The following is a 141,687-nucleotide window of genomic DNA, read 5'->3' as shown; positions in this document are numbered from 1 at the left end:
CAAAGTTGTCTCCTCTGTCAGTAGGGAGAAATAGAGGCTGTCCAGAGGTGGTTCAAGCCTCTCTGGGGGATATCTAGGGTATGATGAATAATTCACGCTCTGGAGGTGCCTCCACCCTTCCTAGACTACAAGTGGAGCCCAGATACTGGCATTCAGATGGCCTCAGTTAAGCGAGATGGATGCTCTGACATCTGACCATACCAACACGCCCCTGTTTGCTTGCCCCAGGGCTGCCAAACAAACCCAAGGCTCTGCATCATTAACTGGGGCTCTGCCAGGGTTGCTTTTCTTCCCCAGCCTTTGTGTCACCTTCAACATTTATCAGTGAGGACTTAACAGATCCTTCCCTTTTTGCCTTGGCTCGTTGCTGGGGACATTAAATGGAATAGGGTCAAGACCTGTCATTTAGTGTCTCCAAGAGAAACTGAGCTGCTTGATGTGGAATCTCCTTTTAGGACTCCATTTGGAAGGCAATTACAAACCTCATTTATTTAACATGTTGGTGTCGAGTGGCTCCACTTTATGCATCAAGACATCCTCTGACAGGAGGCCAAAGGCTTTGGAGAAGTTTGACCAACATGAGAGTAAGTGTAGAGGGTGAGAGGTGGCTCCCCTTAGACTGATGGGCTTTGAGGGCACAAAGGATTATCACAATCAGGGCTCTGACCTCCAGAGTGGCACCAGCTATAAAATCCCCTCCACAGAGTCACAGAATTAACCAGGTTGGAAAAGACCTTCGAGATTATCAAGTCCACCCATTGGGTTTCTTTGAGAATCTCAACTCTAAATCTTGAAGATTCAATCTTTTTCCTTCCAGAGCTCCCCTAGAAGCAGCAGTGCTGCTCAGAAAGCCAAGTAGGATTCTGGTGGGGTCAGGCAGGGAATGATCCAGCTCCAGCTACAATCAGGTCTCTCCTGTCTGTGTTGACATAGCAGTAGATTTCCCAGAGGCTTCATCATTTTCCCTTGGAAGCACCAGAGATGCTCAGAATATTCAGTGGGACTCTGGTGGGCTCAGGCAGGGAATGATCCAGCTCCAGCTATACTCAGTTCTCTCCTAACTGTGTTGACCTGGCAGAAATTCCCAAAAGGATTCCTCCTTTTTCCCTGGAAGCACCACAAAGGCTCAGAATGCTCAATGAGATGCTGGTAGGGGGTCAGGCAGGGAATGATCCAGCTGCAGCTGGTCTCCAGTCTCTCCTACCTGTGTTGACCTAGCAGCAGACTCTCTAAAGGATTCATCCTTTACCCCTGGAGGCACCACAGATGCTCAGAACGTTCAGTGGGATGTTGGTGGGCTCAGACAGGCAATGATCCAGCTCCAGCTATACTCAGGTCTCTCCTTACTGTTTTAACCTAGCAGCACATCCCAAAAGGATTCATCCTTTTCCCCTGGAAGCACCACAGATGCTCAGAACGTTCAGTGGGATGCTGGGGGGGAGTCAGGCAGGGAATGATCCAGCTGCAGCTGATCTCCAACCTCCCCTACCTGTGTTGACCTAGCAGCAGGCTCCTCAAAGGATTCATCCTTTTCCCCTGGAAGCACCACTGATGCTCAGAACGTTCAGTGGGATGCTGGTAGGGGGTCAGGCAGGGAATGATCCAGCTGCAGCTGATCTCCAACCTCCCCTACCTGTGTTGACCTAGCAGCAGGCTCCTCAAAGGATTCATCCTTTTCCCCTGGAAGCACCACTGATGCTCAGAACGTTCAGTGGGATGCTGGTAGGGGTCAGGCAGGGAATGATCCAGCTGCAGCTGATCTCCAATCTCTCCTACCTGTGCTGACCTAGCAGCAGACTCCCCAAAGGCTTTCTCATTTCCACACTGCTAGTTTCAGGTTCTCTGCTTTCCAGCACCCACAGACTGGCAGCCACAGCCCACAGCCTGGCTGCAGCTTAAATGCTTTCTAATGGCCTCAACCCAGAGATTTACACAGAGCCAACTCCCTTTGAAACCCTTCCATAGAGACTCCCTCTGCAAACAGATTTGTTTCATTACGGTGGGGCCCGACAGTGCCTCCAGCAACAAACAGCTCCAAACTCCTCTCGACTCTATCGTGGCACCAGGCTCTGCACTTCATTGAAATCCTGAGCACCTGGGTGAGTGCCTGCCGAAGGAAGAGGGGAAGGGGGAGGAGAGGGAAAGGGAGAAGCCTGGCAAGATGGATCAGTCATTATGGTGCAATAAATATTGGATGGAGGATCTATGATAACATCTATTAGGGCTTTATGAAATATTGATAGCGGCTGAATACATATTGCCTCCTGAACAGCTCGTTCTGGGGATGTTTAATGAAAGACATCTGTCGTTTTAGCCTTCCATCTACATGCAGGGGAAGTAGGAGCCCCCTGGCACCGCTGCCATCTCCTCCAAGCCTTCAGGGCTGCATGCAAATGGCTTGAAATCCTCAGGCTCACCGAGCCCCAGGGGTGGAGGGGAGAGGGACACAGCTCCCTGGATGAATTATAGACTCATAGAATCAGGCAGGGTTGGAAGGGACCACAAGGAGCAGACAGTTCCAACCCCCCTGCCATGCCCAGGGACACCCTACCCTAGAGCAGGCTGCACACAGCCTCAGCCAGCCTGGCCTCAAACACCTCCAGCCATGGGGCCTCAACCACCTCCCTGGGCAACCCATTCCAGCCTCTCACCACTCTCCTGCTCAACAACTTCCTCCTCACCTCCAGCCTCACTCTCCTCACCTCCACTTTTGCTCCATTCCCCACAGCCCTGGCACTCCCTCACAGCCTCCAAAGCCCCTCCCCAGCTTTTTTGTAGCCCACTTCAGATGCTGGAAGGCCACAAGAAGCCTCCTCTGCTCCAGCCTGCACAGCCCCAACTCTTTCAGTCTGTCCTCACAGCAGAGCTGCTGCAGCCTCTCAGCATCCTCCTGGCCCTGCTCTGGACACTCTCCAGCATCTCCACAGCCCTCTTGTCCCAGGGGATCCAGAACTGGATGCAGTACTCCAGGTGGGGTCTCAGCAGAGCAGAGTAGAGAGGGAGAATCCCCTCCCTGGCCCTGCTGGCCACACTGCTGCTGCTGCAGCCCAGGCTCTGCTTGGCTTTCTGGGTGCAAGTGCACACTGCTGGCTCCTGTTGAGCTTCTCCAGCAGCACCCTCAAGTCCCTCTCCTCAGGGCTGCTCTCCAGCCACGCACTGCCCAGCCTGGATTGGTGCTTGGCATTGCCTTGACCCAGCTGCAGGACCTTGCACTTGCTCTTGTTGAACCTCCTGAGCTTGGCTTGTGCCCACCTCTCCTCTCTGTATGGATACAGAGCCTTTCCTTTTGGGGATGATTTAACTGTGTGCTCCTCTGAAATCAATCCCTGCACAGGCAACTGGTTTTAATGGGAGCAGTAAAGGGCTCTGCAGCCTGCTGTGGTGAAATGGTGAGAAAGCAAAGGGACCCCCAGAGAAATCAACTCATCCTTTAGAGCTACCTGAGAGTGGACCAGGTGCACTGCCTGCCACAAGGGCTCTTGTGGTGGGTTAGGTACTTTCCCCCCAAAACAAACCAGCAAAGCTTATTTGGTGTCTGTTAGTGGAAGACATTCATAGAATCACAGAATGACAGGGGCTGGAAGGGACCTCCAAAGCTCAGTCAGTCCAACTCCCTGCCAGAGCAGGATCACCCAGAGCAGATCACACAGCAACACAGCCAGGGAGGTTTGGAATATCACCAGAGAGGGACTCTACAACCCCCTGGGCAGCCTGTGCCAGGCTCTGTCACCCTCACAGGGAAAAAATTCCTCCTCATGTTTAAAGGGAACTTCTTCTGCCTCAGCTTCCACCACTGCCCCTTGTGCTGGCACTGGCATCCCCCAGCAGAGCCTGGCTCAGCCTCCTGCCACTCACCTGCACACATTGAGAACCATTGCTGAGGTCACCTCTCAGCTCCTCTGCTCCCAGCTCCCAGCCCCAGCTCCCTCAGGCTCTCCTAACAGAGCTGTTCCCTTCCCTTCAGCATCTCTGTGGCTCTGTGCTGAACTGTCTCCAGCAGTTCCATGTCCCTCTTGAACTGGGGGGCCCAGAACTGGACACAGTCCTCCAGATATGTCTGCAGCAGGGCAGAGCAGAGGGGCAGGAGAACCTCTCTCCACCTACTAACCACAGCACTTTTAAAACACCTTTTAATACCCCTTTTAACACAGCCTTTCTAATCCACCCCAGAATGGCATTGCCCCAACTGGCCACAAGTTGGAAGCAGGTTGGAAGAGAGCTCCAAGCTCAGCCAGCCCAACCTAGCACCCAGCCCTGCCCAACCAACCAGACCATGGCACTAAGTGCCCCAGCCAGGCTTGGCTGCAACACCTCCAGCCACACAGACTCCACCACCTCCCTGGGCAGCCCATTCCAATGCCAATCACTCTCTCTGACAACAACTTCCTAACAACATCCAGCCTAGACCTCCCCCAGCACAACTTGAGGCTATGTCCCCTTGGTTGCTGCTTGCCTGGCAGCAGAGCCCAACCCCACCTGGTTACAGTCTCTCTTCAGGTAGTTGTAGACAGCAATGAGCTCTGCCCTGAGCCTCCTCTGCTGCAGGCTGCACACCCCCAGCTCCCTCAGCCTCTCCTCACAGGGTTTGTGCTCCAGGCCTTTCACCAGCTTCGTTGCCCCTCTCTGGACACCTTCCAGCACCTCAATCAGCTTTACTTTAGCACTGCTATTGTGTGAAAATGAGAGAGTAAGACCTTGCTTCTTCCAGGAAATGTTACCACTTCATAGCTGAGCTTTCAAACTGATTCAGTGAACATCCTGAAAGCCCCTGTGTGGATATTTCTTACTACAGTAACTTAAGTGGGGTGTTAAATAGCACCTTCAGCTGAATCAATGCAAGTTTAAATAGCAGAGTGAGAAAAACAAACACATGCTCCTCATCACCAATTATCCACTCCCTGGATTACTTCCCCAGCTGCAAGTGAAGTGCTGCAGGCTCTCAGCTCACCCAACTCCAAGCAGTTAAGCACAGGTTCAGCACTCAGCAGGGCTGGTGCTGCCCTTTCCCCTTCTCAGAGGGGTTGGTTCATAGGCTCAACCCAGCTCTGCCCAGCCTCTGGTGAAGGTTTTCTGTTTGAGCATGGACAGCAGAGAGTCAGCATCTGAAAACAGTCACAGAATTGTTTTGGCTGGACAATACCTTTAAGGTCATCCAATCCAACCATTCTCTAACCCTAGCAAGGCTGATGCTAAACCATGGCCCTCAGCACCACATCTCTGCAGCCTTTAAACACCTCCAGGGACCCAAATCCAACCACCTCCCTGGGCAGCCTGTTCCAGGGGTTCACAATCCTTTCAGTGTCTTCTGATGTCCAACCTAAACTTCCCCTAGTGCAGCTTGGGGCCATCTCCTCTTGTGCTGTCCCTTGTTCCATGGAAGAAAGGACCAACCTCCACCTCCCTCCACCCTCCTTTCAAGGAGTTGTAGAGAGTAAAGAGCTTCTTCTCTCAGCCTCCTCTTCTCCAGGCTGAATGACACCAGGTCCCTCAGCTACTCCTCACCAGACCTGCTCTCCAGATCCTTCACTGGCTGTGCTGCCCTTCTCTGGACCTGCTCCAGCCCCTCAGTGTCCTCCTTGGAGTGAGGGCTCCAAAACTGAACCCAGCACTCAAGGTGTGGCCTCACCAGTGCCGAGTACAGGGGAAGAATCACTGCCCTGGTCCTTCTGGCCACACTATTGCTGACCCAAACCACGATGCTGGTGGCTTTCTTGGCTACCTTTGCACACTGCTGGCTCATGTTCAGCCTCATATTGTCCTTTCTCATCCCACCCTCCTTCACCTCCCATCTTCTGCCACAGCATATTTCTTCTACCTGTTTTTTTTTCCAATGGCATTTCTCTTTCCTGCTGCCAAATGGATGCTTAGGAGCGTGGAGACAGTAAAACCTTGCTCTAATGTCCCTTGTTGATGCACAGTCTCCTCCCATTATTGGTGCAGCAGCAGCATCAGGTTCTACACTGTTAATAGCTTCCCACTTGTTTATAGCTTCCCTGGCACCAGTCCTGGATTTCTCTCTGCTCTTTTCCCTCCCCTCTCGGCTTCGGGGACGACCTCCCCTCAAGCAGCAGGACTCCTGTGCTGCCTCTGTGATGTGAAACTCAACATGTGGGAGCTGGTGGGGTCATTACCAGCCACCAACACATCAAAACCACATTAAAACAAAGCTGGAGAAGTTCATCTTGGATGGGGGTGGGGGTGAGGAGAGAAAGAGGGGTTTTAGTTTTGTGTTGTGGAGCCAGTGAATAATTCATGAGCCAACCATTGACATGATAAATTCCTCCGTGCCTCCTCTTTTGTGAACTGACAGCGAACAACTTCCCAATTCCTCCCCTCTGCATTTTCATTCTCCAGAATTATTCGCTAAACAATTGCTTGGAATCATTCTGAGGAGCAAATTCTCTGCTGGGGACTGTGGGAGCTGACGTCAGTGGAATTAGTGCCAGCAGGAGCTTTGGTTCAGAGGCGAGGGGGCCAGCCACAAGCCTTTCATCAAGGAGGATTTGGGCTCCAGGTTTTGAGCCACGCTGGTTAGCCAGGGCAGAGTGAAGAGGCTCAGGCAGTTCCCTTTCCTCTAGTCCATTAGCCAAGCAGAGCTCCTCAAAGTAGGAGAATTAAACTGGATGTTAGGAAGAAGTTGTTTGCAGTGAGGGTGGTGAGACACTGGCACAGGTTGAGGGTGGTGAGACACTGGCACAGGTTGCCCAGGGAGGTTGTAGAGCACAAAAGCACAGGCTGGGGAGGGAGTATTGAGAAGATCTTGTAATGCCAGGAGGAGGAGGAATGGGTTTGGAGTGGCAGAGGGGAGATTGAAAGTGGATGTGAGGAAGAAGTTGTTTGCAGTGAGGGGTGGTGAGACACTGGCACAGGTTGCCCAGGGAGGCTGTAGAGCACAAAATCACAGGCTGAGGAGAGGTCTTGTAATGACAGGAGGAGGAGGAATGAGTTTAAACTGGCAGAAGGGAGATGGAAAGGAGATGTTAAGATGTTCTTTGCAGTGAGGTTGGTGAGACACTGGCACAGGTTGAGGGTGGTGAGATACTGGAACAAGATGAGGGTGGTGAGACACTGGCACAGGTTGAGGGTGGTGAGATACTGGAACAAGATGAGGGTGGTGAGACACTGGCACAGGTTGCCCAGGGAGGCTGTAGAGCACAAAATCACAGGCTGAGGAGAGGTCTTGTAATGCCAGGAGGAGGAGGAATGAGTTTGAACTGGCAGAAGGGAGACTGAAAGTAGATGTTAAGATGTTCTTTGCAGTGATGTTGATGAGACACTGGCACAGGTTGCCCGGGGAGTTTGTAGAGCACAAAATCACAGGCTAGGGAGAGACTATTGACATGGTCTTGTAATGCCAGGAGGAGGAGGAATGAGTTTGAAGTGGCAGAGGGGGCTGAAAGTGGATGTTAGGAAGTTCTCTGCAGTGAGGGTGATGAGAGACTTGCACAGGTTGAGGGTGGTGAGACACTGGCACAGGTTGAGGGTGGTGAGACACTGGCACAGGTTGCCCAGGGAGGTTGTGGAGCACAGAAGCACCGAACGTGATCAAAGATCACGTTCGGTGCTTCTGTGCTCCACAACCTCCCTGGAAGTGTTCAGGGTCAGGTTGGTCACCTTGAGCGACCTGTTCTAGTAGGAGGTGTCCCTGCCTACGGCTGGGGGTTTGGAACTGGCTGAGCACTGAAGTCTCTCCCAGCCTAAACCATTCTATGATCCTATGTTTACCAACCAAAAGAGGACCGCCGGAGCTCAGCTGCGGTGAGACATCACCTCGCAGCATCCAGCAGCACTTCTGGCAGCCTGTTTCATCTCCAACCCTGCGGGACCGAGGGCAGCAAAGTGAGATTCCCGCATTTCCATTTCCAGCGCTGCAAATGAATCCTGCCCTTTGCAGCCAGGCTCTGCGCAGCGCCGTGCGGGGCTCCGGCAAGCCAGCGCCGGGCTCGGCAGGGCTGTTCGCCGCCTTTGATATTCATGGGGAAGGGAAAGGAAAACAACTGAAGGTTTGCTTTTTAATTTCATGGGAAATTTGGGAAGTGGCTGTTGTGCCGTTCTGCACTTCATTTATTCATTTACAGACTGACTCAACCCCCACATGAGCAACCGGATGCCTCCGGTGCAGCGCAGCTCTGCCTCAGAGCATCCTTGATATTTATCTGCCTGCAGTTTCCAATAAGTTAAAGCCTGCTGACCTAAAATACCAAATTCCGAGGGAGCTCTCTGCTTGAGGGCTCCTGGTACCTGACAGCAACTGTCTGGGGAGTGGTTTCTGTATTTATTTCTTGGAAATGAGACACCTGACACCAAGAGGTGTTCAAGGAAAGACTGAAGGAGGCACTTAGTGCCGTGGTCTGGTTGACTGGATAGGGCTGGGGGATAGGTTGGATTGGATGAGCTTGGAGGTATCTTCCAACTTGGTTGATTCTATGGCTCTAAGAGCTCATCAGCTATTTCCAGGTCATCTCAACTCATTGGTAGGGTTCCAGTTCCAAGCTTCACATCATCATCATAGAATCATAAACTCATAGAATCAAGCAGGTTGGAAGAGAGCTCCAAGCTCAGCCACTCCAATCAGGCAGCCAGCCCTAGACAATCAACCAGACCAAGGCACTAAAGTGCCCCAAACAGGCTTGGCTTCAACACCTCCAGGGACAGTAAATCCACCACCTCCCTGGGCAGCCCATTCCAATGCCAATCACTCTCTGACAACAACTTCCTAACAACATACAGCCTGAACCTGCCCTGGCACAGCTTGAGGCTGTGTACCCTTATTCTGTTGCTGGTTGCCTGGCAGAAGAGCCCAACCCCACCTGGCTACAGCCTCCCTGCAGGTAATTGATATCAGCCTGAATCAGGATCAGTGTGGCCAGCAGGACAAGGGAGGTTATTCCTCCCCTGTACTCAACACTGGTCCGGCCACACCTTGAGTGCTGTGTCCAGTTCTGGGCTCCTGAATTCAAGAGAGATGTTGAGGTGCTGGAAGGTGTCCAGAGAAGGGCACCAAGCTTGGTGAGGGGCCTGGAGCACAGCCCTGTGAGGAGAGGCTGAGGGAGCTGGGGGTGTGCAGCCTGCAGAAGAGGAAGCTCAGGGATGACTTCATACTGCTGCAAAACTTTCTGGGCTGCTTGTCTGTAATTTGCCAGGCATAACTCAGAGGCAGAGAACTGCATGTAGTTTTCCCCTTCATCCTCAGGAAACTCAACCCATGACAGGCAGGTGACACCAAAACCCCTTCAAATCTAAGCATCTGAGCTGCTGAGCTCTGAAACTCTTTAGGTCGGTGGCAAAACGTCGAAGCTGCATCCCTGTGCCCAGTTCTACCTCGGGGAGGATGTGAGCTTCTTTGGTCATTCCTCTGATCCAACATCTGCTTCCTCACATCATGTCTTACAAGGAGCAGCTGAGGAAACTAGGATTGTTCAGCCTGGAGAAAAGGAGGCTGAGGGGAGACCTTTTGGCTCTCTACAAATCCTCGGAAGGAGGTGGAAGCCAGAGGGGTGTTGATCTCTTCTGCCAAGGAATAGGAGACAAGACAAGAGGAAATGGTCTCAAGCTGTGCCAGGGGAGGGTAGACAAAAGGAACAATCTCTTCCCCTTGAGGGTTGTCAAGCCCTCGAACAGGCTGCTTCAGGGCAGTGGTGGAATGCTTCAGGGCATGCCTGGAATGGTTTCAAAGCCATAGAGCTGTGGAGCTGAGAGACTTGGTTTAAGTGGTGACCTGGCTGTACTGGCTGAATGGTTGGGCTCAATGCCCTTAAAGGTCCCTTCCAACCAAAACAATCCTATGCTTCTGTGTCCCTGCACTTGGGCTTAGGTGCATTCTTCTCACCATCCTAGACCTACCTGTTTACAGAGTTGACAGAAGTTCCCAAGGAGTGACAACGTCTCACAAACACAAACCTGAGCCTGCAAAACTCAGGATCTTTCATGCCGCTAAAGCTCTCTGCTTGAAAGTTCTCCCACTCCAGAGAGGAGAATTTCACACGTTGCACATAGGCCTCTAACTACAGGAAACAGAGGAGGATGCAGACAAGCATCCTATGAGAGAAGGACCAAATGAGCTCATCCTACCCATGCCTGGGAAGCATCCTTCAGCTCCCACTGTGTGGCAGAGAATGGTGGAGGCAGAAAGGGCAGGAAAGGTTGGGACCTGTGGCAGGCAGATGCCCATAAGGGCCCTTCTGGAGCATTCAAAGGGTTCTCCTGCTCAAGGAAGCTGTAGGTTTTGAGTTGCTGGGCTTTGGCTTCAGTTTAATCCTCTCTTTTTGTTGGTGTTAAATAATTAAAAGCAAACCATGCTGTGGAAGAGCAGAGAGCAGAGAGCAGCTGGTCACCAGCAAGCTGTGAGACTAACAAATGCACAGCATCCTTACTGCTGGCCCAAGGCAAAGCCTCTCCTCCTCTCCCTGGGTGCAGCTCACACTGCTCCAAAGGAGCAGACAAGACCCTAAACTGATGCCCCTGGTGGCAACATGGCCATGGTTTGTATTTTATTTACCCAGGAGATATCAGCCAGGATTCAGTGCCAGGCACCACTGGGGCACAGGGCAGAGCAGCTCACTGTGGACAGGAAGCCCTGGGCTCAAGGTAGCCCAGGCAGTGCCCATGTAACACCATCACAGAATCATAGAATCAGGCAGGGTTGGAAGGGACCACAAGGAGCAGCCACTTCCAACCCCCTGCCATGCCCAGGGACACCCTACCCTGGAGCAGGCTGCACACAGCCTCAGCCAGCCTGGCCTTAAACACCTCCAGCCATGGGGCCTCAACCACCTCCCTGGGCAACCCATTCCAGCCTCTCACCACTCTCCTGCTCAACAACTTCCTCCTCACCTCCAGCCTCACTCTCCCCATTTCCAGCTTTGCTCCATTCCCCCCACTCCTGCCACTCCCTCACAGCCTAAGAAGTCCCTCCTCAGCTTTTTTGTAGCCCCCCTTCAGATCCTGGCAGGCCACAAGAAGGTCCCCTGGGAGCCTCCTCTGCTCCAGCCTGCACAGCCCCAACTCTTTCAGGCTGTGCTCACAGCAGAGCTGCTGCAGCCTCTGAGCATCCTCCTGGCCCTGCTCTGGCCACACTCCAGCATTCATTCATGACCATCAGTCATTGCAGCATCTTTTGTAGGAAGTTCTGTAGGATCCTGTGTCCTTTACAGAGGTTAAAACAGCAAAGGAGGTCAGACAGGACCTGCCCAACAACCTTCCCAGCCCTCACTGCTCCTCATCATCCTCTGAACAGAGACATGAGTCAAACTCTGCTGCTTCCCTCTCTCCACCTCACACCATCCTCACTCCTCTTAGCTCTAATTAAAAGGAAGGGAAGGACAAGTGCAGTGCAGGGAGATTCTTCCTGTTGTGCAGTGTCTCATTTCTGGAGGATGTGGTCCTTCTGGGACCATAAGGGTCCTTCTGGCAGCACAGGGCAAGAAGAGCCTCGGCAGCCCAGCGAGGCCTGGGCACACTGACAGCTGGGCTGGCTCTCCAGCTCCCATTACCATGCCCTGTGCCAGCTGGCACTGCTGCTGCTGTGGTGTTCTGGAGCATCCTCATCTCTCCAGGAGAGGCTTTCACTGCAGCCCTCCAGCACTAGGAAATGGAGACACTCGACTGGCTGATAGTGCTCTGCAAATCAATCAGAGAGGGAGGCTGGGAAGAGGGACAACCTGCCCCTGCCTGTCCTTCCCTGGGGATGGTTGATGAAGTCCCTGCCTGATGCACAGCAAGGAAACCACCAAGAAGTCTAGCCCCTGCCTACAGACAACTGTAGAGGCAGCAGCCACCAGGTGGCATGGAGACCCTCAGGGCACAGAGAGCTTGGATCATGCTGCCCACGGGTGTCTGAGGGTTGTAAATCTGAGGACTTCCTTCACCAGCAACCTCTCTCCAGGCTGGGCTTGGGCAACAGAGGAAGCCATCAGCAGTGCCCAGAGCTAGCAGTGCCTTCCCTGCTGCATGCAAGATGAGGGATGGCAACAGACCTGGGATGTTTTAGCACCTGGAGATAGACCCAAGCTTAGAATCACAGAATCATGTTATAGTTTGGGTTGCAGGAGGCCTTTAAGATCGAGTCCAACTATTAACACAGCAGTGCCAGAGCCAGGTCTCCACTGAAGCATGTCCTCAGCACCACATCTACAAGGCTTTGAAATCCCTCCAGAGATGAGGACTCCACCAGCTGGCAGTGGTCACAGAGCAACGAAAACACAGTGTCAGGATCATCACAGAAGGTAAAGCCCCCATGAGCTCCTGCACCTACAGTAGAGCTCTTCCCCAGGCTACTCAGCTGGGAGCTGGACACCAAGGAGATGGAATCTGCTCCCTTGGCACAGCCCCAGTGCCTCCACCACAGATGAGGATTCCACCAGCTAGCAGTGGTCACAGAGCAATGAAAACACAGTGTCAGGATCATCACAGAAGGTAACCCCCCCATGAGCTCCTGCACCTACAGCAGAGCTCCTCCCCAGGCTGCTCAGCTGGGAGCAGAGCACCAAGGAGATAGAATCTGCTCCCTTGGCACAGCCCCAGTGCCTCCACCACAGATGAGGACTCCACCAGCTGGCAGTGGTCACAGAGCAATGAAAACACAGTGTCAGGATCATCACAGAAGGTAAAGCCCCCATGAGCTCCTGCACCTACAGCAGAGCTCCTCCCCAGGCTGCTCAGCTGGGAGCAGGACACCAAGGAGATGGGGATGTTTGTCTGCTCCCTTGGCACAGCCCCTGTGCCTCCAGACACCTGCAAGGGCTGCAGGGTGCCACCTCCTCCTTCCTCTCTGCCAGCAGCACAAAGGCCCAACCTGCCCTCCTAGCTGCTGCTTTTCTGCTGGTGTTTTGTGACTCACATCACTGATGTCACCGCTCCACACCACCAGAGCTCAAAAATGGATTTAATGAGCCTTTGTTTTCTTCAGCTAAGAACAACCTCAAAGAAGCTTAGTCTCAGGCATCCTGAGGAGCCAGCAGGTTTCTCTGTTACTGCAATTGTCCCTCCACGAGGACAGATGCAAAAGGGAGCATCAGGATGGCTGACAGCAAAACTTAGCATCAGAGATCTTGGGGACAGCAGGTCAAAGCCACAGAACCACAGAACAGTTTAGGCTGGAAGGGAGCTCAAAGCTCCCTGCCATAGGCAGAGACACTTCCCACTAGAACAGGTTGCTCAAGGCCTCCTCCAACCTGGTCCTGAACACCTCCAGGGAAATTGTGGAGCACAGAAGCACCCAATGTGATCTTGAACCTCCTGAGGTTGGCTTGTGCCCACCTCTGCAGCCCGTCCAGGTGGCTCTGGATGGATCCTGCCCTCCAGCCTGGCTGCTGCACCACACAGCTTGGTGTGGGCAGCAAACTTGCTGAGGCTGCACTCAGTGCCTCTGTCCATGACACTGACAAAGAAGTTGAACAAGACTGGTCCCAGGGCTGATCCCTGAAGGACTCCACTTGTCACTGGCCTCGTCTTGGACGTGGAGCTGTTGACAGCCACTCTTTGGGTCCCTCAGCTGCTCTTCCCCAGCCTTCTTCTCCAGACCCTTCCCCAGCTTTGTTGCCCTTCTCTGGACCTTTTCCAGCCTCTCAATATCCTTCTAGGAGTGAGGGGCCCAAAAATAAATGCAGGATTCCAAGTGTGGCCTCACCAGTGTCCAGTACAGAGGCACAACCACTTCCCTGCTCCTGCTGGCCACACTCACTGATCCAGGCCAGGATGCTGGTGGCCTTCTTGGACACAAAATCACAGAGCCATGCAGGCTGGCAAAGCCCCTCAGGAGCACCAAGTCCAACCTAGAAGCCTGCTCTACAAGATTCACCTGAAACCAGAGCCCTGAGCACCACATCCAAACCACCCTTAAGCACATGCAGGCTGGGGGACTCCACCACCCCCCTGGGCAGCTCATTCCAGTCCCTGACCACTCTCTCAGCAAAAAACATTTTTCCCAATGTCAAATCTAAACCTCCCCAGCCTCAGCTTGAGGCCATTCCCTCTTGTTCTGTCTCCAGTTCCCTGTGAGCAGAGCCCAGCAGCAGCCTCTCCACAAGGTCCCTTCAGGTAGTTGTAGACATCTCTTTTGCTGCTGCTCATGGTTCAGTGGAAGGATCCAGGAGTGGGGGGGGGAAAACACTGGGAACAAAGGATTCATGAGGGGCTCTCATCCTTGGGGGTGTCCCTTCAGGTCATTGTAGACCCCTGGGCAGACCCTGGCTCATCTTCAGCCACTATCAACCAGCACTCCCAGGTCCTTTTCTAGCAGGCAGATGTTGCCTGTTGCTCTTGGCTGGCATCACACAAATGCTGCCACTTACCCTCCAACACCACCCTCTTGTCCTGCACTTTGAGGTCACCAAACCCAAGAGGCAGAGCCACACTTTGCCATCTTCCTGGGGCTGCCCAGCAGCCTTGTTAGTGTCAGTCACACTCAGGGAGTGCATCTTGATTTACACCCCCAGTGCAGAGGGAAAGTGGAGGGGTTTAAATGCAGGGGACTGAATCCTTTGCAAGGCAGAAGGGAACCAAATGCATGCTAAAGATGCTTGGAGGGGAAGCAGGAGCACTTTGCTCTCTTTTGTGAAGGTGACTCCGAAGGGAAGCATCACATGGGGGCTCTGGGGAACCAGGAATGCAAACAGTCAGTGGACAGAGGCCATCTTCTATTAATGAAGGTGTCTTGCCAAGATACACAGGCATCATGTATAAATAATTAGGTAATGAAATCACAGTTAATTTGCTGCCTGGTCAGCTGCAGCCCTCCTGCCACGCTCCTGTGCCCAAGGCAATAACGTTAGCAGAGGATCACACAGGTCCTAGGCAAGCTGGGCAACTCCTCTCAGAACCCAGCATCTGCTCCAGGATGAGGTGGGGTCGGTGGTGCAGCCCCACAGCCCTCTCTGCTGGCTCCTGGAGCACTACTCTGCCACAACAGGGTGGGTGTTTGTGGCTGCAGTGCTTCTCTTCCAGAGCCAAAAGGGCTTGGGGGGGTTCCCTGACACCAGCTTGAGGACAAGGAGCCAAATAGTGGTTCTCAGGGGCTTGCTTGGTAAGTGTCACTCTCCCAGGGTCTTCAAGAGCTGCTGGCATGCAACACCTCCAACCTGTGGGAGTCTGTCACCTCTCAGCAGGTTTTAGGGCTGAGGTCAAGCACTGCAGAGCAGAAAAATGCCTGAACCATCCGAGGTAATTCAGTGCTCCATCAGCTCAGCACCACAACCTCCAGGTCCAGGCTCAAGTGCATGCCTTTCATCTCAGCCAGTGTCCTGTCCTCAGGAGTGACCAACAGCAAATACCTTGGGAAGGATGAAAGAAGAGGATGACTACACAGGGACCCTTCCCAGAATCACTTCCAGCCCTTAGCAATTTGCATCTTCACACTGAACAGCCCTGGACAAATCCTTCTGCCCAGTTACTCTCTGACTCCTCATCTCACCTTGCCCACAACTCTCCCCTCTCTCCATCTGGGGTTGCAGATCATCAAAGGCTATCTCCCTCTCCAGAGACTTTCAAGACCAACCTGGACATGTTCCTGTGGGACCTGCCATGGATAACCCACAGAAGGGACCTGCCATGGATGACCCTGCCCACAGCTCTCCTCTCTCTCCATCTGGGGTTGGACTCAATGATTTCCAGAGGCCCCTTTCAGCCCCTACCATTGTGTAACTTCATGATAGGGATCTGGAGAGGGTTTCCAAAGGGCAAGGAGACAACCACCACCCCATCTGGTGTCCTTGCCTACAGCAGACAATCTTTAAGGTCCCTTCCAGCCCAAACCATTCTGTAGTTCTGCAGTGTGCTCCAGTGCTGCCCTGATCTCATGGGTAGAAAGCAACCCAAGAGGAGAAGGCTGGGGACATCCTTCCCTTCCAAAGAAGCTGCAGTGTTTGAAAGCAGAGATGCCAAGATCAGACCTTGCACCTACAACCTGCAGTGGGTTCCCAGCACAAATCCCATTCCAGCTCCCTCCCATTGCCCTTCTGCCTCTGCTGCTCCAAGCTGCTGTTGCTTCATAGCAGCTTCATATCCAGCATGCTCCATGTATTTTTAAACCCATTATGTAAGCTGCTCTCTTCTTCCCCCACCCCTCCCCCCTTCCCCATTCCCCATCTCTTGCTGTCTCCAATTGGTGTGTCAGAATGTAATTAGCTTTTGATGGGATGTTAAGATTTCTTGAGCTCCTGTGGAGAGGCAGCATGGGGAGAAGGAGAGGCAGAGGATTGTGATTGTCACTCCCAGTGGTAAGTGCTCCAAGACCCTGCAAGACTCATTTACAAAAACACTAAATAAAATAAATTAAATAAATAAATAAAAAAAAATCCCCAAGCAGCAGAGCCAGGAGGCTGCAGTTTAATTGCCTGAAATCACTGAGTTGAGTTGGTTGGGTTGGTTGTTGGGGTTTTTTTATCCCCCCCCTTCACCTCTGTGCTTCCTCCTGCTTGGAAGAAAATGGGAGTTAACTGTCTCATGAGCTGCAGAAGTCATAGGACAGAATAGGATCATTGAATCAAGCAGGTTGGAAGAGACCTGCAAGCTGGAGGTGGAACCTCCTGGGCTCCAGCTTGTATCAGTTGTTCTTTGTCCTGTCACTGAGGACCACCAAAAAGGGCCTGGCTCCTTCATCTTGACAGCCACCCCTCAGGTGTGTCATAGAATCATAGAATCAAGCAGGTTAGGAGAGGCCTCCAAGCTCAGCCAGCCCAACCTAGCACCCAGCCCTGCCCAACCAACCAGACCATGGCACTAAGTGCCCCAGCCAGGCTTGGCTGCAACACCTCCAGCCACACAGACTCCACCACCTCCCTGGGCAGCCCATTCCAGTGCCAATCACTCTCTCTGACAACAACTTCCTAACAACATCCAGCCTAGACCTGCCCTGACACAGCTTCAGCCTGGGTCCCCTTCTTCTGTCCCTGGCTGCCTGGCAGCAGAGCCCAACCCCACCTGGCTACAGCCTCCCTGCAGGCAGCTGCAGGCAGCAATGAGCTCTGCCCTGAGCCTCCTCTGCTGCAGGCTGCACCCCCCCAGCTCCCTCAGCCTCTCCTCACAGGGCTGTGCTCCAGGCCCCTCCCCAGCCTTGCTGCCCTTCTCTGGACGCCAGACTTGGGGGTGCTGGGGGATGAATCATAGAATCAGTCAGGGTTGGAAGGGACCACAAGGAGCAGCCAGTTCCAACTCCCTGCCATGCCCAGGGACACCCTACCCTAGAGCAGGCTGCACACAGCCTCAGCCAGCCTGGCCTCAAACACCTCCAGCCATGGGGCCTCAACCACCTCCCTGGGCAACCCATTCCAGCCTCTCACCATTCTCCTGCTCAACAACTTCCTCCTCACCTCCAGCCTCACTCTCCCCACCTCCAGCTTAGCTCCATTCCCCCTGTTTACCAAGGCTGCAGTGACAGGATGAGGAGCGATGGGTTCAAGCTTGAGAGGAGCAGATTGAGATTGGATGTTAAGAACAAGTTCATTACTATGAGGGTGGTGGAGCCCTGGAACAGGTTGCCCAGGAAGGTGGTTGAGGTCCCTTGCCTGGAGACATTCAAGGTGAGGGGGCCCTGGGTGACCTGACCTGGTGGGGATGTCCCTGCTGACTGCAGGGGGGGCAGGACTGGATGGTCTCTAGAGGTCCCTTCTGGCCCAGACCATTCTATGGTTCTATGATTCGGTGCTTTCCATCAGTTCAACTGTCTCTGGATGAGGTTGGTTTGGTCAATCTCCACTGGAGCAGCCAAAGCCATTCAGCTGAACACTGCAGGATGCTCACATGCAGAGATCACCCACACCCACACTTCCCTGAACACAGACCTGCCACAAACTCCCTGCTAGTGCACATGGCCTGGTACAAACCCACCTCTGGCTCCGCTGCAGTTGATGATGTGAGACACAGCCACATCCAATCCAGTCAGCAGCCATTCCCATCAAACACCAATTCAACTGGATAATAGGCCATATTGATTGCTCAGGGGCCAGACCAATCTCACTTGTCCTTTTAATGATTATTATGACATTATCTACATTATTTCTGCTCAGCAAAATTAATTCCCCCCCCCCCCCCCCCTTTCCCCACCCTTGCTCCTCCGGATGGGAGTCTGCTCAAGTCTCCATTCTTGCTGAGACAGAAGTTAAGGAGATCTGTGCAAGGAGTGGACTTAATTCACTTCTAAAGTGTTGTCAGACAATTTGATTTTCTTTTTTTCCCCCTCCCCTCCAGCACTGCCACTGGCATTAATGGGAAGAAAACAGTGAATGTATCTGGTCACCTAAGCAGTCATCTTCCCCCTTCAGAGCTCTGCTGCCATTCCTGTCTCTGCTGTGGACAGCAGCTCATTCCACTTTAATTTTGGCCAATGCTTTCTTGATGATTACAGACAGATTTCATTTGGGCTTGTTTGCATCTCCCTTAAAATTCAATATTTCATTTGGGAATGCAGGGCTGTTGCCTGCTGCTCAAAATAAAGCACATGTGGCACACGGAGGCTTCTAATTCTTTCCTCCACTCGAGAGCAGCAGACACCTTCCCAGGCACTCCTGGAGCAGCCCAAGAGGAGTCATAGAATCAGCCAGGTTGGAAGAGAGCTCCAAGCTCAGCCAGCCCAACCTAGCACCCAGCCCTGCCCAACCAACCAGACCATGGCACTAAGTGCCCCAGCCAGGCTTGGCTTCAACATCTCCAGCCACAGCCACTCCACCACCTCCCTGGGCAGCCCATTCCAATGCCAATCACTCTCTCTGACAACAACTTCCTAACAACATCCAGCCTAGACCTGCTCTGGCACAACTTGAGGCTGTGTCCCCTTCTTCTCTTGCTGGTTGCCTGGCAGCAGAGCCCAACCCCAGCTGGCTACAGCCTCCCTGCAGGCAGCAGCCTGCAGAAGAGGAGGCTCAGGGCAGAGCTCATTGCTGGCTACAGCTGCCTGAAGGGAGGTTGTGGCCAGGTGGAGCTGGTCTCTTCTGCAAGACACCCAAGTTCACCTTGGTGCACCTTGAGGCCATTTCCTCTCATTCTATCACTTGTTACTTGGAAATGGAGACCGACCCCCACCTGGCTCCATCCTCCTTTCAGGGAGCTGTTAGAGAATGAACAGGGTCTCCCCTCAGCCTCCTTTCCTCCAGACTAAATAATCCCAGCTCCCTCAGCCATTCCTCACCAGACTTGTGCTCCACACCCTTCTCCAGGAAGGTCCTGGCCAGGGAGCTCAGATTCCCTCAGTGGATGAGTTGGTAGCAGCCCATGGAGAGCCCTCCTTGGCAGATCCTGTCTCAGAACCTTTTTCCTCCCTTCCCCACCTCCCTTGTGCCGTTTCCCAGCAGAAGTGGCTGCTGCTGAAGCAGGCAGCAGAGCCACGGGGGCTGTGCAGCAGATGTCAGCGGGGCCAGCTCCACCCACGCCCCATGCAAACGGCTGCAGCCTTGGCAGCTCTGCTGGGTGCCACTCTCAGCCAAGGGGAAAAAAGCTCTCTTGAAGCCATATCTTGTGCTGATCCTTTCCTTAACTCCTTTCTGGTCTGTTTCCAGGACATGTTATCATCTCACTCAGGGCTTTAGGGACTGTTTAAGACCCTAGGATTTGTGAGTTCCTTTCTTTTGCCGCCTTGCTTTCTCTCACACACCTCCAAACATCTCTGTTTTGCTTTCCAGCACCAGGGAAGCTCATTTCAGTCGCTCCCCATCTTCAGCCACAGCAGAAGACGCAGTGCAAATGTTTAACACTCATTCAGGATGCATCACCCATCCCCAGCATCCTGCTTTCAGCACATTGCCTGGTGTGCCAGTCCCTCTGGAGCTCAGGGTGAAGGACATCTCTTCTGAGCAATGAGGAGAGCCTGGTAATAACAACTCATAAAGCTAAACTGCATTAAGAACCCCCCCCAGACTCGGCTTTCCATATCTAATTAATTTAATGCTGCTAACTAGCCCTATTATCCATCCTTTTCAAGTTTTATTACAAGCTTTTTAATGGCCTTGGAAGGGAAATTGACTCTCCCTTGGTGGGGGTAAGCAGGATGTTAAATATCAGTCCCAAGAAAAGTTGGATGAAGAGCAGGAAGAAAGGGAAAGGCACTGGGAAATGAGGAGGAAAGGCTAAAAGAGCAATTGAAGTCTCCTGTGATGGAGAACACTTTCAGTGCCCGTGCTGCCAGATAAACCTGATTTGAGCTCCCAATTTGTTCAGTGCCTGCCAAGAGGAGGCTGAGGGATGAGCTGCCTCTTAATCATATCAGCTCTGTCTCTCCTACAAGCCTGATGACACCAAGACATGAAAACCACAGTGATAACAGAGGGTTCCCAAGGGCATGGAGCTGACAGCAGACATCCCTGGTTGTCTGCAAACCACACCAATCAACAACCATTTCTCCAGGGAGGTTTGTGCCTCCTGGCTTTTGTCTCCGTGTTTTGCTCTCGTCTACATCATCTCCTGCACACTGAGGCCCAGCAGACTGCAGAGCAGGAGCTGGGATGGAATGTTCATAGTATCACAGTATCATCAGGGTTGGAAGAGACCTCACAGATCATCAAGTCCAACCCTTTAGCACAGAGCTCAAGGCCAGACCATGGCACCAAGTGCCACGTCCAGTCCTGCCTTGAACAGCTCCAGGGACGGTGACTCCACCACCTCCCCGGGCAGCCCATTCCAGTGGCCAATGACTCTCTCAGGGAAGAACTTTCTCCTCACCTCCAGCCTAAATCTCCCCTGGCATAGCCTGAGGCTGTGTCCTCTTGTTCTGGTGCTGGCCACCTGAGAGAAGAGAGCAACCTCCTCCTGGCCACAACCTCCCTTCAGGTAGTTGTAGACAGCAATAAGGTCTCCCCTGAGCCTCCTCTTCTCCAGGCTAAATGTTGTAGCTCCAGAACACCCTAAAGTACAGGGACAAGGCTGCCTGCCATGGGGACAGCAACACATATCCCATCTGAGGTGTTCTTGCTGGACAGGTATCAGCAGACATCCCAGCATCCATCTGCTCCATGTCTTGGTCAAGCTGGACAGAGCCACATTACTCCTCCCCTGGTGTAAGATTCACCATTGTCATCTCTTTTAAACTGCCTACAGTGTTAGCTACTCCTCAGAGCTCCAACACTCACAAGCTCTGCCCTGAGAACATTGATGGGTTGTGGGTTTTTTTTTAGCCACCCTAAGCCAAGGAGTCTCTGGAAAGTTTGCTGACCTCTTCTTCCCCACTGTTTTCCAGCTGGGAAGCTCTCTCTCTCTCTCTCCTGCCCAAATTGTCCTTGTACCAGCACTTTCCTTAATGCACCTTCCACTGGCACCTCTCTGAAGTGCACACTTACCTGCTTTATTAATCTCTGGATGCTGCATTCACCTTCTCCAGGCAGCTTGTTACACACGGAGCTGTTGGTGCTTCTATTGATTTCAGCTGCTATTAACACTAATCGCCCTTCCTCTAAGTGGCCTTCCCACTGCTTTGGCTGAGTCCTGCTCCCCTCTCTCTCACCAGCCAGGCTGGCCAAGCAGGGAGGCTTTTCCCCCTGCTGGTGTGTGGCTAAGTTTAAGCAGCTTTGCGGCCAGGATTGATGCTGGAGGTTCAGTAGGTCTCAGTACAGGCTCAGCACTGATGTAAACTGGGAGCAGCACCACAAGAGCCTGCACAGTCATAGAATCACAGAATGGATTGAGTTGGGAGGGACATTAAAGCTCATCCAGTTCCAATTCCATGCCACAGGCAGGGATACCTCCCAGGTTGCTCAAGGCTTCATCCAGCCTGGTTTAAAACACTTCCAGGGATGAGGCATCTGCAACTTCCCTGAGGGACAGAATCACAGAATTAAGCAGGCTGGAGAAGATCTCTGGGACTCATTGCTGGATGAAGCACTTAGTGCCATGGTCTGGTTGACTGGATAGGGCTGGGGGATAGGCTGGACTGGATGATCTTGGAGGTCTCTTCCAACCTGGTTGATTTTATGATTCCATGATTCTAACCCTTGTAATTAACTGACCCATGGCACCGAGTGCCTCATGCAGCCTCCTTTTAAACACCTCCAGGGATGAGGACTCCACCACCTCCCTGGGCAGCCCATTCCAATGCCAATCACTCTCTCTGACAACAACTTCCTAACAACATCCAGCCTAGACCTGCCCTGCCACAGCTTCAGCCTCTGTCCCCTTGTTCTGTTGCTGCTTGCCTGGCAGCAGAGCCCAACCCCACCTGGCTACAGCCTCCCTGCAGGCAGCTGCAGACAGGAATGAGCTCTGCCCTGAGCCTCCTCTGCTGCAGGCTGCACCCCCCCAGCTCCCTCAGCCTCTCCTCACAGGGCTGTGCTCCAGGCCCCTCCTCAGCCTTGCTGCCCTTCTCCAAACACCTTCCAGCACCACGCTCACAATGAGAACTTCTTCCCAATGTCCAATCTAAACCCATCCTGCTTTAGTTTCAAACATTGCTCCTCATCCTGCCACCACAGTCCCTCCCCAGCTCTCCTGTAGCCCACTTCAGGTATTGGGAGACCACTGTAATGTCTCCCCAGAGCCTCCTCTTGTCCAAGCTGAAGGGACCCAACTGCCTGTCCTCATTGAAGAGGTGCTCCAGCCCTTTGAGTATCTTTGTGACATTCTTTGGACCTGCTCCAACAGGTCTGAAGAACGAAATGGAGGTGCAGGAGGAGGAAATTGAGACCAGCATCTCCAACATGCACCCAGCTCTGAACATCTTTGGCCAGGAGCAGTTTCATCTTGCAGGAATGGATTCCTTCCTTCCTGCTTTCTCATCTCCAAAGCACCCTGGCTCAAAAAGCACTGAAGCCTCAAATCCTTCCCTTTGCAGCCCAGCAACAGCAGCACCAAGGATCTGTATCTGGAGAAGAGAAGGAAAGCAGCAGGAAAAATGGAGATCAAAGAGAGGCTTCTTCCAAATACCATGGCCTGGGCTGAGGACAGTCCAAGGACAGCTGTGGAGGTGCTCATAAAGGCAGGATGAGCCTGGAGACCCTAATATTTATCCCCAATCTGGGAATGAGAGCCAGGATTAAACCCAGCAGCTTCACACAGATCTGTGTTTGGCTGCTCGGATACCTTGGGAGCCACCCTGGTATTTTAAGGTCCTGCAGTGAAAAACAGCAGCAGGTCCAAGGGGATCTCAGCTCTGGAGGGCAAACTGCTGCAGTGGCAAGACGTGTGGGTGTTTAAATATTGATGGGTCAATAACCACAAGGTCCTGATAAACACCCAGCTGCAAAGCACCAAACCCAGGGAGTTACCTACTCAACGGGATGCTGAGTGCAGAGCAGGGTTTAGCTGTGGCAAAACAGCTCAGGGATGATGACTCCAGCACCCCCTTGGGCTACCTGTTCTGATGCCTGACTACTCTTTGAGTGAAGACATGTCCCCTGATCTCCAACCTAACCCTCCCCTGGCATGATTTCAGGCCATTTCCTCTCCTTCTACCACCTTATAGTGCATTATCAGGAGACTGAAAAAGGCTGCCCAAGGGGGTTGTGGAGTCTCCCTCTCTGGAGATATTCAAGACCCACCTGGATGTGTTCCTGTGTGATCTGGTATAGGAGATCCTGCTCTGCAGGGGGTTTGGACTGGACGAGCTTTCATGGTCACAGAATGACAGAACCATGCAGGTTGGCAAAGCCCCTCAGGATCAAGTCCAACTTAGAACCCTACTCTACAAGATTCACCTTAAACCATAGCCCTGAGCATCACATCCAAACCACCCTGATACACAGCCAGAGTTGGGGACTCCACCACCTCCCTGGGCAGCTCATTCCAGTCCCTGACCACTCTCTCCATGAAAAACTTTTTCCTAATGTCCAATCTAAACCTCCCCAGCCTCAGCTTGAGGCCATTCCCCTTTGTTCTGCCACCAGTTACCTGTGAGAAGAGCCCAGCAGCAGCCTCTACACAATCATAGAATCATAGAATGGTTTAGGTTGGAAGGGAGCTCAAAGCTCAGCCAGTTCCAAACACCTGCCATAGGCAGAGACCTCCCACTAGAACAGGTCACTCAAGGTCTCATCCACCCTGGCCTTGAACATCTCCAGGGAGGCTGTGGAGCACAGAAGCACAGAATGTGATCAAAGATCCCATTGGGTGCTTCTGTGCTCCACAACCTCCCTGGGAAACCTGTGCCAGTGTCTCACCACCCTCAACCTGTGCCAGTGTCTCACCACCCTCACTGCAAATAACTTCTTCCTAACAGCCACTTTCAATCTCCCCTCTGCCCCTTTAAATCCATTCCTTCTCCTCCTGTCATTACAAGACCTTGTCAAAACTCCCTCCCCAGCCCTCCTCGAGTTCCCTTCAGATCCTGCAAGGCCACTCCAAGCTCTCCTGGAAGTCTTCTCTTCTGCAGGCTGCACAGCCCCAACTCTCTCAGCCTGTGCTCAGAGCAGAGCTGCTGCAGCCCTCTGAGCATGTTCATGGCCTCCTCTGGATTCACTCCAACATTTCAATGTGCTTCTTGTGCTGGGGGCTCCAGAACTGCACCCAGGACTGCAGATGGGGTCTGAGGAGGGCAGAGCCAAGGGGCAGAATCCCCTCCCTTGTCCTCCTGCCTACACTGCTCTTGCTGCAATGTCCTGTCAGATGTAGACAGCAAGGAGCTCTCCCCTCAACCTCCTCCTTTTCAATCTAAAAGGTCCTTTCCAGCCCCTTCCCCTCTGTGATCGTGGGGATACCAGCCCCTGCTGAATCCACCTGCACCATCCTGAGGATGCTCCGTGGGGAGCAGTGCAGGAGCTGTGTTGGCATGGCTGGGAGGGAAGCGAGTGGCTGTACATTATCTGAGCAATAAAAGTCAGCAGCTTAAAAGCAGCTTCAGTTCCTAACTGTTGATTTTCAATAAAAATAAAAGCTGAGTGCTACCAAGCCTGCCTAACACCCAGGCAGGCTGACAGAGCCAGCCTGGCTTCCTTTAAGTGCTACCTGAGCATCCAAGGGATGTCACCATCTCATTATAGAGCAGACCCCCTCGTTTACAAGTGGCTGTCCCACTTGTGAGCCTGCCTGCCCCTTAGCATCTCACCACGCACACAAGAAGCAAGTCAAGGTCAAACATCCTCCAGTGTAAGAGCTTCTCATCCCCCAAGTGCTCTCCTATTTATAGAACTCCTTCCAGTAGTTCTTTTTCCCTGCTGTTTCTCTCGAGCCCAGATGTAAATGACTGATGGAGTTGAGCTGCCACCACTTCCCCTGCAAGATTGTTCCATGCTCTAACAGACTTTGCCATTATGATATTTTATGTTGGGTTGCTTTATCCCCTTCCTGACAGATGAGATTTGATGCAGTTTAATTTCATCCTGTGTGGAGAGAAATGAGTGAAACTCACAACTTCTTGAGCAGAAAGCCTGAGAGGGCTGAAGGGCCTCGACCAAGGACTGAGAAGGGGTTTGGGCAGGATAGAGCTGAGGAGTGAGAGTTCCTGTTGTAGTCCCTGGTGTGGTGTGTCAGATCATAGAGGGGTCAGGGCTGGAAGGGACCACAAGGATCAGCCAGTTCCAACCTCTCTGCCATGGGCAGGGACACCTCCCACTAGATCAGGTTGCTCAGAGCCTCATCCAGCCTGGCCTTAAAGACCTCCAGGAATGAGGCTTCCACCACTTCCCTGGGCAGGGCAACCTGTGCCAGTGTCTCACCACCTCGTGGGGAAGAACTTCTTCCTAACATCCAATCTGAATCTACCCACTTCTCGTTTTCCTCCACCCTCCCCAATCCTATCACTACCTAACATCTTAAAAAGTCCCTCCCCAGCTTTCTTGTAGCCCCCTTCAGATCCTGGCAGGCCACAAAAAGGTCCCCTGGGAGCCTCCTCCAGACTGAACAGCCCCACCTCCCTCAGTCTGTCTCCACAGCAGAGCAGCTCCAGCCCTCTGATCACCCTCATGGCCCTGCTCTGGGCACACCCCAACATGTCCATATCCTTCTTGTCCCAGGGGCTCCAGAGCTGGATGCAGGATTCCAGGTGGGGTCTCAGCAGAGCACAGCAGAGGGGGAGAATCCCCTCCCTGGCCCTGCTGGCCACACTTCTGCTGCTGCAGCCCAGGCTCTGCTTGGCTTTCTGGGCTGCAAGTGCACACTGCTGGCTCCTGTTGAGCTTCTCCTCCACCAGCACCCCCAAGTCCCTCTTCTCAGGGCTGCTCTCCAGCCACTCACTGCCCAGCCTGGATTGGTGCTTGGCATTGCCTCGACCCAGCTGCAGGACCTTGCACTTGCTCTTGTTGAACCTCCTGAGCTTGGCTTGTGCCCACCTCTGCAGCCTGCCCAGGTCCCTCTGGATGAATCCCTGCACTCCAGCCTGTCAGCAGCACCATACAGCTTGGTGTGGGCAGCAAACTTGCTGAGACTGCCCTCAGTGCCACTGCCTATTCACCTCTACCTTCTCCTCAGTCCCTGCTTTGCCATCACAAACTGGAACAACAACTCCCAACCCTCTGAGGCTGTGACTGCACTGAGGAGATGCTGCCCAGGGAGGGTAGGCACAAACCCACAGCTTTTGGCGTGACAAGTTCATGCCTTCTGACCTCGGGGGAGAAAAGTTCAGGGTGCTGTAGTTGTAACAGAACACACTGCTCCTTCCCTAATCAGGACGTGTTGTTGGGGAGCAATTAAAAACAAGCCAGGGGTAATTAAAGGTAATTAAATGCTCTCAGTGGGGAGCGAGATGCTCGCAGGATGCTGCGTAGCTGACAGGCAGAGAGATGTCTGTGGGTGGAATGTTTGCCCTCCAGGAGGGTTGTGAGGGAGACCAGGATGTGGGGCAGGAAATGCACCCCCAGCTCTGCCCCACAGTCTGGGCATCCCACAAACCAGCCAGCAGCCAACCCTCCAAGCCAGGCAGGCTCAGGGTCTGGGTTTTTTTCCATGTGGGATAGCTTCCCAATGTTTCTTTAAACACAAGGAGGGATTTGTTCCTTGTGAGGGTGACAGAGCACTGGAACAGGCTGCCCAGGGGGGTTGTGGAGTTTCCTTCTCTGCACATATTCCAAACCTGCCTGGAGGTGTTCCTGTGTGATCTGGTATAGGAGATCCTGCTCTGGCAGGGGGGTTGGACTGGATGAGCTCGGAGGTCTCTTCCAGCCTGCTTGATCCTATGCTTACAGGTCTTTGTAAGCAGTCTCTACTCCAGGTTGGACTCAGTGATCTCAAGGTCCCTCCCAACCCCCACTGCTCTGTGATTTTGTGACTTCCAACTAATTTGCAGCTTAAGAGACAAGGGAACAACCCCAGCAGAGCAATCTGTCTTTGGGAGCATTCATGGATGTGAGAAGAGAATTGTTTGGATGCCATCCTCACACTGTCTCTGCTTCTAGAACGTGTTTAGCATACCCCTGGGAATAAAGTCCCCCTTGAGCTGGCCCTGCTGTTGCCCACACCATACCATGGTGACAAATGGAGGCAGAGGGGCGATGACAACAGTCCCCCAGGGTTCCCTGGGCTGGGGAAGATTGATGCAGCCTCAGGCTCATCTCTGTGCATCTGCACAGCTCCAGGAGGCCCCATAAGGGGAGGCATATGCTGGCACCCACAAGGTACAAAGGCTGATTGGATGGAGGCTGTCCCCAAATCCCATCTGCTAGCTTGGGCTGAACCTTTCCACAGGGGATTATTTCCAGCCTGGATCAAGCCTGGACAGCCTGAGTAAATTAAAAGGAATGGGATCCAAACTCAGGAAGCCACAACGTGTCTGATGCTTGGGCAAGATGAATGTTTTGTTAAACACCAACATTTTCACCTGGGGGTCCCAAAGCTTCCTGTAAAACACTCACCTGTTCCATCCCAGCAGCATACATGTGTGTATATATACATATACACATAGAGAGAGGTAGGAGAGCCCTGCAGAGGGACCTGGCCAGGCTGCATGGGTGGGCAGAGGCCAAGGGGATGAGATTGAACAAGGCCAAGGGCAGGGTTCTGCACTTTGGCCACAACAACCCCAAGCAGCACTACAGGCTGGGGCCAGAGTGGCTGAGAGCAGCCAGGCAGAGAGGGAGCTGGGGGTGCTGGGAGAGAGGAGCTGAAGAGGAGGCAGCAGTGCCTAGGTGGGCAGCAGAGCCAATGGCATCCTGGGCTGGCTCAGGAGCAGTGTGGGCAGCAGGACAAGGGAGGTTCTTGTGCCCCTGTGCTCAGCACTGCTCAGGCCACACCTGGAGTGCTGTGTCCAGTTCTGGGCTCCTGAATTGCAGAGAGATGTTGAGGTGCTGGAAGGTGTTTGGAGAAGGGCAGCAAGGCTGGGGAGGGGCCTGGAGCACAGCCCTGTGAGGAGAGGCTGAGGGAGCTGGGGGGGTGCAGCCTGCAGCAGAGGAGGCTCAGGGCAGAGCTCATTGCTGTCTGCAGCTGCCCGCAGGGAGGCTGTAGCCAGGTGGGGTTGGGCTCTGCTGCCAGGCAAGCAGCAACAGAAGAAGAGGACACAGCCTGAAGCTGTGCCAGGGCAGGTCGAGGCTGGATGTGAGGAGGAAGTTGTTGTCAGAGAGAGTGATTGGCATTGGAATGGGCTGCCCAGGGAGGTGGTGGAGTCTGTGTGGCTGGAGGTGTTGAAGCCAAGCCTGGCTGGGGCACTTAGTGCCATGGTCTGGTTGGTTGGGCAGGGCTGGGTGCTAGGTCAGGCTGGCTGAGCTTGGAGCTCTCTTCCAACCTGTTTGATTCCATGATTCTATGAACTCCCTAGCAGCCACACAGACATCACAGAACCTACCCAGCAGCCAAATTTAGGCTGTTCATAGAATCACAGGATCACCTGGCTGGAAAAGAGCTTAAGACCATGGAGTGCAGGCATAGCCTAACATCTCCCTGCACACAACTGTTCGACCGTGTTCCTAAGCTCCTCATCCAAACATCATTTAAGCACCTCCAGGGATGGGGACTCCAGCACTGCTGTGAGCAGCCTGTTCCACTCTCTGATCACCCTTTCAGTGAAGATTTTTTCCCTAATGCCCAACCTAAACCTCCCCATGGGCAAATTGAGGCTGTTTCATCCTGTCACTTGTTACCTGGGAGAAGAGACCAATCCCAGCCTGGCTCCAACCTCCTTTCAGGTTGCTGTGGAGAGCAATGAGGTCTGCCCTCAGCCTCCTCTTCTCCAGGCTGAACAACTCCAAGTCCTTCAGCTGCTACTCACAAGATCTACACTCCAGACCCCTCATCAGCTTTGTTGCCCCCCTCTGAACCTGCTGCAGCCTCTCAATGTCTTTCTTGGAGCGAGAGCCCTAAAACTGAACCCAGCACTCGAGGTGCAGCCTCACCAGTGCCCAGTGCAGGGGTAAGATTCCCTTCCCTGCTCCCAGTGGCCACACCACCCAGTTTCTGAATCAAAACCATCTCTGTAGACCTGCTGCCACTCGTGAGGAAGCAGAGGCATGCAGGTTAGCATCAGGGAAAGGTTCCATTCCTCCAGGAGCTGGTAATTACATTTTTACTGTGGTTTTAAAAGGCCATTTGAGGCCCCTTGGAGCAAACATTTTCCCTTTTAATGACACCATAATAGATTAAGAGGGACCCATCTCAGGGACCTGTCTCCCAGCAAGCATTAAAGAAACGAGATGGATTCTGACCTGTGAGCAGAGACAGCAGCAAAGCAGCTGCCCCAGCTTGGGCACAGCTGTGGGACAGGCAGGTCAGCACTGGTGTCCCTCCCTGCCCTGACTCATCTCACCACAGCCACTGCAGGACTGAAGCTGTGCCAGGAGAAATCAGAAAGTGCTTTGGGGTGGGAGGAGGAGTTAGTGCAGATGTTTGGGTTATTGGAAGATATCAGCCGGGAGGAGGAGGGATGGGGAGAGACAGCAGGGGAAAGGAAATATTTATCGAGCTTCAAAAGAAGCAGATGGCTGCAGAGGAAGGGAAAGTGCACACAGGATGATTCACAGAGTCACAGAGCTGCTTCAGTTGGAAAAGACCTCCCAGATCATCCAGTCCAACCACCAGCACAACACCACCTTGGCCCTGAAACCATGCCCCAAAGTGCCATGCCTACAGCTTTCTTGCACACCTCCCTGGGCAGCCTGTGCCAATTCCTGACCACTCTTGCAGCAAAGAAATTGCTCCTAATATCCAACCTAACAACCCCTGACATCATTTCAGGTCATTTCCTCTCCTATCACCTGAGGCTAGGAAGAAGAGAGCAACCCCAACCTCACTGCAATCTCCTTTCAGGCAGTTGCAGAGATCCAGAAGGTCTCCCCTCAGGCTCCTCTTCTCCAGGCTCAACGCCCCCAGCTCCCTCAGCTGCTTCTCCCCAGCCCTCTTCTCCAGACCCTTCTCCAGCTTCGTTGCCATTCTCTGGACCTTCTCCAGCCCCTCAATGTCATTCCTGGAGTGAGGACTCCAAAACTGAACCCAGTACTCAAGGTGCAACCTCAGCAGTGCCACAGGGCTAGGTTCCAGTGGGAATAGGATTCATCCCAAGCTTCTTAAGGTTTGCTCCCTGCTCTTCATCACCACTTACTGAAACCCCAGGGTGCTCTGAGCCAACCTGGGTGCTCTGTACAAAGCTGGGTGCTGGTGTCTGCTCAGTGGGGCCATTTAGGGGTTCCAGAGGTATGGGAGAAATCTCCAGCAGCAGCAACAGTCTGGGCACTGGGACAGGCACCATGCAGGACACACATCCCTGAGCTGGGCTTGGGCCAAGTCACCATCTCAGGAGGCTCCTCTTGCTCCTGGGCTGACCCCAGGACATAGAATCATAGAATCAACCAGGTTGGAAGAGACCTCCAAGCTCATCCAGTCCAACCTATCCCCCAGCCCTATCCAGTCAACCAGACCATGGCACTAAGTGCCCCATCCAGGCTTTTCTTGAACACCTCCAGGGACGGTGCCTCCACCACCTCCCTGGGCAGCCCATTCCAATGCCAATCACTCTCTCTGTGCAGAACTTCCTCCTAACATCCAGCCTAGACCTACCCCGGCACAACTTGAGACTGTGTCCCCTTGTTCTATTACCATTGCCAACCAGGACTGGGGAGGGGAGAAGGGCACTGACCCCTTCCACCACCCATGGCTGGGATCCAGTGCAGACAGGGGCTCAGCAGTGGAAGCAGCTCCAGGAGAAGTGTCTGTGACTGGCAGGATGGAAATCTGCCTAATTAGTGCCAGTAAAGCAGCAGCAGCAGCAGGGGCCCGGCCAGCCCCTGCCAAGCAAACATGTTCACATCAAACTGCAGCTTCTTTGCTCCAAAGTTTACAAGATGTTTCTTTCAAGCCCTCATTAAGCCCTTCTGTCATCCCCCAGCACTGCCTGACCCCGTGCTGAGGCTCAGAGCCACTGTGCACAGCCACAGCTCCAGCCCCATTGCTGCTGGTAGGGATGTGGATGGCAGGACAAGGGGTATGAGTGGCATGGAATGGCCCAGGAATTCCCTAATCCCAGCATGGTGGGGTTGGAAAGGAGCTCTGGAGATCACCCAGGCCAAGCCCACTGCTGAAGCAGAACACTCACAGCAGCTTGCCCAGGATCAGAGTTGCCAGAGGGGGTTGGAAGCTCTCCAGAGAAGGAGACTCCACAACCTCTCTGGGCAGCCTGCTCCAGGCCTCCAGCACCCTCACACCAAACAACCCTCCTAGGTTCCAGTTTGTGCCCATTGGACCTTGTTCTGTCCCTGGGCACCACTAACAAGACTCTGGCTCCATCCTCTTGCCCCCCACCCTTTAGCTCTTGCTCAGCTTGATCAGATGCCCTCTGGGGCTGCTTTTCTCCAGGCTCACCAGCCCCAGGGCTTTCAGCCTTGGAAGCTGAAGGATTGGACTTTCTTTTGGAAGGCAGGGACACCTCTCACTGGAGCAGCTTGCTCAGTGTTGGACATCTCAGCACAACATATCAGAGACAGGGAGAGTCTCCACAGGCAGGAGGCCAGTGCCTGGGAATGGATGCAGGTGGATCACAGAAGCAGGAATCATAGAATCAGTCAGGGTTGGTTGATGTAAATGACCCAAAATGCTTGCTGGAAGGGTACAGAGGGATGCAGCACCAGTGTGCAGATTGGTGTTTGCTTCTCTATATAAACAGTCTGGGCACATGCAGATGCTCAGCTCAGCATCGAGTGGCAGTGGGACAGAGTGGTGGGAACTGGAGCTGAGCTGCCCCATACATATCCCCATGGAGGGAACCTTTAGGGTCATAGAATCAGTTGGGGTTGGAAGGGACCGCAAGGAGCAGCCAGTTCCAATCCCCCTGCCATGCCCAGGGACACCTCACACTAGAGCAGGCTGGCCACAGCCTCATCCAGCCTGGCCTTATACACCTCCAGGGATGAGGCTTCCACCACCTCCCTGGGCAACCCATTCCAGGCTCTCTCCACTGTCATGGCAAAGAACTTCTTCCTAACATCCAGTCTGAATGTTCCCATTTCCAGCTTTGCTCCATTCCCCCCCAGTCCCTGATGTCACAAAGGTCCCTCCCCAGCTCTCTTGTTGCCCCTTAAGACACTGAAAGGATCCACAGGTCTGGGCTGGGCACACAACTACCTGGGACACAGTGGTCTCCAGTAGTCCCTTGCCACAGAGGGCACTTCATGCTTGCCTTGCCTTTGTTCTCTCCTCTTGTCTTGCTCTTCTGCCGCTGTTGGTGGAGCCCTGGGATGATGAACTCACATCTCCTACACGCCACAGGCACTTCCTGCTCAGCTCAGCATCAAGTGGCAGTGGGACAGAGTGGTGGGAACTGGAGCTGAGCTGCCCCACACATATCCCCAGGCAAAGCAAGCAGGGCTGCAGGCAGGGCATGGCAGGGCTGTGTTGCCTCCCTCCCAAGCTGTTCCCTGGCAGCAGCAGAGGTGTCTCAGATGGGAGCTGCCCACACCTCCACCACGGGGTTTAAAAATAAGTTCATTTCCTTGGACTTTAATTAAATGCTCAGCAGCGAGTCCCAGCTCTGGGTGAGTGCCCAAGCACCTTCTGGTGCTGCAGCCCAGCCTGCTGCTTGCTGCTAATTGCACAGCCCCAGAGTGTCCCTTCACCAAGTGCAGCCTCAGGTGGCGGAGCACAGCACAGAGCAAAGTGCCAAAGCACAAACCCTCCCGCTCTGCAAACAGCCTTCCCTCCTGAGATGCATCCCTTCTTCACAGGGTGCACCTAAAACAGGGGTGAGGGACCCCAAACTCTGTGTCAGGGGCAGAACATCCCCTCGGCGTGTCCAAGCTGAGAGCAGTGAGCTGCGTTCACATGGCTGTGCCAGGGTAGCACAGAGGAGCCAGCCCGCACCACCCTGGGAAGTGGGGAACTGGCAGCTCTGACACTATCCAACAGCTTGCCCTTCCCTTTTCCTTTTGCTGTGCTGATGACTGTGCCCGGGGCAAGGTGGCAAGATGCCCCACAGACAGCAGGAGAGGAGAGGAGAGGAGAGGAGAGGAGAGGAGAGGAGAGGAGAGGAGAGGAGAGGAGAGGAGAGGAGAGGAGAGGAGAGGAGAGGAGAGGAGAGGAGAGGAGAGGAGAGGAGAGGAGAGGAGAGGAGAGGAGAGGAGAGGAGAGGAGAGGAGAGGAGAGGAGAGGAGAGGAGAGGAGAGGAGAGGAGAGGAGAGGAGAGGAGAGGAGAGGAGAGGAGAGGAGAGGAGAGGAGAGGAGAGGAGAGGAGAGGAGAGGAGAGGAGAGGAGAGGAGAGGAGAGGAGAGGAGAGGAGAGGAGAGGAGAGGAGAGGAGAGGAGAGGAGAGGAGAGGAGAGGAGAGTGCACACAAGTACTCAGCCCTCCTTCTCTTAGAGCACTGCCTGACCTTCTGTGATCTCCAACTAACTCAGGTTGCTCACAGTCTCACACAAACTGACTTGGGATGCTTCCAGGAATGGGCATCTCCCACCTCTCTGGGCAACCTGGGACAGGCTCCTACCACCCTCACTGTTGAAAATCTCTTCTCTCTCTCTAGTCTGAATCTCCCTCTCTTAGTTCAAACCATCACCCCTCATCCTGTCACAACAGGACTTGCTCAAAAGTCTGGCCCCAGCTTTCTGATCAGTCTCTTGAAATATTGAAAGGCCACCAGAAGGTCTCCCTGGAGCCTTCTCTTCTGCGGGCAGAACAACCCCAACTCACTCACCCTGTGTTCATGGCCAGCTTGGATGGAGCTTTGAGCAATCTGCTTCAGGAGATGTCCCTACCCATGGCAGGGAGTTGGAACTGGATTGCCTTTAAGGTCCTATCCAACCCAAACCCTTCTGTGATTCTGCACTAAGGAGGCATTGGGTGGGACCAGGCACAGGGCAAGAGAGAAAACCAGCCCCAGAGAAATCCATCATTGCACCTCCACTGGAATTGAACTCCAAGCTTTGCAACAGTTGGAGGTTTGGGCTGAGGGAATGCCATGGAAAAAGGAAAAAGGCCAGGGCAAGCTCAGGTTTCAAGCCTCAGAGTGCTGTGTTAGTGCCCTTTTGATGCTGCTTTCTGTTTGGATTGAAAAAGAGTTTGCGGTCTGACGCAAAGCTGACTCTGGCCTGCAGAGCCAAAGTCAACATGAAGTTCTGAGAGCTCCTCGAAGGAAAGCTCTGGAATTACAGAATGGGGGAAAGAAGGAAATAACTGAATAAATGAAAAGCAGCAACATCTCTTTGCCTGGCTTTGCCTCTTGCTCCCCAGGGGCTCTCAGCGTATTTTAAGCTCCTTTTCCTCTACAGAACGAAGTCACACTTGGGGCATCTCCAGCTTCCTGCACCACCACTTGTGTGTAAGCAAAGCTCAGCTCCCACAGGTAGGGCAGAGCTCAAACCCACTCCTCTATAAACTACCTCCACTTTTGTTGTGCAGAACTTCTTCCTCATGCCCAAGCTATATCTCCCCTGCTCCAGTTTCAAACCATTGCCCTCACCCTACCGCTGCAAGCCCTTCTAAACAGTCCCTCCCCAACCTTCCCACAGACCCCTTCAGATGTGGAGGTGCTGGAGGAGGTCCAGAGGAGGGCAAGGAAGCTGGGGAAGGACCTGGAGAATAAACTTTATGAGGAGCAAGTGAGGGAGATGGGAATGATTAGTTTGAGGAAGAGGAGGCTGAGCAGAGACCTCATTGTTGTCTACAACTACCTGGAGAGACCTTGTGGAGAGGCTGCTGCTGGGCTCTGCTCACAGGGAACTGGAGACAGAACAAGGGGGAATGGCCTCAAGCTGAGGCTGGGGAGGTTTAGGTTGGGATGGCCTCAGGCTGAGGCTGGGGAGGTTTAGAATGGAATGGCCTCAAGCTGAGGCTGGGGAGGTTTAGATTGGGATGGCCTCAGGCTGAGGCTAGGGAGGTTTAGATTGGAATGGCCTCAGACTGAGGCTGGGAGGTTTAGATTGGGATGGCCTCAAGCTGAGGTTGGGGAGGTTTAGGTTGAGATGGCCTTGGGCTGAGGCTGGGGTGGTTTAGATTGGATATTAGTAAAAAGTATTTCATGGAGAGAGTGGTCAGGGACTGGAAGGAGCTGCCCAGGGGAGGTGCAGTCACCCAGCCTGGCTGTGTTCCAGGGTGGTTTGGATGTGGTGCTCAAGGCTCTGGTTTCAGGTGACTCTTGCAGAGCAGGGTTCTAGGTTGGGCTTGGTGCTCCTGAGGGGCATTGCCAGCCTGCATGTTGCTGTGATGCTGTGATTCTCTCCCACTCCAGGAGAAAATCCATCCCAGGGAGGACACTCTGGCAGGCTTTTCCATGCAAATTCATTCCTCCTGGAGCCAAGCCCAACACCTTCCCCTCTTGGCACGGCAGACAGAGGCCAGCCAGGCTGTCAAGAGTTGCTTAGTTAATGCAGGAAAAACCTCAGGTCTGGAGAAAAACAACATTTTCCCACTGCAAAAAAAAAATGCAGTCTTCAACTCCTTCCTCTAGTTAATTAAGGCAACACTGCTAATTAGGCTTCCATCTACCCAGCTCACATCCCTTCCTGGGCCAACAGTTTTCTGCCCACCCTCATGCAGTCATCAGCCAGCCTCTCACTAAACCAAAAAGCTCATGAAAGCCACAGAATTGGGCAAGGGCCAGATGCAAACAGCTTCAGCTTCTGGATCTCTGCAGTGTGTTTTGTTTCAGCCAGAGAAACTCAACCCAAGAGAGACTTTTGCCCAAAGGTCTCTCTACAGGGCAGCAGGTCCATGAGTATTTAAGGCAGTTTAGGATATTTGAGCTTTGCTCTTGCTGGAGCAGGATCATAGAATCATAGAATCAGACAGGGTTGGAAGGGAGCACAAGGAGCAGCCAGTTCCAACCCCCTGCCATGCCCAGGGACACCCTACCCTAGAGCAGGCTGCACACAGCCTCAGCCAGCCTGGCCTCAAACACCTCCAGCCATGGGGCCTCAACCACCTCCCTGGGCAACCCATTGCAGCCTCTCACCACTCTCCTGCTCAACAACTTCCTCCTCACCTCCAGCCTCACTCTCCCCACCTCCACCTTTGCTCCATTCCCCCCACTCCTGCCACTCCCTCACAGCCTCAAAAGTCCCTCCCCAGCTTTTTTGGAGACCCCTTCAGATCCTGGAAGGCCACAAGAAGGTCCCCTGGGAGCCTTCTCTGCTGCAGCCTGCACAGCCCCAACTCTTTCAGTCTGTCTTCATAGAAAAGGAGGAGATAGAAGGGATAACCTCTATGTGCACATGGTAGCTGAAAGGAGGCTGTAGTGAGGTAGCAACAAGTGATAAGACAGGGAAGGCTTAGGTTGGGCATTACAGGATCAGAATGTCAGAGGCTGGAAGTGACCTCCAAACCTCAACCAGTCCAACCCTTCTGCCAGAGCAGGATCACCCAGAGCAGATCACACAGGAACACATCCAGGTAGGGGTTGAATATCTCCAGAGAGGGAGACTCCACAGCTCCCCTGGGCAGCCTGTTCCAGGGCTCTGTCACCCTCACAGGGAAAAAAATTCCTCCTTAGGTTTAAATGAAACTTCATCATTATCACAGAATTCTGTAAGAGGAGAGGTTGAGACTGGAGATTAGGAAGAAACTCCTTAGAGTGACAGTGGTGAGACACTGGCACAGGTTGAGGGTGGTGAGACACTGGCACAGGTTGCCCAGGGAGGTTGTGGAGCACAGAAGCACCCAATGTGATCTTTGATCACATTGGGTGCTTCTGTGCTCCACAACCTCCCTGAAGGTGATCAGAACCAGATTGGATGAGGATTTGACTGACCTGTTCTAGTGGGAGGTGTCCCTGCCTATGGCAGGGGTTTGGAACTGGATGAGTTTCAGGTCCTTTCCAACCCAAACCATTCTGTGGTTCTATGAATTGCTTTAGGTTGCAAAAGACTTCTGAGATCATCAAGTCCAACCATCAGCTGAACACCACCATGGCCATCAAACCATAGAATCATAGAATCAAGCAGGTTGGAAGAGACCTCCAAGATCATCCAGTCCAACCTATCCCCCAGCCCTATCCAGTCAACCAGACCATGGCACTAAGTGCCTCATCCAGGCTTTTCTTGAACACCACCAGGGATGGTGACTCCACCACCACCCTGGGCAGCCCATTCCAATGGCAAATGCTCCAGAGTGCCATGCCTAGACATTGGGGGGGATGTTCACACCTCTGGGGATGTGACTCCACCACCTCCCTGGGCAGCCTGTTTCAATGCCTGATCACTCTTGCAGCAAAGGATTTCTTCCTAATACCAGAAGGAGATTAGAAGAAACTTTCTGACTGAAAGGTCTCTCAAATACTGCCACAGGCTGCTGGGATGGTTTGGGTGTTCCCTGCCCCCCTCCACACTTTGGAGATCACCCAGACTAGACTCAGCCAGCTCTGGGAATTGATTGAAGCTTATATTGACAGCTTAGCACAGTAGACAAGCAGATATTTGCAGTATATGCAGCTAGGGGCAGAAATAGACAAGCTAAAAGGTGATAGAGACACACAGCAGCCCTCCCAGAAACCTGAGTGCCCAGGAGGGGCTTCCAACCACCCTTCCACCTTCTCCACCTCTCTGCCTTACCCCAGACATTGCCTTGTGCCCCAAGGAAGAATGGAGGTCAGCCAAGGGGGTTAGGGAGCAAAGTGGACTAATCAGAGAGACAGAGAGTGAGCAACCCTCCAGGGACACTGGGATGGGCTGCCAGGGGAGGTGGTGGAGTCGCCGTCCCTGGAGCTGTTCAAGGCAGGACTGGACGTGGCACTTGGTGCCATGGTCTGGCCTTGAGCTCTGTGCTAAAGGGTTGGACTTGATGATCTGTGAGGTCTCTTCCAACCTTGGTGATACTGTGATACTGTGATACTGTTAGAGAGAAATGCAGCTCAAAGCCCAGGCAGTGCCCAAGTGCCTAATCTGTGTTTGGATTCTTGCTCTTATACCTCTCAGCAAGCCTAGGAGTGAAGCAGACATCACCATTGTTTCCCTTTCACAGCCTGTGATCTAGTTCTTCTCACCAAAACATTCCAGCTAGCTTCAAACTAGCACAGCAGCCCAGGCAGGTGGTTGAACCCCCAGACCTGGAGGTGTTTCACAGACGTGGTGCTGAGGGCCACAGTCTAGCCTTGGCTGAGCTAGAGACTGGTTGGCCTGGATGCTTTTGGATCACAGACTCACAGAATTTCTTAGATTGGAAAAGGCTTTCAAGCTCCTCAAGTCCAATCATTGGTTTCACCCTGACAAGTCCTTGACTAACCCAAATCCCTCAGCACAACATCTAATCACTACGAATGGTTGGGAAGGACCAGCAGCATCATCCAGCCCAACCTTCCTAAAGGCACTGAAGGCATCTCCCAGCCCCAGTGGTTCTCTGGTTGGATGATATTTGGGTCCCTGAGCACTTCCTCTCAGGTTGACTGAAGCATCCTCCTGGTGTGGCCACGTTTCAGGCTTGCTGGGGAGTGTGGGGCTGTTTGTTTGTGTCTGTCTGTGTCTCCATCCTGGCTGTTTGTTGTTCAGGCTGTGTTTGCCTCCACATATGTCTCCGTGGCTATGTGCCTGATTGTGTAGGAGAGCTTCCCAGTGGCTTTCTGGTGCCATTCCCAGGCAGCTCCCACAGCAAAAGGCTCATTCTGCAGTTATTAATCAGTGAGGGGAGAAGAGGAGAAACACTGAGCAGTGCTCAATGCACAGAGAAAACCCAAATGGCAAAACAAATGTGAGAAGGCTCCAAGGAGACCTGGGAGTAGCCTTCCAGTAGCTGAAAGGGGCTATGAGAAAGCTGGGGAGGGACTTTGGACAAGGGCTTGGAGTGACAGAATCATAGAATCAGGCAGGGCTGGAAGGGAGCACAAGGAGCAGACAGTTCCAACCTCCCTGCCATGCCCAGGGACACCCTACCCTAGAGCAGGCTGCACACAGCCTCAGCCAGCCTGGCCTCAAACACCTCCAGCCATGGGGCCTCAACCACCTCCCTGGGCAACCCATTGCAGCCTCTCACCACTCTCCTGCTCAACAACTTCCTCCTCACCTCCAGCCTCACTCTCCCCACCTCCACCTTTGCTCCATTCCCCCCAGTCCTTTCACTCCCTGAGAGCCTCAAAAGTCCCTCCCCAGCTTTTTTGTAGCCCCCTTCAGATCCTGGAAGCCCATGAGGTGGTGGAGTCCCCCAGCCTGGCTGTGTTTCAGGGTGGTTTGGATGTGGTGCTGCTCAGGGCTCTGGTTTCAGGTGAATCTTGCAGAGCAGGGTTCTAGGTTGGACTTGGTGCTCCTGAGGGGCTTTGCCAGCCTGCATGGTGCTGTGGTTCTGTGATCCTGAGGGCAGATTTAGATTGGAGATTAGGAAGATGTTTGCAGTGAGGGTGGTGAGACACTGGCACAGGTTGAAGGTGGTGAGACACTGGCACAGGTTGCCCAGGGAGGGTGTGGAGCACAGAAGCACCCAGTGTGATCAAAGATCACACTGGGTGCTTCTGTGCTCCACAACCCCCCTGGAGATGTTGAAGGCCAGGTTGGATGAGACCTTGAGCAACCTGTTCTAGTGGGAAGTGTCCCTGCCTATGGGGGGAACTGGCTGAGCTTTGAGGTCTCTTCCAACCCAAACCCTTCTCTGAATCTATGAATCTCTGAATCCAAATGCCCCAGAGTGTCCCTTTGGTATCTCCTGAAGGTGCTGTGGTTGCAAAGCTGGATCTGTGAAGACAGAAGGGGAAGGAAGGTCCTTCTGGCAGTGGTTCACCAAAGAACCCAGCACACCTCTCTAGTTTCTCCTCTGATGCAGTGAGTGAGAGTGCCCCTGGCCTGTGTAACCACCAGCCTGATGCCACTTTGGATGCACAACAAGAATAGAAGAGAGAAAACAAATGTTTGGGGGTTACACAAGAGGAACCTGAGGCCAAGCAGGGTGAAAGGGAGCGGGGGAATGACTGCTAGCAGGCTCCAACAAGCCAAAAGCTCCTCACTTGCCAGAGGTCTGCACATGAACATGCCCTGGCCCTGAGTCTTGCCCTCCTTCACTGCTATCACCTGGGAAACACTCAAGACTTCCCTGCCCTGTCTGGTGAAGGTTAATGACTTAATGATTTCCACTCTTCAGGAGCTTTCCTCTGCCCACACTGACAGGCTGGGCAGCTCTTCCCTGCCCTGATGGCCCTACAAGAGCACTTCCAGTGGTTCTGAGTGCCTAATGCCAGCCCCACACGATTCCTCCACACTGCAGTCTGGGCTTGTCCACCACCTGTGGCCAGATTTCCCCTTCCCAGGTGCCTCTCCGCAGGTGAGGGTGCAAAGTGTGCCCTCCTACTTGTCTGCTCATCCCTGCCAAAGGAGCAGGGGCTGCCAACAGCCTCCATGCAAAGGCTCAGCCCCATGGCAGAGAGCAGATTCCTCTTTCACAGAGACCCTTCTGACTGCAACAGGTTGCCAGTGGCCAAACGTTCACCTTCCAGACTCAACAGGGTGACAGAGATCAGCACATGAGGAAGCTTCCCAGAGAGGACCATGGGCTGCAGCTGGCAATAAGCCCCCAGAGGTGTCTGCAGGCACTGAGCCATGCCAGCTCCCTGTGGCAACCCCTACTGACCTGTAGAGATCAGCCCATGGCACAGCAAGGATGGGCAGGGGCTGCTGCCTCTGCACTGACCCCCCCACCAGGCACCATGTCTTGCTCCTCTCTATTTCCAAGCAGACATTTGGGTTCAAGCTTTCCTTGAAACCCCAAGGTTTGAATCCCAGGAGGATTCAAACAGCTCAGCTCAGAGACCACTGTGTAGAAGCATCACTTGGGTTATCTAACCACGACACAGGGCTCGGGGGGGAGGGGGGGTCCCATCTATTACCTTCCTTCTCAACACCCCTCTTGGGTTCATTTCTTTAACAGATCTTCCCTCTGCATCTCGATGGAAAGAGCCCAGAGATAATAACAGCAGATACTTGGTGACCTCTGGGATTCCTGAAGTGATCAAACTGTCAGATAAAGGAATAAATCTTTCTCGTGGGCTGGGGATTAAATCAGAGAGTGTTAGCTCTGGCAGCTTCTTATTTATTTCTGTTCTCTTAAATTGCATTTCCCATCCCCCCACCAAGAGCTCTTGCTGCCTGCAGCCGTAAATTACTGCAAGCCTTTGTGGGGAGTTTAGACACTGAGTCTCTTAACCTTGCAAACACCTCTTGTTTCTCCTAATGGTCTCTGAAAGCTCTCAGGGAAGAGGAAGCTAAAGGGGGAATATGATTTGATGCTAGGCACATCCCTTGGCATTGCACTGCAGTGTGACCCTGGCTGAAGAGCACTTTGAACCCACAGTGTGTAAGTCTTGGCTGCTTCATTGACCAACTTCATGACCTTGGGGGCAGAATTTCATCCTGGCTCTGCTCAGCTTTCCATCTCCCCCCTGCTTCTACACAGCTTCTTAGGGCTGGGGTCTACAGGAAAGCTGGGGAGGGAGCTTTTAGGCTGTCAGGTAGGGATAGGACTGGGGGGGGATAGAACAAAGCTGGAAAAGGGGAGAGTCAAACTGGATGTTAGGAATAAGTTGTTCAGCATGAAGGTGGTGAGAGCCTGGAATGGGTTGCCCAGGGAGGTGGTGGAAGCCTCATCCCTGGAGGTGTTTAAGGCCAGGCTGGATGAGGCTCTGAACAGCCTACTCTAGTGTGAGGTGTCCCTGGGCATGACAGGGGGGTTGGAACTGGCTGCTCCTTGTGGTCCCTTCCAACCCTGCCTGATTCTATGGTTCTATGGTCTAAACCCTGCCAGCAGGGCTGCAGGGAGCTTGAGGGCACTGCTCTCAGCCACGAGAATCAAAGAATTACTGAACTTTAGAGGTTGGAAAGGATCTCCAGAGATCATCCAGTCCAACCTCCCTGCCAAGGCAGAATCCCCTAGGGTAGTTCACACAGGAATGCATTCCTTCCCTTCCCTTCCCTTCCCTTCCCTTCCCTTCCCTTCCCTTCCCTTCCCTTCCCTTCCCTTCCCTTCCCTTCCCTTCCCTTCCCTTCCCTTCCCTTCCCTTCCCTTCCCTTCCCTTCCCTTCCCTTCCCTTCCCTTCCCTTCCCTTCCCTTCCCTTCCCTTCCCTTCCCTTCCCTTCCCTTCCCTTCCTTCTCTTCCTTCCCCTTCCCACAGCCACTCCAGCCTCTCTGCCACGATCTAGACACTTCTCACTGTAAAGCTGATCCTGGCCTGAAAGCAGCACAAGAAACCTAAACTGCTCAAGTTCTGAGCCCTGGTTTCCAGCAGACATCCCCAAAGAATTCTGATTCTATGAAAACAGAACTCCTGGAGCCAGGGACTCAGCCAACCCCTCTCAAAGCACATTGGGGGTCCCACAGAACAGGCAGGGATGAGCTGCTCCATATCCCCTGCTTTTCTAACACTATCCAGTGAGGAGTGGTGGGAGCTGCTCACTTGCCCAAGCTGCTCTGGTGCTGCTCCATCAGAGGATGATTGCTCTGCCAGCAGGAAGCCCACGCTGGGGGGGGAGGTGAGCAGCCAAGCTCGAACCCAACCCTCCAAACCCACCCGTGGAGATCTAACTAGGGGGAGGTCAAGGTCTACAGAGCAAAGCACACAGCCCATGGGGTGCAAAGGAGATGATGGTGCTGCCTTTTGTGTCCCAGATTAGAAAACAGCTCTGGCACCCCAGGGGGGAGGAGAGAAGCTTCTGCTGGAATGGCAGTGGGAACGTTTCAGGGCTTGGCATAAGGAGGAGAGAAAGCATTGCCTGAGGCAGCTGGGGGGTGGGGGCTGCTGAGGAGGTGGGCTCAGCTGGTTGATGGATGGACATAGAACTGCTTGAGAGTGTCCAGCACAGAGCCATGAAGATGATGAAGGAAATGGAGCATCTCTGTCATGAGGAGAGCCTGAGGGAGCTGAGGCTGTGCTGCTGGGAGAAGAGGAGCCTGAGAGGTGACCTCAGATGATGAGGGGACTGGAGGGCATGGCTGATGAGGAGAGGCTGAGGGACTGGGGCTGCTTAGTCTGGAGAAGAGGAGACTTAGAGGGGATTTGAGAAATATTTATAAGTATGTGAAGGCTGCCAGGAGGGGGGCACAGGCTCTGCTCACTGCTCCCTGGGACAGGACAAGCAGCAAGGGGTGTAAATTGCAGCAAAAAAGGTTCCAGTTCAACACAAGGAGCAACTTCTTCACTGGAAGGGTCCCAGAGCCCTGGCACAGGCTGCCCAGAGAGGTTGTGGAGTCTCCTTCTCTGGAGCCTTTGCAGGCCTGTCTGGATGTGTTCCTGTGTGATCTGTGTTAGATAGGACTGTCCTGCTCTGGCGGGGGGGGGTGGACTCGATGATCTCCTTGGGTCCCTTCCAACCCCTAACATCCTGTGAGCCTGTGAATGGTGAGTGGCAGGAGGCTGCAGCCAGGCTCTGCTGGGGGATGCCCAACAGCACAAGGGGCAGTGGTGGAAGCTGAGGCAGAGGAAATTCCATTTAAACATGAGGAGGAATTTTATCCCTGTGAGGATGCCAGAGCCTGGCACAGGCTGCCCAGGGGGGCTGTGGAGTCTCCCTCTCTGCAGATACTCAAGACCTGCCTGGATGTGTTGCTGTGTGATCTGCTCTGGGTGCTCCTGCTCTGGCAGGGGGGGGGTTGGACTGGCTGAGCTTTGGAGGCCCCTTCCAGCCCCTGCCATTCTGTGATTCTATAATCAGACTCTAACTCTCCAGACTGTTATTTTGTTGGCTTTTTTATTAACCTCCTTCTTGCAAACCCTCCCCAAACATCCCAAGCAGCATCTCCTTGTCCAACCATTTGTATTTCACACCCGCCCTGGATTTACTGCTTTATAAATAGCCAGAGCTTTATCTCCACTGTAAAGCAGCAACTTCAACTTAAAGCTAAATGCATAATTTACTGCAAATTAAACTTAATGGCACTGGAATAATTATGTTGACTTTTTGGAAGTACTTAAGGATAAATACATGATTAGATATTTTGCACACCACGAGGAAATATTTATTTGGAAGCACAAATCCTTCCCATTGAGCCTTTTTTGGATGGAGCACTTGGAGGTGACACTCTCAGCATATAGATTACAGCACCATTAAGGCTACTTAAATGAATTAAACACTACCCCCTCCTCACCCCCCACCCTTACATTTACAGCGCTGGAGAGATGGGAAAGCTCCAGTGGAATGTGGTGTCTGTGCCAGCGGATTGCTGCAGGGGCATGGGGAGCCTTGGATCAGGCTTTTCAGCCTGCATCCAACACAGAAGTGGCAGGGGAGTGCCTGCAGAGTTGAGTGGTGCATGGGAACAAGGGCATCATACAAGGTAATCCCACACAGGGACCTGGAATAATGGGTCCGAACTGGGGTACCAGGCTGGAACTGAGGTATGAGGCTCAAGCTGGGATAGCAAGCAGAAAGTTGGGTAGCAGACATAAACTGGGGTACCAGGCACAAAGTGGGGTACCAGGCACAAAGTGGGGTAACAGGCACAGACTGGGGTAAGAGGCATAAACTGGGGTACCAGGCACAAAGTGGGGTGACAGGCAGAAACTTGGGTAACAGACATAAACTGGGGTACCAGGCACAAAGTGGGGTGACAGGCACAGATTGGGGTAAGAGGCATAAACTGGGGTACCAGGCACAAAGTGGGGTGACAGGCAGAAACTTGGGTAACAGACATAAACCAGGGTAGCAGGCACAAAGTGGGGTGACAGGCACAGACTGGGGTAAGAGGCATAAACTGGAGTAGCAGGCACAGACTGGGGAACCAGGCACAAACTGGGGTAGCAGGCACAGACTGGGGTAGCAGGCACAAAGTGGGGTAACAGGCACAAAGTGGGGTAGCAGGCACAAAGTGGGGTAGCAGGCACAAAGTGGGGTAGCAGGCACAGACTGGGGTAGCAGGCACAAAGTGGGGTAACAGGCACAGGCTGGGGTAAGAGGCATAAACTGGGGTACCAGGCACAAAGTTGGGTGACAGGCAGAAACTTGGGTAACAGACATAAACTGGGGGTGCCAGGCACAAACTGGGGTAGCAGGCACAAACTGGGGTAGCAGGCACAAAGTGGGGTAGCAGGCACAGACTGGGGTAGCAGGCACAAACTGGGGTACCAGGCACAAAGAGGGGTAGCAGGCACAGACTGGGGTAACAGGCACAGGCTGGGGTACCAGACACAACTCTTGTAGGCAGCAATGAGCTCTGCCCTGAGCCTCCTTTTCTGCAGAGGCTGTTGTCTGGGGCAGGATGGTCACGGTGGTGATGGCAAGGAGAGAGCAAAGCACCCACTGGGAACACCAACCCCTCCAGGCAGGAGGACAGGGAGGGCTGAAGAGGTCCCACCTGGCACCTCTGCAACTGCTGCTGCACAGCAGCCAGGGGCCGGAGCCAGCCTCCCTTGGCACACCCAGCACAGTCAGCCCGGATTAGGGCACAGATCCGTGAAGGGAACCAGAATATCTTGGTCCCTTCCAACAATGGCATGGCACTGGCTTGGGGGAATTATTAGCAGCTCCTCTGGGGCGTGTGTGCAGAGATAACAGCCCTAAGGAGGCCTTCAGCTGCTGAGCAACTCCCAAGGGGCAAACCCTGGGCATGGGGGAGAGCACATTTGGATTAGTGATTGAAATGCAAAGTGCTGCACCCAAGCGGCTCTAATCCCTCCAAGCCTGGCAGAGAGGCACCTGTGGCCATGCCAAGGCTCTCTTGGCTCTTCTAGATCGGGAGAAAAGGTGTTTTGCATCAACTGTGTTCAGTTCTGAGTTCCCCAGTTGAAGGGGGACAGGGATCTGCTGGAGAAGGTCCAGTGGAGGGCTACGAGGATGATGAGGGGACTGGGGCACTGCCTGAGGAGAGGCTGAGGGACCTGGGGCTGTTTAGGCTGGAGAAGAGAAGACTGAGAGAGGATTGAATCAATGTTTAGATCTATCTGAGGGATGGGGGTCAGGACTGGGTGGGGGGGGGACAGGCTCTGCTCACTGCTGCCTGGGATAGGACAAGCAGCAATGGATGGAAGCTGCAGCACAGGAGGTTCCAGCTCAGCACAAGGGGGAACTTCTTGCCTGGAAGGGTCCCAGAGCCCTGGCACAGGCTGCCCAGAGAGGTTGTGGAGTCTCCTTCTGTGGAGCCTTTGCAGGCCTGTCTGGATGTGTTCCTGTGTGCCCTGAGCTAGATTTATATGGTCCTGCTCTGGCAGGAGGGTTGGACTGGATGATCTCTTTGGGTGCCTTCCAACCCCTGACATCCTGAGAGCCTGTGCTCCTGTCATCTCATCCCCATCCCCCAGCACATCACTCACCAGGACATGCTGATGAACCAAAATGAGACATCTCCATGGGACATCTCCCTAGGATGAGGACCTGAACTTCTGGTGTGCAGGACTGTTCCAGTTACCTGCTGGCTGTCCCAGTCTCTTTGAGACGTTGCAGGGATGAAGCAAGGAAGGAAAGTGATGCCACCCACCTGCCCCAGCTCCCCAGGTCTCAGTGAGCCACCAAACCCAGCCACCACCAGCCTGCAGAAACAGCTCCGTGCTGGAGGGCACGGTGCAGAAGGGGCAACTCGTGGTCCCCGGTGGAAGCAGGGCCCCAGGGAGCAGCTGCAGGTTCTCTCTTCACTGCAGCCCAGCTGATGGAAGGATGACTTCCATAGAACCAGGGGAAAGGCTTTGTCAGCAGCAGCAGCAGGTGACAGTGAGTGCCCGATGAGCTGTGGCTGAAATGCAGCTTGGGAAGAGCAAGGCTCCAGCTCTGGCAGGGAGGGTCAGCAGGCATGGGAGAAATCCCAGAATCTCAGCATGGTAGGGGTTGGAAGGGACCTCTGGAGACTGTCCAGTCCCACCCTCCCTGCTCAAGCAGGGGCACTCACAGCAGCTTGCCCAGGATCTCAGTGTCTCCAGACGAGACTCCACAGCCTCTCTGGGCAGCCTGCTCCAGGGCTCAGCACCCTTACACCAAACAAGTTTCTCCTCCTGTTGAGATGGAACCTCCTGGGTTCCACTTTGTGCCCACTGCCCTTTGTCCTGCCACTGGGCATCACTGACAAGAGTCTGGCCCCATCCTTTTGCCCCCCACCCTTTATCTCTTGCTGAGCATTGCTCAGATCCCCTCTGGGGCTGCTCCTCTCCAGGCTCAGCAGCCTCAGGGCTCTCAACCTTTGCTGCTCTCTCAGCATTTCCAGGTCCCTCAGCATTTTAGTGTCCCTCCAGTAGTTTCTTGTCTCTCTTGAACTGGGGAGCCCAGAACTGAGCCCAGTACTCCAGCTGTGTCTCCAGAAACCAAAAGCAGCTCTGGATGGCTGAGCCACCAAGCTGGTGACCAGCCCAGCTGTGTGCCCTGGGGCTGCCTGTTTCTCACATGGGAGCCAGGGAGTCCTGATGCTCAGAATCACACAGCAACAACCTTGCCAAAGGCTCCTCTCGTTTCTCAGAGAGAATTTCATCAGATTGGTCTGATTTCAGGATTGGATTTTTACACAGTCACCAACCTTACTGGCAGGTGAGAAGAGGCAGGAGTGGGACACTGCTGGTGGCTTCAGGGCCACAGCTTTGCAGGGAAGCTGCTCTGGTGTGCAGCTTCTCCCCAGGCAGGGGCCAATGTCCCCAAACAAAGAATGAGACAAAGCTGGAAATGGGGAGATTCAGCCTGGGTGTCAGGAAGAAGTTCTTCAGCATGGGGGTGGTGAGAGCCTGGAAGAGGTTGCCCAGAGAGGTGGTGGAAGCCTCATCCCTGGAGGTGTTTGAGGCCAGGCTGGATGAGGCTCTGGACAGCCTGATCTAGTGTGAGGCATCCCTGGGCATGGCAGGGGGGTTGGAAGCGGCTGATCCTTGTGGTCCCTTCCCACCCTGACTGCTTCTATGATTCTATCCACATCATTCTAAATCTGTTTTATCATGAAGACATTTTTAATGGCCTTCCAGTGTTATATTGAGAGTGGTGAGAGCCTGGAAGAGGTTGGTCAGGGAGGTGGTGGAAGCCTCATCCCTGGAGGTGTTTAAGGCCAGGCTGGATGAGGCTGTGGCCAGCCTGATCTAGTGTGAGGTGTCCCTGCCTATGGGAGAGGAGTTGGAACTGGCTGATCCTTGTGGTCCCTTCCAACCCTGACTGATTCTGTGATTCTATGATTCTATGAAACAGCCCCAAAATCCCCACAGCAGGTCCAGCCACTGGAGGCTGCTGGAGCCAGCCCTGCTCATGCCCCAACAACTGGGGCACTGCTACTGACTGAGGAGACTCTGCCCTCCAGGAGGAGCTCCATGAGGCTTAGAGACAAGGAACTCATCCCCACACAGGCCTGCCTAGGGCTGCTTCACAGCCCAGGGGTGATGTTCACACCCAGAGCCCTTCCCAAGTGCAGGACTTGATTTCAATTTGCATTATTCCCCTTTTTATTATTTATCAGTAAAACCTAATTACCACATCCTGCACCAACCTTAATTAAAGATGAAAACCAGTCCTGACAAGTCAATTAGACTTTTTTTTTCCTTCCCCCTTCCTTGGTCTCCATTAAATTAAGACTCAAGTGTTGCTGGAAGTGTTTCACATCACAACACATTTAACTGAAGGCTGCTGTGTAATAAATAAACCACAGCAGACAATGCAGGAGCTTCCTTCTCCTGAAGGCTCTTCTTGCATTTCACTCTCCACCTGGGAAATGCACTGAAGGAGCCTCATTGTCCTCCAGAACACCTCTTCCAACACTGGGAAACTGCCAGCATAAGTCTTGCATGAAGTTCTGGGCATCTGACCACTGCAGAATCATAGAATCATAGAATCAAGCAGGTTGGAAGAGAGCTCCAAGCTCAGCCAGCCCAACCTAGCACCCAGCCCTAAACAAGCAACCAGACCATGGCACTAAGTGCCCCAGCCAGGCTTGGCTGCAACACCTCCAGCCACACAGACTCCACCACCTCCCTGGGCAGCCCATTCCAGTGCCAATCACTCTCTGCCAACAATTTCCTCCTAACATCCAGCCTGAACCTGCCCTGGCACAGCTTGAGGCTGTGTCCCCTTGTTCTGTTGCTGCTTGTCTGGCAGCAGAGCCCAACCCCACCTGGCTACAGCCTCCCTTCAAGTAGCTGTAGCCAGCAATGAGCTCTGCCCTGAGCCTCCTCTGCTGCAGGCTGCACCCCCCCAGCTCCCTCAGCTGTTCCTCACAAGACCTGTGCTCTAGATCACTTACCACCCCCTTCTTCACCTACCTTCCCCTGTTCTCCAAACCCTTTCCCAGCTTCGTTGCTCTTCTCTGGACCTGCTCCAGCACCTTGACATCCTTCTTGGAGCGAGAGCCTCAAAACTGAACCCAGGATTGAAGGAATGGCCTCACCACAGCTGAGTACAAGGGAACCATCTGTAAAAGTCTCCCCTGGTGCTGCTTGTCAAACCTCCTGATGCAGCTCCTGGGCCAAGATCCCTCTATGCTGCTAGGAGGAGAAGCTGTGCCAGGCAAGCCAGGCTCCTCTGCCTGGTGCTGGCTGAATATGGCTCCTCTGTGCCATAGTTTTCCAGTCCTGGAAGTTGTCCTTGCAAATGTACTCCCTTGAGAACCAAGACATAGCTGACATTGCAGGTCTTCTCTTTGGAGCTGCCTGCTGGGTGCCTCCATCAGGGCTCCCTCACCCCAGCTCCTGGGTCAGCAGCAGCAAAAGAAATGCAGAGGCCATCACGAATTTGGAACATTTATTTATGCAACTGATTTTCTTCAAAGGAAAGAAAGCCCCAAAGAGTAAGAATAATTAGAGTTAAAAAAAAAGCCAGTTCACAACAGCTGGGTGTGAGTGATACAATCCACACGGGCCCTGCCCCTCCTCCACCACCCCTCCCTCCTGCCTTCCCCTGGTCCCACCACACCAATCTCCTCCAAGGTGGACTAAAAGCATCCCAGAATGGTTTGAGGTCAGAAAGGGACCCTAAAGATGATCTAAATCCCAACCTCCCTCCAAGGTGGACTAAGATGATCCCAGAATGGTTTGGGGTCAGAAGGGACCCTAAAGATCATCTACATCCCAACCTTCTCCAAGGTGGACTAAAAGCATCCCAGAATGGTTTGAGGTCAGAAAGGGACCCTAAAGATCATCTACATCCCAACCTCCTCCAAGGTGGACTAAAAGCATCCCAGAATGGTTTGGGGTTGGGACCCTAAAGATCATCTAGATCCCAACCTCCTCCAAGGTGGATTAAAAGGATCCCAGAATCGTTTGGAGTCAGAAGGGGCCTTAAAGATCATCTACATCCCAACCTCCTCCAAGGTGGACTAAAAGCATCCCAGATGGTTTGGGGTCAGAAGGGACCCTGAAGATCATCTAGATCCCATCCTCCTGCCATGAGCAAGGGACAGCTCCTACCCAACCCAGCTCCTAGCACCAACCCTTCAAGCAGCAAGCTCTTGGGTGGATGCTGTCAGTTTTGGGGGTGGGTCAGGTTTGGGGATTGCATTTTTTTTCTGCATATAGACAAAACTGTTCCAACTTGAGTTGGTTTTGGGTTTTTTTTTTACCCCCCCTTGGGTTATAGATTTTATTTTATTTTTCCTTTCCCTTTCCTTTCCTTTCCTTTCCTTTCCTTTCCTTTCCTTTCCTTTCCTTTCCTTTCCTTTCCTTTCCTTTCCTTTCCTTTCCTTTCCTTTCCTTTCCTTTCCCTTCCTTTCCTCTTTCTTTTGTTTTCTTTCCTTTTCTTTCCTTTCCTTTTCTTTTCTTTTCTTTTCTTTTATCTTTTCTTTTCTTTTCTTTTTCCTCTTATTTTCTTTTCTTTTTTTTCCTCTTCTTTTCTTTTTTCTTTTCTTTACTTTTCTTTTTCCTCTTCTTTTCTTTTCTTTTTTTTCCTCTTCTTTTCTTTTCTTTCTTTTCTTTATTTTCTTTTCTTTTCTTTTATTTTATTTTCTTTTATTTTCTTTTGTTTTCTTTTCTTTTCTTTTCTTTTATTTTCTTTTCTTTTCTTTTCTTTTCTTTTCTTTTCTTTTCTTTTCTCTTTTCCTTTCCTTTCCTTTCCTTTCCTTTCCTTTCCTTTCCTTTCCTTTCCTTTCCTTTCCTTTCCTTTCCTTTCCTTTCCTTTCCTTTCCTTTCCTTTCCTTTCCTTTCCTTTCCTTTCCTTTCCTTTTTTTTCTTTTCTTTTCTAAAATTTCTTTCCTTTTTTATTTTATTTTTTGTTGTTCTTTTTTTCTTATTAAGGAGAAAAATAAAGCACCACTCCAACCTGTAATACCAATAAACATCATCCATCTGAAGAACAGGATTTATAGTTTCTCTACATAGTTCTATATATATCTTTTCTATGTACAGAATGGCCTCACCTCAGCATCAGATGAGCATCTCTGTTGGAAATGGCTTGGGGTTTTCCAGCACTTTGATTCCAAAGTTTCCCCTTCCCAAGAGATGCCTCCCACCCCCAAAAATAAAAACCAAATAAATCAAACCCAGAGACATCCAGCAAGGAGGTATCAAACCCAAAAATAATCTTGCTTTTAAAACATATATACAGCTCCTCCTGGCTCTGCTGTCTCTTCAGGACTAAATGGGGGGTTTACTTGTCAGGTTTTGAACTCTTTCTGCCAACACTTTGCTGTGGGATGCTCCTTCTCTCTGGACCAAGGAAGGATGCAGGTGGTCCAGGCTCCTGGTATGTCTGGGATGAAGCAGCAGCATCCCTTCAAGCTCCAGTGTCAGCCTCATCCCATCCCTCGGGAATTTCAAAGGCTCAACTCAGCCATTTTCATACAAAACCAAACAATTTCTGCACCCTGGGACCTCTCTGCACCCACCACAATGCATCTAACTGCAGGACCCTGGGACCTCTCTGCACCCATCACAATGCATCTAACTGCAGGACCCTGGGACCTCTCTGCACCCATCACAATGCATCTAACTGCAGGACCCTGGGACCTCTCTGCACTCATCACAATGCATCTAACTGCAGGACCCTGGGACCTCTCTGCACCCACTACAAAGCAGCTGCCTGCAGGACCCTGGGACCTCTCTGCACCCAACACAAAGCAGCTGTCTGCAGGACCCTGGGACCTCTCTGCACCCATCACACAGCACCTTCCCTGCAGGACCCTGGGACCTCTCTGCACCCATCACACAGCACCTTCCCTGCAGGACCCTGGGACCTCTCTGCACCCACCACACAGCACCTTCCCTGCAGGACCCTGGGACCTCTCTGCACCCACCACACAGCACCTTCCCTGCAGGACCCTGGGACCTCTCCCTGCACCCACCACACAGCACCTTCCCTGCAGCACGCTAGGACACCAAGGACACATCCACAGAGAGATGGGGACTGGGACATGGACATTAATTTATTCCAAGTCAGGGCCTGCAGTGCCAGTACCAGTTACTGCTGTAACTGGACCACTCTGCAGGCTTTGGTGGGGTAAAAAGCCTTCTTGGTCAGGAGACAGCATGGCCACACAGCATGGTCAGACAGCAGGGATGGGGGGAAGAGGAATGGTGTTCTATAGCCCTTGGAATAAGTTATTGTCAGGCCATGTGAATTAATCAAGTGAGCAGATGGGAAAGCCAAGCTCCTGGACAAAACCTCCTGATGCTCCTAGATTCCCACCCCCAGGTGTGAGCAAGGCAGCAAGTGCGACCTCCTCTGAGGGTGGGCAGAGGGCACAGATTGATCTTGCTGCTCTGCTCCACCCTTGAAACATCTCCTGGGTTTGCTCACTCAGGGAGCAGCTGTGTGGGCCCTGTAGCCTTTGTGCTGCAGTTTGGTCCAGTCAAATGGTGTCTTCCAAAGCTTTCAGCCATGGTATGGATGGGATCCCAGGGGGAGGGATCCCCAGTGTCCAGGGAAGCTTCCCCTGCCCTGGGCAGATGGCACAGAAGGATGGGGGAGCATGGAAGATTGCAGGGGCATGAAGGATGGGACATGAAGTGTGGTGGTGGTGGGATGAAGGCTGAGGGTGCCCACATGCAACCTGCAGCATGTGGAGGACACTTTCTCATCTGTTCTGCTCTACTCCCTCTTAGAAATGACTGTGAAGGGTTCTGCCTGGCCCTCGAGACAGAAGCAACCTCCGCCCAGTTTGAGACAGACCCCAGAGGTGCATCCCTCAGGTTGCATCTTCTTGAGGCCACGTGCAAGGAGAGAAACCCCTGGCCATAGCCTGACTGCAGCCAGGCTGTGAGCAGAACCCCCTGGCACTAGCACAGCATCAGGAAAGTGACATCTCACACCTACCTGCAGCAGGGTGAAGCCAAAAAGCATCAGGTCTGTTCAATCATTGACCCTATATGCATGGGGACCTCCCTGCCCTGAAGCACTGCAACAACCAACCCCATGCCAACACCATCATCAAACCCAACCATGCCTATTCACCCACCCCAGCAAAAGCCAAGCAGCACCTGTGGGCAACTGTCTGGGGACAGCATCCAGGAGACATACAGGCTGGACCTGAACTTGGAGGACTTTGGCTTAGGGCACCAAAAGTGTCTTGAGTGATTCACAAGGGAAGGGTTAAAACCAAACCTGTGGGATGGTGACTTTGGGTCAGCCCAGAAGGAATTAATTGGAGATGGAGAAGGTGATGTGGAGATGGAGGGAAACCATTGCTTGAATGCTTTGCAAAGGCACCAGGGGGGAGCCTGGGTGATTCCCTGCAGAGGGACATCGTGTGCCCAGTGTCCCCTGTGCCACAGAGTGAGCCCAGGCAGCCACTGAGCCCCAGCTCCACCTCCTATCCCTCACCCTCGCTCTGTCCGGGGCTGGGTCCACAAAGAACTTACAGAACTCAAAAAAACAAAGCTCAGACTCCTGGTGTGGACAGGCAGAAACTGAAGAACTCCTCTCAGGGTCTTGCTCCAGCTCAGAATGACCTCACCAAGGACAAAACTTGTCAGCAGCCATCTGGGCTCCTCGAAGAGCAGCTTTAATTCCACGTACAAAAAGCAACATCTCTTCTCCCAATAGCCATCCTCCCCAGCTGGGAAACGGCCTCAGCTCCTTCTGCCCTCCTCCTCCTCCTCCTCCTTCTCCTCCTCCTCCTCCTCCTCCTCCTCCTCCTTCTCCTCCTCCTCCTCCTCCTCCTCTTCCTCTCCCTGGCTTCCTCTCCAGCTGCTTCAGAGATGCCCAGGCAGCGCCGTGGGGGTCTCATCCTGCGCACACCAACCCCACAGCCGTGACTCAAAGCGAGGCAGGGACGGGACGAGTCGTGGCGTCTTGGACAGGCTGGGGGCGGGAAGGAGAGCTGGAGAGCAGAGGATGAAGATGGGGAGCAGCCAACACACCCCCACATCCTTCTGTTTTCCTTCAACTGGTGGGTTTTGCTGTCGGGTCCTTTGCTGTTTCCCTCCTCACCTTCGGCACTACCACAACGTCCGAGTGCGAAGCGCGGCTGGCACCACCCCTGCGCGGGCCCTTGCTGCCCTGCTCCTGGCAAGGTGCTATCTGGTCTCCAGGGACTCCAGATATTCCAGTGCTATGTCATAGCAGAAGTGATACTGCTCCTGTTGGGAGAAGAGAGAGGGTGTTAGGAGCCCGGGTGTTCTGCTTCCCTTCTCAAGGCAAACCAGGCTTTGACAGCCCTCGGGAGAAGCCCTGGAAGGGTTCTGTGGATATGGCACCTCTTGCTGGGGACTCTGTCCCTCTCCTGTCCTCCCTGACACTCCTGCTGAAGCAACAGCCCAGGGAAACTCTGCTTTTGGCACACGACCCCCATTGCTGTGGAGGGGAATGAGCCCTTCACCTGGATCCAAAGGCGCTGCACACACCGAACCTTCTGCACTCTGCAGGCACATGGCACCTCCTGCTGCCCCCAGGGAAGGACCAGCACAGTGCCACCCCTCACCATACAGGTGATTCACTACACCAGGGTACAAACCAGGCAGCACCAGTGTGGGGCTCCTCTGAAGAGCCTCACTCGTGGAATCTTCCCACAGCCCTGCAGTGATTGGCATCTGTCTGTTGGAGCAGGTCCAGAGTGGGCCACAAAGGTGATCAGAGGGACTGAGGCACCTCCTCTGTAGGGACAGGCTGGGGGAGCTGGGGCTGCTCAGCCTGGAGAAGAGAAGGCTCCAAGGGAGACCTCAGAGCAGCCTTCCAGTACCTGAAGGGGCTCCAGGAAAGTTGGGGAGGGACTTTTGACAAGGGCTGCGAGTGCCAGGATGAAGGATGATGAATTGAAGCTGGAAGAGAGGAGATTGAGACTAGGGATGAGGAAGAAATTCCTTACAGTGAGGGTGGGGAGGGACTGGCATAGGTTGCTCAGGCAGGTTGTAGATGCCCCTTTCATGGAGATGTTCAGGGCCAGGTTGGATGAGTCCTTGAGCTACCTGGGCTGGTGGAAGGTGTCCCTGGCCATGGCAGGGGGCTTGGAACTGGATGATCTTCAAGGTTCTTCCCAACCCAATTCGTGCTTAAGAGTGGTTTGGATGTGGTGCTTAGGGATATGGTTTAAGGTGAACCATGTTGAGTAGGGTTCTAGGTTGGGCTTGGTGCTCCTGAGGGGCTTTGCCAGCCTGCATGTCTCTGTGATGCTGTGATTCTATTAATCAAGCATCAGACGGAGGCAGAGCCGTGGGAATGATGAGCTGTGGGGTCAGAAGTGTCTGAACTAAAAGCCCAGCCCTGAAGTCAAGGAGCTTCTTTATTGTTGAGTTCAGTGGAGGCTGCAAACAGGCAATGTGCTCAGGAGAGTGCCCTTGGCCTCGCTGCATCTGCTGTCCAGAGCACCCTGCCCCAGCTGCCAGAACATTCCTCAGCTCAAATCCTCTTGCTGCAGATAACAAAGTGCCATTTTTCACCCCTGGCACAGATTGTGGCCTGGCTGTTTGCTTTGCATGGGAAGAGAGGTGTGAAGAGGTCTCAGGAGCTTTCCACTTCCCAACATCCACATTTTCCAAAGGAAATGCCAAACAAAGGAGTGTTTTGGTGCTGAGGGCAGAGCCTGAGCTGCCTGCGATGGTTGGGCCACAGCCAAGGGGTGTGAGCAGGAAAGCTCCTCCCTGAGCCCACAGCTGGGCTGGGCTCCCCCATCCTTTCCCTTTCCTGAGAGCTACAGACAGTGCCAGCATCTTCCCACCCTCTGCTCCCCTCCAGCTGCATGGAGGCAAAGCCCAGGCAGGACTGGCTGCTGGTTTTATAGCTAAAGCCACTGCAGCTGGGTTTGTGAAGGCAGCCTCCTTCATCCTCCTCACCCTCTACCTGACCTGTCCTTGGGCTCTTCCATCCTACAGCACAGCAAAACCAGGGGAGCTCAGATCTTGGAACCATAGAATGCATCAGCTTGGAAGAGACCCTTAAAGGTCATCTTGCCTACCCCCCTGCAGTCAGCAGGGACATCCTCAACTAAATCAGACTGCTCACAGCTCCACCAAGCCTGACCTTGGCTGTCTCCAGAGGTGGGACCTCCACCACCTCCTGGGCAATCTGTTCCAGTGTTCCACCACCCTCATGGTGAAGAGCTTCTTCCCAATGTCCAACTTAAATCTACCCTGCTCTAGTTTAAACCCTTTGCCCCTGTCCTTCTGCTACAGGCCCTTGGGAACAGTCCCTCTCCAGCCTTCTCATGGGCCCCCTTCAGGTACTGGGAGACCACCTGAAGGGGACCCAAAGGAAGGCTGCAGAGGGAAGTGCCCATTGCCAGGAGATGCTGCTCCTTCGAGCATCCGAAATGCAACCCCAATCAGAGTTTGAGGGGGGAAAAAACTCCTCAGATCAGGTTTGTGATGCTGCTGTGAGCTCTGGGACACGGTGAGAACATCCTGAGGGGCGACACCACCTCCCCAAACCCTGAGCAGCAAGCACAGGATTGCAGCTTGAGCACCGGCAGGCAAATCCTGTTATCCCCGGCGCGGGTGGGCGGCTGCTCGGGGACCACAGGTGGGAAAAGGCAGCGAGGGAGAAGGGCTTCAAAGTGAGGAAGCTGTGAGAGCTTAGATTAAAAGCACAAAATGCTTTCTGGATTAAGAAAAGAGATCGTTGCCATCTATCATCACATAAAAAACCAACCCCCCCAGGCCAGCAGAGGGGGAAGGCTCTCGGGCAGCGGGGAAGGGCTATGAGCTGGCTGCTCTCTGCCAGGATCCGACCTCCCAGTGACTCCAGGAGATTGGGATTCCCAGAATAGATGGTTCAGGTTCATTTGAGGCTGGAGGATGCTCGTGTCCTGATGGGAAATGTTGCCTCATTTCCTTTTTTTAATACCTTTGCAATGTAGCCCAATGGGTTCAGTGGCTTCATGCTTGTCACATCAGCTTTCCATTATCTGCATCCCTCCCCCTGCCCCCCTCTCTCCCCTCCCTCACCTTCTCCTCCACTTTTAATTCCTAATGCAAATCACATCTCCTCCACAAAACCATTTCATTTTACAACTTAGGGATTTTATCATCTAAACAGGGTAAACATTTTCTGGATGATTGCTTTTAAAATGTTAGGAGGAAAACCTGGATGACTCCACCACAGGGACAGGGACACACCTGCTCCATGCCCTGCCCTCTCATCAAGGACCTGATAGGGCACAAGCTGCTCACCCTGGTCCACTGCCACCTCCAGCATTCTCATCATGACATGTGGCTCCATCACTACCCTCAGCAGCTTGCTCCCCATTGAATTTCACTCAAGACTCCACCTGGAGTCCTGTGTGCAGGTTCTGGAGCCCTCAACAGAAGAAGGACAGAGGGGCAGGGGGGGTGGACTGGATGAGCTCCTTGGGTTCCTTCCAACCCCTAATATCCTGTGATCCTGTGACATGGAACTGCTGGAGCCAGTCCAGAGGAGGCCACAAAAATGCTCAGAGGGCTGCAGCAGCTCTGCTCTGAGCACAGGCTACAAGAGTTGGGGCTCTGCAGGCTGGAGAGGAGAAGGCTTCCAGGAGACCTTAGAGTGGCATTCCAGTGTCTGAAGTGGGCTACAGGAAGGCTGGGGAGGGACTATTGACAAGGTCTTGTAATGACAGAATGAGGAGAAATGGGTTTAAACTGGCAGAGGGGAGATTAAAACTGGATGTTAGGAAAGGGTTCTTTGCAGTGAGGGTAGTGAGACACTGGCACAGGTTGCCCAGGGAGGTTGTGCAGCACAGAAGCACCCAATGGGATCAAAGATCACATTCTGTGCTTCAGTGCTCCATAACCTCCCTGGAGGTGTTCAGGACCAGGTTGGATGAGGCCTTGAGCAACCTGTGCTAGTGGGAGGTGTCCCTGCCTATGGCATGGGGTTGGAACTGGATGATCCTTGAGGTCCCTTCCAACCTAAACCATTCTATGATTCTATGATTCTAAGACCCAGTTCCCTTTTCCTAACAGGAATTTGTTTCCTCCTTTGAGGCTCCTTACTGCACCTTGGAGCTGCTCTCAGCATCCCATGAGTGAAAGCCAAACTGCCTCAGTGCTTCTGGGCAGGTTTCCCAACAAGCCAACACCAAGGGCACATCAGCACACTGAGATCAAGGCAAGCTTCAACAGAGACTACTCTCAAGAGTAACTCCCTGTCCAGCCCAGCCCACAGCATGGTGCTGGCACACTCACCAAGACAAGCTCTGCACCAAGATGCCCACAGTGCTAATCACAGACTGGTTTGGGTTGGAAGGGACCTTAAAGATCATCCAGTTCCAACCCCCTCCCATGGGCATGGACACCTCCTACTAGACCAGGCTGCTTAAGGTCCAAGCCAACCTGGCTTTGAACACTTCCAGGCTTGGAGCCTCCAGGACTAATCTGGGCAACCTGTTCCAGTGCTTCAGCACTCCCATGGGGACCAATTTCATCCTAATGCTTCATCTGAATCCAGTTTCTTCCAGTTTGAAGCTGTCATCCCTTGTTCTGTCACTCCATACCTTCATCAGAAGCCCCTCTCCAGCTCTCCTGCAGCCCCCTTCAAATCCTGGAAGGCTGCTCTGAAGTCTCCCCAGAGCCTTCTCCATGTTGAAGAACCCCAACTCTCCCAGCCTGTCTTCATGGCAGAGGTGCTCCAGTCCTCTGAGCTCCTCACACTATGCAGGATTTAGGATGGGGAAGGAGGTGTTTTGGGAGGTCAGCATCCCCCAGCTCCTCTCCTCCCCTCCAGAGGCATGGTCAAGGCCCAGCACTGACAGTGTTTGGTGCTTACCAAGGTCTCTACCATATTTGGCTTGTAGTTGCGCAGGGTCTTGGCAGCGTAGAAGACATCTGCCATGTTGTGACACTTGATCATCTCCAGGATCATCGTGGAGGCACAGAAGGTGCCACTCCGGCCACCTCCGTTCCTGGTGGGAGAACACACACAGGGTGATGGTGAGAAGATGACATTCAGAGCATCTCCCTGCTGCAACTCTCCCTTCCTCCACCCACCCATGCATTCCAGGATATGTCCTAGAAGAAGGGTTCAGACCCTAAAGTCCTCCTAGACTAAGGGACCTGAACCAGATCTATGCGGTGGCAGAAGCTAGGATCCTGCCCTCTGGTCCTCACAAGAGCCACAACAGAGCATTAAAAACAGCTTTTTGGATCACTGGGGCTGGATCTTGGATACCTGGGCTCAGTTTCCAGCCCTGCCATGGACTGATTTCTCATGTGACCTTGAGGAAGCCACTGTGTCCCTCTACCATCCTCTTGCCATCTGCAGGGTGACCCAGGGCTGATGATCTGTTGGGTGCTGCTTGGCTGAAAGAACCACCCCATGTCTCTGGGTACATTCCCCTACTCTGGCCTGAAACCATCCCACACCACCACATCTGATCTCTGTCAGCAAAGGGGGTGGGGAGAGGAAGAGAGAACCTGAAGGCAGTGGTTTATAATGCATGCTCCCAGGTTACCCTTGGGCTAATGAAGGCAGACAAGGCCCTAAGTCATTTTTGATCAAAGGCTCCCCTGCTGTCTCCACCAATCTAGGAATGTGCTGGGTCCCATCTGAGAGCACTCAGATGTGGGATGTGGTGACAGGGTTGGGCCATCTGCCAAGGGCAAGGGGGCTGGAGTGAATGGCAGGGCTCTGCTAGCAGGTGTCCCTGGTGCTGAGCATCCATCCCACGAAGGAGGCTTGACAAGGTGACCCTAACTGATGGATTGGGAGAGACTGCACCACTCCCAGGGCAGTGGTGGTGTCTCCAGCCCTGGTGTGGTTTCAAAGCTGTGCAGATGTGATGCTGAGGGCCACAGTTTAGTGGTGGCCTGGCAATGCTGGGTTAATGGTTAGGCAGGATGATCTTAAAGGTCTCTTGCAACCAAAACCATTCCATGATTGTATCTGGGGACAAAGTCACCCTGGTGAGGGATTTTTGGAGGAGTTGCAGGCAGAACCGTGGAGATGCTATCTGGTGGCATCTGCCTCCACACAGCAGCTCACTGCTCTCCAGCTGACACTCACAAGCAGTGCACCACAGTCCTGCCATCGCCGCTCTCCTTCTGCCACCTCTCCACTTGGGCCAGGAGGTGCAGGAAGGACTTCTTGGAGTCTGGGGTGTCTCTGTAGGCAGACCACCGCAGGTACTGGAAATGCCGGACCATCAGGTGCCCCTCCTGCAACTGCAAAAGCAAACCTCAGCAGCCTGAACCCTTGGCCTGCCCTCACTTGCCTCCACTGGAGGTTCTGATGGAGGACAAGAGGGGTTTGGAAGCATCAATAGTAGAGGAAGAGAGGAAAAGCCTGTCCTGGATGCTTCAGCTCACACTGCTTCCATCACCCCATCCTGCCTGGGGGAAGCTCCACTGGAAGGGTTTATCCTAACTCACAGCATCCTGAGCTGTCTCTGTTTACAGTGAGGGTGGTGAGACCCTGGCACAGGTTGCCCAGGGAGGTTGTGGAGCACAGAAGCACAGAATGGGATCTTTGATCCCATTCTGTGCTTCTGTGCTCCACAACCTCCCTGGACGTGCTCAAGGCCAGCTTGGATGAGACCTTGAGCAACCTGTTCTAGTGGGAGGTGTCCCTACCTATGGCAGGGACGTTGGAACTGGCTGAGCTTTGAGGTCACTTCCAACCTAAGCCATTCTGTGACCTCCCAAACCCCTTTACCAGACCTCTGAGCCTCCCCAAGGCTTCTCCATCACATCCTTGTCCTGCATGCAGAAGATCCCAGAGGATGTGTTTCTGCTGTGTTTGCTGTAAACCAGGAGGCTGAGGAGAAGCTGCCAGGCGCAGAGGAGGGAAGCAGTGGAGGTGTACCTTAATGCCCTGGTAATCTGGTTAGCTCTGAAGCTAATCTGGTTAGCAGGCTGCAGGAGGAGGATTAGAGCCACAAAGCTAGAAGAATCCAGGCTTTAGCCAGGCAGATGTGGAGCTCTCACTCAGAAGTTCTCAGAGCTTCAGGAGTAGCTGATGGGATCAAACCATGGTTCACACACTCCAGCCTCTCCTCAGAGCTCAGCAGCATTCATGTTGGGAGCAGACAGTGAAGGAGAAAGTGGAGGTCAGATGCAGATGAGGCCTCTTCAGCTCTTGAGGGTTCTCTCCACCCAATTTCAGCTGCCTGATGAACAGGGCAAGCACCCTCACAGGCTCCCAGGATGTCAGGGGTTGGAAAGGGCCCAAAGGGATCATCCAGCCCAACTCCCCTGTCAGAGCAAGACCATACAAATCTAGCTCAGGGCACACAGGAATGCATCCAGACAGGCCTGCAAAGGCTCCACAGCTTCTCTGGGCAGTCTGTTCCAGTGCTCTGGGACCCTTCCAGGCAAGAAGTTGCCCCTTGTGTCGAGCTGGAGCCTCCTGTGCTGCAGCTTCCATCCATTGCTGCTTGTCCTATCCCAGGGAGCAGTGAACAGAGCCTGTCCCCCCTCCTGACCCCCAGCCCTCAGTGAGTTATAAACATCTACTAGATCCCCTCTCAGTCTTCTCCAGACTCTCAGTCCCAGGTCCCTCAGCCTCTCCTCCCCAGGCAATGCTCCAGTCCCCTCATCATCCTCATAGCACTCCCCTGGGCTCTCTCCAGCAGGTCTCTGTCCCTCTCAAACACCAGACCTGCTCCAACCAGCAGGACCACATATTCCTGTGGCTCTGCCTGGGGAATGGGTGTTGGGGGAGCACAGTGCCCACTCCAGCACACCTCAAACACACAAGAGCTTCTCTGATCCTTTTTGGGAGCTCCAGTGTGGGCTGATGATGTGGCTGGGACGAGTTGACCTCCTCAGGCTCAAGGTTTTGCTTCCAGCTGGGAGCCAGGAAGGCAGAGGCGGAAGATGAAAGATAAGCAGAGTTAAACCAGCAGAGGACTCTGCCAGCCCAGGAAGGGAAGCTCTGGGACACGTTTTGAAGCTCAGGTGAAAGCTGTCTAGCTCTGGAGGACTTGTGACAACCACCAACGCCTGCTTCCCCTCCAGCCAGTAGGGCTTGGCAAGAAGCAGCTCCTTGCATCCCCCAGAACTCCTCCAGGGATCTGCTCTCTGGGAAAATCTCTCCTTAGCTGCAGAGTTTTCAGTCACACTGCATTTTAACTTGGTGTGGGCTGTGTTCTGCCACCAGAGAGCACAGCACACGTGGGGAAAGATTTTGTGCTGACACCAGGTCATGAGCTGGGCTTGATGATCTCAGAGGACTATTCCAGCCTCAGTAATGCTGTGATTCTGTGATGTGCCAGATGCTCCTCTGGGGAGCACAACCAAACCTCTCTCTGTGTTTAGAGTCCAGACAATTAGGATTTACCTCCTCCAATCCCAGCTCCCACACTGAAGCACCTTTACCAGCCAGGCCATAAGCCAAGCCACACACACCCTCTCCCATATGTCCAAGGACCTTCAGTGGGACATTGGCCTCAACCTCTTGGCAAGCCTCAGGAGATTTAAAGTCTTCATGGATTCCACCTCTTCACAGCTGGCTTTGTAGTGAAAGCAGCTTTTACTCCATGTACCAGCCCTGTGAGGAGAGGCTGAGGGAGCTGGGGGGGTGCAGCCTGGAAAAGAGGAGGCTCAGGGCAGAGCTCATTGCTGTCTGCAGCTGCCTGCAGGGAGGCTGTAGCCAGGTGGGGTTGGGCTCTTCTCCCAGGCACCCAGGGACAGAACAAGAGGACACAGCCTCAAGCTGTGCCAGCACAGGTTTAGGCTGGATGTTAGGAAGTTCTTCACAGCAAGAATGATTGGCATTGGAATGGGCTGCCCGGGGAGGTGGTGGAGCCACCATCCCTGGAGGTGTTTAAGAGGAGGCTGCATGAGGCACTTAGTGCCATGGGTTAGTTAACTAGAAGGGTTAGGTGATAGGTTGGACTGGATGATCTTGAAGGTCTTTTCCAACCTGATTAATCCTGTGACTCTGTACAGCTCTGCACCCACACAGCCTCTCCACCACCCCTGTCCCTTCTCCATTCCACAACGTTTCTCTTCACTTAAGGGCAAGGTGAACCAGTCAAGAGTCAATGCAACAAGGACAACAGGTGAAAGCCTGTGCAGATCTCCCCACCCTTGAGGGAAAAAGCTCTGCTGATCCCAAGGAATCTTCCATGCCCGTGTGGGGAGTCTCCATCCTGTGACACATGTGGCAGGGCAGAGATGGACCTTCAGGCAGGATGAGAAAGGTCTTCTTACAGAGGTATCCAACATCTTGAAAGAAGCTGTGAACTCCAGAGAGGCTGGATGGAGTCAACAGCATTTCATAGGCTCCTTTTTTGCCAGGAGGAGATCAGGGGCTACATCTGCTGCAGGAGATGGGTTAGGCTGAAGAAGACACCACTATCCACAGCACCATTCAGTGAGGTTGCCCTGGGCAGGCAATGACAAGCTCTAGGACTGCATAGCCTTGCTAGATACATCATCCTTCTGCTCTCCAAAGAAGCTCCTAGTCCTTTGAAGAAGCTCTTGGGGACTCCCCCAAGGAGGAGGCCAACAAAAGCAATCCACCCCCTGCACGTGACCTCACCCAGACGTGACTCCTGCACTGAGAGATGCTTGAGGTGCACCTAGACACACACACACAGAGACATGCAGGAAGCCCCCCTCTGACACCCCCTTCTCTGGCAAGGAGCCAGAGAAGAGATCCTCACCCGAGTGATGTTCTGGACTCGGAAGAGCCTGGACACGATGTCCTCATCTGCCGCCCCAGAAACATACTCCACCTCCATGGGACCATACTGCTGGAGCCCTGGCTCAGGCCAGTACTGCAGGCAGGGCTGTGGAGAGAAGAAATGCAGCTCATCAAGACATGTACTGGAACATGAGAAAGGGGCAAGACGGAGTGGAAGGGAGTTGTGGGTGCTGGACAGCAAGAGGGTCTTGTGGCACAGGAGACAGCCCCAGGGCAGGCTGCTGGACCCACCACGCTGCCAGCACACAGACCTCGCTCTGCTGGATGGAGGAACCCCCAGCTTGTTGAGGTTGAAAGGTTATGTCCACCCCTAGCATCCATGTAGCCCTGTCCCTGCTGCATGAACACAGGAGCTGATGCTCCTGGAGATAGGCTTTGCTGGTCCAGGAGGCTGCAGGACAGGCCCTGCCTCAGCCTGGTCACAATGATGGAGCAGGGCATGGCTGCTCCAAGAGTGCTCTCAAAGCCCACTGGCTTCAGAAGCTGCCATCAGTAGCAAGAAAGGACCTGGAGGTGTTGGCTGACAGTTAGCTGAATATGACACAAGGTGTGACCAGATGGCTGAGAAGACCAACAGCATCCAGGCTTGGGTCAGCAACATCGTGGCCACAGGACCAGGGCAGTGACTGTACTGGGCACTGGTGAGGCCACACCTAGAGTACTGGGCTCAGATTTGGGGTCCTCACTCCAAGAAGGACATTGAGGTGCTGGAGCATGTCCAGAGAAGTGCAATGAACCTGGTGAAGGGTCTGGGGAATAGGGCTGGGGAGGAGCAGCTGAGGGAATTGGGGTTGGAGCCAGATGGGGCTTGGACTCTTCTCCCTGGTAACAAGTGATAGGACGAGAGGAAACAGCCTCGAGTTGCACCTGGGGAGGTTTAGGTTGGATATAAGGAACAATCTCTTCCCCAGATGAGAAGAAGAGCTTGGACATAAGGAACAATCTCCTCCCCAGAAGAGCTGTGAAGCCCTGGACCAGGCTGCCCAGGGCAGTGGTGGAGTCATCATCCCTGCAGGAGCTCCAAAGCCATGCAGATGCAGTGCTGAGGGACACAGGTTAGCATCAGGCACCTGGCAGCCTTAGGTTGACAATCAGACTTGATGATCTGAAAGACCTTTTCCAAGCTAAAGGATCTCATGAACAGCACCACAGATTGCCAGTCCCCTCACCCCACGACCACACCATCCCACCAAGTCAAAACAACCTCAGCCTGCAAGCCAGGAGAAGCCTGTGGAAGCAAATCCTTGCTCTCCTCCACGCCTCCAGCACAGCCCTGACAGCTGGCTGGGTCGGTGGGTCAGGGCCATGATTGTTTTGAGAGGGTGACAGCTGGCAAAGCAGCATGGACACAAAATAGATGATGTTTGCCACCAGACTTTAACAGGGCATTTAGCATCCCAGGCTGTCTAACGGCTTGGGCCTAACTGCATGGCAAACGTGGTGGAGAAATAATTGGTTATTAATAGGGGCCATAAATCTCCAGCAGCTCTCAGCCTTCCAGCCTCAGAGCTAGAATTTGGATATTAAAACTTCCTTTAGTGAGATGAAGTTCAAGTGAGGGATCCAGCCTCCAAAGTCACCTTTTGGAGCTGCCTGCTGAACAGGTTGATTTATTACCTGTTGGTCCTAAACTGGTAAACATTTAAGACCCAGCTGGTCTTGTAGCACAGACATCCCTGAAGGAGAGATGTCCAGAGAGGGAGGTAGGGCTGAGGAATGAAGAAAAATCAGAGAATCACAGAATTGGGTTGGGTTGCAAAAGACCTTTGAAGATCATTGAGTCCAACTGTCAACCTAACCTCACCATGGCCAGAAAACCATGGCCCAGAGTGCTGTGGCCATCAACCTAACCCCACCATGGCCACAAAACCATGGCCCAGAGTGCTGTGGCCATCAACCTAACCCCACCATGGCCATAAAACCATGACCCAGAGTGCTGTGGCCATCAACCTAACCCCACCATGGCCATAAAACCATGACCCAGAGTGCTGTGGCCATCAACCTAACCCCACCATGGCCACAAAACCATGGCCCAGAGAGCTGCAGTCATCAACCTAACCCCACCATGGCCACAAAACCATGGCCCAGAGTGCTGTGGCCATCAACCTAACCCCACCATGGCCATAAAACCATGACCCAGAGTGCTGTGGACATCAACCTAACACCACCATGGCCAGAAAACCATGACCCAGAGTGCTGTGGACATCAACCTAACACCACCATGGCCAGAAAACCATGACCCAGAGAGCTGCAGTCATCAACCTAACACCACCATGGCCACAAAACCATGACCCAGAGTGCTGTGGCCATCAACCTAACCCCACCATGGCCATAAAACCATGACCCAGAGTGCTGTGGCCACACAGTTTCAGTATCTGAAGGGGGCTACAAGAAAGCTGGGGAGGGACTTTTGAGGCTGTCAGGTAGTGATAGGACTGGGGGGAATGGAGCAAAGCTGGAAATGGGGAGATTCAGGCTGGAGGTGAGGAGGAAGTTGTTGAGCAGGAGAGTGGTGAGAGGCTGGAATGGGTTGCCCAGGGAGGTGGTTGAGGCCCCATGGCTGGAGGTGTTTGAGGCCAGGCTGGGTGAGGCTGTGTGCAGCCTGCTCTAGGGTAGGGTGTCCCTGGGCATGGCAGGGGGGTTGGAACTGGCTGCTCCTTGGGGTCCCTTCCAACCCTGCCTGATTCTGTGATTCTAAAGGCTCCCTCTATGGCTCTGCACATGCCCAGCATGTTTATACAGACAAGCAAACACCAGTTTGTCTCACACCAGTTTGCACACTGGTGCTGCATCCCTCTGCACCCTTCCAGCAAGCGTTTTGGGTCATTTACATCAAGTATCTGATCTCAACTGGGAACATAAGCCTGCTAATGAAGTCTTCTCCAGACATCCATTAAGAGTCCATAATGCTAATTTTATGTAAAAATCCAGTAAGTTTCCTCATTGAATTAACATTACAGACCTGCAGCTGACTTTTATATCCACTTTGGTGGCTGTAAGAGCTTCCAGGTATCTCCCTGGGGAGTGCTGCACCAGGAGAAGGAGGCTGAGCATAGCCCCCAGCTCTCCAGCTTCTGCTGCCTCTCCCCAGGGAGGCAGAGGACATCTCCCCTCCCATTCAGCACATCAACACACTCCATCACACCAGAAAACCCACAGGGCAGCTACTTTACAGCAGGTTGGTTTATAAAGCAGCATTCACAAGCCACCAGTGACCTTGGAAGATGAGTGTGGGGCATCTCCAGTGCCTCAGTTTCCCCTTTGTAAGAGGATCCAAATCAGACTTTTATCACAAAGCTACACTTGCCACTAACCTTCTGTCCTCCTGGGGTCATCAGCAAAGACTGTAGTGCAGCAGAGCAACATCAACACAATGCCAACACCGAGGCAAAGGCCAACATCAATGGCAGCATCAGTGCCAAGGCCAACACCAAGACCAAGACCAAGGCCAATGCCAGGCCAACATCAATGTCAATGCAACACAGCCAGGCTGGTTTGCTTCTTTAGCTCCAGCCTTGTGTTTGCAGGGCATAAATCTTGGGTGCTGCAGCCAGTCTCACCCTTTTCCCAGAAGAAGCTGAGTGAGCAAGGCAGAGGCTGCAGCACTACAAGGTGGTGAGGACAGAGTAGGTCAAGAGAGGTTCTCCTCCCTCTCTGCTCTGCCCTGGTGAGGCCACATCTCTAATACTGTGTCCAGTTCGGGGCCACTCAGTTCAAGAAGGGCCTCAGGGAACTGCCTCAAAGAGTCCAGCACTGAGGCAAAAAGATGGTGAAGGCAGTAGGACAAGCTGAGGGAGCTGGGGCTTGGAGCAGAGGAGCTTGAGGGCTGCCCTCATTGCTCAGGATAAGTATGTGCAGGGCAGTGGCAGGAGGACAGAGCCAGGCACTGCTCAGGGATATCCAGTGATAAGAAAAAGGGCAATGGGTGCCAGCTGGAGCAGAGGAGGTGCCACATGAACATAAGGGGAACCTTTTCCATTGTGAGGGTGACAAAACACTGACACAGGCTGCTCAGGGAGGCTGTGGAGCCTCCTTCTCTAGCGACTTCCAAACCTGCTTGGATGCATTCCTGTGAGCGACCTACTCTAAGTGATCCTGCTCTGGCAGTGGGCTTGGACTGGATGATCCCTAGCATTCTGTGGGTTCCACGGGGCTGGCAGCACTCACCCAGGCAGAGTTGGACTGGTTGAGCTGGTTGAGCATGACGATGGAGGTGCAGCCGTAGTCGTAGACCAACCGCCAGAAGTCGGTGGTGGTGTTCTGCAGAGGGTGCAGGGTGACGATGAAGGCAGCACTCCTGGTGTAGCTCTGTGCAGAGAGGAGACAAGCACCACTCAGGACGTGCAGACAGCACTGAAGTAACTGCTGTCACACCCCAAAAACCCAGGGCAACCAGAAGATGAGTGGCACCGATGCCAGATCTTCTCCATGCGTACGCAGAGATGGCTTCCCTGGCACAGCCTTGGACCCTCCATGCCTTGGGGCAGTATCACAGCATCACACAGTATCACAGTATCATCAGGGTTGGAAGAGACCTCACAGATCATCAAGTCCAAGTGATCCCTGCCCCTGGTCAGGGTGAAAGCTCTGCTCTCTGCTCTCACAGCAAGGGCTGTCTTGCAGAAGTAACTAGGAAACCTTTGAGCCAGGAGCACGAGTTGTGGAGTTGTTGTTGAGAGGTTGTGGAGTCTCCTTCTCTGGAGACTTTCAAGGCCTGTCTGGATGTGTTCCTCTGTGATATGTGCTGGATTGGGTGGTCCTGCTCTGGCGGGGGGGTGGACTCCATGATCTCCTTCCACCCCCTAATGTCCTGTGATCCTGTGAGCTGTGGCTGCCAGATGGCTCCAGCTCCCAGCTCTGCAGCCTGGCCCCAAATGAAATCATCACCCATGGCATCATCCCACCCACAGTGTTTCAACACTGCTGGGTTTCAAGAGCAGCTGAGAGACAACCACTGACCTGAGCTCAGTGGGGTTTGGGGGGAGAAAAGAAAACCTCCTAAGGAAAGGCCTCAGAGACAGCAAGAGGAAAGGGAAGGGGGAAAATGAAATAATTTCTCTGTGTCTCACTGGTGCTTTGAATGAGTTTTGTCCCCTTGGTCATTTTGACCCAGTGTGCCAAGGGACTGGGAGCCCACACCTTAGCAATCAGACTTTCAAATTAGCACATTTTAGCTCAAGCCTCCTCAGATACAGGAACAGAGCAGAGAACATTCTGTGCCCAGGAATTAGCTCCACTCTCTGCTAACAGGGAGTCCTCCGGCTGCTGCAAACCTCCTCATTTAACTCCTGGAAATCACAGGATCATAAAGACCTCCAGGATCATCAAGTCCAAACCTAAAGCAAACACCACCGTGGGCATTAAACCATGGCCCCAAGTGCCATGTCTACACAGTTCTTGAACCCCTCCAGGGATGGTGACTCCAGCACCTCCCTGGGCAGCCTATTCCAACCCCTGAACTCTCTGACAGCACAGAATTTTTTCCTAAGCTCCCTTGGTGCAACTCGAGGCTATTTCCTCTCATCCTGTCACTTGGTACTAGGGAGAAGAGAGCAACCCACACCTGGTTCCAACCTCCTTTCAGGACCTGAAGGTCTGGCCTCAGGCTCCTCTTCTCCAGACTAAACACCCCCAGCTCCCTCAGCTGCTCCTCACCAGCCCTGCTCTCCAGACCCTTCAATGCCTTTACTGAACCTTTACCCCTGTCCCTGGGGCAGCAGTGAGACTCCTGCCTCTTGGTGAGAGCACCTTGTTCTCAGGAAGGGTGAGAAGTGAGGTGAAGGAGGTTTCATAGGGCAATGATCAGGCAACAACCTTGGCACCTGCAGTCCCTTGGCACTGGTGTGACAGCAGTGGGCACAGAAAGGGCAAGCACCAGCACCACACTCAGCACCAGTGATGGGCAGCACAGGTGACCCTGGACAGACTGAGCAAACCACTTTGGCACTTAGGAAAAATGAGACTTTTGGGGGTTTTCTGCCCAAAAGAGGGAGAAAGGTTTTATCCCTTCAGCAAGAATTGCATCCAAAGGGCTTTTTCCAGCTCTACCTTTTTTTTTCTCTGACCCTGTAGCAGAGATTAAAGGAGGCTCAGTGAGGTATAAAAATAAACTGGATATGCAAACACCAAGCAAGCTGAAAACAAAACTCCCATTCCTGGGTTGCCAAAGCCTGCAGCTCACTTGGTGCAGCTCCCCAGCAGCCACCTCCACCCCCAACCTGCTTTTTGCTGCGAGAACAGGTACCAGGGACATGAGATCTGCACAAAGACACAACATGACAGATCACCTGTTGGGGGGAAAATGGCTGGGCTAAGCCTGGTGCTGGTGCTGAGCTGTAAGGAGGGCTCAGGGAAGGTGCCCTGGGTGTGGTGGGTCCCAGCAAAGCCCAGGCAAAGCACTCAGCTAGTTTCAAGGAGAGAAAAATGGGTTTGGTGATAAATGACCCATTGCTGGGTGTGAGCACAGAACCCATAGTGTCCCCTCTGCTCTGCTTTGTGGTCTTCAGCAGGTAGGAAATAGCTTTGCCATCACAGGTGTCACTTCTGACTGCACCAGGGGATCCATGGTGGCTTCAGGACCAATTTGAGCCCCCTGAATAGCACCAGAAGAGGTAGAAGGATGCACAACAGGGTGCTGAAGAGGAGCTCAATGCTACCAACCAGGGATGGGTTGGATGGGGCCTTGGGCAATCTGGACTAGTGGAGAGTGTCCCTGCCAGTGGCAGGGGGATTGGAACCAGATGATCTTTAAGGTCCCTCCCAATCCAAACCATTCAACGATTCCATAACCCTTCCAAGAGCTTCTTGTCCCTCCTATGCTCCATTTTGCTACACCAAAAACGAAGACTCTTTGTCTGCAGCTTGCAAGAGGAGGCTAAAAGCCCTTTCAAAAGCAGGATGCTGCTCCCCTAAAGAAAGGGGTGAAGGGCCCCACTGTGCTGCTCCCAGCCCTCCCTCCCTCCCTCTGCACACAGCTACCGGCAGCCTTTACACCCTCGTGAAAAACAAGGTCATGAACGCAAACCAGGCAAGGGTTTGCCATGAGGAGGCAGCCAAGACAACCCCGAACGCCCCCTTACATCAGTTAAGGCCGCGTTGATGTAGTTGTTGCTGTCTCCGTCCACGGAGATGAGGAAGGGAAGGCATCGGTCGGGGCGGCAGCACGTCCATGCTGCGGTTCCTCTCCCGTTGCGGGGCAGCAGGGCGATGCTGCACTCCTCCACGTCCAGGTGAGGAGTCACCGAGTTCAGGGTCTGCAGGTACACAGCTCCCCTTAGCTCCCTTCCTGTCTGCACCAGACCCCCCCCCTGCCACAGCCTGCTGGTCCCAGCCGCGGCGGGCAGCGAGCGGGCGAGGGCGCCGCAGGGTTGGGAGCTGCTCACCTGGAACTCCTCCCGCAGCTGCGAGGAGTTGCTCTGCGGCTCTATCCTCACCATCTCCTTGTAGGTGGGCTTGAACTCGCTGGCAGGAATGCTGGTCTCCCCACACAGGCAGGCTTCCAGGATGGCATCGTGAATGAAGACATACTGCTCCTGGCACGGGGAGGAGAGGGGCAAAGGGCTGAGCCCCCCAGCGCCAGCCCCACCTGCCCCCGGCCGCCCTCGGCACCACCTCACCTCTGTCTGTATCATGTTGATCCTGCGGGAGCACAAGGTCTTGACGCAGTTGTAGATGTCCACCACGCCCTCACACTCGGCCATGTCCAACATCACATCCAGGACAATGTAGCAGCCAGTTCTGCCCGTGCCAGCGCTGGGGTGAGGGAGGGACACCAAAGCCACCCTCAGTGCCCACAGCAGCCGCAAGCAGTGCGAGACCTCAGCGCGCACGGAGCAAGGGCTGTGTGGGGGAGGGCTCCACGTACAGCCCCTGGCCATGGATGGATGTGGGGACACCCAGGGTCCAGGCAGGGCTGTCAGGACCTCACACACCTCTATAACCAGAAGCTGGTTTTGCCTTAAACCACTCTCTCCACCAGCAGCCCAGGGGGTGCGTGGCAGTCAGGCTGCAGGTGGGAGGTTAGCACTCACATCCAGGTTCATTTCTGCTTTAAGACACCAAAACAGCTCTTTTTTTTTGCAACCAAACCAGCAGCAGTCAAACCACCTGAGTGCTGCCAGTCCTCTGGGATCCCACTCCAAAAAAGAGAAGAGGAGGATGCTCAGCACCAAGACCTGAGAGCACAGGGAGATATTCCCAGTGCAGAGGGAGTCTGAACATCCCCAGGACGGACCCTTGGGTCAAGGCTGTGCCTAGCAGGATGCCTGGAGCAAATCATAGAATCACAGGGTTGGAAAAGATCTCTAAGATCATCCAGTCCAACCATCAACCCAACACCACCATGGCCACTGAAACACGTCCCCAAGTGCCATGTCTACACAGGTACTGTACACCTCCAGGGATGGGGACTCCACTACCTCCCTGGGCAGCCTGCAACACCTCCAGGGATGGGGACTCCACTACCTCCCCGGGCAGCCTGTTCCTCTGCCTGACCACTCTTGCAATGAAGATTTTTTCCAATATCATAAGAAGATTGAAGAAACTTCTTCACTGAAAGGGTACTCAAAGACTAGAACAGGCTGCCCAGGGAGGTGGTTGAATCCCCAGCCCTGGAGCTGTTTCAAAGAGGCAGAGATGTGGTGCTGAGGGCCTCGGTTCAGCCCCAGCCTTGGTCGAGTTAGAGATAGTTGGACTGGATGCTCTTGAAAGCCTTCTCCATGTTTCCTTATGTCCAGCCTAAACCTTGCCTGGAGCAACTTGAGGCTGTTTCCTCAGAGAGAAGAGATCAAGTCCCACCTCACTCCAATCTCCCTTCAGGCAGTTGTAGAGAGCCAGAAGATCTCTCCTCAGGCTCCTCTTCTCCAGGCTGAACAACCCCAAGTCCCTCAGCTGCTCCTCACAAGCCCTGTGCCCTGGATGATCCAGCCAGATACCCAAAATCCTGGTGTGACTGGACTCCCAGCCAAAGGCACCCCCCCAGCACGTCAGGAACAGAACCATCTCCCTGCTCCTTCCCTCCCAAGCCTTTCCCAGTGAAAGGCTCATTTCTGGGGCTGATGAATCAGTGCTGGTGATTATGGGTGATTACAGGCTGCGGGCACTAATCACCCTCGCTGCTGCCGGTGAATGAATACTGATGAGGCAATCGACAGGGACAAATCAAATCAAGTAACTCCCTCCTACTCATCAGCTCCTCCTTGTTTGCCCAGTGGAGGAAGAACCAATAACCTATCGTCAGGAGACGTCTGCTCAGGGGACAGCAAGTCACTGCTCCCACTCAGACTGCCACCAGTTGCCTCCCAGCTCCGGTGTCCCCGTGGCTAAGCCTCCTGGGGAAAGCACTGTGGGAACCCAAGAATGTCCTGCTACCCCCTCCAACTCTCCTGCTTTGGCCAGATCCAACATCCTGACCTTGCCACCGGTAGCAATTGAGCTGCCTGTCCTTGCCATGTCCCTCTCATCCAGTCACAGGTACTGGGGCAGCTCCCAGAGTGTGCTGCTCCCTGCTTGTCTGCCTGGACCACCCAGGCCCCTCCATACCTGCTCTCCCCAGTCCAGTGGTGACGTTTTAAAGCTGGATGCCATCACAGCTCAGTTTTGGAACTCCCCAGTTGACAGGGGACAGGGATTTGCTGGAGAAGGTCCAGCTCAGGGCTAGGATGAGGGGAGTGGAGCACTGCCTGAGGAGGAGAGGCTGAGGGACCTGGGGCTGTTTAGTCTGCAGAAGAGAAGACTGAGAGGAGATTGAATCAATGTCTGTAACTATCTGAGGGCTGGGGTCAGGAGGGGGGACAGGCTCTGCTCACTGCTCCCTGGGATAGGACAAGCAGCAGTGGATGGAAGCTGCAGCACAGGAGGTTCCAGCTCAACACAAGGAGCAACTTCTTGCCTGGAAGGGTCCCAGAGCCCTGGCACAGGCTGCCCAGAGAGGTTGTGGAGTCTCCTTCTCTGGAGCCTTTGCAGGCCTGTCTGGATGTGTTCCTGTGCACCCTGAGCTAGACTGCATGGTCCTGCTCTGGAAGGGACTCCTTGGGTCCCTTCCAACCCCTGACACCCTGTGAGCCTGTGATCACAGAAGGACATCCCTTGTCATCAGCCTCAGCACTTCCCCTGTCTCAGTCTTTCCTTGTAGAACCAAATGTACACATTTCTCTGCTGAGTATTTTAGCATCATTTGGAGCTTTTTGCATCATTTGGAACTTTTACCATCATAAAATCACAGAATCAGTCAGGGTTGGAAGGGACCACAAGGAGCAGACAGTTCCAACTCCCTGCCATGCCCAGGGACACCCTACCCTAGAGCAGGCTGCACACAGCCTCAGCCAGCCTGGCCTCAAACACCTCCAGCCATGGGGCCTCAACCACCTCCCTGGGCAACCCATTCCAGCCTCTCACCACTCTCCTGCTCAACACTTCCTCCTCACCTCCAGCCTGAATCTCCCCACCTCCAGCTTTGCTCCATTCCCCCCAGTCCTGACACTCCCTGAGAGCCTAAAGCATCCCTCCCCAGCTTTTTTGTAGCCCACTTCAGGTCCTGGAAGGCCACAAGAAGGTCCCCTGGGAGCCTCCTCTTCTCCAGCCTGCACAGCCCCAACTCTTTCAGTCTGTGCTCACAGCAGAGCTGCTGCAGCCCTCTGAGCATCCTCCTGGCCCTTCATCACCCAGAGCTTTCTACATCATGTGGAACTTTCAGTATCACCCAGAGCTTTCTGCACCATCTGGAACTTTTGGTATCACCCAGAGCTTTCTGCATCATCTGGAACTTCTGACATCACCCAGAGCTTTCTGCATCATCTGGAACTTTTGGCATCACCCAGAGCTTTCTGCATCATGTGGAACTTTTGGTATCACCCAGAGCTTTCTGCATCATCTGGAACTTTTGGCATCACCCAGAGCTTTCTGCATCATCTGGAACTTCTGACATCACCCAGAGCTTTCTGCACCATCTGGAACTTCTGACATCACCCAGAGCTTTCTGCACCACCTGGAACTTCTGACATCACCCAGAGCTTTCTGCACCATCTGGAACTTTTGGCATCACCCAGAGCTTTCTGCACCATCTGGAACTTTTGGCATCACCCAGAGCTTTCTGCACCATCTGGAACTTTTGGCATCACCCAGAGCTTTCTGCACCATCTGGAACTTTTGGTATCACCCAGAGCTTTCTGCACCATCTGGAACTTTTGGCATCACCCAGAGCTTTCTGCACATCTGGAACTTCTGACATCACCCAGAGCTTTCTGCATCATCTGGAACTTTTGGTATCACCCAGAGCTTTCTGCATCATCTGGAACTTTTGGTATCACCCAGAGCTTTCTGCATCATCTGGAACTTCTGACATCACCCAGAGCTTTCTGCATCATCTGGAACTTTTGGTATCACCCAGAGCTTTCTGCACCATCTGGAACTTCTGACATCACCCAGAGCTTTCTGCACCATCTGGAACTTCTGACATCACCCAAGCTTTCTGCATCATCTGGAACTTTTGGTATCACCCAGAGCTTTCTGCACCATCTGGAACTTTTGGCATCACCCAGAGCTTTCTGCATCATGTGGAACTTTTGGTATCACCCAGAGCTTTCTGCAGCATCTGGAACTTCTGACATCACCCAGAGCTTTCTGCACCATCTGGAACTTTTGGTATCACCCAAAGCTTTCTGCATCATGTGGAACTTTTGGTATCACCCAGAGCTTTCTGCACCATCTGGAACTTTTGGCATCACCCAGAGCTTTCTGCATCATGTGGAACTTTTGGTATCACCCAGAGCTTTCTGCACCATCTGGAACTTTTGGTATCACCCAGAGCTTTCTGCACCATCTGGAACTTTTGGCATCACCCAGAGCTTTCTGCACCATCTGGAACTTTTGGTATCACCCAGAGCTTTCTGCATCATCTGGAACTTCTGACATCACCCAGAGCTTTGTGCTGCACTTAGAGGCTGAGAAGCCACCTGATGCACCCAGAGGCGGGTGCCCCCCCTCCCCGGGCAGCTGTGCCCCCGGGCCAGGCGCGCACCTGCAGTGGATGACGACGGGGCCGGCGTCGGGCGGCGTGGAGGCCTTGACCCTGCGGATGAAGGCCAGCAGCCCCGTGGCGTGGTAGGGGACACCGTGCTCGGGCCAGGACATGAAGTGGAACTGCTTCACCTCGTGCCGGGCTGAGTAACCTCGCTGCAAGGGAGAGCGGAGATGGAAAGAGCATGCACAAGGAAGCCAAAGCCACCCAAGCCACCTGAATGGTCTTGGGTGTTCATGATTCTGCCTGCTCTGATGGACCACAGGGTGTTGGCTGCTGCAACCCTCCTCTTTGCTGCAGATGGATTGAAAACCAGCTGAGGAGGAAGAGGAGGAAGAGGTGGAAGCAGCTGCAGGCCTTTATTCCACCAGAATCTTTGCTACCTGCCCCTCTAACTAGACAGTAACATTCCTGGGAGAGGATCTGCTCAAAGCATAGAAAGGACTAAAGGGCAGAGGTCACACTGATGAGGCTGGGCTCTTCTCAGCAGTGCCCAGCCATAGAAACAGGGGGCAACAGGTACAAACTGGAACCCAGGAGCTTCCACTTGACCTTAAGGAGAACATCCTTTACTTTGAGGGTACCAGAGCCTTAGAGCAGGCTGCCCAGAAAGGTTGTGGAGCCTCCTTCTCTGCAGATTCCAAACCAGCCTGGACATTGTGATCCTGCTCAGAATGACCCTGCTTTGGCAGGAGGGGTTGGGACTGGATGATCTGCAGAGGTCCCTTCCCACCCCCCCACCATGCTGGGATTCTACAGACTAGGGGTAAAAAAGCACCAGCTCCATTTCCAGGGTACAACCTGCAGGGTAATGGCCACATAACCCATGCTCTGACCTGGAGGAGGAAAAGGATCCTTCATCCCTGACACAGTGAGATGGTGCTCAGGTGGAAATCAAACACCCACTCACTGCAGAAACAAACTGGGGCCAAGCCACTGAGTGACATAGAGCCAGGGAAAGGCAAAGGGAGAAGCTGGCCAGCGTGCCTGGGTTCAGAAGCTGCAACCTCAACCCAAGGGTGATAGCCCCATGTTGAGATAAATAAACAGGGGATTGGCAAATGCCAGTCTAAGCCATGCTGAGGGGGCTACTGGTGCTGGGGAACCCAAGGTGGGTTGGTGCTCTGCCTGCCAGGGCAGGGTCGGGCAGGCAGAGGGCAGCAGGAGGAAGCCCTACCCTCTCCAGGGCGAAGGTTGCGCACGGCGTACTCAGCCAGCGGTCTCCGAGTCCACCAGGGTGATCTTGATGCCCCCGATACATCTCAGAGTCATCTGGCGCAGTACTTGGAGCATTTCACCTGCAAGGGAAGGGATGGGGACAGGGGTTTTGCCTCTGTGGAGGAGCCTGCAGATAGAACCAGAGCGTGGAGGGAGAAGGATGGGGTGGAGATCCTACTACCCGGCCCACCTCCACCAGCTTGGTGATCATCACGATGCTGGAGCAGTGCTCCTGCCACACCATGCGCCAGAAGTCATACACCATCTCCTGCTTGGGCCCTGTGGGATCACAGGATGTTAGGAGTTGGAAGGGACCTCCACAGATCACTGAATCCAAATGCCCTGCCAGAGCAGGCCAATAGAATCTAGCACAGGTTGCACAGGAACACATTCAGACAGGTCTTGAAGTCTCTGGCAAAGGAGATGCCACAGTCTCTCTGGGGAGCCTGTTCCTTTCAGACAGGTCTTGAAGTCTCTACAGAAGGAGACTCCACAACTTCTCTGGGAGTCTGTTCCTTTCAGACAGGTCTTGAAGTTCCCAGCAAAGGAGACTCCACAGTCTCTCTGGGGAGCCTGTTCCAATGCTCTGTGACTCTTACAGCATGGGCATTGCTGATGGCGCTTGGCCACAGCAGCACCATGATGCTACTTCATTGCCCCTCATGCTCCTGTGGCACCAACACCACCCAGAAGCAGCTTGAACACCCTTTTGCCTCCAGGCATTTGCAGTGTCCTGGGGCATCAGGAGGGGTGGGAGCTGCTCAGCATTGCTGCCACCCCATCTGGCCCTGAACTGTTCCATTTCCTCCCTTTCTTGCCCATACAAGGTTCAATTCCACCAGGAATGAAGCCCAGCTGTTCAGATAGGAGCTGCAGAACCACTGGCCCAGAGGGCAGAGAGAGGAAGAAGGGGACAACCTCACCTTGTGTGGCTATGAAATGGTTGGACCTGTGGTAGCCCTGCAAGAGAAGCAAAGACGTCAGTCTCAAGTTAGGCGGACACTGGGACACACCCAAGAGCTGGGGCAGAGCCCTGTTAAACATTTCCCAGTCAACCACCTGGTGGCAACTCCTCATGTCACTGGCACAGCACTACCCACCAGTGCAGGAAGAGGAGAAGGTTCAGGAGCCACCCTGCAGCTTGGTGCATCCTGTTCTGGGAGGGTGCACCTCCCACATCCCACAAAATGCTCATGTAATGCCCAACTCTCATACCTGTTCTCACCCCAAAATCCCCAGGAGCACCTTGCAGGCATGCTGGGGTCCACCAGCTTGACCCCAGCTACTGCAACCACCACCAGCATCGCTGACAAGCACAGTAAGATGCCATTAATGCCATCCCATCCTGCAGCAGCCACATGCTGCTGAACGACGACCTCACTCCCCTCCTTCATCCCAACTGCTTACTGGGGCCATTCCCAACTCTGAACAGGGATGTGCCAGCCCAAAGAGCACTGCCACAGGGAAAAGGGACTTGTGTCCCACCAACTGCCACAGGGAAAAGGGATCTGTGTCCCACCCCTTGGCCACAGGTCCAGCAGAGTTCAGCCACAGCACACACATGGAGGTGATGGTAGCTTCTCCACCCATGGAGGTGATGGTAGCTTCTCCATTCATGGAGGTGATGCTAGCTTCTCCACCCATGGAGGTGGTGGCAGCTTCTCCACCCATGGAGGAGATGGTAGCTTCTCCATCCATGGAGGTGATGGTAGCTTCTCCACCCATGGAGGTGATGGTAGCTTCTCCATTCATGGAGGTGATGCTAGCTTCTCCACCCATGGAGGTGATGGTAGCTTCTCCATCCACTGCAGGTCCTTTAATGTGGCATTTCTGTGGGCCCTGCTCTCCATCACCCTGGGCAGCACAGGCCATGGAGACCTCTGCCCATGTGGGCCCTGCTCTCCATCACCCTGGGCAGCACAGGCCATGGAGACCTCACATTATCCTTCCCTGGACCCTATCCAAGCTCATCCATGCATTTTCCCAGCCTGCCTGTCCCTGATGCTGTTTCACAGCAGGCTGCCAGGTCAGTGCCTGGGAGGAGAGGGGAGCAGAGAGAAGGGAGGAGGTGGGACCCATCTACTTACTTCTCGGTTAATCCGAATCTTAAGGATCCCGTTAGGACACAGGTGTGAGAGAAAAAGATTAGAGACAGAGACATTAGTGAGGCACAGCTCAAGAGACAGGTTGGGGCAGGTCCAGCCCCAAAGTGGGTCATGGAGAGCCACAGGAGAGAAGAGACATGTAGGGACAGGGGACAGTCATGGGGATGCTTCCCAGGCACTGAAACCATCACAGTGGCATCAGGCCACCTCTGCCAGATGGCATCCTGTGGAAAGAGTGGGACTAGCTGCTGCTTCCAGGAGATGCTCAAGCTCTGTGTCCAGTGGAGCCTTCCTGCCACCTCCCCTGGGTGCAATTGCTGGAGGTGACAGGGGACACTGCTCTTGGGGAACATCACTCTCAGAGGACACCAGGGCTGAGCTCTATCCAGACTCACATGCCCAAACAAAGGCAAGGGGTATCCCAGTGTGAGCTCCCTTAGCTTCTCAGCCTCTGCATCCTTCACTTGGGGAGGAGGGAGATCTATGGCCACAACCACAGGCAAGGAGAGAATAGAAGATGGCAAAGGAGAGGAGAAAGGAGGAACAGAGCAGTGCAGAGCAGAGCAGGGAGAGACAGCAAACAAATGAACATAAACCAGGCAGGTTCCTCATGGAGCATCTCAGGGTTGCACAGTTCAGCTCACCCTGGGCTGTCTCAACCCCTCCAAACGCTGCTGGTTCTTCAGAGACAGTCCCTACCAAACCACAGGGTGCAGAGACACTCCTGGCCCAGGCCCAGCCCCCCCTTGAAGACAGGCACCATCCCCACTCACATCGATGTAGTTGGCATTGATGTAGTCTGAGTTGGGGTCACCCAGCAGGGGGTGCAGCTTCACTCGGTGACGGTCGTCCTGCGGAGCAAAGGGAGAAGGAACCATCAGAAGGAACCCCCAGGGGCTCCATTTGCAATCGTTTTGCACCAGGAATTCTTCAACATGAAGGCTGTGGGACATATTCTGGGGCAGTAAAACAGAAGCTGTGTGGAGGACTTTCCAAAGATGGTGTCTGCAACCCTACAAGAACATCACCAGAGACACAGCAGGGATCAAAGCAGCACTGACTGTGCAGGGAGCTGGTAGGGAGCATCCTCTCTCTGTGGGCTTAAACCCTTCTGTCCTACAAACTCAATTGCTTAACCCCCTTTTGTGTCATCCTGCATGTTCACTACCAGCAGCTCCCAAGGTCAGGGCTGCAGTTTCTTCTAAGGCCATACAAGAAAACATGCTTCAGAGGCCTTCCAGAACCATCCAGAACACCACAGTGACTTAATCATCATCCCAAGGTGTCCATCCCAAGATATACCCAGCTCCACTCCTGCTGTTTGTTCCAGTGTGTGATGCCCAAGAGAGCTCTGAGGCTGGAATCTTTGCAACTGAGCAAGGATCTTTCTGCTGCCCTTGACCAACCTAACCCAAGCAGGTTTGTTCCATTACATGAACCACAAAGCCCCCAAAGCCTTTCAGAAGGGGTGCTCAGGGTGCCTAAGGGTGCTCAGCACGTCCAAAGCTCTGTTAGAGTCACTCACATGTGGACACATGATCCTGTCGCCCTTTGGTCTTGTCTTTCTTCTTCGAAGCATCCCAGCCCTCAAAGAAACTCTGCAAGGAAAGAGGGTCACAGAATGGGTTGTTTTGGAAGGGACCTTTAAGATCAATCCAGTTCCAACCCCCTGCCATGGGCAGGGACAGCTCCCACTCAAGGCTCAAGGGCCTCATCCAACCTAGTGTTGGAAGACCTCCAGGGAGAGGCATCACAGCCTCCCTGGGTAACCTGTTCTAGTGTCTTCTCCACCCTCACTCTAAAGTATTCTTTCTAACCCCCAATCTCAGTCTCCCCTCTTCGAGGTCAAAGCCATTGTCCCTTGTCCTGTCACTCACAGCCCTTGTAAAAAGCTCCTTCCCAGCTTTCTTGCACTGGCAGGCTGCTCTAAGGTCCCCCTGGAGCCTTCTCCAGGCTGCACAGCCCTAACTCTCACAGCCTGTCCCCACAGGGGAGGGTGCTAGATTGGGCTGCATGAGCCTGGAGGTCTCTTCCAATCTGCTTGATTCTATGATTCATAGGATCATAGAATCAGTCAGGGTTGGAAGGGACCACAAGGAGCAGCCACTTCCAACCCCCCTGCCATGCCCAGGGACACCCTACCCTAGAGCAGGCTGCACACAGCCTCAGCCAGCCTGGCCTCAAACACCTCCAGCCATGGGGCCTCAACCACCTCCCTGGGCAACCCATTCCAGCCTCTCACCACTCTCCTGCTCAACAACTTCCTCCTCACCTCCAGCCTGAATCTCCCTATTTCCACCTTTGCTCCATTCCCCTGAGTCTTGTCACTCCCTGATATCCTGAAAAGTCCCTCCCCAGCTTTTTTGTAGCCCCCTTCAGATCCTGGAAGGCCACAAGAAGGTCCCCTGGGAGCCTCCTCTGCTCCAGCCTGCACAGCCCCAACTCTTTCAGGCTGTGCTCACAGCAGAGCTGCTGCAGCCCTCTGAGCATCCTCCTGGCCCTTCTCTGGGCACACTCCAGCACACCCACAATGATTCTATAGCTACCACAACCTGAGGGCAGGACTGTGGGGTTTATGTTCCTGTACCAACAACCTCCCTGGGAAGCAGGGCAGGCAGGACGATGATCCCCCCCCCAATATCTGGCTCTTGCAGCCCTAGCTCCACCTCCACAGCAGGCTGTACCAGCTCCACACTTCTCTTACCTCCACAAAATGCTCCATTTTCCAGCAAATTACAGCCTGCCTGGTTTGATTTTTTTTTTCCTCAGGGTTGGTTGTAAGTTGTTGGGTTTTTTTTTTTCCTCCTGAACCTCCTCAGTCCCTTTCTCTCCCCAGCACAGAACAGGTTTGTGTGTAATAACAGTAACATTCCCAGATTGGCATAAGAGGAGCAAAGTGGAAGGAAATTACATGTTTTCTCCCCTCCTGTAATATCTGAGTGCTTTCAAATGAGTAGTTCCAAGAACATACAGCAGCTTTTCAAGGAGCATTAATGATTAGAGCAAAGCCCTGGGTTGGCCAATATAGGAAAGAGTTGGGGAGGGTGTGTATAAAAAAACCCCAACAAAGACATAAAAGCTTCTGCACTTGAAACAAAGAAAGCATTAAAAGAGGGATTTGAGTGGGAAATTTCAGTCACCAGACCTATGGGACACTGAGGAGTGGAGAAACCGACCCCAGCACAGTCACAGCTCTGTTACACACACACCAAGCTCAGCCAGCTGGGGTGGGCATGATGATGTCAATGACTCCTGGAAGGGACTTCCCTCCTCCCCCTGGGAGTCTCACAGCATCATAGAATGGTTTGGGTTGGAAGGGACCTTAAAGGTCATCGATTTTCAGCACCCACTGCCTGCACAGATGGGCAGAGTCCAAGGGGATGGCTTCAAATAGCTCCAAGTGCAGGGTGCTGCACTTTGGCCACAGCAAACCCCATGCAGGCTGGGGTTGGAGTGGCTGAGAGCAGCCAAACAGAGAGGGATCTGGGGGTGCTGATTGATACCTGCCTGAACATGAGCCAGCAGTGTGCCCAGGTGGCCAAGAGAGCCAGTGGCATCCTGGCCTGCATCAGGAATGGTGTGGCCAGCAGGAGCAGGGAGGGTCATTCTGCCCCTGTACTCTGCACTGGTTAGACCTCACCTTGAGTGCTGTGTTCAGTTCTGGGCCCCCCAGTTTAGGAGGGACATTGAGATGCTTGAGCGTGTCCAGAGAAGGGCAACGAGGCTGGGGAGAGGCCTTGAGCACAGCCCTACGAGGAGAGGCTGAGGGAGCTGGGATTGGTTAGCCTGGAGAAGAGGAGGCTCAGGGCAGACCTCATTGCTGTCTGCAACTACCTGAGGGGTGGTTGTAGCCAGGAGGGAGGTTGCTCTCTTCTCTCAGGTGGCCAGCACCAGAACAAGAGGACACAGCCTCAAGCTGTGCCAGGGGAGATTTAGGCCTGGAGGTGAGGAGAAAGTTCTTCCCTGAGAGAGTCATTGGGACACTGGAATGGGCTGCCCGGGGGAGGTGTTGGAGTCGCCCGTCCCTGGGAGCTGTTCAAGGCAGGACTGGACGTGGCACTTGGTGGCCATGGTCTGGCCTTGAGCTCTGTGCTAAAGGGTTGGACTTGATGATCTGTGAGGTCTCTTCCAACCCTGATGATACTGTGAGACTGTGATACTGTGATGGGTAGGGACACCTCATGCTAGATCAGGTTGTTCAGAGACACATCCAACCTGGTCTTAAACACCTCCAGGGATGAGGCTTCCAGCATGTCCCTGGGTAACCTGTGCCAGTGTCTCCCCACCCTCACTGGAAAGAGCTTCTTCCTAATCTCCACTCTATTCTATGCCTGTAGTGATAGGATGAGGGGTAATGGATTGAAGTTTGAGGAGGGCAGATCTAGATTAGACCTTCCTAGATCAGGAAGAAATTCTTTCCAGTGAGGGTAGTGAGACACTGGCACAGGTTGCCCGGAGAGGTTCTCAGTGCTCCCTCTCTGGAGGTGTTCAAGACCAGGTTGGATGAGGCCTTGAGCAACCTGGGCTAGTGGGAGGCATCCCTGCCCACGGCAGGGTGGTTTGGGCTGGATGATTTTTAAGGTCCCTTCCAACCCAAACCATCCTATGAATCTGTGGATCTATCCATATCCTCTCTCACAACCTCCCCCTGGAGAGATTTAAGGGAGGTGGTTCTGAGAGCCATGGTCTAGTGGCAGCAGCTTGGCAGTAGTGGTGGGATTGTGAGCTCTACCTCCGAGAGCATGGTGACCTCAAAGGTCTCTTCCAACCTCAACAGTTCTATGACTGTACCACAGGACAAGTGTGTTGGAGAGCAGAGAACATGACATAGTGGTGCCCAGCAGGACCTGAGAAAGGGAGAAGCATCCCCAGTCTGTGTGGCAGAGGTAGGATGACACACTGCAGACAGCAGAGGTGCAGCCTGGCCAGCAGAGTTGATTTGCCTCATCTCATGGACCTGTTCAAGCTGATGATTAAATCCTGAGCTGCCAGATTTGATCCAGACCCAGGGACATCCTTTGTCACATGTGCTGACTGTTTGCCCAGAGAGCTGTGAGCTCCAGCTCCTGCTGCCCAGACCACTGCAGCATCTTCCCCGTGCACATGCGTCATAGAATCATAGAGCCATAGAATGGACCTCTAGAGACCATCCAGTCCTGCCCCCCTGCAGTCAGCAGGGACATCCCCCCAGGTCAGGTCACCCAGGGCCCTGTCAAGCCTCACCTTGAATGTCTCTAGGCAAGGGACCTCAACCACCTCCCTGGGAAACCTGTTCCAGTGCTCCACCACCCTCATAGTAAAGAACTTGTTCCTAACATCCAATCTCAATCTGCTCTTCTCAAGCTTGAAACCATTGTCCCTTGGCCTGTCACTGTAGCCCTTTGTAAACAGCTTCTCTCCATCCTTCCTGTAGCCCACTTCAGATACTGGCAGGCTGCTATTAGGTCCCCCCAAAGCCTCCTCCTCTCCAGCTTGAACACCCCCAGCTCCCTCAGCCTGTCCTCATAGCAGAGCTGCTCCAACTGCCTGATCATTTTCATGGCCTCCTCTGTACCCACTCCATCAGGTCCATGTCCTTCCTATAATGAGGGCTCCAGAACCAGACACAGTACTCCAGGTGAGGTCTGACCAGAGCATAACAAAAGTCCAACCCATGTCACCTTGTCCATCCTACCTCCCACTCTCCCCACCACACTGGCACAAGATGCTGTCACCTCATACTCCTGCTTGAAGCCGTAGCCTTCTGCCGTCTTCATCTGGTTGATGTGCTGGAGGAGATCTGCCACCCGCACGGCAGGGTGGAGCTGCCCGGTGTGGTACGGGGACCCTTTGCGGCACTGGCGGCGAGGGGACCCCCCCAGCAGGCTGCTGGACTCATTGACCACACTGCTGCGCTGGTCACCTGCAGGAGAGGAGGCAGAACCAGGCACGGTTTGAGCAGCAAAGCCCTCACCTCTGGGTGCCCCTGCGCCAGTCTGGGTGATCCCTGAGGTCTCTTCCACCCCCCCACCATGCTGGCATTCCAGGATTCCCTGTCATGCTGTTACCCGGGTTTGCACAGCACCTGATGCTCTCTGCTGCTGCCAAGAGATGCAGCAGGCAGGGATCCTGCAGCATCCAGCCTGGAATGCTGTCCTTGTGCTGCTGGGAAGCAGCTTTGCAAGGTGGTGCATCCTGGACGTTCTTTCCCTTAACAACACTTCCAAACACCTCCTCTACCCCCTCCCTCACCAAGCTCCCAGGCTCAGAGCAGCCTCCCAAGCCCTGCCTGCCCCTCCCATCTGTCCCTGCAAAGTGAGTGCAATGTGGGTGCAATATGGGTACCCCCCATGCACAGCTATCACAGCCCTCAAGGAGATGATGCTCCAACCTCTGCATTCAGAAACATCTCCCTTCCAGGCTGCCAACACATGGCTGAATCAAGGGGACAGCCTGGGAGTGGGACACTGTGCCCCATGGCATGGCTGCAGCTACACTGACCACTGGGTTTAATGAGAAATGAAGTGCAGGCTTCTGCAAGGTGCCAACAGCTCCTCAGCCACACGCTGAGGAACCACCCAGGCTTCCATGAGAAGGATGGAGGGGAAGAGCCCCAGGCAGTGACAGAGCAGCCTGCTCGTTTATCTTTGCTAATTTATGTTGCTTACAGGCAGGGGTGACCACAGCAAAGGTTGTCCCCAGCTGTGGCAGAACCCAACCCCCCACAGAGAGTCACAGAATCACTTTGGTTGGAAGAGACCTTTCAGATCATCCAGCCCAACTATTAACCCAGCACTGCCAGGTCACCACTAACCATGGCCCTCAGAACCACTTCTCCATCATTTTTAAATCCTTCCAGGGAGGTAGACTCACCTGCCTGGGCAGCCTGGGCCAGGACTCAACATCCCTTCTGGGGAAGAAACTGGTCCTCACGGGCAACTTAAACCTTCCTTGTGCAACTTGAGGCCATCCTCTCTTGTCCTATCGCTTTGCTCCTTGGGAGAAGAAATCAACCCCCACACCTGACCCCAAGCTCCTTGCAGGCAGTTGTAGAGAACCAGGAGGTTTCCCCTCAGCCTCCTCTTCTCCACAGTGAACAGCCCCAGCTCCCTCAGCCACTCCTCACCAGCCCTGTTCTCCATACCCATCTCCTTCTCCACCCTCCAGCCAGCAGCAGGCTGAGTAGCATCCAGAAGCAGCACCACAAACAAGAGGCTGGGAGCAGGATGCAGCCCCTCAGCCTACTGCTCTCTGAAGAACCCAAGGAGCATCCAGCAGTATCAGAAACAAGAGGCTGAGAGCAGGATGTAGCCCTTCAGCCTACTTCTCCCTAAGAACCCAAGGAGCATCCAGCAGTATCAGAAACAAGAGGATGGGAACAGGATGCAGCCCTTCAGCCTACTTCTCCCTAAGAACCCAAGGAGCATCCAGCAGTATCAGGAACAAGAGGATGGGAACAGGATGCAGCCCTTCAGCCTACTTCTCCCTAAGAACCCAAGGAGCATCCAGCAGTATCAGGAACAAGAGGATGGGAACAGGATGTAGCCCTTCAGCCTACTTCTCCCTAAGAACCCAAGGAGCATCCAGCAGTATCAGGAACAAGAGGATGGGAACAGGATGCAGCCCTTCAGCCTGCTTCTCCCTGAAGAACCCAAGGAGCATCCAGCAGCAGCACCACACACAAGAAGCTGGGAGCAGGATGCAGCCCTTCAGCCTGCTTCTCCCTAAGAACCCAAGGAGCATCCAGCAGCAGCACCACACACAAGAAGCTGGGAGCAGGATGCAGCCTGCTTCTCCCCTGAAGAACCCAAGGAGCATCCAGCAGCAGCAGTTCCAGCTCATCCCACTCAGAGACCCACCAGGCTTTGAGCCTTTCAAGGACATTAACCGAAAAAGTAATCCCCCCTGGCTGGCTGTGTTACGAGGAGGAGAAGTTTGCCCCTCTGGGCTTCTATTATCCGGGAGACAATGCCGGGGAGAGCATTAAGCCGGCAGCCGGTGGGGCCGAGCCGTGTGGAAGCAGCATCTTGGAGCTACTGTAGCAGATGTTATTAGCATATGGTGGAAACTGGGGCATCCAGCCAGCTCTTCTACAACTAAATCAGCGCGGCCATGCGTGCTCCAGTGGGTTGTTAAATTATCAGCTCCTTCCCGTGTCAACACCCTGCCTCTTTAAACCCTTGGGAGCCCGGGGCTGTGGCGGCACAGCGCGGAGCTGAGCTGCGCTGCAGTGCTGGAGAGGAGCAGTGGAAAGCCTCCAGACTCAGCACAGCGAAGGGAGGGGTTCCAGCAGCTTCAGGGGGCTGAAGACAACGTTTGAGAGGGACACTGAGATGCTTGAGCGTGTCCAGAGAAGGGCAAGTGAGCTGGGGAGAGGCCTTGAGCACAGCCCTAGAGGAGAGGCTGAGGGAGCTGGGATTGGTTAGCCTGAGAAGAGGAGGCTCAGGGCAGACCTCATTGCTGTCTACAACTACCTGAGGGAGGTTTGTGGCCAGGAGGAGGTTGCTCTCTCTCTCAGGTGGCCATGCACCAGAGCGAGAGACACAGCCTCAGGGCTGTGGCAGGGGAGATTTAGGCTGGAGGGTGAGGAGAAAGTTCTTCCCTGAGAGAGTCCTTGGACACTGGAATGGGCTGCCCGGGGAGGTGGTGGAGTCGCCGTCCCTGGAGCTGTTCAAGGCAGGACTGGACGTGGCACTTGGTGCCATGGTCTGGCCTTGAGCTCTGTGCTAAAGGGTTGGACTTGATGATCTGTGAGGTCTCTTTCAACATCACTGTGATACTGTGAAGAGTTGGGGTTCCAGCAGCTTCAGGGGGCTGCAGACAACGTTTGAGCCCACAAATGGCCTTGACTCATCAACCCATAAGCTTAGGATAGGGAAGAGTTTGGGTTCCAGCAGCTTCAGGGGGTTGCAGACAACATTAGAACCCACAAATGGCTTCAACTTGTCCAGCCACAAGCTCAGGGTAAGGAAGAGTTGGGGTTCCAGAAGCTTCAGGGAGCTGCAGACAACATTTGAACCCACAAATGGCCTCAAGTCATCCAGCCACAAGCACAGAGCTTTGTGTTGTGAGGTCAAGGTGCAGAGTTGAGCCATCTTAGATGTGATGGGTGAAGCCCAGTGCAAAGCTTCCAACCTCACCATAGGGAAGAGTTTGGGGTCCAGCAGCTTCAGAGGGCTGCAGACAACATTTGAGCCCACAAATGGCCTCAACTCAGCCAGACACAAGCTCAGATCTTTGCACTGAGTGTCAAGATGCAAAGACCCAGCTCAAGCCTCCACAAGTGTTTGTTCTTCAGCAAAGCTACCACAGATCAACACCCTTGGAGGTTTGGAGAAGACAGGGAAAACCCTGCAATCTGCCATGCACACAGCTGCAACACCTGAGCCTTGGATAAGCACTTCTGCTGTTTCTGGGATGTTTAGGGGTTTGGGAGGCCCTTTATTGTGGCTGGGTGGGAGGTGCAGATGCCATGGCTGCCCATTTCAGAATCACAGAATCATAGAATGAATCAGGTTGGAAGAAACCTCCAAGCTCATCCAGTCCAACCTATCAACCTAGCACCCAGTCCTGGCCAATCAACCAGACCATGGCACTAAGTGCCCCAGCCAGGCTTGGCTGCAACACCTCCAGCCACACAGACTCCACCACCTCCCTGGGCAGCCCATTCCAATGCCAATCACTCTCTCTGACAACAACTTCATCCTAACATCCATCCTAGACCTGACCTGGCACAGCTTGAGGCTGTGTCCCCTCATGCTATTGCTGGGTTGCCTGGCAGCAGAGCCCAACCCCACCTGGCTACAGCCTCCCTTCACGGGAGCTGCAGACAGCAATGAGCTCTGCCCTTGAGCCTCCTCTTCTGCAGGCTGCACACCCCCAGCTTCCCTCAGCCTCTCCTCACAGGGCTGTGCTCCAGGCTCCTCCCCAGCCTTGCTGCCCCTGCTCCAGAACACCTTCCAGCCACCTTCAAACATCTCTCTTGCATGAGGAGCCCAGAACTGGCCACAGCACCCAAGGAGTGGCCTGAGCAGTGCTTACCCCCGGTTGCTGTAGTTGTGGGTGTCCATGAAGGACAGCCCCAGGCGCTCATCCTCCTGCAGTGTGCTCTGGTCAGTGAAGCTCCTGTCGATGGCACTCATCATGTGAGTCTTCTCGTGGCGGTAGTTAATGGATGCTTTGGTCATGTTGACAGGTTTCCTGCAGGGGGGTGCAAAGGGGAGCAAGAGGAAGAAGCAGGCATAAGGCAAGGCTGGCCTGATGGTGATGGTGAGAAACCCACCCCAGAGCTAGCAGGCGGGATAATTCGGGGGGTGGGGGCTGGTTGATTATTTTCCACCACTGGTTTTCCTGGTGCCCCAAGCTAGTCACAGCCCCACAGGGATCATCTTTTGCTGGCTGCAGCAGCTTCAGCTGCTCATCCTCATTGTTTGCTCTCCAAAAAGCCCAGGAACATCCAGGAGTGCTCCCTGGGCAAGTGGAGGCTTTGCTCAGCTGGCATTGCAGAGGGCAGCTCCAGCTGTCTCCTAGCCCATTCCTTCAGAAATTACCCCACCCATCACCTCACACCTCCTCACTGCAAACATGGACCCTCCAGCACAGCACAAGCAATCACTGTGCAAGAAGCAGAAGAGATGGACTTGTTGGAATCAGAGAAGCCTTTAAGTGGGAAAAGAGCTTTCAGATCAGTCCAGTCTCAACATGAACCCAGTGCTGCCAGGGACTACTAAACCATGCCCTCTGCACCACATCCACACAGCTCTGAAACCCCTCCAGGGATGGGGATTCACTACTGCCCTGGGGAAGCCTCTTCCAGGAGGACTTGACAATGCTTTGGGGAAAGAAATTGCTCATGTGTCAACATAAAATCTCCCCTGGGGCAACTTGATACTGCTTCCTCTCATCCTGTCACTTGTTCCTTGGGAGGAGAGACCAATCCCCACTTTGCTCTAACTTCCTTTCAGTTTGTTGCAGAGAGCCAGAGGGTCTCCCCTCAGCCTCTTTTTCTCCAGGCTGAACAACCTCAGGTCCCTCAGCTACTCATCAGACTCATTCCCCAGACCCTTCACCAGATTTGTTGTCCTCTCTGGAGCAGGTCCAGAGGCCACAGTAATGATGGGAGGGCTGGAAGACCTCTGCTGTGAGGACAGGTCAAGAGAGTTGGGATTTTTAAGCCTAGAGAAGAGAAGGCTGCAGGGAGACCTGGTTACCTTTCATGACTTAAAGGAGATGATCAGAAAGCTGTGGACAGACCTTTGTGCAGGGCCTGTTGTGACAGGACAAGGGCTGATGGCTTGAACTAAAACAGGGAGAGTCACTGGAGAGAAAGAGGAAATGTTTGACACTGGCAGTGGTGAGACTCTGCCCCAGGTTGCCCAGACAGGCTGGAGATGTGCCATCCCTGGACCCATTGCAGGTCAGGTTATTTGGGGCCCTGAGCAGCCTGCTCCAGTTGCAATGTCCCTGTGATGGCAGGGGGCTGACTAGGTGCCCTTTAAAGGTTCCTTCTGACCCCAAACCATTCCATGATTCTAAACCCATGCCAGGGACTCAAATCCACCCCAAGGCAAGGAAAGGACCCCTGACTGCACCTGTGCTCAGCACCCACCAGGGAGGCTTTCCCCCCTCCATGCACCTAGGGTGGACTTGTTCCCCATCGAGCAGCTACTGAATATGCAAGGAAAGCTGAGCAGCTCTTGCTGGAACAGACCTCAAGCCCTAAATTCAAGACATTTAGACATAAAAAACCCTGACTGAACTGTTCTGAGGCAGCAACCAAGAAGCCTGAGCAGGGATTAAACCAGAAGGCTGAAGAGGAGAGCTGAGCCCATGGCAGAACCTCAGTGGGGCCAGGACAACTGCAAGATGCTGCCAAAACCCAGAATTCATCCTGGAGTCACTGACCCTTCTCCTTTAAGCCTCTCCCGAGCACAGCAGCATTATTATCCCCGAGCCAAAGAAGCCCTTAAAATGTACTCAGCAGAGGAAAGGACTTGTTGAGCAGCAGGGTCGAGGAGAGGGAAGGGTGAAGGAGACAGAGAATGACAATTACTTACGGGTAATAGGAATAAGAATAGTAGTTCCTCCTGGCAAGCATGCAAACAAAGAGAACAGCAACAATTGCATAAGCAGCTTTTCCTCCAGCAATGGGAAGGGAGGGAGGTTAGGGGGGCACCTCAGCTGCTGGAAAAATTAAATGCACCAGAAGGAAACCTGGTTCCTTGTTTGCATCTGTAGGTTGTTTATTCCAGGCAGGAGTTGGTGTCCCAGCAGCACAGCTGCCCACAGGGTCCCTCAAGCCAAAGCACCAGCTCAGGGCCAAGCATCAGCTTGTAAGGCTTCCCACGCATGGTGGGGGTGGTCCATGAGACCCTCATCCAAGAGGTTATTCCACAGTTTTAAAGCCTGAACAGCAAATGTGGTCAAAATGAAGGGAGATGGTTAGGGGCAGCTCAGCTGCTGGAAAAAATGAATGCATCAGAAGGAAACCTGGGGCCTTGTTTGTATCTGTGGGTTGCAGATTCCAGGCAGGAGTTGGTATCCCAGCAGCAGAGATGCTCAAAGGGTTCTCAAACCCAAACACCAGCTCACAGGGTCCCCACACATCTGGTGGGGTGCTCTGGTACTCTCATCCAAGAGGTTATTCCATGGTTTTAAAGCCTGAAATGTGGCCAAAATGAAGGGAGATGGTCAGGGAGTAGCTCAACTGCTGGGAAATTAAATGCACCAGGAAGAAACCTCGTTCCCTTGTTTGCATCTGTGGGTTGCTGATTCCTCAAGGCAGGAGCTGGTGCCCGAGCAGCAGAGCTGCTCACAGGGTCCTCAAGTACAACCACCAGCTTGTAGGGATCCCATACATGTGGGGGGTGTCCATGGTACCCTCATCCAAGAGGTCATTCCAGAGTTTTTAAAGCCTGAACAGCAAATGTGGTCAAAATGGAGGGAGAGGATAGGGGGTAGAAGGTAACTCAGCTGCTGGGGAATTAAATGCACCAGCAGGAAAGCTATTCCTTGGTTAGGGGCCAGGCAATCCCAGGGTAGAAAATGGGGTGAGGACACCACCTCTTAGAGGTCAGCACATTCTGCTGGTGCATTTCCACTCCAGCACATCAGAGTTTCTCCAACAGCAAAGAGCTCTGGAGGAGATTTATGAGCTTGTTCCAGTTTCCCAGTAGCCCCAAATTCATGGCCCTTAACACCAGCTTCTGTTTGTGGCTCTGGTTTGTCCTTCAGCAGGATCACCCTCGGATGCTGAAGCCAACCCATTTTTTCTCCTGCCCCACAGCATTGGCAATGGGAACAGAGCAGCCACACTGGTAGCTTCCCACCCACACCATCAATGTTTATCAACATGTAAAGATGAGTGCCAGGAGGCTGGAGCCAGGCTCTGCTGGGTGATGCTAAAAGGCTGGAGCCAGGCTCTGCTCAGTGATGCCCAAAGGCTGGAGCCAGGCTCTGCTGAGTGATGCCCAAAGGCTGGAGCCAGGCTCTGCTCAGTGGTGTCCAAAGGCTGGAGCCAGGCTCTGCTGGGTGGTGTCCAAAGGCTGGAGCCAGGCTCTGCTGGGTGATGCCCGAAGGCTGGAGCCAGGCTCTGCTCGGTGATGCCCAAAGGCTGGAGAAGGGCTCTGCTCAGTGACACCCAAAGGACAAGACAAGGGCAGTGTGTGGAAGCTGAGGCATAGGAAGTTCCATGGAAACATGAGGAGGAATTTCTTCACTGTGAGGGTGCCAGAGCCCTGGAACAGGCTGCCCAGGGGGGGCTGTGGAGTCTCCCTCTCTGCAGAGATTCTAAACCCACCTGGATGCGTTCCTGTGTGATCTGCTCTGGGTGATCTTGCTCTGGCTGTGGGGTTGGACTGGAGGAGCTTTAGAGGTCCCTCCCAGCCCCTGACATTCTGTGATCATCACTCTGAAAGCACACCAGGACTGCTGGTGCTTGCTCCATCAGTATTCACAGATTGCATTGGGTTGGAAGAGATCCTCAAGGTCATCTTGTCCAATCCCCCTGCACTCAGCAGAGACACTCCCAGCTAGAATCAGGCTGCCCAGGGCCACACCAAGTCAGAGGCAGACCTGATGGCACATGGCTGGGCAGCAGCAGGCAGGGAGCCACAAGCCAGTCCCACAGCCCTCGCAGGGATCCTCCAGCCTCACTCCTCAGCATAAAGCAGCAAAGAATCCTTTCAGGGTGAGCGAAGCCATCAAGAGCTTTGCAGATTCACGCAGGGCTGAGGCTGTGCCCTGCTATTTTTTCTCTCCCCGCAGCTATTCACGTTCTTTTCCTCCTCCCTCACCCTGAGCCCTGCACGGGGAAAGCCTTTAATGGCTGCCCTTTCTCCTCTGCTCTGAGAGCCCCCCCCAGCTCAGCTCAGCACAGCCTCCAGCCCCGTGTAAGAAGCAGCTTTCCAGGGCACTGAGCCCAACTGAAAAGCAGCAGCCGCAACCCAAGCGCTCCTGGGGATGAGTGTCCCAAAAAGCCCTCACCCTCCTCCCTCCCACCCCTCTGAGCTGCCCAAGTGAAAGCCATGGCTGCACCTACGGCAGCCAGCAGATGCCCAGTGCCTCCTGACCGTGCCTGCTGTCACTGAAGAAGGAGGGCACCGTGCCTGGTGGGATGCAGGAGCGCCTAGGGGCACAGCTGAATGCAGGGTTTGGAACCTGGCCCAGCATGGCAGTGTCACCACCAGCAACTGCCACTTAGCACTGGGCTGGTGGAGAAGTGCTGAGCTGGGAGGAGGAGGCAGATGGAGGCACCACAGCAGCAATTCTTACCCCTTCCGAATGACGACGATGATGGCTCCCAGGAGGATGATGAGGACCAATGAGCCCTCCAGCACAGATGCCCAGGATCAGGCCCATCTCCTCTGAGTGCTGGGACACCTCCAAGGGACGTTTGGTCTCTTTGCAGGCAGCTGCCAGGAGACAAGGACAGGCAGGAAGGGTGAACACACAGCTCCAGGGGGCTGGCAACAGCACACTGGGATTTGTCCCACAGGATGAACGTTGCTCCTTGGACACTTCATTTCCCTGAGATATTCCAGGGCTCTTCAGTGCCATACTATGACCATGGGCAAGTCTCTTTCTCAGCTCCCACGAGGTAAGATGGTCCCTTTGTGCCACCCTTCACACCCAACCTAACCTTGTCCATCTCTGGATTCAGCCTCCAGCACCACTAACTTCAGCCTCCCACCAATGCCACAGCAACAGCACAAAGAGGAAAAACTCAACCAAGGAAAATACAGAACCATGGTTGGAAAAGACCATCCAAGACCATCAAGTTCAACAATTATCTAACTCTACCAAGGCCACTACTACATCATATCCTTGAGCACCACACCTACATGTCAAGGACAGTGAGAATAGAGCTGGATTTGGGCTGGTTATGATCAGACTCAATGTTCCTAAGATCCTTTCCAGCCAGGCTATTCTATGAAACCATTATTCACATCCCAGCCACCACCACCAGCACTGGTAACAACACTCCCCCAGCATGGCTCTGACCACCAGAGTGGCTGCAGGTTGGCATCCACAGCCTGTTTGGGACCACCCCAGCTGGCATCTGGAGGCCTCACCTTTGCGAGCAATCCGGACACAGTTCAGCCGAGTTTCCTATGGAGGAAAAAAAGGAGGATGAGTGTTGGAGGAGCATCCCAGTGGCTCTGCTCCCAGCTCCCAGAGAGGCTGGGCAGACCCAAGGCTGGTCCATTGATGCTTTGATCCCCAAATGGAAGAAGCTGGCAGGTGATTTGTGCTGCAGCACCTGCTGCTGAGCCAAAGGAGTTCCTGGGGACTCACAGACACACACATGCCAGGAGATGCTGCTGAAGCCACCAGGTTAAGCCAAGGTTCCTGACACAGAGGAGATCCTCATCAGGCAAAGCTGAAGATCATGGCAGGACGAACCCAGGAGACCCAGCAGATCCACAGGCCACCAGCGTGTCACCAGCTACAGCTAAAACACTCCCAGGTCATCCTTCAGAGCTTCACAGAGTTGTTTTCCACCACTCAAAGTTTTCAAGCCCCAGTCCCAGTGCTGGGTGCCTCCTGAGAGGGCTGCCACAAGAGCTTCCAGCTCAGGTCTCCAACAGTTTTAAAGATTCACATTTTTAAGGGCTGGGTTCAGGTAAAACCTTCCATCTTCCCACGCATCCAACTTCTGCTGCACACTACAAAGCACCACTCTGGCTGGATTGCCTCCTTCCCTGAGCATCCTCCAGCCCCTCAGGACACCAGTGCTGCCAATGCTGCTCCATCCATCCTTGGAGGGAGCTGCCCAGGGCTGGAGCCAGCACTGCTCTCCCTGAGGTCACCAGCTCTTGCTTCCAGTGCTTCTCACTCCATCTGGCACAAAACCCATCCAGCTTTCTTGCAACGTCTGACAGCAGTCGGGACAAATCCATTGCCTCCCAGCAGGAAGGCTCTAAAACAGCCTCAAACCAGCAGTTGTTATCCAGCAGTGCTCAAGCAAGGCCAGAGCCCAGATCCTCCCTGTCCCTCTGGGCTCTAATCACAACCTAGTGAGGTGTGAACGATCCTGGAGCTGAGGAATGGATGCAAAACCTGGCACCTTTCCAGGAAGATGGAGCTGTGCAGGATGAAGATGCTGCGGCAGTCCTGCTGCTTCACCTTCACAACTCATCCTGTCCAGCGTGGGATGGGAGGTGTTGCAGCAGGTGAAGCTGAGAAGCATCCTCAGGGCATCCTGGCAGTCCTACCACTCGTCTCACCTCACCAGGAGAACAGACAGCAGCAGGCAGGGAGAGGACAACCCAGGAACTCAGCAGCTTCCCTGCAGCAGCTGCTGGGCCAGCAGCAGGCCCCAGTAACACACAGACAGCTCAGATGGTCCTTGTGCACAGCAGCACTGGTGCTGGTTAGAGTCCTGCCCAGTACCACGGTGAGTGGTGGATGCTGGACTCCTCCACCCCCAGCACCAGCAAGAGGACAGGCGCAGCCTGGGAGGAATGGGGACACACACTCTGGTGATCTCAGTGTGTGGTAAGGGTGGCTTAAAGCAGCAGCTACCCCCAGGCAGGACACTGGGGGTGAGCCCAGGGTGTGCCACAGGAGAGGAGATTCTCCCATTTTTACTGACCCCCACCCAGCCCCCAGCTGCCTCCAGCCTGGTCCAAACAGAGACCCCAGACACCACCACTGGCTGGAGCAGGGTCCCACAGCTACTCACCCCTTTGAGGTTGCTCATGGCTTGGAAGTAGATGAGATAAGCCTTCTTGGGCTCCAGGGGCGGGTTCCAGTAGCCACTGTAGGTCTGGTTGTCCCCCACGGTGAAGGGCTTGGCCTCGGTGAGGCTGCTGGCAGGCAGCTCAGCCCCGAAGTAGTGGACAGAGCCCCGGGACACGGCGTCGTCGAAGGTGAGCGGCACCGGGAAGCACTCCTGGCCGGGCAGCTCCCCGCTTCAGCTTCCTGGGACGCTCCTCTTCCACGATGACCTGGTAGGTGGCTGGTGAGGGCCAGGCATGGGTTAGCTTTAGAAAAGGCAGGGTCCTGCCCTTCCCTGGGTGCTCGACCGTGGCACCCGGTCTGGGAGGGGGTCTGATGCCCACCTGATGGGCGCTCCTCTGCCCTGCGCGGGCCGCAGCAGCACGGTGATGGTGCTCTCCGACTCGCCCAGCGGAGAGGGCATGTCCCCGTAGTCGAAGGTGGGAGCTGCAAAGGGGGCAGGGCTGAGTCCTGGTCCCTGGGCATCTGCTTAGGGGCTGCACATTTTCTGCTGGGAGAAACTGAGGCAGCACAAGCAGCCCTGTCCACGGCAAAGCATCACCAGACAGGTGCTGTGTGAACCAGTCCAAGCACAAAATCCCCTCAAGGGCTTGAATAAGCCTTAAGAGGTGTAGAAGAAAAGGGACTCGTGGGTGTGTGCTGAGGAGAGGCATAACACAAGCATGCAGTCCTATGACTGCATTGTTTTGGCTCTAAAAGACCTCCAAGATCATTCAGTCCAACCTTCAACCTAAGACTGCCATGGCCATTACACCACGTCCCCAGGTGCCATGTCCACAGGTTTCTTGAACACCCCCAGGGACAGTGACTCCACCACTACCCTGGCAACCTATTCCAGTGTCTGGGACAGTGACTCCAACACCACCCTGGGCAATCTATTTCAGTGTCTGACCAGTCAACATCAGCCTGGTCAAGGGCAGGAGATGAGAGCAGAATCCAACCTCAGAAGGACCCAAATGCTCCAGCCTCAGGACGCACACTGGAGACAGCAAAGCTCTGAAGTGCCTCTCACAATGAGCATGAGCACCACAGCCAGGGCAGATGCACACTTTGGTCAGCCAGCAGCACCCCCAGATCAAGATGGGGGACGCCCATTGTGCCAGGCACAGCTCTGTGGCTCCCAAGGAAGAAGTTCTACAAAGAAGGAGTGACTGCCCATTGGAATGGGCTGCCCAGGGAGGTGGTGGAGTCACTGTCCCTGGAAGTGTTGAAGAGAAGGCTGAATGCCATGGCTTAGTTAATTAGAAGGGTTAGGTGATAGGTTGGACTCGATGATCCTAGAGGTCTTTTCCAACATGGTTAACTCTGTGACCCTGTGAAGCTGCTGTTGGGGTCTGGCTTGTGTGCTTTGCCATGTTAAGTGTCCCCATCGGGGCTCATCTCAGCCCATTTGCTGTGGTGAACAGCAAAGCCATGGACGTGAGCAAACAGCCCCAGGTCCTGGAAGGGAAGGCTCATTAACAGCCCAAACTAATCCCTCACTTGTAAGCTGACAGCTCAGACAGCCCCAATGTGCTGGGCTGCTCAGCCAGGGACCCACACTCAGCCCAGCAGATGGACCCAGGAGGCTGATGGCAAGGCTGCCACCACCACCAGCATCCTTCAAGAGCAGCATCCAGCCACCAAAGCCCAGGGGAAAGCAGCAGAGACTCCAGCACTGCCAGCACACCTGTGCAGCGCAGAAGGGAAGCTCTGGCGCCGGGCACGGAGCCTGAAGGAACCTACCGGAGATGTTGGTGGTGATCTCGGTGAGGGCTGTCTGGCCAAAGCCCTTGCCGGTGCGGGCCCGGACGGAGAAGAGGTAGGTGGTGCCAGGGTGGAGGTTGGAGAAGACGTGGTAGGTCTCGTTGCGCAGCTTGGAGACCGTGCGCCGCGGGCCGGGCACGTTGACCGCCGGGTCGGAGGACTCGATGCTCTGGTAGCTGATCTGCAGGGACAGGGCAGAGCATCACCAGCAGCCACAGGAGAGGGGAGGGAGCCTGGATCTGGGCAAGGAAGGGGTTAAAGGGATGAATTCAGAGGAGGGGATGGTGGTGGGAGAAGCCTGGAAGGTAGATGCTTTCTTGGGGTACATCAAAACAGAAAGTCGTTGGAAAAGCCATTGCTGGGTGACACTGGTGACCCAGAATCAGGACTCCCAGCAGGGACAGACCCTGCGAGCAGGGGGATGGACACAGGCTGCACCCATGCTCCAAACAAAAGGCTCAGGGGTAGCCCAAGATCCACCACCACAGCATCCTCCTTGATGGGACCCTCCCTTGTCCCCACAGCAGGGTGAACTGATGGGACCCTCCCTTGTCCTTACAGCAGGGTGTACCAATGGGACCCTCCCTTGTCCCCACAGCAGGGTGAACTGATGGGACCCTCCCTTGTCCCTACAGCAGGGTGTACCAATGGGACCCTCCCTTGTCCCCACAGCAGGGTGTACTGATGGGACCCTCCCTTGTCCCCACAGCAGGGGGTACTGACGGGACCCTCCCTTGTCCCCACAGCAGGGTGTACTGATGGGACCCTCCCTTGTCTCTGCAGCAGGGTGTACTGATGGGACCCTCCCTTGTCCTTACAGCAGGGTGAACTGATGGGACCCTCCCTTGTCCTTACAGCAGGGTGTACTGATGGGACCCTCCCTTGTCCTTACAGCAGGGTGAACTGATGGGACCCTCCCTTGTCCCTGCAGCAGGGTGTACTGATGGGAATGTCCCTTGTCCCCACAGCAGGGTGTACTGATGGGACCCTCCCTTGTCCCCACAGCAGGGTGTACCTCGTATTGTGTGATGAGGCCGTTGGGCTCCACTGGCTCCTCCCACTTCAGAAATATCATGTCCTCCAGAGGGGTGAAGGTGAGGGACTCCGAGGCAATGCCACCAGGCACTGAGGAAGGAAGGGGAATGAGGCAAGAAACCTGGCTGGAAGGAGAAACCCTCCAAGAACTCCCTCCAGGCGGCTGCAGCAGCCCTCCCCTGTGACCAAGCCACCACATCCCCTCTATCAAGTCATCCAGCTGCAGCACATGTCACCAGAGTGGGCTGCTGGCATTCCAGGAAGGTACTTCCCAGGGTGATGACATTCTTGCTGGGCCCACAAGTGCCACCCAGTTTCTGAGAGCACAGCAGCAAATCCTCATGTACCACCACTGGGCAAGCTCCCCTGCGTCCAGCAGTGCAGGGAAAGAACAAAGCAATTCCTTTTTCATGGAATCATAGCAGTGTTTGGGTTGGAAAAGGCCTCCAAGATCACCAGTTCAAACCATCACCCTAACACTACCATGGGCATTAAACCATGTCCTCAGGTGCCATGTCCACACATTTCTTCTAAACCTCCAGGGATGGTGACTCCAGCACCTCCCTGGGCAGCCTGTTCCAATCCCTGACCACCCTTGCAGCAAAGAAATTTCTCCTCATCTCCAACCTAAACCTCCCTTGGCACAATTCCAGGCCACTTCCTTTCATCCTCTCACCTGATATTAGGGAGAAGAGGCCAAGTCCCATCTCACTGCAACCACTGGCTGTGGAGAGCCAGAAGATCTCCTCTCAGCCTCCTCTTCTCCAGGCTGAACACTTCCAGCTCCCTCAGCTGCTCCTCCCCAGCCCTGTTCTCCAGAGCCTTCACAGCTTTTTTGCCCTTCTCTGGACCTGCTCCAGCCTCTCAATGTCCTTCTTGGAGTGAGGAGCCCAAAACTCAACCCAGTATCTGAGGTATGGCATCAGCAGTGTCCAGTCCAGATGTACAATCACTTCTGCACCTGTACTCAGCTCTGGTCAGGCCACACCTTGAGTCCTGTGTCCAGTTCTAGGCCCCTCCATCTAAGAAAGATGTTGAAATGCTTGAACATGTCCAGAGAAGGGCAGCAAGGCTGGGGAGGGGCCTGGAGCACAGCCCTGTGAGGAGAGGCTGAGGGAGCTGGGGGGGTGCAGCCTGCAGCAGAGGAGGCTCAGGGCAGAGCTCATTGCTGTCTGCAGCTACCTGAAGGGAGGCTGTAGCCAGGTGGGGTTGGGCTCTGCTGCCTGGCACCCAGGGACAGAATAAGAGGACACAGCCTCAAGCTGTGCCAGGGCAGGTTGGGGCTGGATGTTAGGAGTAAGTTCTTCACACAAAGAGTGATTGGCATTGGAATGGGCTGCCCAGGGAGGTGGTGGAGTCTCCATCCCTGGAGGTGTTTAAGAGGAGGCTTCACCATGAAGGTGAGAACCTGGAATGGACTGCCCAGGGAGGTGGTGGAAGCCTCATCCCTGGAGGTTTGAGGCCAGGCTGGATGAGGCTTTGGACAGCCTGATCTAGTGTGAGGTGTCCCTGCCCACAGCAGGGAGGTTGGAACTGGCTGATCCTTGTGGTCCCTTCCAACTCTCACTGATTATAAGATTCTATATCCACAGGCAGATGCCCACCACAAGATCCCACCCAAGACTAAACTTGTATCTAGCCCCAAGTTCAACCCAAGGGGAGAAGCCACAAGCCCTGGCTGACCACAGCAGAGGGGAGAGCAGCTGGAACAAGTGCAGCAACACCACATCTGGAGCTGCTGTATTAATGCTGCCTAAGAAAACAGCTGGCACAGCCTCAGCAGAGTGAGAGCAGCTGGAACTGTTATAGATGGAGAACAAACCACCAGGAGCAGGAAGCTGCCTGCCCCAAGCTCAGGGCTGGGGATGCTCCAAAGGCTGATGTGCAGGGGAGGATGTTGAATTCAGGCTTCAGGGAAGAAAGCTGGACCTGGAGACTCTCCAAGCTCTGCTCCAACTCTCCAAGTTTTGCTTTTACCAGCCCATTAAAAAATGGTCAGTGCACAGCCCACGGTGGCATGTGGCAGTGGGTCCCAAATGGGGGTGAGTCCCACTCAGGAAGATTTCGTGGCAGGCCTCTGCTCAGGGGTCACACAGGGCTCTGGAGCCGGCCAGATCCTGACTTGGTGACCCTGAGGATCTTTTCCAACCTGGATGTCTCTGTGACTCTGTCAGATTCTTTGCAATGTCCAGAGAAGGGCAACGAAGCTGGTGAGGGGCCTGGAGCACAAATCCTATGAGGAGAGGCTGAGGGAGCTGGGCCTATTTAGCCTGGAGAAGAGGAGGCTCAGAGGTGATCTTATTACTGTCTACAACTACCTGAAGGGGCATTGTAGCCAGGTGGGGTTGGGCTCTTCTCCCAGGTAACCAGCAATAGAACAAGGGGACACAGTCTCAAGTTGTGCCAGGGTAGGTATAGGCTGGATGTTAGGAAGAAGTTCTTCACAGAGAGAGTGATTGGCATTGGAATGGGCTGCCCAGGGAGGTGGTGGAGGCACCGTGCCAGGAGGTCTTCAAGAAAAGCCTGGATGAGGCACTTAGTGCCATGGTCTGGTGGATTGGTTAGGGCTGGGTGCTAGGTTGGACTGGATGAGCCACTTAGTGCCATGGTCTGGTGGATTGGTTAGGGCTGGGTGCTAGGTTGGACTGGATGAGCTTGGAGGTCTCTTCCAACCTGGTTGATTCTACGATTCTATGATTTTATGATTCTATGATTTTCCACCTGGATTGCTGCTTCTTGGTGCTGCAAAGTGCTTCAGACATTAATTGCCACCTGCAGGGATGGGGCATCCACACCCTCCCTGCTGGGCAACCAGGCTGGGGGCGCAAAGCAGCCCTCTGAGGGGACTCACCATCCTCATCGGTCTGGAATATCACCTCCTTGCCTTCCTTGCGGCCCTCGGGGTTGGAGAGGATGAGCCTGACGTGGATGTTCTTGTAGGGCAGGAGGTTCCTGATGGTGTAGCGGTTGGCATTCCGCTCCATCTTGACGCACTCGCGGAAGGTCTGGTTGTGGCCAGTGCCCACCAAGTAGCGGTAGCAGAGCGAGACGCTGTAGGTGTGGCAGCGAGTCAGGTTGTAGCCCAGCGGCTCCCACTGCAGCGTCAGCTGCCTGGACTGGATTTCGGAGAAAGCCAAACCCTTGGGGGCTCTCATGGGCTCTGAGGGGGGAAGAGAGGCGAGGAGAGATGAGTGGCGAAGCAAAGCGTTCTCGGGGGGGTTGTGTCTGTCGTCAGGGAAAGGAATATTGGGTCCAGTTCTGGGCTTCCCAGTTCAAGGGGGACAGGGAACTACTGGAGAGGTTGCAGTGCAGGTTACAAAGATGCTGAGGGGGTTGGAGCATCTCTGTGAGCAGGAAAGGCTGAGAGCCTTGGGGCTGCTGAGCCTGGAGAAGAGCAGCCTGAGAGGGAATCTGATCAATGCTCACCAAGAGCTAAACGGTAGGGGGCAAGAGGATGGGGCCAGGCTCTTGTCAGTGGTGCCGAGTTTAAGAGGGACAGGGAACTACTGGAGAGATTGCAGTGCAGGCTACAAAGATGCTGAGGGGATTGGAGCATCTCTATGAGGGGGAAAGGCTGATAGCCCTGGGGCTGTTGAGCCCGGAGAAGAGCAGCCCCAGAGGGGATCTGAGCAATGCTCTGGCAAGAGGATGGGGCCAGGCTCTTTGTCAGTCCTGCCCAGCAACAGGACAAGGGGCAGTGGGCACAAACTGGAAGCCAGGAGGTTCCACGAAGAGAAACTTGTTTGGTGTGAGGGTGCCAGAGCCCTAGAGCAGGCTGCTTAGAGAGGCTGTGGAGTCTCCCTCTCTGGAGAGATTCCAAATCCACCTGCATGTTGTGATCCCAGGCCGAGGGTAGCCCTGCTTGAGCAGGAGGGTTGGACTGGATGATCCCCAGAAATCACAGAATGGCTCAGGTTGGAAGGGACCTCAGGGATCATCTACTCCAACCTCCCTACCATGGGCAGGGAGACTCAATTAGAGTCAATTAGACTTGGCTGCTCGGCGGCCTCATCCAACCTGGCCTTGAACACCTCCAAGGAGGTGGTCCCCACAACCAACCTGGGCAACCTATTCTAGTCCCACACCCTCAGACTGAAGAACTTCTTCCTCAGCTCCAGTCTACTCTATTTGCCTTAGGCCTTTTTCTATTGCAGTTCTGGGAGCTCATTTGGAGAGTCCTCTCCAATGCTCACCATGCTGACTGCAGGGCAGTTTGGAGCAGTTGCCCGTCAAGATCCCTTCCAACCCAACCTGTTCCGTGACTCTGCCACTCACCGGCACACTTGGTGCGGCTGATGAGGGGTGGCCCCGGTTTGCCGGTGCCCCCCTCGCCGGGCCGGGTGAGCAGGACACTGATCTCATACTCCGTGTCCGGGTCCAAGTGCCAGAGCTTGTAGGTCTGCATGTTGACAGCGTGGACCTCCGACCAGGGCCCCGAGGTCATGCGGTACTCGATCTCCTTGCGCACGATGGGGCCGTCGCCGATGATGGAGTTGGTGTTGAGCTGGATGATGAGGTAGGTGGAGCCAGCCCGCAGCAGCTGCGGGGGTGCGATGGGTGTAGGGGGCTCTGGAAGAGAGCAGAGAAGGGGCAGGTGGAGCATCCTCCTCCCGAAGCAGCTCCACAGCATGCCCAGCCCCGCAGGCACTGGCACACCCCCAGCTACCAGCCTTTCGTTGCACATTTTACTGGCTGCAGCCAGCCACAACAGCTCCTTCCAAACAAACCCAACCCAGCAGCTTCCCAGCGCAGGGCACAGGATGAACTCAGATGGTCTGCCCAGAGGACATAGGGATGGACACCAAAGCATGAGAGGGCACCATGGGAGGCCTTTAAATGCCAGCCCATGCCCTCCATCACTTTTACTAAGGCTTTAACTGCTGCAGCAGGGTTTCCTCTGATCAAACCTTAATTATCTGTGTAAGATACGAGACTGCCCAGCGTGGTGCTGCACAGTTGCACCATAATTAATTAACTCCCACCTACTGCAATCAGAAAGAAACGATCTAAGGCCGCTGGCACAGGCAGGCTGCGTGCTGAACCAGCCAGGCACACAAACCCCCACCACCCCCAGGGCCTCACCTTCCTCTTCCTCCGCGAAGAGCGGCGCAGAACTAGCCCAAGCGCGACCCAGAAGGGCGGCGTGGGCGGCAGCAAGTCACCAACCTTTGACGATGAGCTCGGCGAAGTTGGAGACACCTGAGCCACGGCTGGACTGGGTGACGCAGCGGTAGAGGTCCTGCTCCTCCTTGGACACCTCGTCCAGCTGGAAGGTGGCCAGGAAGCGCCGGTGGCTGATGTGCTTCACAGAGGCGGCAGGCACCACCTCACCGCTCTGCCTCTGCCCCACGGGGAGAGAGAAGATGTCACCAGGAGGCAGGGCAGGACATTGGATGGGTGGACTCTGACAGGTCAAAGACTGGCTTGGTGGCCGAGCCCAAAGGGTGGTAGGGAATGGAGTTAAATCCAGTTGGGACCCAGTCACAAGTGGCCTTTTCAGTGCCTTCCTTAATGACCTGGATGAGGGCACCAAGGGCACCCTCAGTAAGATCACCAAGTTGGGTGGGAGTGTTGACCTGCTCGAGGGTAGGAAGGATCTACAGAGGGACCTGACCAGGCTGCATCAATGGGCCAAGGGCAAGTGCCAGGTCATACACTTGGGTCACAACAACCCCATGAATGCTCCAGACTTGGGGCAGAGTACCCAGTGGAAAAGGACCTGTGGCAGTCAGTCAGTGTCCCCAGGTGGCCAAGAAAGCCAAAAGCAGCAATGCTGTGGCCAGCAAGGACCTGGTCGGGGTCATCCTCCTGTACTCAGCTGGTGAGGCCACATCTTGAGTACTGGGTTCAGTCTTGGGCCCCTCATTCCAAGAAGGACATTGAGGGGCTGGAGCAGGTCCAGAGATGGGCAATAAAGCTGGGAAGGGTCTGCAGAACAGGGCTGGGGACAAGCAGCTTAAGGAGCTGGGGGTGTTTAGTCTGGAGGAGGCTGTGGAGAGACCTGAAAGCAGGCTGGAGCCAGGTGGGGATTGGCTTCTTCTCTAGTGACAAGTGCTAGGTCAAGAGGAAATGGCCTTAAGTTGCCCCAGGGGAGGTTTAGGTTGGACATGAGGAACAATTTCTTCCTTTTGAGGACTGTCAAGGCCTGGCCCAGGCTGCCCAAGGCAATGGTGAACTCCCCAGCCCTGGAGGGCTCTCAAAGCTGTGGAGATGTGGTGCTGAGGGCCATGGTTTGGTGGTGACCTGACAGTCCTGGGTCAACCTTTGGACTGGATGATCTGAAAGGACTCTTCCCACCAAAACAACTCCGTGACCCCACGACCCAAAGCCACCAACCAGGTCCTCGAATGACATCTGCTTACAGGTGTGGAGGACCTGCCCACATCCCCTCCCCCACCCAGCGTGGGCTTCTCCCAAAACGGAGCCAGAGAGGCACTGCAGAAGTGCCACAGGGTGGTGAAGGTGCTGGTTTCACCCCTGCCACTGCTCACCTGCATGAGGAAGCGCTCAGCTTCGGCAGCCTTGCCAGCAGCCACGCACTGGAAGGTGGCATTCTGCCCCGCGTTCACCTCCACGTCGCCCAGGCGGGAGAAGTGCGGTGCTTTGGCTGCCAGGGAACACACACGTGGGCACTGCTGCCAGCACGCACGTGGGCACTGCTGCCAGCACGCACGTGGGCACTGCTGCCACCACGCACGTGGGCACTGCTGCCACCATGCACGTGGGCACTGCTGCCACCACGCACGTGGGCACTGCTGCCAGCACGCACGTGGGCACTGCTGCCAACATGCACGTGGGCACTGCTGCCAGCACGCACGTGGGCACTGCTGCCACCATGCACGTGGGCACTGCTGCCAGCACGCACGTGGGCACTGCTGCCACCATGCACGTGGGCACTGCTGCCAGCACGCACACGGGCACTCCTGCCACCACACACATGGGCACTCCTGCCAACACACATATGGGCACTGCTGCCAACACACATGTGGGCACTGCTGCCAACACCCCACCACAGCCCAATGCCCTCCCGAGGTGCCGCAGCTGCGCTCCAGGTGGGCTCAAGTGCCCATCCTCAGGGCTTAGCCAAGATCCCTGGCCTGCAGCAAGCCCACAGCGAAGACCTTGGGGTAGGATCCTAAGCCCAGAGTCAGGGATTTGTCCTAGGGAGGGACACAGCCTTTACCCTCCAGCACCCTGCAGTGCTGGTGCTGGGTACAGGCTGTTGGCACAGGAGGTCAGATCTGCTACCCTAGCATGGAAGAAATGGGGGATGCACCTCAGCAGGCAACACACTGGCACAGCCTGGGATTTCTGGTACTCAACGGCCTGGCTGGCCCCGCCAGCCTGGCTGGCCCCTCTTGATGGGGACACTCACAGGATCACAGCAGTGCCAGGATGTGAGAGGTTGTGAGGGACCCAAAGAGGCCATCAAGTCCACTCCCCTTGCCAGAGCAGGGCCATACAATCTTGCTCAGGTCATACAAGTGCACATCCAGACAGGCCCTGAAAAGCTCCAGAGGAGACTCCACAACCTCTCTGGGCAGCCTGTTCCAGTGCTCTGGGACCCTTCCAGTCAAGAAGTTCCCCCTTGTGTTGAGCTGGAGCCTCCTGTGCTGCAGCCTCCATTCATTGCTCCTTGCCCACTCAAGCCACACAGTCAAATACATCTGAGCTTCCCCAAGGTTCTATCAAAACTGAAGTACCATCAGAACTGGTGGGGATAGGGATGGGGATGATGTACCCAGGAGACGGAGTTCCACCAGCCCAAGGTGACACCAGACTGCATTATGACCTCCCCATGTCCATCCCAATGGACACGATCTCCAAACTCTGCTGCCCAGCTCAACTCAGCAGCACCTACCACCCCCACACCCCAGGCACCACCCACCCTCAGGTCCCATCCCTGGCACTCACAGCATGGGTAATTCAGCAGCAGGATGTCATCCAAGCCAAGATAACCTCTGCGCTCGCTGGAGACCACCGCCTCGAAGAGCACCTGTGGCACCAAGGAGAGGGTCACCCACTGGTGGAGGCTCCAGGTCACCCACGGGGAGTCCATTGCATGCAAGGGGGGCTCTGCTGGGACTGAGCCTGGAGAGGAGAAGACTCCAGGGGGGACCTCAAGAGCTTCCTTCCAGCAGCTGAAGGGATCTTGCAGAAAGGCTGCAGAGGGACTTTTCATGAGGGTGTCTAGAGACAGGACAAGGGGGAATGGTGTGAAGCTGAGGGAGAGTAGGGTTAGACTGGAGCTGAGGAAGGAGTTCTTCAGTACAAGGGTGGTGAGGCTCTGGGATGGGTTGTTCATACACACAGAGGCTCACAGGATGTCAGGGGTTGGGAGGGACCCAAAGAGATCATTGAGTCCAACCCCCCTGCCACAGCAGGACCACACAATCTAGCTCAGGGCACACAGGAACACATCCAGAGAGGCCTTGAAAGGCTCCAGAGAAGGAGACTCCACAACCTCTCTGGGCAACCCATTCCAGTGCTCTTGTTCAGGGAGGCTGTGGCTGCTGCCTGCTCCCTGGCAGTGCTCAAGGCCAGGCTGGATGAAGCCTTGACCAGCCCAGCCTAACTGAGAGGTGCCCCTGCCCACGGTGGGGAATGCTGGAGCAGAGCATCCCTGAGGTCCCTGCCAACCCAAAGCACTCCACGAGGACTCACCTGGTACTCGCTGGGCCAGAACAAGCTGACAGCCAGCTCTGCCTGGTGCCACTGGCGCCCGTGGGAGCCGGAGGCGTTCCAGACGGCGCTGCCCACGGGGCCGCCCGTGACGCGCACGTAGGCGCTGAGGGTGCCAGGGCTGTGCCCGTCGCGGCTGTACATGAAGTAGCTGAACTGCAGGCAGTGAGTGTCGTTCTCGCTCAGCGCCTGCAGCAGCAGGTGAGCTCGCTGCCCCGCGCCGTGCTGCGACGAGTTCACCACCAGGTAGGAGCCTGCGGTGGGAGGGAGAAGGGAGAGAGCATGGAATGATTCCCCCCCGGTTCCACAGCTGGGGGGTAAAGTTGTCTGTGAGCCAGCAGCCAGCTCTGGTGGCCCAAGAGCCCAGTGGCTTCCTGGGGTGCATCAGGAAGAGTGTGGCCAGCAGCCTGAGAGGGGTTCTCATCCCCCTCCACTCTGCCCTAGGGAGAGCACAGCTGGAGTACTGCAGCCAGCTCTGGGCTCCCCAGTTCAGGAGAGAGAGGGAATTGCTGCAGAGAGTCCAGCTGCTGAGGGGCCTGGAGCAGCTCTGCGAGGAGAAAAGGCTGAGAGCCCTGGGGGTGTTTAGCCTGGAGAGGAGCAGCCCCAGAGGGGACCTGAGCAATGCTCAGCAAGACCTAAAGGGTGGGGGGCAAGAGAATGGGGTCAGACTCTTGCCAGTGGTGGCCAGCGACAGGATAAGGAGCAACAGCCACAAACTGGAACCCAGGAGGTTCCATCTGAACAGGAGAAACTTGCTTGGTGTGAGGGTGCTGGAGGTCTGGAGCAAGCTGCCCAGAGAGGCTGTGGAGCATCCTCCCCTGGAGAGATTCCAAACCCAGCCAGACATTGTGATCCTGCGCAAGCTGCTGTGGGTGCCCTGCTTTAGCAGGCAGGTTGGACTGGGTAATCTCCAGAGGTCCCTTCCAACCCCCACCATGCCTGGATTCTGGGATTCTGTGATCTCCTGAACACTGCCAGCAGGAATGGAGAAGGTGGAGGATTTGGGATTGCAAACAATGCTCAGGTCCCACTGGGTACTGGACATGCAGGCAGGAGGAAGGGACCTGGGGTGGAGTCAGTGCCAGATACCAATTTGGGCAGTGAGAGGACACCAAAACCTGGCTGCTGGGCAAGGAGGGAAGGATCAGGCTCATTGTTCCCAGGGTAAACTGTTCCACCCTGGATGCTAGGGTCAGTAACGGCTTCAACACCCCAGAGACCCTCCACCTGCTTTCCTCTAACGGGCCCAGCTTCAGCTGCGTCCATGCCCCTCCCTCCCCATCCAGTTCATTTCCATTCCCATCCCCTTGGACTATTTCCCACCCAGTTGTCCCCCAGTTTGAACTGTGCCCAGCAGGTGCTCACAAGAGAGGAAAAAAGCCTTTTGTGGCTTAATGAGCAGCAGCAGCACAGCTCTGCAGGGTTCTGGGATGTCAGCACAGCAGCTTTTGGGAAGCATAGCATCATAGAATCAATCAGGTCTGGAAAGGGAGCACAAGGATCAGCCAGTTCCAACCCCTTTGCATGGGCAGGGACACCTCACACTAGATCAGGCTGCCCAGAGCCTCAGCCAGCCTGGCCTTAAACACCTCCAGGGATGAGGCTTCCATCAGCTCCCTGGGCAATCCATTTCAGGTTCTCACCACCCTCATACTGAACAACTTCTTCCTAACATGCAGTCTGAATCTCCCCATTTCCAGCTTTGTTCCATCCCCCCCAGTCCTATCACTCCCTGACAGCCTAAAAAGTCCCTTCCCAGATTTTTTGTAGCCCCCTTAAGATAGTGAAAGGCCACAAGAAGGTCACCTGGGAGCCTTCTCCTCTCCAGATTGAACAGCCCCAACTCCCTCAGTCTCTCCTCATAGCAGAGCATCTGCAGCCCTCTGACCATCCTCGTGGTCCTTCTCTGGACACCTTCCAGCACATCCACAGCCCTCCTGTCCCAGGGGCTCCAGAACTGGATGCAGTACTCCAGGTGGGGTCTCACCAGTGCAGAGTAGAGGGGGAAGACCACTTCCCTCACCCTGCTGCCCACACTTCTCTTACTGCAGCCCAGCCTCTGGTTGGCTTTCTGGGCTGCCAGAGCACACAGACAGCTCATGTTGAGCTTCTTGGCCACCAGCACCCTCAAGTTCCTCTCCTCAGGGCTGCTCTCAAGCCAGTCACTGCCCAGCCTATATTGATGCTTCCCCACCACCAGCAGCTGCTGGTACCCCACATCCCATCACCCAGCATCTCCAGTAACCATACCAGGAGTCCCAGTGCTTGCCCCAGTGCAACCCCAAAGCCATACTTACAGGGTAGGCAGGATGAAAAACGGGATGCCAAAGGCAGCAGCATTCCCTGCCCCATGTGCTGCATGTCCAGAGGTGGGGGGGATGCACAAGGAGGGATGCAGGAAGGAGACACAGGAGAGGGGATGCAGGAAGACAGATGCAGGAATCCCAGCTCCTCATGGCAGCTCCCAGAGCTCCCTCACAGAGTCTTGGAATAGAGACTGAGGGTGGGTGGGAAGCTGCCCCACCAAACCTGCATCCTCCCCATCCCCACAGGCAAGGGGATCATTAATATCCCTTCCATTTTAATAGCAGCAGAAGCTGTAAGTAACAAAGCTGAGCCATTTATTCCACTCTAGCCTTGTTTTCCTGACAGTAGGCACTTAATTATTAATAGCTTTGGCTGCTGGTTAATTTGAAGGAATTCAGGCACCTTGCTCCTAGCACTGAGAAAAGCCTAACGAAGGTAGCAGGGGATGGAGGGCAACCATCCATCTCCTCCCAGCATGTGGCAGCTGCACCTGAGGTGACCTCAAAATGCCTGAAAGGACCCCAAAACAGCCAGGGGGTCACAGCATGAGCTGTGACAGAGACACAGTGCAGGGTACCACAGAGCAGCCTTCAGGGCTGGGAGCTGGGAGAAGGGACAGAAACCACCACAAAGCAGAATTGTCACCATGCAGCCTCCAGGCAGATATTTGGGGTGAAATGAAAGGGTAACAATTCATTTTCTCAGCATCACTGGCAGAGGGGAAAGCACTACATACACATTCCTGCTCTCTGGGGTTTTTTTTACCCTCTCTTTTCCCCCAGCAAAATCATTTCTGCTCTAACAAGATCAGCTCCACTCAATCCAGGCAACAGCAGCGTGGAGAGCAAACTCCAACCCTCCCCATACCAAGTGACATCTCCCAGAAGCCACCTCCACCTGCTCAGCCTGCTGGGCTCTCGCTGACAAACACAACCTCTTCCTTCTCCCTCCCCTCCTTTTCAAAACAAGAAGCCAGAGAACCCAACTGAAAAGACCAAGACTAAAATTAAACCACCTCAGGGTTGGGTTCAAAGAGGGAGAACATCCACTAAGGTCATCCTGGACCACGGGCAAAAAGGGGTGGCAATGTGCCCATGTATCACTCCTCTGGCAGGGCTTCCCCCATGTGCTATTTTCCTCCCCTTATTATTCTCCCCAGTGCTGCTGCACGGTTAAAAGCAGTTCCCACTGCTTGCTTTTGTGCTAATTATATCCTCCTCCCCCAGAACTGACTGGGCCCAGCCTCAGCTTCAAGCCCAGGCTATGGGTTGGGGCTCTTGTGAATGCAGGAGAAGCAGAGGAACTTCTCTCCATGCTGGGGGGCTGCATCCTCAAGGTCATAGAATCATAGAATCAAGCAGGTCAGGAGAGAGGTCTAAGCTCAGCCAGCCCAACCTAGCACCCAGCCCTGGCCAAGCAACCAGACCATGGCACTAAGTGCCCCAGCCAGGCTTGGCTTCAACACCTCCAGCCACACAGACTCCACCACCTCCCTGGGCAGCCCATTCCAGTGCCAATCACTCTCTCTGCCAGGAACTTCCTCCTAACATCCAGCCTAGACCTCCCCTGGCACAGCTTGAGGCTGTGTCCCCTTCTTCTGTTGCTGCTTGCCTGGCAGCAGAGCCCAACCCCACCTGGCTACATCCTCCCTTCAGGTAGTTGTACACAGCAATGAGCTCTGCCCTGAGCCTCCTCTTCTTCAGGCTGCACACCCCCAGCTCCCTCAGCCTGTCCTTATAGGGTTTGTGTTCCAGGCCCCTTACCAGCTTTGTCATCCTTCTGGTCCTGGAGCAGGCAGCTCCTCCCAGAAGTGTCTGGAGGCTACCAACACAGATCCACAGATTGCATCCTCAAAGGTCATCTTATCCAACCCTCCCTGTTGGTTAGTTTCTGTTGTGGGTTTTGGGGGTTTTTTTTGTGTTCCAGAGGACATTTTTGGGTTTCAGTCAGGTTTTTTTGGCTGTTAGTTTTCAGTGCACTCCAATGCAATGGCAGCACAACCTCACCTGGAGGCAGTGGGAACAGCCAGCTGGTGACAAAAGGGTGACAAGGAGGTGACAGTCTGCAGAACACAGCCCCATCACAGCCACCAACCAGCTCCTCTCTGGTCTCTCAATCCTTTTGGGGTGCTCCTAAGCAGCCAAAGGTCAAGGGGGCTGCACACCTCCATCCCAGCAAAGTCCTCACGTGGGGTATCCAGCCCAATCTTCCCACTGTGGGGATCATCAGCCCTCCTTTGAGAACCCATTGAGGTCCCTCAGGGTAACTCAACCTTCTTGGCCACGAATGAGACAGTGACAAGCTCCCACGGATGTTCTCCCTAGCTTGAAGCAGCTCTTCCCACACTCTGCCCTTCCCACCAATCCTGCATCCCTCTGGGAACAACCCCAAACAGCCCAGCAGGAGGAGGAGGGAAGAACCCACTTGCCCACCTCCACTTCCCTGTCTCGCCAAGTTTCTCCTCCTACAAAACCACCATGAGATAAAAACAAAACTAAAAATAACCCAAACCCAAGAACCCAAACCCCAACAAGCAAAGCTCTGCCAGAAGTGCAGCACAAGGAGGGATGACAGCAGAAGGCGGCACTGCCAGCCCAGAGGTGCCAGGGGACCAGCTCTGAGCACGGCAGGATCTGCCTCTGGGAAATCACTCTGGAAGATGAAGCCCTGATGATGCCTCCTACTTCTCCTCCTCCTCCGCTGGATCTTCTCAACACATCAGAGCCAGCAGAGGAATGGGGCCCCAGCTCCCTGCTTCTGCACCCAGCCCCAGGACAAGAATCTTCTGGAGGAGTTCCATCACCAATGGCTGATCTGCCACCAGCACAGGGACCCTGGAATGGAGTCACTCCTCCAGGAGCCAAAAATCAAGCTAAGCTTTGGGAGGATCCACAGCAGGGGCTGGGTCAGGAAGCTGTGCTGAAGGAGAGGCTCCTTGGAGAGGATGGAAGGACACCTCTGGAATGTGTCCAGAGAAGGGTGACAAAGCTGGGGAGGGGCTGGAGCACAGCCCTGTGAGGAGAGGCTGAGGGAGCTGGGGGGGTGCAGCCTGAAGAAGAGGAGGCTCAGGACAGAGCTCATTGCTGTCTGCAGCTACCTGAAGGGAGGCTGTAGCCAGGTGGGGTTGGGCTTTGCTGCCAGGCAAGCAGCAACAGAAGAAGGGGACACAGCCTCAAGCTGTGCCAGGGGAGGTCTAGGCTGGATGTTAGGAGGAAGTTCCTGGCAGAGAGAGTGATTGGCATTGGAATGGGCTGCCCAGGGAGGTGGTGGAGTGGCTGTGCCTGGAGGTGTTGAAGCCAAGCCTGGCTGGGGCACTTATTGCCATGCTCTGGCTGCTTGGCCAGGGCTGGGTGCTAGGTTAGACTGGAAGAGCTTGGAGGTCTCTTCCAACCTGGTTAATTCTATAACTCTATGATTCAAAGCACCCAGGGAGGGTTAGTGTTTAGTGGCCATAGTGGTGTTGGGTTGATGGTTGGACTTGATGCTCTCAGAGGGCTTTTCCAACCTTAATGACTCTCTGATTCTGTGATGCTGGTGCAGACACAGGGATGGTGCAGCCTCCTCTGCCTGCCTCACTTGGCTCCCTGCTACACCTCCTGCAGAAAACAACAATAAAGAGCAGGACTCCAAGGAGGGAGAAACCCATCCGTCGTCTTTAGGTGCAGAAGACACAAGCCAGGAGAGGAAGAGAGGTGGGAAAGGAAAACAAACTGCACAAAAAGCAAGAAGAAAAGAGGGATGGCAAGGTAGAGGCGGGTGGCCAGCAGCCAGCAGCTGCTCCAATAAATCCTACGCTCCCTGCAACTGGCTGATCTCCAACAAAAACTCATTTTAATCCAGGACCACGAGACTCCTTTGGAAAGTGCTCCCCAGAGAGGTGCTGCAAAACACTCCTCATGCACTCAGCTGCTGGAGGAGGGGGAAGGCAGGAAGGGTGATAAGGCTGCAGGAGCTTCGTGCACAGCTCCCCACACACTGTCAGAGCGAAACCACTAAAACAGGGGCCCTGCACCCACAGGGTGCCCCAAGAGCATGAGCAAGCAGCAGTTTGCTGCTCTTCGAGCAGCCCCGGGGTATGAGGATGAGCATCCCGTTGGTGTCACCATCAGGGACAGGTGCTGAGCCAGAGGCTGAGCCCTGTGATGCTCCACGCTCACAGTATCCCATCTCAGCTGCTCACATCCACTCCTCCAGCATCTCTGGAGCTGGTTTCCTCAGCTCTGCATCATTAAATCCCTGTCTTGTAGATGGGTGCTTTGGGACACGGTTTAATGACCATGGTGGCCTTAGATTGAAGGCTGGACTCGATGATCTTAAAGATCTCTTCCAACTGAAGCAATCTGATGACTCCAGCAGAGCAAGCTGCCCCATTCCACCCTTACCCCTTCCACCCTCTGCAAGCCTCCAGGCTTCAGACTCCAACAGTTATGAAATTACAGTTGAAAAACCAAGCAGAAAAGCCCAACTAATGACAGGGTCAAAACCCTCCATCAGGAAGCATCTCAATCCCCAGCTCTGCTTCTCTCCTCTCTGCCCCCAGGCAACACCCCCCCAGGCATCCACAAATTAGGAGAGAGCATTTTAAAGCAATTATTTAGAACATCATCAAAGCAGGAGCAGGAATCTGTCAGCAAATTAAAGGTTGCTCTGCATTTGCTTAGTGCCCAGGACATGCCAGCAGGGATGGGGAAAGAAGGAAAAGGAGATGGGAAGGGGGAGAAGGTAAAGGAAGAGGAGGGTTAGTGGAGGGGAAAAGTCAAATTAAGCCCTGGCACGAACAAGGCAGAAGACAAAGAGCCAGAGGCAGATTGATGGAGCAGTAAAGAGTTTTCTATAAAGCCTTCAATAAAGTTTTAATCAAAAATCAGTCATCTTTAGTGTCCAGCTCTAAAGCAGCTCTCCTGCTTCTGCCCATCAGCAGCGTGGGCAGGAGGAGACAGAGCACCGGGGACAGGCAGGGGTCAGTGGTCCCGAAAACAAGGAGCATCCTGAGCCTGGAGCATCCTGCAGAGCAAACAGGCACAGGGACAGCTCAAGGTGGACATAGCAAGACGTGGTCTGGAGCTAGGAAAGAGCAAAGTCCTGAGATGCCACCCAGGCATGGTGACCATGCCAATCCCATGGGAGAAGGGAAGCTCCCCACTGACTCTGCTCCCTGTGTCTGGCCATCACAGAATCCCAGCATGGTGGGGGATGGAAGGGACCCCCTGGGGATCATCCAGTCCAACCCTCCTGCTAAAGCAGGAGCACCCACAGGAGCTTGCTCAGGATCACAATGGCCAGAGGGGTTTGGAAGCTCTTCAGACAAGGAGACTCCACAGCCTCTCTGGGCAGCCTGCTCCAGGCCTCCAGCACCCTCACACCAAAGAAGTTTCTCTTCCTGTTCAGATGGAACCTCCTGGGCTCCAGTTTGTGCCCACTGCCCAAAGAGAAGCTGGACCCAGCAAACACTAAAAAATGGGTTAAAATCAGGAAGATTTTAAAATGTAAGAAAGTCTCTTGGTGTTTTACTCCTTACAGCTCCTGAGACTTTGAAGATGCCTCCAACCCCCACCCACAAGCCCTTCCCCACACTTGCAAGAGCCAGAAACACCTTTTTATCCTCCTTTCCACACCTCCCAGAGATGGGAATTTCTCACAAGCCCCCGAGACCTGCAGCAGCAGCAGCTGACACACCAGCGAGGGCAGAGCCACAGTGACTTCAGACCCTGGGTGTGGAGAGTGGCTCCAAAGATGCCCCTTGATGACTGGATCTGGGCACAGCCTGGCTGACATGACAGATGGGGAATTTGGCATCACCAGAGATGCTGCCCAGACCCACGGGAAGTGTGGAAAGCCAAGCTGCTGCCATCACACTGCCACGGGCAAGGAGATGCCAGCTGAAGGGGCTGCCAGCTGAAGGGGATGTCCCCAAAGCAGCTCCTAGCCAGGGACAGCGAACACAGCCATGGCAGAGGTCCTGTGCAGAGAGTAAAGCTGCAAATCTTGTGTTTCCACCCCAAAAATACACCCTTGGACCATTTGCAGGCTCCTCCTGGGCTGGGGGTGATGTGGGGCTGTCCCTCACCACAGCAGTGATGTTGCTCAGAGGCAGCCCCAGCCTGGGTCCCTGTCCTCGCTGTGCTGTTGAAAACCCTCCCCGCAGCAGCAGCACAGTCCCAGGCTCCATGGTCCCAGGTGTCACCTAGGGCCATGCAGCATCCTGCCTTGTGGTGCTGAGGACCAGCCCAGGTCATTGCACCCCACTGGTCACAGGCTCCCAGGATTTTAGGGGTTAAAAGGGACCCAAAGAGATCATCCAGTCCAATCTCCCTGCCAGGACCACACAATCTAGCTCAGGGCACACAGGAACACATCCAGACAGGCCTGCAAAGGCTCCAGAGAAGGAGACTCCACAACCTCTCTGGGCAGCCTGTGCCAGGGCTCTGGGACCCTTCCAGGCAAGAAGTTGCCCCTTGTGCTGAGCTGGAACCTCCTGTGCTGCAGCTGCCATCCATTGCTCCTTGTCCTATCCCAGGGAGCAGTGAGCAGAGCCTGTCCCCTACTCCTGACCCCCAGCCCTCAGATAGTTATAGACATTCATTAAATCCTCTCTCAGTCTTCTCTTCTGCAGACTAAGCAGCCCCAGGGCCCTCAGCCTCTCCTCACCAGGCAGTGCTCCAGTCCCCTCATCATCCTCATAGCTCTCCATTGGACTCTCTCCAGCAGTTCCTGTCCCTCTTCAACTGGGGAGCCCAGAACTGAAGGCAGTGCTCAAGCTGAGGTCTCACCAGGGCAGAGTAGAACCTCCCTGGATCTGCTGGACACACTCTTCTTAATGCACCCCAGGATCCCACTGGCCCTCTTGGCCACGAGGGCACACTGCTGTGCCATGCACAGCTTGTTGCCCATCAGCACTCCCCATGGCACAGCAGTGCCCTGCCCACACAGCCAAGGACAAGTCAGCCTAAAGCACTGCAGTCAACCCAGGAGAAGCCCTGTGGTCTGGGTCTGGGGTACAGGACCAGAGGGTGGGTTGGAGGCAGAGGTCCCCAAAGACAGCAGGGGATGAGCATGGCCCTGTCAGGGAGCAGGACTCACCGTGGGGCAGGTCAGCTGTCAGGTGTGGCATCATGTAGCTGCGGATGAGCTCCCACTCGAAGTCATCGTCCTCGCCCTGGCTGTACTCGCACTGGTTGGGGTCGCTGTCCTCCTCGAAGGTGCAGCCAGCTGTGGAGACACAGAGCCACCCAGGCACAGAATGGTTTAGGCTGGAAAGGACCTCAAGGATCACCCAGTTCCAACCCCTCTGCCATAGGCAGGGACACCTCCCACTAGAACAGGTCACTCAAAGCCTCATCCAACCTCATCCTCAACACCTCCAGGGAGGCTGTGGAGCACAGAAGCACCCAATGTGATCTTTGATCACATTGGGTGCTTCTGTGCTCCACAGCCTCCCTGGAAAACCTGTGCCAGTGTCTCACCACCCTCAACCTGTGCCAGTCTCTCACCACCCTCACTGCAAACAACTTCTTCCTAACAGCCACTTTCAATCTCCCCTCTGCCACTCCAAACCCATTCCTCCTCCTCCTGTCATTCCCAGACCTTCTCAACAGTCCCTCCCCAGTGCTCCTGCAGTCCCCTGCAGATCCTGCAAGGCCACTCCAAGCTCTCCTGGAAGCCTTCTCTTCTGCAGGCTGCACAGCCCCAACTCTCTCAGCCTGTGCTCAGAGCAGAGCTGCTGCAGCCCTCTCAGCATCTTGGTGGCCTCCTCTGCACTGGCTCCAACACTTCCATGTGCTGCTTGTGCTGGGGCTGCAGAACTGCACCCAGGACTGCAGGTGGGGTGTGAGGAGAGCAGAGCCAAGGGGCAGAATCCCCTCCCTTGCCCTGCTGCCCACACTGCTCTTGCTGCAGCCCAGCACAGGGTTGTGTCTGGGCTGCACTCACACTGCAGGCTCTTGTGGAGCTTTTTATCAGCCCAGACCCCCAGGACCTGTTCCTCAGGGCTGCTCTCTGCCATTCCCCACCCAGCCTGGAGCTGTGCTTGGGATTGCACCCACCCAGGTGCAGGACCTTACACTTACACCACCAGGAAGGCCCTGCTGGGATGCTGTGCTGTCTTCTGATCTCTAGCATCCCCCCCATATGCACCTGTGAGCCACGTCCTGGCTGCTGCTAACCCCCCAGTTCTCCCATTCAGCTCCCCCACCAGTGAAATGAGCTGGCAGGTCTCAGCCACAGGAGCAGTTCCCAGCTTTGCTTCTCAGGGGCTGCTCTCCAAAGGAGGGGTTTCACTCAAGGAACAAGCACTCAGCTGAGGTTGTCACACAAGGAGGATTTGCAAGACCCCAGAAGGCTGCTGCAAGAATCCTGCTTTGCCCTCAGCCCTGCAAGTGGTTTGACTTTTGAGCTCTCGGGGATCCATCCCCTGCCTGGCACAACAGTGACAGGGTTCAGCCAGGACCTCCAATAGGCCACAGCACTCACACTCCTACAGATGCATCACTGACCCCCTCCAACTGTGGGATGGCACTTCTGAGCCCTCTGGTTTATCTCCTGGGGGTCTGGAGTTGGTTTTTATCCTTTGGAGGGGTGGAAGCCAGGTGCTTAGCTGTGCACAGAATAATGACCAAGATGCCACTTGTCCCCACACAGGGGACACAGAAACAGCACACTGTGATGCCAGCCAGCCCCACGTCCAGCCCTGAATCCTGTATCCAGCTCCCTCTATCCTGCATCCAGCCTCCTATCCTGCATCCATCTGTCCCCTATCCTGCACCCAGCCCCCTATCCTGCATCCAGCCCCCTATCCTGCATCCAGCTGTCCCCTATCCTGCATCCAGCCTCCTATCCTTCATCCAGCTGTCCCCTATCCTGCATCCAGCCTCCTATCCTGCATCCAGCCTCCTATCCTGCATCCAGCTGCCCCTTAACCTGCATCCAGCTGTCCCCTATCTTGCATCCAGCTGTCCCTTATCCTGCATCCAGCCCCCTATACTGCATCCAGCTCCCTCTATCCTGCATCCATCTCCCTATCCTGCATCCAGCCTCTCACCCCACATCCAGCCCCTCACATCCAACCTCTCCATCCCCCCTCACATAATCACAGAATCGTTTAGACTGGAGAAGACCTCTAAGATCATGGAGTCCAACCATCAATCCAATAACCACCCTGCATCCAGACCCCCAGTTCTGCATCCAGCTCACTCCTTCCACATGCCAGCCCCTCCATCCTACACCCAGCCCCTCCCATCCTACATCCCAGCCCTCCCACAGGATCATTTAGGCTGGAAAAGACCTTTTAAGATCATCAAGTCCAACCATCAGCCTAACAACCACCCTGCATCCAGACTCCCTTTCTGCATCCAATGACCCAATCCTGCATCCAGCTCCCTCATCCCACATCCAGCCCCCACCATCCTGCATCCCAAGAGTTCAGGGCCTGCCTGTGCCCACGCTTCATTAGCACTGCCCCATTGTTCCCTTAAACCCAGGGATCAGAGGGGCCAAGCCACCAGTGCTAATTAACAGGAGCCCCTGGGCTGAGGAGGGCAAAGCCCTGAGCCAGCAGAACCAACAAAGGCAACTGGTCCCTAATGGAGCAGCCTGAAAGCAGAGCTGGGCCAGAGGATTATTCCCTCTGGATTTTTTCCTGTGTTATCCCCAAATTACATCAGTAATTCTCCTGCCACCCGAGGATTTGCCAGTTAATGGCCTCACTGCTGCAGGCAACGGTGGTGCTTCACCCTGCTGGGGGATGCTCAAAGGCCAGGCTTGAGCAAACAGGAGTCCAAAGGCTGGAAAAAGCCCTTCAGATGCCCAGAAAAATAATGATTCCCTGTACTGGGCACTGCTGAGGCCACACCTTGAGTATTGCCTTCAGTTCTGGCCACTCACTCTAAGAACATTGAGGGGCTGGAGCATGGCCAGAGAAGGGCAACGAAGCTGGGGAAGGGTCTGGAGAACAGGGCTGGGGAGGAGCAGCTGAGGGAACTGGGGGTGCTCACCCTGGATGCTGAAGGGAGACCTTCTGGCTCTCTACAGCTCCCTGAAAGGGTTGGAAACAGGTGGGGGTTGATCTCTCCTCCCAAGAGACAAGTGACAGGAGAAGAAGAAACAGCCTCAAATTGCAGCAGGGGAGGTTTAGGTTGGACATCAGAAGAAACTTCTTCCCTGAAAGGCTTCTTAAACACTGGCACAGGCTGCCCAGGGAGGTGGCTGAATCCCCATCCCTGGAGGCATTTCAAAGAGGCAGAAAGGTGGTGCTGAGGGCCATGGTTCAGCCCCAGCCTCGACAGAGTTAGAGGATGTTTGGATGCAATGATCTCAAAAAGCCTTTCCCAACCCAAGCGATGCTGTGCTCCCCTCAGCTATTTGAGGCTCTTCCTCCTCTCCACTCCACGCTCATTTTCACAGCGCCAGGGTGCACTCAGCTCCATCCCCAAGCTGCTTCATTTCCTCCCAGGCTCACAAGAAACTTGTTTTCAAGGAACTCAAAGCAAATCCCCTCCTGTTCATACGCCCAGAGGCACCAAAACCTCACAGCTTGCTTAAAACCCCTTCCCGCAAGGCAGCGTCTGCCCAGCCCACGTACGGCTGTGCCCCCGCACGCAGACCCCTGCTCCTTGGCTCTCACCACAGGACACGTTGGATTGGAGAGGCTGAAACTTGGTTGTGCTTCCTAACAGGAGGAAAAAGAGGGAGGGGAGGGGGAAAAAAAAAAAAAACAACCAACCCAACACAAATCTGTCAAAATTTTCCAGGAAAGCAAGAAAAGAAAAAATCCATTTCCAAATAAAACAGTGTCACAAACCCACTGCCAAGTGACTCCTCTTGAAGCATAGGAAAAAAAAAAACCCAAGCCCAAGTGTTTTATTCCAAGAGCTGCTGCCATGGGATATTCTGGGAGAAGAAATTTGTTCTGTGTTGGGGATTTTTTTGGGGTTGGTTTTGGGTTTTTCAGTCTGAGAAAGCAGAGCGCAGACAAACAGCACTGCAGGCTGGCACAGCCATGCCTGCAGGGATGGAAGCCTGAGGAGAGGAGATTGAGAGTGGAGAGGAGGAAGAAATTCTTTCCAGTGAGGGTAGAGGAGACACTGGAACAGTTGTGGATGTGCCCTCCCTGGAGGTGTTCAAGGCCAGGTTGAATGAGGCCCTGAGCAACCTGGGCTGGTGCAAAGTGGTCCTGCCCATCCAGTTGGAACTGGATGAGCTTTTAAGGTCCTTTGCAACCCAATCCATTCTGAGTCTATGAATAAACTCTTCCCAGCCACTAATGACGTCAGCAGAGACATCATCTCCTCCTCCTGGGCTGTGCATCTCCACCACCCTCATCCCACTGCCATCTCCAGCACCAACTGGTCCCATGCCTCAGTTTCCCCACTGCTCCAGCACCCCAATGCCAGATCCTTGGCCACCTGTGAGATGATGCCCAAGCTCCAGAGGCTTAAAATGCAATTATGTGGAGTAGATACTCTGCTGGCTGAGGCACAGCTGATGGAGTCCATCCATCTCCCTCCTTGGACAGGTTTATGGTTATGGCTTTTCATAGCCTGAGCTTTCCCTCCCTGCCATCCAGGGAAGGAAACAGCGGCAGCTCGGCCAACTGCTGCTTCCCCCCAGCAGATCTGGCTGTGATCTGTAGCCAGAGAGGACAAAACAACAAAGGGTTTGCAGAGCTTTGCTTTCTGTGAGCTTTTGGGATGCTTTTGCTGCCATCTCTGCCCATCCAAGGGTAGGACTGGGGAGAAACTCAACCTCCAGCCTCTCTTCACAGAATCAGGGAATGGTAGGGGTTGGAATGGACCTGTGAAGAACAAGTCCAATCCCCCTGCCAGAACAGGATCACCTAGGGCAGGTCACACAAGTACACATCCTGGCAGCTCTTAAAAGTCTTCAGAGACAGACTCCACCACCCCTCTGGGCAGCCTGTTCCAGTGCTCTGTCACCCTCAAAGTAAAGAAGTTCCTTCTCATGTTTAGAAGGAACTTCCTATCTTCAAGCTCATGCCCACTACCTCCAGTCCTATCACCAAGGACCACCAAGAAAAGTCTGACCCCATCTTCCTGACACCTACCTCTTAGATGTAAGCATTAACAAGCACCCCCCTCAGCCTCCAAGCTAACCAGCTCCAGCTCTCTCAGCCTCTCCTCACATGGGAGATGTTCTGAGACTCCTCAGCATCTCAGCAGCCCTGCACTGGCCTCTCTCCAGTAGTTGTCTGTTCTTCTTCCTCCTCATCACAACAGTGGCATAAAAATGAACACCAGAGCAGACAAATGCCAAAGTCCCAGCTCCAGAGTGAGTGGCTGTGGGTGCCCCAGCAGCTGTGGAAAGTCAGAGGAGGTAAAACCAAAGCAGCTCTCGAAAAATGAAGGTTTCATCAAAATATTACAAGGAGAGCAAAGTGGAATAGTCAGCTGCAGCAACAGGGATGGTTGTACCCTTTCTGCAGGCTCAGAGCTGCAGGATGGGAGCTGTGGGAGTCAGCCAGGGCTGCTCCAGGTCTGGGTGCACCCTTAAAATCACCAGATGGAGCCTCCAGTCCCCAGCCCTGCACTGGCTCCAGGCCAGGGTCACAGCAGCTCTGGGCGGTGAGATGAGCGCAGGAGGTGTGACTTGAGCTCGAGCAGCTAAAAATACTGCTGGGGGAGTGACAGAGAAAAGGAGGCTGAGGGGAGACCTTCTTGCTCTCTACAACTCCCTGAAAGGAGGCAGATGGGGGTTGGTCTCTTCTCCCAAGGAACAAGTGATGAGAGGAAATGGCCTCAAGTTACCCCAGGGGAGGTTTAGATGGGACATGAGGAACAATTTCTTCCCCTTGAGGGTTGTCAAGACCTGGCCCAAGCTGCCCAGGTAGAGTCCCCATCCCTGGAGGGGTTTTAAAACAAAGGAAAAAAGGTGGTTTGAGAGGTTTCCCAGGGAGACCAGAGCAGCTCAGCATCCTCCCTGGGTACCACTGCCACCTTCATGGCACCAGAGCGTGCCCATGCCAAAGGGACAAGGGCAAACAGCAGGGTCAAGCACCACAGGCACCAAGATTTTTCTCAAAAGAGAGGGAGGGGAAAGAAAGAAAGAGAGAAAGAAAGAGAGAAAGAAAGAGAGAAAGAAAGAGAGAAAGAAAGAGAGAAAGAAAGAGAGAAAGAGAGAAAGAAAGAGAGAAAGAAAGAGAGAAAGAGAGAAAGAAAGAGAGAAAGAAAGAGAGAAAGAGAGAAAGAGAGAAAGAGAGAAGAAAGAGAGAAAGAGAGAAGAAAGAGAGAAAGAGAGAAAGAAAGAGAGAAAGAAAGAAAGAGAGAAAGAAAGAAAGAAAGAAAGAAAGAAAGAAAGAAAGAAAGAAAGAAAGAAAGAAAGAAAGAAAGAAAGAAAGAAAGAAAGAAAGAAAGAAAGAAAGAAAGAAAGAAAGAAAGAAAGAGAGAAAGAAAGGAAGAGAGAGAGAAAGAAAGGAAGAGAAGAGAAGAGAAGAGAAGAGAAGAGAAGAGAAGAGAAGAGAAGAGAAGAGAAGAGAAGAGAAGAGAAGAGAAGAGAAGAGAAGAGAAGAGAAGAGAAGAGAAGAGAAGAGAAGAGAAGAGAAGAGAAAGAAAGAAAGAAAGAAAGAAAGAAAGAAAGAAAGAAAGAAAGAAAGGAGGTAGTTTAAGAGGTTTCCCAGGAAGATGGGCACCAGTGCTGCTCAGCATCCCTCTGGGGTGCCACCCAGCATCCCTCCTGGGTACCACTGTGGCACTGGGGCACGGTTTAAGCCCAACATGGGGTTAAACATCAGGTGAACCTCATTTCTATTATCAAATAAAGCAAAAGATAGAGGTTAGATTAACCAACCAAGGATTCACCAAGGAGATGGGCACCAGTGCTGCTCAGCATCCCTCTGGGGTGCCACCCAGCATCCCTCCTGGGTACCACTGTGGCACTGGGGCACTGTTTAAGCCCAACATGGGGTTAAACATCAGGTGAACCTCATTTCTATTATCAAATAAAGCAAAAGATAGAGGTTAGATTAACTCAACCATGGATTCACCAGGGAGACTGGCACCAGTGCCACTCAGCATCCCTCCTGGGTACCACTGGGGCATGGTTTAACCCCAACATAGGGTTGAACATCAGGTGAACCTCATTTCTATTATCAAATAAAGCAAAAGATAGAGGTTAGATTAACCAACCAAGGACTCATCAGGGAGATGGGCACCAGTGCTGCTCAGCATCCCTCCGGGGTGCCACCCAGCATCCTCATCCCTGAGGATGGAAAGGAGGAAAGTCAGGGGAGAGGAAGAATGAAAGGTTTGCAAAGAAGAGGGAGGAAAAGAAAGCCCAACCAGGCGAGTACAATGGCTGCTGTCTCATTAAATCTCCGTGGCCACCACGGAACGTGGCCGCCTGCCCGCCCGCCGCTCCTTCATCCGCCGCGTCCAGGCTCCTCTCACTTCAAAGTTAATTACACACTTAAACCTTTGCTGTTTAACCTCCTGCACCATGGGACACACTCCACAGGCTTCTCTTTTCTTCCACTGAGCAGCCTTGAAAAGATTCCAATGCTAAAGGGCGACCCAGGCACCATGCGGGATGGGATCAGCCACTCCGGTATCCCACGGAGGGTGGTAACAACACAGCCCAGAGCCTGCAGGGCAGCATCTCAGGGGGGATGCTACAAGAGGAAGAGAGGAAAAAGTAGGAAGGCTTCCTAAATGAGGGGTTTCTACCCAAATATTCCAAGTGCAGGCTTCCTCAAGCTATGGCGCTCAGGATGGGTGTTGGAGACATTCAAGATCAGGTCTGATGTGGCCCTGGGCAGCCTGATCTGGTTGGAGGTGTCCCTGCTGAGTGCAGGAAGCTGGACAAGACCTTTAAGGGTCCCTTCCAACCCCTGCAATCTGTGATCTCCAGGCCAGCACAAAGCAAAGTAAATTGGTGGGGAAAAAACCCACATTTCACTCTCACCTTGGCTTAGTCAGGACTGGATTAGCCCCACAGACAGCTCTGGGGTGCAGCACCTTGGGATCAGCACCCCATGCTGCAGGAACTGGCCAGGAAAGCTTAAACAAGTGACCTTCTGCAGTCAGGATGAATTTTGCATCCCTGTTTTTCCTCCAGCACCTCCTGTCCCTCACGCCAAGTAATGAGCAGGAAATGATGATTCAGGTGCTCACAGGACATGCTGATACACCAGCCCAGCAGCCAAGTGGTAGCATGCAGATACCCTCTGCAGCAAGAGAGGGCTACAGCCCATACCCATCAACATCCCAACACATCGAGATGGGGCAGGCAGTGAGCAGAATTCCTCTCTCCCAAATCCAGAGTTCTCACTGATTCCTGGGAGCAGGGATAGAGCCAGAGGCCACACAGTCACACAGCCCTGAACTATCAGACCTCAGACCTCTCCTCTTCAATGCACAAGAAAGATGCTCCTCTTGGGCACTGAACAATCAAGTTCTTCCCAGAAGGTAATTAAGACAAATGGTTAATGTCACCACTGCTGCAAAAGGGGAAACTGAGGCACAGAGGCCATTTGGTGCAGTCCCATAACACCAACAGCCCAGAACCATCCCCTGGGAGGATGGAAGGATGAGAAGCTGGGAAGCTGGGGTGTGTGCTGGGATGCAGAACCCACTCCAGCAGATGCCAGCATGATGCCATGCCTTCCCCAGCACCCTGCAGAGCCCAGGCAGCCTCCCACCTCCTGCCTGCTATGTGAAGGCAATTTCCTTGGCACGCTCCGATGGGAGCAAGCCCTGGGAAGGAAATGCTGGGAGCTGCTTTCCTCTGGGGGCCAGCAGACATAAGGGATCAGGAGCATGTACTGAGGTTCACCTATAGTCATCCTTCTCATCCAGCAGCATCCCTTCTGTACCTTCTGGTGGCCTTTCAGTGCTTAAAGGAGCTGATCAGAAAACTGGGGACGCTTTTGAGCAGGACCTGTTGTGACAGGACAAGGGGTGATGGTTTGAAACTAAAAGAGTGGAGAGAAGGGAGAAATGTTTGACACTGAGTGTGGTGAGAGCCTGTCCCAGGCTGTCCAGAGAGGTGGGAGATGTCCCATCCATGGAACTATTCCAGACCAGGCTGTCTGGGGTTCTGAGCAACCTGCTGTATTTGCAGATGTCCCTGCTGAGTGCAGGAGGTTTGGACTAGATGAGCTTCAAAGGTCCTCTGAACCCAAACCAGTTTGGGATTCTGTGTGTAAAGGATAAGGGATCAGAAATTCCATTTCTATCTTGGAAGGGGGGTGGCTCAGACTCCTCATGGGATGATGCTACAGGGGACTAGGAGCTGCTCAGGGGGACAAAGCACTGCAGAATCCAGCTCAGCAGGAAAAGCAAGAAGCAGAGTGGGTCCCTGCATCATAACATCTCATCACCTCACTGCAGTGGACACCAGCAGCACCTCAGCCAAACCAATACACCCCAGCAAACCAATACACCTCAGCCAAACCAATACACCTCAGCCCCAGGTCCCTTTGGAGCTGCTCCTGCCAGGAGCTGCTTTGCAGGGTGAGAGGGAAGGGGAGCTGCAGTTTGCAGCCTCAAGGAAGGACTTGGATTGGCAGGACAAATTATTCCCCTTTTAAATGCATGTTTGAAGAGTGGATTCAGTTTGAGGTCACTCACTACAGGGAAGGTATTGAACAGGTCCACCTAAAACTAAAAGAAGTTTAGAGCCACTTCCCTACCCCAAGTCTCAACAGCAGGAAAACTTCTTCTAGTCCAGGCTATGGGGAGCTAAATCCCCAAGCTCCACTTTGCCCACTCAGAGGACCTTAGGGCATGTGCTAGTTTGAAGCTAGCTAGAATGTTCTGGTGAGCAGAATGAGATGATAGGCTGTGGAAAGGAAACAATGGTGATGGCTGCTGCACTTCACAGGCTGCTTGAGATGTATAAGAAGAAGAACACAGATAACACAGTTGAGTTGCTCTCTGTCTCTGGGGCTGCACTTCTCCCTCTAACCTAACTTGCTGCCTGACTAATCCATCTGCTTCCTAACTCCAAACTTACCTTGAACGTAAGGCAAAGGCTGGGGTAAGGTAGAGGGGTGGAAAGGAGGTGGAAGGGTGGTTGGGAGCCCCTCCTGGGGACTCAGGTTTCTGGGAGGGCTATCAGGGAGTGCCAGGACTGGGGGGAATGGAGCAAAGCTGGAGGTAGGGAGGTTCAGGCTGGACACGAGGAGGAAGTTGCTCAGCATGAGAGTGGTGAGAGGCTGGAATGGGTTGCCCAGGGAGGTGGTTGAGGCCCCATGGCTGGAGGTGTTTGAGGCCAGGCTGGCTGAGGCTGTGTGCAGCCTGCTCTAGGGTAGGGTGTCCCTGGGCATGGCAGGGGGGTTGGAACTGGCTGATCCTTGTGCTCCCTTCCAACCCTGCCTGATTTAGTGATTCTCTGATTCTATTCCCCACTCCTACAAAACAGAGTAATTTCCAAAGAATATTCCTGATTTCCTGGCCCTGATAAAAGCTGATTAGAAGAATATGGAAAGCAGCTCCATGACAATTCTCACCAGTCGTTTGGGTTTGCTTCTCCCAAATCATTTTAAATATTGCATTTAATAGAAAGGGGGAGGGGGAAAAAAAGAAAAAGGAGGGGGAGGAAAAGGGAGAGAGAGAATTTGTTCAGCTGTAAGAAACATCAATTTGCAACTTGAAGCCTTGTACATTAGCCAGAGAAGCTAATGTGTAAACATTAGCAGCTCCAGTAACACACAGGGCTTGGCCAATGCAATTCCAGGGAGAGAGCAGGCAGATATTAAGACAGAGGATTTGCATAATAAGTCACTTATGTCTGATAACCTCAGTGTTTGGAAGGCACAGGACTAGGAGAACAAAAATCATCTCCCAGCCACTACAGAAGGAATGCATCTCGGTTGGGGTTGGGTTTTTATTTGGTCTGTTTATGGTTTTTACCTGCAGGTCTCCCTAGAATTGTTTGGGTTGGAAAAGTCCAGCCATCAACATAGGTCTGCCACGGCCACTAAAGCATCACCCAGAGTGCTACACATTTCTTCAGCACCTCCAGAGATGGAGACTTCACCACTGCCCTGGGGAGCCTCTTCCAGGGCTTGACAACCCTTTTGGAAATGAAATTTCTCCTGATGTTCGACCTAAACCTCCCCTGGTGCAACTTGAGGCCATTTCATCTCATCCTATCACTTGTTACTAGGGAGACCAACCCCCACCTGGCTTCAACCTCCTTTCAGGAAGCTGTAGAGTGCAATGAAGTCTCCTTTCAGCCTTCTTTTCTCCAGGCTAAACACCCCCAGCTCCCTCAGCTGCTCCTCACCAGCCCTGTTCTCCAAAGCCTTCACCAGCCTCATTGCCCTTCTCTGAACCCACTCAATACCCTTCCTGTAGTGAGTGACCCCAAACTGAATCCACCCTTCAAACATGGGAGTAATTTATCCTGCCAGTCCAAGTCCTTCCTTGGGGCACATCCTGCTGCAAACTGCAGCTCCCTTCCCTGCAAAGCAGCTCCTGGCAGGAGCAGCACCAAAGGTACCAGGGTGCTGCATCACCCCAACGTGGGTGCAAACACAGCTTTGCAGTGATGCTGTGGGGCACAACCTGGGATGTTTTAGTGTATTTAACAACCCATCCAAGCCTTGTCCCTGCACAGTGCCTGGATGCAGCCAGCACTGCTCCCAGGGAAAGGACCAGCATCATTCCTCCCTTATTTATATCCAGGGAAGGAGAGGTCTTGCAGCACAGGAATGCCTTTAAGCTCCCTGGCCAGGAGGCCACTAACCTGCAACACAAGTGTTTTAATAATGAACCACCACTTAATTAACATAGTCAGGGCTGCCTCTTGGACTCCAGAGGAAGGCAGAACAAGACAGGTCCCTGGAAACCTCCATCCTGCTGCTATCGATCGCTCGCTGTGCAATTACAGCTCCTGGGTTATGGAACTGGCTCCTTGGGGGGAGAGGGGGGAAGGAAAGGGACAAATATAGATTGAAAAAAGGAGGGAGAAAAAAAGCTCATTTCTCCCCCTCAGCTCCTTTATTACCATCAGGTCCCCAAGGCCCTGCTGAAGGCAATCCACCCTCTGTGCCCACGGACACAGCGAGAGCAGCACTGTGAGCCCCGGGGGTGAAACGCTGCTTTGGGGGAGTCCCTGAGGATATGGAGATGCTCCCTTGGCTGGAAAAGCAGCTGCCCCAGGACACAGCTCAGGAGGGGCTCCAACACAAGAAACCACAGGAATGGCCAAGTTCCTAAGCCAGCCCCACTGTGCAGGGCACAACTATAGGTGAAACCCTGCAGGTCTCACCCCTGGCAGTGAGGGATGTGGGAGCTGAGAGTGCCCATGGGTCACCCTCCCGTGATGGGGCATGTGGCAGCACTGCTGGCCCCGGGGACATAGCTCAGCCAGGTTATTTATGGCCATTCCAGGAGGAGAGCAGAGCTGCCTGCACTGCTGAAGAGCCCTTGTGTGGCAGGACCAGCTGGCGACAGGGCCACATGGTCCCCACTGTGCCCAGCATCCACTTCTCAGCCCTCAGGAAAAGTAAGAGAGGAAGAGGTGCAGGGAGGAAGGTCAGGGCAGAGCAGCAGCACGTCTGGGTGTAATGCAGAATCCAGGTTGATGTCAGCCTCCTCCTGTTGCACTGGGAGAAGCAACGTGGGAAGACTGACAGCAAGGTTTGAAGGTGGTGACCTGGGCAAATCAATCACCAGGCTGCCAGCACTGGAGAAGCTAAGGCAAAGCCAAACCCTCTGCTGGTAAATGGGGGGGGGAAGCAGCATCAGCCAGGAGGTTAAAGACACCAGAAGCCTCTGGGGGGCAATAAAAAGGAGTCCTGTGCACAAAGGGTGATGCCTGATGGCAGGACAAGGGGCAATGGTGGAAGATGAGGCATAGGAAGATTCATTTAAACATGAGAAGGATTTTTTTCACTGTCAGAGAGACAGAACCCTGGAACAGGCTGCCCAGGGGGGTTGTGGAGTCTCCCTCTCTGGAGATACTCAATACCTGCCTGGATGTGCTCCTGTGTGATCTGGTCTATGTGAGCCTGCTCTGGCAGGGGGGTTGGACTGGCTGAGCTTTGGAGCACTGCCATTCTGTGATTATTATGGTGCTAGAGAAAGCCAGGCAAAGCTTAGGATGCAATGCCCCCAGAAAAATCAAATCCATCAGCAGATGTGCTTTTACCAGTCCCCAAGCTGGGCTCAGCCACTCCTGCTCAGGCCTGTGCATGCATCCACCCACATCCATCCATCCAACCCTGAAAAATCCAACAGCTCCAGCAAACTCCCCTCAAGGTCTCCACCAGCACTGCCCAGTGCTCTCAGAGGTTCATTTAACCAGGGAGATGAGATCCCCAGGTGCAGGTCTAAGAGCAGCCAGCACTTGGGGAGGGCAGGTTGTAAATCCAGAGTCGCAGCAGCCTGCAGCTGCCTTTCCTCAACAGCTTATTTATTGCTTTCAATACCTGCCCTCCGCCGCCGGCGGCAGCAGCTGCCAAGCTGGGCTCACTCTGCAGCGGCCAAAGAAACCCAGCACATCTCCTTCCCTTCTCTGGAAAGCTGCTTCAAGTCTCTCCCTGCTGCCTCTATTTTCATAGGGTCTATAAAAACCTCAGCTGAGATGCAGGCAGCTCCCCCAGTCCTGCCCCTCTCCAGCTCCAAGGGTGAGCAGGCAGGAGCACCACGGTGCTGAGACCTGGCAGAGTCGGTGCATGGAGCACTGAGTTTGAATCCACATCCAGCACCAGAACCCTGAGCTTGGTCACATAAGAGGAACCCACAGATGGCAGCAGGGATGCAGGATGGATTCATGCATGCAGGATGGATCTATGGATGGTGCTGGCCAGAAGGAACGCAGGATGGATACACTGATGGTGCTGGCAGCAGGGATGCAGGAGGGATCCTTGGATGGTGCAGGAGGGATCCTTGGATGGTGCTGGCAGCAGGGATGCAGGAGGGATTTGTAGATGCAAGATGGATCTGTGGATAGTGCTGACCAGAAGGAATGAGGATGGATACACTGATGGTGCTGGCCGCTTGGATGCAGGATGGATCCATGGATGCAGGATGGATCCATGGATGGTGCTGGCCAGAAGGAATGCAGGATGGATACACTGATGGTGCTGGCCACTTGGATGCAGGATGGATCCATGGATGCAGGATGGATCTATAGATGGTGCTGACCAGAAGGAATGCAGGATGGATACACTGATGGTGCTGGCCACTTGGATGCAGGATGGATTCATGGATGCAGGATGGATCTATAGATGGTGCTGGCCAGAAGGAATGCAGGATGGATACACTGATGGTGCTGGCCACTTGGATGCAGGATGGATTTATGGATGCAGGATGCATTCACAGTCATCACTAACAGAGTGTAGAATGGGTTTACAGACAGCCCATGAAGCATTCCAGCCCACTCCTTCTCTCTTCCTGTGTTGCTCCCATGCATGGACCTGCTCCCCAGCCCCACCACAGCATCCCAATCCCCCTGTCCTCATCTTGCCAGGATGCCCCCCCTCCCCCCACCCCACCATTTGGGTGTTGCCCTCCCTGTGAGCCTGAAGAACCACCCCTAGAGCTGGATTTTCTGCAGGATCCACTCACACCACATTCCCCATGGGAAGACTCAGGACCCTCCATCCAGCTCCAGGGAAAGGGAAACAGCTGCCAAGCAGAGAGCAGTGCCACACACTGGGCTGAGGGACTCACCTGCAGCATCCCCTGCAGGAGCCCCCACAATCACACCCTCCCCACAGCAGCTCTCAGCACAGGAGATCTCACTGCTCTGGGCTGTACTGTGTCCAGTTGTGGCTCCTCCAGTTTAAGAAAGACATGGAACTACTGGAAAGAGTCCAACAGAGGCCACTAAGATGCTGAGGGGCCTGGAGCATCTCTGTGAGCAGGAAAGGCTGAGAGCCCTGGGGCTGCCAAACCTGGAGAAGAGCAGCCCCAGAGTGGATCTGAGCAATGCTCAGCAAGAGCTAAAGGACAGGAGGAAAGGGCAGGACTCTCCTCAGTGGTATCCACTGAGAGCACCAGGGGTGACAGGCACAAACTGGAATCCAAGAGGTGCCACACAAACATAAGAAAAAACAAACCCTGCACTTTGAAGATCCTGGAGCAGGCTGCCCAGAGAGGCTGTGGAGTCTCTTTTCTCTGGAGAGATTCCAAACACACCTGGACACTGTGATCCTGTGTCGTTTGCTTTGGGTGAACCTACTCTAGCCAGGGGGCTGGACTAGATCTTCAGGTGTCCTTTCCAAACCCTACCACGCTGGGATTCTGCAAGATCCCTGCAACCCCTCCCTGCACACTGCTCCTATCCCAAAATGTAGTCCTAGCAGCAGAGCTCATCCATCCCACAGGAAGAAGGGCAGGAGACAGACCCTTGCACTGAGAAATACTGCGTGGAGCTGGGCACGGTGAGCAGCACCTCCCCAGACAGGGGCCAGGTGAGCTACTAAATACAGAGTTCAGCTGATGAGGAGAGAACCAGCCCAAGGAGGAGATGTGCTGCTTGGGGCTGGTATTGTTATAATCCATGGCAAGCCAGCTGAGTGCTGGCTGCAGAAAATCAATGGATGTCAGCCCTCAGCTGAAAAAACAGCAAAAACCAAGCAGAAACAGGAGAGTCCTTGGGGAAAGACCTGGCTGGGGCAGTGGTCAGACCTGCACCATGTCCCCATCCTCACGAGGAGAGATCAGAGCCTGCCCCAGCACTGAGAGGCTTCAACAGTCCCCCCTGAGCTGCTCCTTCCCCAAAAGCCCACTGGAATGCTCCAGTGCCCAACAGGTCCATACCTGTGCCCCACTGCCACTGCAAGCACAGCCCCAGATGTCGCCCCCAGCTCTGCTCCTTCCCCCAGCCCAGCTGCAGCTCCCAGGGACGGTGCCCAGAGCACTTCCTCTGCTAATTACAGAGTGCTACGGAGCAAAGCCCTGCCTAGGGGCGTTGGAGCTTTGCATGACCTGGGACCTGGCACTCAAGGATGTGTGGGGCTGCCCCACCCCACGACAAGTCCTCGTCGCCGTGGGTGGGCTGCCAGCAGCAGCGGAAGGGCTTCAGGAGACGTCATCCTTTGGTAGATCTGCCTGGGCTTGCTCCCTGGGTTTGGAAATGTTGCTGTTGAAGCCTCCACCACGACAGCTCAAAATTCAGGGGGAACCGTGGCACCAAGGCACAGAGGCCACGCAGCATGGCTCGGGAAGGGGACTGCCCCTCAAGGAGACCCTGCAGAGCATCTCCAAGTCCACAGCACCTCCAGTGATGCCTCCAAATCCATCCGAGCAAGGCAATGCAGTTTGTCCACAGTCCATCCCTCCACAAGCAAGCAGCCTCCATGCTCCAGCCCATCAGAGGAAAAAACATTTCCACAGCTCCTGTAGGACAGCAGGAAGACCTCTGGGCAGTGCCCCAAAGACGAGCCCCTGGCACTGGGGGAGGGCTCAGCTGCAGCAGAAATGTTTCATCTCCTCTTCCAGACCAGCCACTGCTCACCTCCCAGTGACATTGTCCTCTGGGTGACATCCTTCTCCCGGTGACCCATCCAGCAGCTGATGGTCTGATTACTGGGTGAAGCTCACTGGACCAGAGCAGTACTGGCTCCTCAGACGGGTTAATTGGGTTAATTAGGCTGAAGGTCCCTGCAGAAAGCAGCTCGACAGGCTCAGCTGCCCAGGAGCAGCTCCACATCCACAGGGACAATGGCCTCGTTAAGACACATCAGGTCATCAGTGCCTCTGTCTCCTTCTCCTGTCCTAGGAGAGCTTGGAGCATCCCCAGCCAGCCACTGCATCCCATGATCTTGATCAACTTAACGATGTCAAGAAAGGACTGGTCCATAGCAGCAGCCCAGAGAGTCAAAGCAGTTTGCTGGCTTATCTACAGAGCCCCCCAGTGGGTACCACGCTGGGGCAGAGCCCAGCACAGCCTCAGAGAGAGGAAGGTTGGATCCTCTGCCAGCTTCATGTAGACAAGGAGGGTCAGCATCAGCACAGTGACCCCATTTGGGGTGATTCTCCAGTATCTTTCAAGGCAAATCAAAACAAACCAACCCAAAAAACCAACAGTGTATGACCAAGATAGTCAGAGTTGCTCTGGCTGCAGCCCATTTCCAGCCCCAGCTGCAGGAGGCTGCAGTGCTCTGCTCCCCACTGCATCCCTGTCTGGCACAGGGAGGGGCTTCTTCTCAGAGTTCCCCCCAGGGTGGGCAGGTAAATGGGAATGCAGTGGATGCAGAGCAAGCAGCAATGGAACCATCCAGTACTACCACACACACAGAGCCCAATTCACCCTCCCTCCCAACCCCCTCCCCGAGCTGGAACCACCAGACCCAGTGCAGGATGCTGGGGAGGGGAAGCCAAGTGCAGGACCCACTAAGCCTCACCCAGCTCCTATTTCCTCAACATCTGGAGCACTTCTGTGGACAGAAAGGTCAGTAAACAACAAAATGTATGGCCAAAGGCAGTCAGGAGGCTCCCTCCAGCTGCGAGTTTGCCAGCTATGAAGCGGGGCTGGGGGGGGGGTTGTCACACACTGGGACTCCACAGCCCTACAAAGCCCTCAGCTGGAGGAGCATCACCCTCCCTGTGCTGCCACTGCAGCTGTGCTTCTGCTTCAGAGCAAGCACCCATTCTGGCACCCCGGTGCCTGAGCACCTTGGTCACCCCACAAGAGTGGTCCCCACACATCCCTGAAGCCCCCCAGCAAAGAGGAAGCAGGAGCTGTGCTGTTCTGCAGTGAATAGAGCCACAGCACTAGAGTCTGGGGTCTGACACGGGGGGGACAGAAGATGGAGGGGACAGAAGATGGAGGGGCAGGCCCATCCTGGCTCAAAGTCTGCAGCTGCCACGATCCATGTTTGAATTCACTCCAGGTGGAAGAAAGTGGGGTGCAGAGCCTGAGTCACTTAATCCCATAGGAAGCCCATGGGGTACCCCAGAACATGTCTGTCTCCTCTGCTAGCACCCAGGCACAGGTGGGTGCTGCAGAGCAGGGCTGTGACATCCCAGGCAGGACCTGGAAGAGCAAGAAAGGGGCCAGAGGATGAGCTGCAGCTAACACCTGCCCAGCAACAGCAACACCACCCCTGAGTTAAACAATAATCACAAATCCAGCTCAAAGGGCACCTGGTGTGTGACCCCTCCACCTCAGTGCCAGCAGCAGCTTGGGGGGACAAGGCTGCCCCCACAGGCAGAGGCTCTGCCTTGCTTCCCAGCAGCTGGAGCAGAGCTGGACTTTGGCTCTCGATCACAAAATCACACAGAAACACAGAATGGCAGGGGCTGGAAGGGACCTCCAAAGCTCAGCCAGTCCAGCCCCCCTGCCAGAGCAGGATCACCTAGACCAGACCACACAGGAACACATCCAGGCAGGTACTGAATATCTCCAGAGAGGGAAACTCCACAACCCCCCTGGGCAGCCTGTTCCAGTGCTCTGTCACCAGGCAGGGAATGCAGAAAAAGCTGCTCCCAGGAAAGAAAACATCTCCGGGAACATGCTGGGAAGTCCCTTCCTTGCCCACGAGCTCCACAGCCCTCTTCTCCCTCCCCAGAATACCCTTCATCCAGTCAGGCAGAGCAGGTTCTATGTCCCCAGGACCCCTCCAGCTGGCATCCCCCTCCCTCACATCCCATCACCCATCCGCATCCATCCCGGCACAGGGAAAAACCAGCAGCAGCCTCTGCCAGGCCACCTGCAGCGGAAAGCAAAAAGCTCCATCGCCAGGACTGCTTTATTTTTAAGGCTGCCAACAAGGAAGCAATTAGCTCGGGGGGGTGCTAATTGCTGGGAACCCTCCTTGTCTGGAAAGGAAAACCTCAGTTTCCCCCCAAGTTCAAGGTGAGAGTCTCCAGCCCGGATCGGGAAAGCAGGATGCGAGGAATGCTGCAAAGCAAAAGCAAATCCCAAGCTGTCGTCGGGGAGGAGGTTTGGGAATCTTGACATTTAATCACGCAGTAACTAAAGGTTCCCAGACATGTCTAATAAGACAATTATAGTGCATGTTAATAATAGATTATTAAAAAGCTTATTTATGGAGGTTTAAGCAGGCAGATGGCAGGGCTGTGTCGATAAAGCTCTCCAGAGCCTGTGCTACCTCCCAGCTCCGAGCATGCAGCAGGGATTTACCTGCCTCTGCCTCACCAACCTCTCATTTTAACCCTTCTAAGACTTGCCCAAAGCAAAGCAGCAAGTCCCTGGAGGGGGGGGAGGGGGGGGACAGGGCTTGCAGCCAGAAGAGGACTCTTATGGGGTATTCTTGGCCCCTCTGCAGATGTTGCTTGCCATGGCAAAGCTCCATCCCGGATGCAGACAGAGGAAAAACCAACATCACCAGGGAGCAGGGATATTGTCACAGCTAGGGCAGGGGTCTAAGCCACCAACAAGCATCTGCTTTTGTCTGCAAGGAGGTGTCCTGCTTCCCCCTGGAGGTCCTGTTCCCGTTTGGCTCTGCTCTGGGAAAGCTCCCAGGGAAGCTGGAATGGGGCTGGTTTGTCTCAGTTTGGAAAACAAAAGGAAAAATGTACAGTGCTGGCCAGGAGGTGACTCACCAGGAACCCTGTTCCCGAAACCAGGGCAGGTCCAAGCGCCCAGAGGAAAACAAACAACCATAAAACGGGAGTTTTGGAGCAAGCAGAAGGTGAAATGAAGCAAATGCAACTGGCAAGTCTCGGTGGAGGGACAAACAGGCACTGCCACCCTCCACCGCAGAGCTGCAGAGACAGAGCCAGAGGGACAGGTCCAGCCAGGAGCATCAACATCACTCGGAGCATCCCTAAATTCTGCTTCACCCCCGCAGAAGGCAAAGATCCACCCTGCTTCAGTGCATGGAGAGGGGACACTGGAGGGCCAAGGGCTTGGGAGTAGGAAATCTCTGCCCAAGGCATGCTTGGGCACGTCAACAGGATTTTCTGGAGCAGCATCCCAGCACAGGAGCCTGGGGGGTGTTTGCACTGTCTGAGAGCTCCAGGAAAGGACATGGCACTCCCAGGGCATTAAAAACACACAGGAGCAAGAAAGAGGAAGGTTAGCACGACAGAACAGGCAAGGGAAGGAAATAAAATCCAAGCTTGAAATGAGCTGGCAAGGAAAAGGTAAAGCTCTTGAGCATCTTACGCATTTGGTGAAGATGGGGTGGGGAGAAGAAGATCCCCTAGCATGGGAGAGGCTACCACAAGCAGGGAAATAACTCCGGGCAAAGAGCGGGATCAGCAACCCGACAGCACAAAACACTGACCCGGTCCCCAGCACCACCCCAGGGCAGTCCCCAGCTCCTGACGCCCCACCTAGCCTTGTGACCCCAGCGATGGGGACGCTGCGGTTAACGGCCGGGGGACGCCAGGCAGTTTTGTTCCGCTCCCCGACCCCAATCCCAGCCCTGGGGACAGCGTCTGCTCAGCGGTTCCCATTCACTCGGCCGAGACAACACAGCCACCGCGGGGTCAGGGTCACCCGTGCTACCTCCTGCCAGCCTGCGAGGGGGGGAGGGGGAGCGACAAGTCCCTTGGGTGGCCCCAGCCCTCCTGCCTGGCCCCCAGCGAAGGGTTCAACCGACACAATAAGCCACGACCCCTCACAAAGCTTCCCCCAAAGCAATCCTGGCGCCATCAGAGATGCCACCAAGCCGTCTGGGGCTCCTTGGTGGCACTAAGCTCCTAAGTGGAAGCCGCAAAGCCAAATATTTTCTTTGCTGGATCGCTGCTGACAGCCGAGCCCAAGCGCAAACAGCTTCCGCAGCATCATGGCAGGAGTGCCACGCAGCGCTGGCAGCTGCCGGCGTCTGTCCCCGCGGCGTGTCCCCACCGCCGGGAAACAGCCGCGGAGCGCGGCGGGGACGCGGGGGTACACCTGGAGGACAACTCGCTGCTGAAGTTTTGGGGTGTATGGGTAAAATAGAGGAGCAGAGCTGCTCTCTGTGCTAGCACACGAAGGCGAAAGGAGGGAAGCGCTGAGTTTGCAAGTCCCGGGGCTCCATGAGCCAGCCCGGAGCCCCCCACGAGTCAGCCCGCTCCCAGCCACAGGCTTTCGGCAAGGGCGAAGGCTCCGTGCTTCACTGCAGAGCCCGGGAAGGAAAGACAGAGCTGGCAAATCCCACCGGAGGCAACTCGCAAGACCCCATCACAGGCGGCTGACACCGCAAGAGCACAAGGGACCGCTCAGCTTTGAAGGCTCGGCAAGAAGCTCTCAGCGCCACTCCGGTCCCCTCCACGGCAAGCCCAACGCAGACAGGCACCAGCAGCTTAGTCACTGCGAAATCTTAACGAGCTGCAAAACTTTGTCTGCTCCAGGAAAGAGCAAACAGCATCCCAAGCCGGTGGGGAGGCTGCGACTGCGGCTCCCAGATTCTCCCTCAGTTCATCGAGGTCTGCTGGTCCCAGCCATGCTTGTGCCTCAGCTTCCCCACCCGTGGAAGGGATCATGCTAGGACCCTTCTTTGCAGAGGAGCAGCAAGAAACCCACCCATCTTCCGAACACCCACCGAGACAAGCAGCTGGTCCTGCCCGTCACTGGCTTTGGGGTCTCCGGTGACATGCAGCAGCTTAAAAGATCTTTTTACAGCCCTGCTGCCACACAGCCCCGAGCCCGGCAGGGACGAGCCGGGTGATGTCCCCACAGCCACGCAAATCCCGTCGGCAGGATTCATGCAAAAACGCAGCCTGCAATGGAGCCGGGGGGGGGCTGGCAGCAGACCCCTTGTCTCCATCCAAATCCAGCCCCCGCGGCTGCATCACGGAGCTGAACCTGCTCTGCATCTACCGGGCAAACGCTGGAGTAAACACACCCCTGGTTTACACCCCTGTGGGGCTCAATCCTGCTCCTTGTAAATGCCATCTTGCAGAAAGGAAGCCCATGGAGGGGCAAGGGTTTGCTTGGAAGAAGGAGTCTTCTCAAAAAGTCGCCCCCCACCCCAGCCTCAGCAGCAGCACCAGGACCCCCACCACTGTCCCTCCAGCCCCTCGCAGGCTGCGGCAGCTCAGCCCTGATGGCTATCAGAGGAAGACAAGACACCCCAGGACTGCTCAAAACCCCTTCCCTGACACCCTGGGGGCTGCACAAGCCCCTTCCTCTGAAGGTGTGGACTCAGAACCCCTCAGCTGGCTGCGTGTCTCCGTTTCCCCACTGCCTCCTCGCTCTGCCCTGAAGCACAGGGCTGCTTGGGGCACCGATCAGTATCGCCCCCCACCCCAATACAACCCCTTCCAGTTACCCCAGCAGAATACAAACCCATTCCCTAGCCATTTACCCCACTTCACAGGAGCTATGGAGAGACTCAGCTGCTTCATATTCCCCCCCATCCATCCATCCATCCATCCATCCAGCATCCCCACATCCATCCGGCGTCGCCACATCCATCCAGCCCTCCATCCGCCACCCACCCCCTCCGGGGCAGCTGTATTGAGCTTGTTGCTGATGGGGGTCACTATTTATACATTTCGGAGAGAAGCCACTACCCGAAAAGAAAAAAACAAAAACCCACAATTCAAAATCAATGCACCAACACAGGGACTGCATCCAGGTGAAAGGGGAAAAAAAAATCAAGAACCAGAGAAAAAAGAAATAAAAATACCCAAATGTTAATAACGCCCAAAGCATCACCCAGGAGCTGGGGGCTGCAGCACTGAAGCCCCTGCAGAGGAAGGTGCCAGCTCCCTCCTCCCCTCGTGCCTCAGTTTCCCTTGCAAAAGGCATTTGCAGCCCTCCAGGACCCCCCAAACCACCCATCCCCAGCACTGAAATCCTGCTCCTGCCTCCCCCAAGAGAGGCGGGGAATGAGTTGTGTGTTGTGGTCCCCCACCACCACCACCACCAAATCTCGCCTCTGCCTTCAGCCCTGGCTCGCAGGGTCGAACCATGCTCCTTCCCCGGGGGGGAGGGACAGAGCTCAGCGCCGAAGTGCTCAAGGGAACGGCAGGGGGGAAAAAAAGCTAAAAATCAATACAGTAAGTTTTATACATACATAGAAAAACCCAACTCGACGTGGGTGAAACACTAATTACAGCCCTGTGACGGGGGCCGCTGTCACCGGAGAACGGCCCCGGTCACCACCTGTTTCTCCCGAAGGGTCCTCGAACCCTCCCGAACCCGGACCCACCGGGAGCTTGCAAACGAAGAAGTCGGGTCCAGCGCTCTTCAACCGGGGCTGCAGCGGGGCTGCACCGCCTCCTGCCCGGGCGAGCTGCCCACGGCGCTCCCCGGTCTGCCCGTACCCCGTGCGCCCGGTCCCCCGATCGCTTCGCGCCCGAGCCACTAAACCCTAGCAGGACGCCTCTCTGCAAACGAAGCCGCCGCCGCCGCCGCCACCGGCATTAAGTTTTCCTTCCCGGGGATGCAGCGGGAGGGGAGGAGGAAGGTAGCCCCGATACCGGGGAGCGATGCCGTGGGTGAGACGAGCTCCAGCCGTGCAGATGCGGGGTACGAAGATCCAGCGGGCTTTGAGCGCTCCGGTAAGCTCCGGCCACCGGCGTCTCGAACTTCGACGGTCTCAACGGAGGAAATCTCGTCGCCGACGGGACAGGCAGGAGCCACCAAACACGCCGAGGACTACCGGAGCCCTCTTTGCCCCACCGCCGGTGCAAACCCCACAAAGCAATAAACCCAAGCACACACACACACTCCCTTCCTTTTCCCGTTCTTACCGGCGGGTGTCTCGGTGTCCAACGCGTAAACCCGGAGGGCGAGAGCGAGCAGCAGCGCCCGGGCGCTTCGCATGGTGCGATCGGGGCGGGGGGTGGGGAGGGTGGGGAAGGAACGGCAGGCGGGCGGGAGGGGCCGGGACGGGGCCGTGGCCGCCGCCGCCTGCGGGCCCGCGGTTCCGGCGCGCCGGGGGCACGCGCGCCCGCCCGCCCCGCGCCTCAAATAAGCGGCGAGCGCGCGGCGGCGGCAGCTCCGCTCCAGCCCTGACGTCAGCGCCGCGCGAGGCCCCGCCGCCACCGCCGGACACCGGAGGGCAGGCCGAGGGCGCCCCCTGCCGGCCGCCGCCGGCACACGCAGCATCGAAAGCGCTTCACACCACCACCCCCCCCTCCTCTCCCTCCCCTTCACCCGCCTCCCGCCGCGAAGTGAGGAGGAGGAGGGAGGGGGAGAGTCCCGGTGGGTGCGGGGAAGCAGGGTTACGGCTATAGGAGGGGTTTCCCGGTAACCAGCGAAGCGGGTGTGGGGCGAGACTGCTCGGGAGCGCTGGCTGCGGGGTTGGCGGTGAGGGAACGGGAGGCGGGTTTTGAGGGGGAGGGTGCAAGGAGCAGAGGGTGCGCGGCTGCAGTAGGGTGCCCGGTTGCACGGAGGGGTCCCAGTTGTACGGTGGTCCGCGACCGAGGAGAGGGCCCAGGTTACAGGACGGTCGTGGGTTG

At 54.4% G+C, this 141,687-nt stretch overlaps 1 protein-coding gene across 1 annotated transcript; it reads right to left on the bottom strand.

Annotated features, from left to right (window-relative positions):
- Nucleotides 1-54,176: 54,176 nt before the first annotated feature.
- Nucleotides 54,177-141,056, bottom strand: PTPRU (protein tyrosine phosphatase receptor type U). The gene is given in 38 exon segments (XM_064172375.1): nt 54,177-54,609; nt 59,207-59,342; nt 60,443-60,600; nt 64,047-64,172; nt 68,255-68,395; nt 71,167-71,241; nt 71,243-71,274; nt 71,277-71,340; nt 71,470-71,619; nt 71,704-71,839; nt 76,104-76,258; nt 77,281-77,298; nt 77,300-77,320; nt 77,322-77,357; nt 77,359-77,379; nt 77,381-77,401; nt 77,503-77,600; nt 78,245-78,281; nt 80,200-80,276; nt 80,952-81,024; nt 85,141-85,329; nt 89,449-89,605; nt 94,178-94,224; nt 94,226-94,317; nt 94,978-95,014; nt 96,591-96,815; nt 96,817-96,865; nt 96,970-97,072; nt 98,372-98,573; nt 99,408-99,517; nt 102,279-102,587; nt 103,703-103,996; nt 104,594-104,768; nt 105,919-106,034; nt 107,342-107,423; nt 108,092-108,363; nt 117,497-117,625; nt 140,977-141,056. Coding segments are annotated over 38 exon segments (4,299 nt in total). The 5' UTR covers nt 141,050-141,056; the 3' UTR covers nt 54,177-54,546.
- Nucleotides 141,057-141,687: the final 631 nt, after the last annotated feature.

The sequence above is a fragment of the Pogoniulus pusillus genome, chromosome 37 (assembly GCF_015220805.1).
Source record: "Pogoniulus pusillus isolate bPogPus1 chromosome 37, bPogPus1.pri, whole genome shotgun sequence".
Classification (NCBI taxonomy): domain Eukaryota; kingdom Metazoa; phylum Chordata; class Aves; order Piciformes; family Lybiidae; genus Pogoniulus; species Pogoniulus pusillus.
This window is presented reverse-complemented; position numbering and strand designations above follow the sequence as displayed.